The 112,778-nt window shown below is 46.9% G+C and overlaps 5 protein-coding genes across 5 annotated transcripts; 2 read left to right on the forward strand and 3 right to left on the reverse strand.

Moving 5' to 3' along the window:
• Window positions 1–4,563: 4,563 nt before the first annotated feature.
• On the forward strand, window positions 4,564–13,187 carry PLEKHG4 (pleckstrin homology and RhoGEF domain containing G4). The gene is made up of 21 exons (XM_088027131.1): window positions 4,564–5,074; window positions 5,224–5,319; window positions 5,395–5,518; window positions 5,610–5,703; window positions 5,790–5,864; window positions 5,944–6,060; window positions 6,218–6,316; window positions 6,408–6,556; window positions 6,715–6,853; window positions 6,949–7,065; window positions 8,843–9,025; window positions 9,282–9,802; window positions 9,878–10,124; window positions 10,790–10,879; window positions 10,963–11,184; window positions 11,277–11,447; window positions 11,528–11,705; window positions 12,131–12,247; window positions 12,394–12,630; window positions 12,716–12,831; window positions 12,975–13,187. Exons 1-21 carry the CDS (start codon window positions 4,564–4,566, stop codon window positions 13,074–13,076), a joined length of 3,705 nt encoding a protein of 1,234 aa, XP_087883257.1. The 3' UTR covers window positions 13,077–13,187.
• A 571-nt stretch (window positions 13,188–13,758) lies between these two features.
• KCTD19 (potassium channel tetramerization domain containing 19) lies at window positions 13,759–46,423 on the reverse strand. Its single transcript, XM_088027132.1, has 16 exons — window positions 46,310–46,423; window positions 41,193–41,489; window positions 26,903–27,053; window positions 25,925–26,116; window positions 24,559–24,690; window positions 22,077–22,287; window positions 20,733–20,893; window positions 19,320–19,423; window positions 18,691–18,833; window positions 18,406–18,489; window positions 18,028–18,142; window positions 17,011–17,635; window positions 15,566–15,757; window positions 15,245–15,399; window positions 14,814–14,915; window positions 13,759–13,872 (listed from the first exon to the last, which is right to left on the reverse strand). Exons 1-16 carry the CDS (start codon window positions 46,421–46,423, stop codon window positions 13,759–13,761), a joined length of 2,892 nt encoding a protein of 963 aa, XP_087883258.1.
• A 154-nt stretch (window positions 46,424–46,577) lies between these two features.
• Window positions 46,578–87,716, forward strand: LRRC36 (leucine rich repeat containing 36). Its single transcript, XM_028096824.2, has 14 exons — window positions 46,578–46,647; window positions 58,695–58,822; window positions 61,838–62,030; window positions 62,809–62,905; window positions 64,681–64,769; window positions 71,875–72,002; window positions 74,016–74,061; window positions 77,144–77,584; window positions 78,369–78,658; window positions 80,348–80,513; window positions 81,476–81,621; window positions 82,640–82,763; window positions 85,503–85,617; window positions 87,407–87,716. Exons 1-14 carry the CDS (start codon window positions 46,578–46,580, stop codon window positions 87,630–87,632), a joined length of 2,259 nt encoding a protein of 752 aa, XP_027952625.1. The 3' UTR covers window positions 87,633–87,716.
• A 4,204-nt stretch (window positions 87,717–91,920) lies between these two features.
• Window positions 91,921–95,502, reverse strand: TPPP3 (tubulin polymerization promoting protein family member 3). Its single transcript, XM_028094880.2, has 4 exons — window positions 95,387–95,502; window positions 92,842–93,035; window positions 92,576–92,729; window positions 91,921–92,458 (listed from the first exon to the last, which is right to left on the reverse strand). Exons 2-4 carry the CDS (start codon window positions 93,027–93,029, stop codon window positions 92,270–92,272), a joined length of 531 nt encoding a protein of 176 aa, XP_027950681.1. The 5' UTR covers window positions 93,030–93,035; window positions 95,387–95,502; the 3' UTR covers window positions 91,921–92,269.
• Window positions 95,503–96,668: 1,166 nt separating this feature from the next.
• Window positions 96,669–108,933, reverse strand: ZDHHC1 (zDHHC palmitoyltransferase 1). Its single transcript, XM_028094866.2, has 10 exons — window positions 108,667–108,933; window positions 103,395–103,570; window positions 101,710–101,811; window positions 101,205–101,329; window positions 100,948–101,106; window positions 100,496–100,608; window positions 97,604–97,686; window positions 97,264–97,357; window positions 97,052–97,130; window positions 96,669–96,952 (listed from the first exon to the last, which is right to left on the reverse strand). Exons 1-10 carry the CDS (start codon window positions 108,907–108,909, stop codon window positions 96,669–96,671), a joined length of 1,458 nt encoding a protein of 485 aa, XP_027950667.1. The 5' UTR covers window positions 108,910–108,933.
• Between the last annotated feature and the right edge of the window lie 3,845 nt (window positions 108,934–112,778).

Below are 112,778 nucleotides of genomic sequence, written 5' to 3' on the forward strand. Positions count from 1 at the left end.
AATGTTGGCCGTTACAGGTCTTATACTGTAAGGCAAGGAGCAAGGAAAGTGCTGTGGGACTCTGAGGAGATCTGGGGAGGCTTTGTGAAGAGCTAGTGTGTGTGTGTGTGTGTGTGTGTGTGTGTGTGTGTGTGTAGGGGTTCAGACAATACAGGCAAATTTGGGTGGATGCATTACAGGTAGAAAGAGCAGCATGCCCAGAGCACACATGGCGTGTGTGTGTGTGTGTGTGTGTGTGTGTGTGTGTGTGTGTGTGTGTGTAGGGGTTCAGACAATACAGGCAAATTTGGGTGGATGCATTCCAGGTAGAAAGAGCAGCATGCCCAGAGCACACATGGCTAGTGTGTGTGTGTGTGTGTGTGTGTGTGTGTGTGTGTGTGTGTGTGTGTGTAGGGGTTCAGACAATACAGGCAAATTTGGGTGGATGCATTCCAGGTAGAAAGAGCAGCATGCCCAGAGCACACATGGCAAAAAGCTGGGAGCAGTGGGTGATATGCTCTGGAGAAACCAGCCAGGAACACACAGGCTGGGGTGGAGGTGGCAGAGAGCTGGCCTGGGAGAACTGTGATCTGGGGAGTGGTGTGGGCAGTGATACGCTTTAGGGAGCTCAAATGCAGTTGGTGCCAGATGGAATGAAAGAAACCCCGGGTGGAGGATAGACTGGTAGAAGGGAAGGCTGGAGACAGGAGGCTTGTTCTGCTCAAGCAGCCTAGGGATATGAAGAGACTGGAGAGGGCAGGCAGCCATTCTCGGACTTTAGGGTCACAATCACTGAGAGCTGTCAAACATGCAGATTCCTGGAGCACCTGGGTGGCTCGGTCAGCTAAGCATCCGACTCTTGGTTTCGGCTCAGGTTGTGATCTCGGGGTCCTAAGATTGAGCCCCATGTCGGGGCTCTGCACTCAGCGGGAAGTCTGTTTGAGATTCTCTCTCTCCCTCTCCCTCTGCCCCTCCCCCTCCTCACTCCCTCTCTCTCTAAAAATAAATCTTTAAAAAAAAGCCATGTAAATTCCTTGGGCCTGTCCCAAGGTTCTGACTTAGCAAAGCAATGGGGACCCAGAGATCTGGAATCTTAAGCAGCTCCTTGTGAGGGAGATCACAAAGACGACATTCTTTGAGAATTTTTAGATTAGAAAGGTGGTAGAAATTAAATCCACACAATCAGGCAACTCACGGTGTAGGAGGAAGGGGTGCAGAGGGGCTCATGGGCTTGGTGCTGGGTAACTAAGGATAGTTGGACATCTGGGAAGACAGGGTTAGTCAGAGATGGAGGGGGAGAAAGCAGGTGAGCAGAGCTGGGGGAGAGGCAGGCATGTGGGATGCAGGAGACTGAGCAAGTCAGGAGCTCATCCATGGCTCACCACCTGACTGGGCAAGATGATGGACATGGCCTTCAAGGTGACCTAAGCTGCACCCAGGTTTTGAAGGAGGAAGGATTTTGACCAGGGGAGATGAACACGTTTGAGACAAGATTTGTGATCAGATGAGTTTTCTAGGCCAGTATGGAGTTTGGAGTTTATTTAGGCCAAAAGTGAGAAAAGTCTGGAAGTCTGGTATTATCACCCTTGCTGTCTGGGGCAGTACTGAAGAGAGTGTGCAAGGTTTGGGGTGGAGTAAGGGCAATGACTTTGGGTGTCTTATCACTAGGCCCACAGCCCCCATCTTATTTTTGATTGATTTATGTTGGCAAGGAATGGGAGACTGAGGGAAGGCTGGGGAAGGGGCAGGGAAGGGAGGCCCAACCCCATTTTATGATCTCAGTGGAAAAGGCTGCTGTGAGTGAATTTTGCTGCCAGCAGAGCCACAGAGATGGGCCCCATGAGTCACTCCTCAGTCCTGCAAGCTCAGCCCTGCAGAGCCTGCTGTGGTCAGCGGCCTGGGTTGGTTCCAGGCCCAGCCCCCAGTGTTCCCCCACTAGGCCTCTGTGTGTCCCCATTTCTATCCGTATCTTTGCCATCCTAGGGCTGTGCGTCAGTTAGCTCTCTGCCTTTTCCATTTTCCTTTCAGACTGAGCCTCTGAATCTGTCTCTATTTGTGACTCTAGTTTACATCTGGCTCAAGGATGGGGAGCCTCAGGAGGGCAGGTGGTAATGTGACCACTCTCAGGCACCCCTAGGCATTTATTCTATGCCAGGCCCTATGTTAAGTGCTGGAAGTACAGAAGTGGACAGTACACTCTGTTTTCATGAAGCTACAATGCACATTCTATGTGGAGTGAACAAATCAAGGCTGCCCCTGACCTTGAATCTATCTGCTGCCCGTGCCCGGCAGTGCTGGGGTCAGCTATGGCCTGTGGCTTGGGACCTCTTACTAGCCTCTGGTATTGGAGGGGATATGTGTACCTGCCAGCAGGTCCCCCCAGATCTTAGCGCTCCTAGGAGGCCTGGCTGGTGGCTGGGGGTGGGCAGACAGTGGGCAGAAGGACAGGGAGGGAGCAGGAGGCAATGACTCAATGGGGCGGCCCTGGGACAGCTGGGGAGGGATCCAAGGTTGGTCCTGATGCTCGCTAAAGCTAGAGGAGGGTGGGGCCAGAGGTCCTGGCTGGGGGTTGGGGACGGAGCAGGACAATCCCAAGGCTCCTCTGGCAGCCAGATCAGCTCAAGAAGAAGGCTCCTAGGTAGCTGGTCTGAGAGTCTGGACTTTGGGTGCTGATGTGGCAGCTGGGAGTGGGGCGGGGGTGGGTTGCTCTTGTTACCACTGTGCCTGCTTTTGATGCCCAGGTTTGCTCCTCTAGCAGCCTCCAGGCTCCTGAGGGGGTGCCTGCTTTAGAGCCAAGGAAGCCATTATGCCCACTGCCCCTCCCCTCCCAGAAACCAAGGGCCTGAGCATGTCGTGGGGCATAGTGCCTTCTTCTGGCTACACAGCCTACCTTCTTACACTTTTCCCACAAATTTTGGGGAATGTCAGGCCAGGCACACATGCCCTAAAGGCACCTCACACCTCAGAGCAGGTACCTTTCACCAGTTCAGGATCCCCTGAATGAAGGTGAAATGATGGGGAGGGCATGAACACAGCCTAAATGCTGGCAGCAACTGGACATCTGACACATGGGGTCTTCCTTCCTTATGGCAACCCCAGGAAAAAAAAATGATTTTTTTTTTTTAAACAGGTGAGTAAGGTGACGCTTAAAGAGAACTGAGTTGCTGGAGCTCACCCAGCAGGTAAGTGGAGGAGCAGGCCTGGGTTTGTGTCTCTGGCTTCAGGACCCTGACCTCAGCCCCATCCTCCTTGGCTGGACTTTGTGGGGAGGGGGGTAGGTGAAAGTGCCCAGGAAAGCACCAGAGTGGAGGGTCTGGGCCTGGTGGACTCCGGCAGGCCTGAGTCAGCTCCAGCCTAGATAGGAGTCCCCCACCGGGTCTTGGAATCATACAACCTGTCTTGGTGCCTGGGCCTGGAAGGAAGACTGAAGGCTGCAAGGGAGGGGAGCCCCTTCCTCCTACCCTCCATGAAGATACCCCCACTGGTTCCTAGCAGCCCCAAGCAGCTGGTTTGGGCTTAGAGGGTTTCTCTTTCTAGGGGCCTCCTGGGACCCTGGGCCCACACTTATCTTCTCCCGCGAGGAGTGAGTGCTCCCAGTTTTGAGGAGAGGGTGGGGCAGCAACCCCATACTGCGTGCATTCAAGAACCCCTCCCCCCACCGCAAGCCCCTTCCCTCTATCCCCAGGCCGACCCACTGGATCCCTCACCTCGGGCACTTACACCGCCTCGCCCAGCAGGGGGCCGCTTCCGGCGCTCTCAGGCAGGCCCGGGGAGTGGGCACAGTGGGACGGCTGGCAGTCGCTGCCCCGCCCCGCCGACAGAGAAGCCAAGTCAAAGTAAGGGGGCCCTGAGGGTGGGAGTGGAGCCGAGCCGCTTGGCCCCCAGGGTGGGAGGGGGGCGGCGGCGGGCAGGGGGGCGCTCCGAGGGCCCACTCCTCGGCGCTTTCCTGGGGGTCCCGGCCGCTGCCGTCGGGCCTGGGAGTGGGCTGCAGCTCCGTCCTCCGGCCCCCAGGGGGCGGCGCGGCGCCGCATCCTCCGCCGCCCTGCGTTCCCTCCACGCCGCCAGGAGGCGGCGCCTGTGGACGCCGGGCGGCGCGCTGTACCCGCCGTCGACGGCGGGGCGGTAGGCTCGAGGACTCCGCTTCACCGTCCCGCGTCCCGGGGACGTGAGTGTGGCCGGCGGGCGAGGGATGGGGCGCGGAGTCTCGTGGCCAAACAAGGCCCAGTTGGGCGGGTGTCAGCACTAGGCAGCACGGCGTCCATGCAATGGCGGCGTCCCATCCGCATGGACCAGCAAAGCGTGGCAGGGAGTGCGCGTCCAAGAGCGGGGGCCCTCTTGGCTGAGGCCCCCGTGAGCGCGGTCTGGCGGGGGCCGACCCCTGCTGTTCTCCCCTCTCTTCAGGTCTGAACTGCCGCCGCGTCTGTGCTCCCTCTGTCTGGGCACCAAGACTGGCCTTCTGCCTGTCTCACGGAGCCGTACTCACGACCATCGTCAACCCATTTCCTGGATGAGCAGAAGCCTCATACTGAGGGCCCAGCCCCTCTCCCACTTGCCCTGAGCAGGCCCACTCTTAAGGAGGGGATGATGGAAGGGCCACCGGAGGTTGGGGATGAGTCCCCAGACTCCCAGGGACACGCCACTGACTGGAGGTTTGCTGTGTGCAGCTTCAGGGATGCCTGGGATGAAGAAGAACCTGTTCCCTGCATGCAGGTTAAGGACCCCAATCCTCTGAGACCTACAGCAGGGACAGCCCAGGGAGAAGGGCTACAGGGCAGCCCCTTGCCTGGGGAGCCTTGGCCTCCCCTAGGACAGACGGCTGTAGATGGGTCGGGGGATGCCCAGGGTTGCACATTAGGAGGTTCCTCACTCCAGTTAGAGGAACCAACCCCTTCTGGAGTGGAGAGCCTCCTGTGCCCAATGTCCTCCTGCCTCAGCCTTGCACAGGGCGAGATTGATAGTCAAGGGGGAGGCTTGGCAAGGGACCAAGTTCCAAAGAGATTAATGCCAGCCCACCTGGGTCCTGAGGGTTTGGACAGTGATCCTGTGGACCCTGGAGGCCCATTATCTGAGACGATGTCAGAGCTACTGGAGGCAGGTAAGGGAGGCGGGGCCGAGGAAGTCTTGGGAGTGGGGGTTCCTGAAGCGGGGGAGGGCTCTGACCCTACTCCACCTGAAGCCCAGGTCCGAGGAGGGGTCTCTGGGGGGGGTGGCCCAATGCAGACCCAAGCCATTTTCCTTCTGAAGACCCCAGTGGATCTAGCCTCCCTAAGCCTGCTGATGATCTCCTGGCCCAAGACCTTGCCTGGGAGCTGCTGGCCAGTGGCATGGCTACCCTGCCAGGTAGTTGGGAATGACTGGAGGCGGTGGGAGGGGGGTGACTTGATTGGGCAGGTGTTCACTGCCTTCTCCCCACAGGGACTCGGGATGTAGAAGGCCGGGCAGTGCTGCTTCTGTGTGCCCATAGCCCAGCCTGGCTTCATCCCAAGTGCAGTAACCGTGAACTCATCCGCCTCCTGCTCTACCTGCGCGGCATTCCCAGGTTTGGGGAGGAAGTGGGGGGTGGGTTGGAGCCTGAGCTGGGAGATGGCAAGATTGGGGAATTAGATACTGAACTGAAGCCTCTTCTTTAGGCCCGAAGTACAGGCCATGGGACTGACCGTGCTGGTGGACGCCCGGGTTTGTTCCCCACGCTCTTCCCTCTTCTGGGGGCTCAGCCAACTGCAGGTGAGTACACGATAGTAGCTTCCCCTGCCTTCAGTCATTCCTTTTGTGTAGGGTTGGGGACATGGTTGAACTCAAATTCCTTGCAGGAAGCTGCCCCAGGGTCAGTGTACCAGGTGCTGCTACTGGGAAAGATGCCGAAGGAGGTACCTTCCAGGCTGCAGGTACAGAGCCATTTCGGCCAGGGGTGGAGATGGGCTGTTTTCCCCACTAGGCCTCGGTCACCACCTGCTTTTCTGGTAGCTGCAGCAGCTGCCTTCTCATCAGAGCCTGCTGAACCACGTCTCCACCTCCGGGTTGCCAGCTTCAATGGGAGGAGGCCTGCCGTACTGCCACCAGGCCTGGCTGGACTTCCGGATGGTCAGTGCAGTGGGTGGGGCACAGGGTGGGTGGCAGGCAACGTGGCCAGCAGAGGGGCCTTTTCTGGGTTGGCTTGAGTAGTGCAAAGCCGGCCTGGTATCCAGGTTGCCTGGGACCAGCACTGCACTACTCTGGTCATGCCTGCCCCTGCTCACAGCGTCTGGAAGCCCTACTGCAGAGCTGCCAGGTGGTTTGTGCCCTGCTCCAGGGGGCCATCGAGAGCATGAAGGCTGTGCCCCAGCCCATGGAGTCTGGGGTGAGTGTTCCCTCGACACCTCTCCGAGTGCTCCCTGTCTCCCTCCTTTTCTTCCATGCTCACCTCCACTACCTGTTGCACTTAATCACAGGAAGTTGGTCGGCTGTTACGGCAGGCACAGGTCCTGATGCAGCATGTGCTAGACTCACCACGGCTAGCATGGCTACAATGCCAAGGGGGTTTGGAGCTGGCATGGCTGAAGCAAGCAGTCCCAGAGGTGACCCAGAGCCCAGACTACAGGTAGATGCAAACTCAGATCCTAGATCTTGCCCCAGCTCACCATATCCTATGCTAGGGACTCAGCTGGCTGGCTCAGAACCAGCCAGAATTGTGGTCCCAGGATGGGGTGGAGTGGAGCAAGGCAACTAAGAGCTCTAAGACCATGTACCCTATACCAGACCAGCAGTGGATGAGGTTGATGAACTCTATGGCCGTGTAGATGGACTGCTGCACCAACTGACCCTCCAGAGTAACCGGCGGGTACAGGCACTAGAGTTGGTCCAGACTCTGGAGGCCCAGGAGGGTGGACTGCACCAGGTGGGAACTATCTACCCATATGGGCCCTCCCTCCTGATCTCAAGCATGACCTCCACCCCACAGCAGCATTCCTTTCCCTGCTTGTGCCCCTCCAGATTGAAGTGTGGCTACAGCAGGTGGGCTGGCCAGCACTTGAGGAGCTAAGGGAGCCCTCACTGGACATGCTGCTCCAGGCCCAAGGTCGTTTTCAGGACTTGGACCAGGTTGCCCAGGTGAGTTTGGTCACTTGTTCATTCCATAGGTATTGGGTCACTTGGCCAAGGACTGAAAATGCAGAATGGGTGAAGGCAAATCTATCCTTTTCTCTCTTGGAATGTACAGTTCAGCAGAGAGGATCACTTGTAATCAAAGGTTCAAAGTCATATATGTGTTTGCAAACCAAGGCAGAAGCTCTGAAGAGAAGTCATGTACGTGGTTCTACCTGAGTGTATTAATAAAGACCTCACCCAGAAAGGGTGTTGGGCTAGCTTTCTTGAGGTAGTGACTTTTGAACTGAAAGCTAAAGAATAGATCAGGGTTAATTAGGAGGAAGAGGGGTTGGGGTTAAGAGACATTCCAGGCTGAGGGAGCAAACAGCATGTGCAAAGGTTCTGTGGCAGGAGGGAGCATGGGTTGCCTGAGGAACCATAAGCAGGACAGTGAGGTTGAAATGCAGTGCAGAAAAGGGAGGGAGAATGGAGTGAGATGAGGTAAAATGAGGCTGGGAAAGTAGTGGCCAAATGACTGGGCCCTGTCTCAATGTAACATCTAAGTGGGAAAGTCACATAATCAGATCCACATTCTAGGAAGATCATCCTTTTTTTTTTTTTTTAAAGATTTTATTTATTTATTTGACAGAGACACAGCAAGAGAGGGAACACAGGGGTGCCTGGGGGGCTCAGTTGGTTAAGTGACTGCCTTCAGCTCAGGTCATGATCCTGGAGTCCCAGGATCGAGCCCCACATCGGGCTCCCTGCTCGGCGGGGAGTCTGCTTCTCCCTCTGACCCTCTTCCCTCTCGTGCTTTCTATCTCTCTCATTCTCTCTCTCTCTGAAATAAATAAATAAAATTAAAAAAAAAAAAAGAGGGAACACAAGCAGGGGGAGTGGGGGAGGGAGAAGCAGGCTTCCTGCCCCGCTGAGCAGGGAGCCCGATGTGGGGCTCGATCCCGGGACCCTGGGGCCATGACCTGAGCCGAAGGCAGACACTTAACGACTGAGCCACCCAGGCGCCCCGAGGAAGATCATCTTAGGTTCTGGGTAGACGGTGACTTGAAGGATGGATGTGTACAGTCCACAGAGGCAGTTGCAGTGGCCCACCGGGAATGATGCTTTCCCTGACCAGATGGTGGCAGAAGAGATTGATTTTAGAAATTGCTGGGATTTGATGGTGGATACATAGTAAGAAGGAGAGGGAGGTTTCAGGGTTGAATGAGTGCCGTTCCCCGAGAGAGGGGCTGGGAGACAAGGACCTTCTGGGGGAAAGGGATTCATCAGTGGAACTCAGAGGAGAGACCGGGGTGTAGAGGGTCACCTGGTGGATGTGAGTTGTGGATGACATTTGAAGTTGGTCACACGAGACTGCCTGAGGAGAGAGCGTGTGGACTGTGTTCAGGAGCACCAGTGTTTAATGGCCCAGGTGAGGGATGGGGAACAGGAGGAGGAACCACCAGAGAAGGACGAGGAGAATCAGGTGAGTGGAGAGGGGTCGGGGAGCTGGCAGAGGACTGGAGGCTGCTGAGTGATGGTCAGATGAGGCCTGAGAAGGGCTGGGGATGGCGGTGGCACTGAGGTTGCATGGGGCTCACGGGGAAGAAGCAGTGATGCCAAGGATAACAACTTCTCCGGAAGTTTGGCTGTGGAGAGGGGCACAGAGACAGGGGAGTCGGGGGCAAGGGAAGGTCTTCAGTCACAGGGGAGACTTGACAATGACATGTAGATGTCTGTGGAAAAGACTGCTCTGGGCTAGACTACCAGGCCCAGACCTGCTGAGCCCAGGCTCTGTCTCCAGGAGCAGGTCAGGAGAGCGGAGAAGTTTCTACAGCCACTGGCTGGCTGGGAGGCTGCTGAGCTAGGCCCCGCTGGGGCCCGCTTTCTGGCCCTGCAAGCCCAGCTGACTGACTTCTCCAGGGCTTTGGCCCGACGGCGACAGCGGCTGGCAGATGCTGAGAAACTCTCCCATTTTTTCAAGCAGGTAGGTGGGCTGTCCTGACCTTGGCTGCAGGTGGTTGGCGGGGGTGGAGGGGTGGCTGCCTAACCCCAGCATAGCCTGAGCTTTCAGGACATTCTGCCTGTTCTCTCTCCTTGTCTTCAGGTTGACCCCAAAATCCAACCACTGGGGGGCATGGCCTGAGTCATCATCCTGCGGGGTTGGGGAGTGGGTTGAAGGGAAGGCTCGGCGGTCTTGGTGGGCCCCACCTTCACTGCCTCTCTGGCCTTGGTGTTTACAGGCATCGACCTGGGCTGAGGAGGGGCAGCGGCTGTTGGCAGAGCTGGAGCACGAGCACCCAGGGGTTGCGCTGCAACGGCTGCAGCTGCATTGGACCAAGCACCCTGACTTGCCTCCTGCCCACTTCCGAAAAATGTGGGCTCTGGCCACAGGGTTGGGGTCGGAGGGCATCCGCCAGGAGTGCCGCTGGGCCTGGGCACGATGCCAGGACACCTGGCTGGCCCTGGACCAGAAGCTAGAGGCCGCGCTGAAGCCACCACTGACCACAGCCACGACCACGACGGGCAGCACAGCGAGCGTGTGTGTCAGCCGTGTGCCCGCTGCATCTGCCACCCCTCCCCTGAGGAAGGCCGGCAGCCTTGATCAGAATTTGGGGCAGAGTCTCAGAGAGCCTGCCCACCACTGCCACCATGCAGCCACTGCGGCTGCCTGCCACAGACCAGAGGCCGGAGAGGGTGCCCAGCCAGGGTCATCCTCTACCATGCCTCCACCAAGCAGCTCCGATCCCAGGAGCCCCAGCAGGTACAGGCAGTGGGCAGGGCAGGGAGGGCAGTGGCAGGAGAGAGGTCTTGAATCCTGATTCCACTTATCTGGTAGGCTCCAGCTGGTGCTGGCGGAGATGGTGGCTACAGAGCGGGAGTATGTCCGTGCTCTTGACTACACCATGGAGAACTACTTCCCCGAGCTGGATCGCCCCGATGTGCCCCAGGGCCTCCGTGGCCAGCGCGCCCACCTCTTCGGCAACCTGGAGAAGCTGCGGGACTTCCACTGTCATTTCTTCCTGCGTGAGCTGGAGGCCTGTACCCAGCACCCCTCCCGGGTAGCCTATGCCTTCCTGCGCCACGTAAGCCTCCCACAGGCCACATGGCCCCTAGCTGATTCTGCCACTCAACAAAGAGCCCCTGGTGCAGGCTTGGTGCCAGGCTCTGTGCTGGGTACAGCTCTGAGCAAGACCAGCAAGGTCCCTACCCCTCTGGTTGCTCGTGTTTTAGTAGAAGAGACATAAAAGTATAAAAGGGAATTCCAGATTATAGTTGAGGCCAGGAAGAAAATAATCAGGATAGATCGATGGTTGTGAATGAGTGGTGGGCAGGAGTGGGGCAGTTAGAGGCCTCTTTGAGGAGCTGATGTTTAAGCTGGGGCCAGAGAGAGGGACTGGAGTCAGAGTGTTCCATCCAGAGGAAAGATCACGTTTAAAGGAAGAGACAGGTCAAAGTGGCTGAGTGCAGTGAGCAAGAGAAGGGGTAATCCGAGGTGAGGGGTCCCAGAGTGGTGGTCCCAGAGCAGTGGGAGGAGCAAAAGCCTTGTGGGCAAGCCCCGCTCTGCACAGTGCGTGTTCTTGCCAGGTTACCCCTCATTCAAAGCCAGGCAGATTGGATCAGGGGGAGGCTTCCCTGGGAGCTGTTTATTGGCATTTTGGTCCTTTCAAGCTGAGGGAATCTGGCCCATGGGGGCCAGACTTTGGAAGCTGTCCCCCTTGCAACCAGGCTGAGCTGTGTGTCCTCACAGAGGGTGCAGTTTGGGATGTATGCACTCTACAGCAAGAATAAACCTCGCTCCGATGCCCTGATGATCAGCTTCGGTCACGCCTTCTTCAAGGTAGATGAGCCTGAGACTGTAGGGGAGGAGGGGATGGAGGAGGTACCCCGAAGCCACCTGATGGTCTTCCATGCACCTGGCAGGACAAGCAGCAAATGCTGGGGGACCACCTAGACTTGGCCTCCTACCTGCTGAAGCCCATCCAGCGCATGAGCAAGTACGCACTGCTGCTGCAGGAACTGGCGCGGGCCTGTGGGGGCGCCGTGCAGGAGCTGAGTGCCCTGCGGGCCGCCCAGAGCCTCGTGCGCTTCCAGCTGCGACATGGCAATGACCTGCTGGCCATGGACGCCATTCAGGGCTGTGATGTGAGTCATGCCGGGCCCTGGTGGTCAGGTGCAGTGGGTGTGAAGGGAGGGGGTGGCAGAAGCTGGGTACTCACTGGGCCCCAACTTGGCAGGTTAACCTCAAGGAACAGGGGCAGCTGGTGCGACAGGATGAGTTCATGGTGCGCACCCGGCGCCGTAAGTCCTTGCGCCGCGTTTTTCTCTTTGAGGAGCTGCTGCTCTTCAGCAAGCCTCGCCGAGGGCCCACAGGCACCGACACATTTGCCTACAAGCGTTCCTTCAAGGTAGGCCCACCCGACCCCTCCCACGCTCCCTGCCCCCTTCTCCCCCAGCGCCTCACCAAGCCCCTCTCCTGGCCACGCAGATGGCAGACCTGGGCCTCACTGAGTGCTGTGGGGAGAGCAACCTGCGGTTTGAGATCTGGTTCCGCCGTCGCAAGGCCAGGGACACCTTTGTGCTGCAGGCTGCCAGCGTGGCCACCAAGCAGGCTTGGACGGCTGACATTTCTCGTCTGCTCTGGAGGCAGGCCATCCACAACAAGGGTGTGTCCCTGCCCCCTACTTCAGTAGAAGGTCCCCTCCTCTGGACAGCTTACAGTGTCCTACTCGGGCCCAGGCAGGGCTTAGGGACCTGGAAATGCTTGGGAGCAGGGAGATCCCGCAGTAGCAGCCAGTGTAGGGGAAAGAACTTCAAAGTCAGGCAGGCCTGCTCTCACTGTCCCTGACTACGGACACAGTATTAACCTCTCTGAGTATCAGAGGCCTTAACTTTAAAAGAGCAGTTATGACACCTGCCCCCAGGATTGTGGGGAGGAGAGCATGGCACCAAGAAAGGCTCTGTGCACAGGACGGCTAATCTGCTGGGTATGGGTGTATAGGAAGGACTTACTCAAGGGAGAGGGTAGACAGAGGCCCAAGGGCAAGGCTCATGTCCAGAGAGGCCCCACGTATGCCCACTGTCCACCCAGAGGTTCGCATGGCTGAGATGGTATCCATGGGTGTGGGGAACAAGGCCTTCCAGGACATCGCCCCCAGCGAGGAAGCTATCAACGACCGCACCGTCAACTACGTCCTGAAGTGCCGAGGTAGCAGGCAGGCTGCCGGGGGTGTGGGGGCGGAAGGCTGCATGCGAGGCAGCGTGGACCTTTTTCAGCCCTTGCCTGTGCTCCCTTCAGGACCCCGGCCCAGGTAGGCTCTGGCCTGTCCCAACCTGACCCTCTTTCCTATGCAGAAGTTCGCTCTCGGGCCTCTATTGCTGTGGCCCCGTTTGACTATGACAGCCCCTACCTGGGAGCCTTGAATTCTCTTCCTGGAGACCCTGCCTCTTGCTCTGTACTGGGGTCCCTCAACCTGCACCTGTACAGAGACCCGGCTCTTCTGGGACTCCGCTGGCCCCTGTATTCTCCCAGCTTCCCAGAGGAAGCAGCACTGGAGGCTGAAGTGGAGCTGGGCAGTCAGCTGTCTTTGAGTAGGTCTGGGCTTAGCCAGAGGCAGGATGGTATCGCTTAGGGTCTGGCCCTCCTGTGCTGACAGCTTACCTCCCTCCTCCCTAGCTCCTGAGGACTCCGAGGTCTCATCCCAGTGCCCATCAGCCAGTGGATCCAGTGGGTCTGACAGCAGCTATGTGTCAGCGCAGGCCCTGGGTAGGGGTCTTGAGGACTTGTCCTGTGTGAGTACCATTTTGTCCTGTATCCACCAGTCCCAGCCCAGGCCTATGGCTGCCTTTCCTTTAGGTGGAAATGGGGGTGGGTGGGCCAGGGCCCTACCCTAGAGATGCTACCTGGACCCTGAGTTGAGGAAACAGGCAGTCAGGCCTACCTTTCAACCACAGGTTTGAGCCCGGGCTGGAAGGCAGGCAGTGGACCCAGCAACTTTTGCTCCAGGAAACATCACCTCTCTCAGGATCTGCTGTGACCAGAGTGTGGCTGCCACCTGGGCTACCTTCCAGCCCACATGCACTGCCCTATTGACTACTCTTTCTGATGTCTGTGCCCACTGGCAGACTGGCAGGGACCTCTCCTAGGGAGCCTGGCTGCAAAGCCTGAATGACTACCCTGATCCTGAGCTGCTGGCCCCATGTCCCCTTCTTCTATTCTCTTTGCAGTCCCCTCCCCAGTTAGGGGCTAGGATGAGGCTAGAGCGGAGTGTGGGTGTTGCCATGCTCTAGGCTGGTGGGCACCAAGTGGCTCTGGGCAGCGACTGGGCTGCCCCCACCCTCAGGAGGAACATAGGTGGGTTCCCAGCAGTTGCTTCCCAGTTGGCTTTGAAGCCAACCTTCTCAAACTTAGGGGCAAGCCCACACCTGTTGTACCCTTTCCTCTTGACTGCCCTGGCTGCCCAAGCCTAGCTCTTCCTTCCTGAGTCAGTTTGGTTATTTTGACTCAACACCTTTTGAATAGCTTTCAATTAGAGCTGTTATCTAAAATTATTTCCCTGATTGTTAAGTCTTTGGTGTCTCAAAGACAGAGTCCAGGCCCTTGACTCATTACTCTTTATTTATAATAAAAATAGACTGACACACCCTCTGATGGGGACACACATTCTTAAAATGAGCCTTGGCAGGTGGGGGTATGTGAGGGCAGCATTTCTGGTCACCCTAGCCCTCTTGTAAGTACTTGCCCAGGATAGAGTAAGAGACAGACCTAGACAGGCCCCTCTGGATGAGCAGGTCCATGCAGCGACCATATTTCCTGGCGAAAGGCAGTGTGAGCTAGAAGGAAAGTCTCGTCTTATCCCTTACTTCCTGGCTGGTTGCCTACCCTAGTTCTGTGGGTGTGTGGGGGGGTCCTCCCATCTGGGGGTGGCGGCAGGGGTAGGGCAAGGCCTGTTGTTGGGGGACCTTTGATGCTCTTGGTCTCAGTTCTGCCCAAAGGCCTCTCACAAGGCTGTGGCTAGGAGTAGCTACCAGAATGACCAGAGGGTCAAAAATGTATGTTTCGGGCCACTGGTTTTCTATTTTCTAGCTGTAGATGCTGACTTCACCTTTCTAATCAATAGACCAGCCAGGGGCCTAATAGTAACTGGGAACCAGTGTGTTTAGGGTGAAAAGTATTATAATAATGTATTTGATTACAGAAATACCAAATTAAGGAGACATTAGCTAAATCTTTTTCACCTACAATGTTAAAATAAAAACTTAAAACCCTAAAATTATTTTAAGGAATCAAAAAACAAATACAAAAAGACCTGGGTCATTCCTTTGACCTTACTGAACATTTTTTTGGTAAAGAATGCTTTAAAGCAGCTTATATATGAAAGGAATGTGTGAAAGTGATGATGTAGCAAAGTAGGTGAAATTGGTATCACCCATCAAAAAGGTCTGACTTGTAATAGTCTGATTTCAGCACCCCAAAAACTTGGGTTCATGTGATATGCTTCCCAAACATGGCTAGGGGTGTTAGTGATGAAGGCAAAATTGGTACCATTGGAGGAAAACTGCAAAAACCAGTGGCCCGAATGCTGCTTTTTGATCACTCTGGACTGGTTAATTTCAGCCGTTGTTTCTCCCTCCTTGGGACCAGGGACCATAGATAGGTTAGCTGCCCGCCTTGCCTTCTGGGCAGTGTTGGCCTGGCCCCCATGCAGCAAGACAGTGTCCATTTGAGGTGTCCACAGGGTCAGCATTCCCAGTGGGGTACAGGTGGCCCTCACCTCCACCCAGCTGTACAGGCGTTCCTGGGTGTGCCGGTCATCCTTGAAGCCAGTGATGGCCAGCAAGTCCACCACAAACTGCTTGGGGCTGATGTGCAGGGTCTGCAAGGAGAGCCTCTGGTCAGGCAAGACTGGAAGCAGCTGCCCGACACATACTTGCTCCTTGCCTTGCAGAGTGGGATGCAGAACAGGGGCTTCCCTTGGTCTGCAGGAGCTACAGGGATCAGGGGCCACTGTCATGCCAAACAACCTCTTGGTCAAGGCTTGGTTCAGATGACACTGCCCTGTCTTCCTGTCTGTGTGCTTCTTGCCACCCTTGTGCCCCTGACCTATTCCCCTTGACTTGCTTCCCTTTGCCTGGCACCACTGATTGTGGCGATAGGGGGACTACAGGTGGAGAAGCAGCAAGGTCTGGGGCCTGGCAAACATACCCACAGTCGGTTGGTTAGGGAGACCACCTTGGCTGTCATGGCTTTGGGGTCCTTTTGCCTGATGGAATCCAGGATGATGTCAGTCAGGAAGCGGTGACATTTTTGTGCATAAAACATCTCTTCCCAGGATAGAGAGAAACTCAGGAAAGTCACCTCTGTGGAGGAGAGAGTAGATGTGGCCACATCTGCCTGTGGCTAAGGCCTTAGGAAGGGGAGAAGTGTAGGGCTCCTGAGGGAGACTGTTTTCCTGAAGTACCCTGGGTAGGGGCTCAGGCATCTCCACAAGGAAGCGCAGGGCCAGGTATGGCTTCAGAGTCTCACCTCTGGGCTGGGGGCTGGCTGTAGTCGGTGCATGCCTGAGGTTGTCCATCTGTGTGGTATAGATGATGCTGTCCTCAAAGAACATGCAGGAACCATCGCTGCCCACCACGGGCGGATGGGCCACTTTGAGGATGACCCCTGCATTATCCACCTCACTGGCCTCAGGCAGAGGCTGCTCAGGGCCAGGGCTTTCTGTGAAAACAACACGGGGTGGGGTTCCTCCTTAAGCCACTTTGGAGCCCAAGCAGGGAGGGGGTCTCTGGTGACAGACCAGCACAGTCAGTCACCCCAGCCTTCTAGCACCTTCTGCCTCCAGCTTCTCAGAAGTGGCACCCTCTGCTGACAGGGCCCTGTCCTGGCTCTTCTCTCTCCATTGTCCTAGAAGCATTACAAGCCTAATCCTACATTTTGGAACTCCAAGGAACTCTCCCAATTCCCCTTGAACTAAGGCTGGTATTAACTAGAGTTGATAATACCCAGCTGGGAGACTGGAAATCGTTGGAAAACTGTAAAACGAGAGGAGCTTTTTGGGTGAGCTTTTGATACATGTCCACTCTGAGGAGTACGTTTGACAGACCAACTCACGGCTCACAGGCAGGGCCTGAGAAGACCCTCCAAGGAGGGCCTAAGCCTTTAAAAGGGAAAGCAACAGAATACTGTAGAAAGACTTTGAGGGAACAGAGGAAACAGCCCAACATGGCAGTTCTCAGCATACTCCCCTGGCTTGTCTCCACACTGCCCCTCCACACATAACACGCCTCTCTTCAGCTCCTTCTGTCCATTCCACCTCAGTAATCACCCACCCTCCTGCAGTCACACAAGCCAGAAACCTGGCCTCTCTCTTGCTGGATCCTTTCCTACCTCCTCCCCCAACTGCCTAGCCTGTTTGATCTAGAATGACCTACGCCTCTAACACTCCTGCTTCTGCTGCTATATTTCCTCTACTCCTGGAGCAAGCTCTCTGAATGCACACCTGACTGCTTGCTCCCTTGTTTAAAATTCTTCAGTGGCTGCCCACACCCCACAGGATCAGAACAAAGTACCAGGTTCTAAACTTGGCCCACAAGACCTGTCCTGATTAATTATGTCTTCAGCCCTATTTCCCATCACTTCCCCACATGAAACCTGGCCTCCAGAGCTAGACCAAAGACCTGTGTTTCCACAAGCACCCGAGATTTCTCCTTCCTTCCCCTGCTCACTCCCCAGCCCCTAGCCTTCTTTGTGCTTCTATTATTTCATAGACACCCTCTTCTCATATACTTCATGCACTCTTAGCCCCACAAGTTATGCCAGTGTGCTGGTCATCTCTGCTGCTCGGCAGAGCCGGCGTCAGTAAATAGAGGGTTCTAGTACCCCTTTGTCACTAATTCACTCTGTGGTCTTGGCCAAGGTTTGCCCTCTCTGTTGTTAAATGAGACACAGATCAAGGATGGGATAGGACTCACCATTCTCTCTTGGCTTCTGCTTGCCCCAGTCCTTCAGCGTGACAGCTCTTTTCATGGGGAAGTATGGCTTAAAGGTTGGCTCTGGCCCCTTGTCTTTGGCTCCAGCTCCAGCCCCTGCCTGTGGGCCCAGGTCCTTCTCTGAGCCTGTGGAATGGCCTTTCCAGGAAGCTGAAGTGCTGGGCTGGGAAGGAGCCTCACTTCCCAAAGGAAGCTGCAGGGTAGCCTCCTCCATGGAGCTGCTCCGGGGGACGGGCAGTGGCTGGAAATCCCACTGTTTGCAATTGACCATGTCCCATTCCCTCACCAGGGAGATGAGTTTTTGCATGGGGGTGACGGGAGGGTCTTTGGTTTCAGGTTTCTGTGTGAGGTTGACTGTGGTGCATTTCTTCTTGGGAGGACTCTCAGGGTGGGCCCCCCAGTATCTGGGGTTGGCACATAGGCCAGGACAGTGGGAGTATGTGCTAGGATTGCCCGCCCTCTTGGCACCTCGGCACAGGGACACCTGGATGGTCTGGGAGTACTGCTCAGACTCCTCCGTCTGGCTGGATCTGGCCAGGGTCCCCCTGGTGTTCCATGAAGTTCTCTCACTGCAGTCTTGGAAGTCCACGGGCATGCAGGCTGTGGTCTGGGAAAGGAGGACATGGCAGCTCTGGGAATGTTGTGCTTCCACATTGGAGCTTCACCTGAGAATAATAATCTGGGCCTCCAAGACCTCACTTGCTCACCCATCAATCCTATCCTCCACACAGGTCAGCCGTTTGAGCTTTGCTCAGCCTGAGTGGGGGTGTTGCTAGCCCAGGAGCCTCTCATATTCCAAAGGGACATACTATCAGCATCCGAGGCCACAAGTGGCCAACATTTCCCTGTGCTTCCTTCAGTGTTTGGACATAGTTACCATGCTAGGAATCCATGTAGGCCTTGCTCTTTAATTTTGCCATGCCCCTCAGTAGCAGAGCCTACCCCTGAACCCTGTGGTAGCACTCTCAGGACAACAAACCAAACAAGGCTGGGGCTTACTTCTTTGGCGTCCCTACTGAACTCCACCAGTGACCCTGGCCCTTCCGTCACCACATGCAGCCTCCTGATGGGAAAAGCTTCTTCATTTTCAGATTCTTTCTCCTGGGTCCATGACCTGCAGACTCCAAGAGAGGAGTCAGTGAGCAGAAGCTTCTACTAGTTCATCAACCAGTTGGTCAGGTCTGCCCTTTGGCTAGTTAACTAAACAGGGGTGGAGAAGGGCTCTTAAAAGGTTTCACTTAGGTCATTAGCCAATCCTGGGCCTGCTCCACCCCCTTTGCCCCAAGGAGAACGGGCAGGTGGGACTGAGGACAAGATTCTCAAGAGGACCATAAAGGTCCAAACTCCGGAACATGGTGTCTAGAGCAGTGTCCTTACTTGTATGCCTCACATTGGGCAAGAGCTTCTGAGAGGGATGGGATGTGGTAATCCTCTACCTCCTGGCAGAATAAGGGCCATTCCCTGCAGATGACAAGACGTTGTCAGGCTGGGCAGCTGCGGTGGGAGTGTGGGTGGAGGCATAGCCTTCGGAGCTGCTGCCTTGAACAGCAGTTCACATATTGGAAATAATATAACCTCCTCCCTGAAAGCTACAAACTCAAGATTTTTTCATTGCAGAAGGAAGGGGTTTCATCACATGATTTCCTTCCATTTGTCACTTACTTAAATTCAGATGGTAAAAACAGTTTTCCAAGTCTCAGGAAGTTGAGAATGTGTCGGAACATTTGGCCATCCCCGTGGATCAGCAGGGTCTGCCCGTAAGTGATCCAGTATACTCTTTGAGGGTTGGATAGAAGTTCTGGATACTGCAAGGGGTTGCACACCAGACTCTGTTAGTCTATTAGTTAAAGGGCTGGGTCTTCAGTAAGGGGCAGGTCGGTCTTCTCTTAATTCATTTTCTCAACCATTCTAGAACAGAGGCTTTGGGATTTCCATCTCCCTGTCTTGTTAGCCACAGGGAGCCATAGTGGGGAGCAGAGCATCCAGGGACAAGAACATCCCAGCTTCAAGTTTTGCTGCCTTCTAGACGAGACCACCCTCTCAAGGCATTTGTAACCCCGCCCTGTGTCTTGCTTGGTCCAGACCCCTCAGACTGGTCTCCTCCTGACCCAAACTCTTGCGGGCCTTCCTAGCGTGCTGCTCATACAATAAGAGCACTTTGGGCCATGGAGCAGGGAGAAGATCTTCCTCTAAGCAGGGGCTAGGGCTGTGTGAGGGCCAGGTGACAAGGTTCTAAAGCTGCTCAGCCACAGAAGCCACAAGGAAAGGAGGATGTCCTGGGGCCAGCATACCTTCAGCAAAGTCTGCAGGGTGGTTGCATACCAGTGGCTTCCAACATAAACTTTGATGATCTGTTGGGGGGAATACACAGTGATTTCTGCCGTCCATTCCTCATCTAAGGAAACCAATGAGAAGGAACAGATCACATGACCAGAAGGGAAATTAGGTCGGGCATTTTGGTTAATAACACATGTTAAGACTCAATATCTTCATCAGTCATGTTGTGTTGCCTCCTCTGAGAAGCAGCAGGAACCCCTTAAACCAACCTTCTCTCAGGCCTTCCCTGCAGCTCACCACCTACCTCACTTTCCTGGGTGGTGAGGTGGGTTTGGAATGGCAGCTTGGAGGGTCAGCTGGTGACTCAGAGTGGGAAGGGTGAGCCCTCTAAAATCTCATCAATACCAGGGATCCTGATGCTCTTCCTCTGACCCACTCTCAAGAAAGCTGGACTGATGTTCCTGTCCACCTACAGTGCCAACTGCCTCTGGTTTCTGGCTGGGTGTGTCCTGGGTGTATAACTCTTCATGTGGTGAGCAGTCCTCTGTATGTTTGTGCTTGTGGTTTGGCAAATGTCACATTGCCAGCTCTCATCAAATCACTGTCACTGCTATAGAGACCAAGCCTCTAGGCCTGTCTGGAGAATGGAGCTTTGAGAAGATGAACCCATGACTCTTTTCCTGGGGGAGACTAGACTTAGGCTCTGTTCTGATGTTTGGGAACCAGTTTCTAATGAGCTTTGTAATGAGTAAAGGGTATATAACTAGGTTACATAATCAAGAGGTAAGAGGTATATCATTAGATTGTGAACTCCATGAAGATAAGGACTGGGTCCGTTTTGCTCACTTCTATACTCCTAGTGTCTACTTCTTTCCTGGTATGTGGTAGGTGCTCAATAAATGTTGACTATTGCTGAATGATAGAATACAGTGGAAACTTGATCCAAAAACTTTTTGTTAATAAGAGGTTATAGGGAAGCTGGTGAAAACAACATTAGTTTTGGACTCAGACTCAAACTCTAGCTCGATCACTATCTCACTGTGTAATCTGAGCAAGTTACCTTCCTGAGCCTCTGCTTCATCTGTTAAATGGACCCAGAGATTGTTCCCCCGTGGGTGGCTGTGAGGATCAAATGAGCACAGCATGTCAGCTCTCAGAGCCAGAGCAGTCATACCCTTGGAGACCCATGCGGCCCCATACCGAGGTCAGTATGTACTGCCCAGTGAGTACTACTCAAGGCTACTCATCGGCTTGAGGTGAGGAGGCGTACCTTAACATGAAAGTTTCCCTCTAGGAAAACCTACAGATGTTGACTTTCCTCTCCTCTTCCATCTATGGTTCCTGGCCCTGGCCAGCCTTGACTTTCCTTTATGATACCCAAGCCCTCCTCTGATGCTAAATTCAAATAAAGAAGCTTTCTCATTTACTGAGCACATCCATGGGTGCCAGAGTCCTCGGCTCCAGATGAGTCTTCAGGGCTACTTTCATTGGCTCATAGGTGATGTCCCTCTTGTCCAGGAAGGCACAGAGCTCGTACACCTCAGAAATAGTCTCAGTCAGGGGCAGCCGACAAGTCCCCAGCCAGTTCCTGCCCAGAGGAAAGGCCTGTTAGAGAGAACCGCACCCTAAGGGAGTCTAGCCTGCCAACTTTTCATGTCCAGAATGCCTTGCCTCTACCACTGGCTCAAACCCGTGGCCACTACATCATTTCCTGCTTTAACCAGAAATCTGGTGATGTCTTGTGGGAGACTGAACTTGGACACACAGGCTTACCATGTTGGAGCTGAGTTTGACCCACTTCAGCAAAGCCCTCTAAATCAACTAATTGTAAGCTTCTAGGCTCTGCCTAAGGTTCCAGAAGCCAGACCAGGGCCCAGCCACTCCTATCCTACCCCCATAAGTATCTGCCCATGACATCTCAGTCACTATATGGCAGCCTTCCTTGGTCTTGGGAGGTTACTAATACCCTGTGTGCCTAGGAAAGAGGCTGGGGGTTTGAACATCAACCCCCTGCCTCCAAAGGCACATGTCTTTGCCCTCTGTGACATCGGGGATGGGACATCTCTGGGAGAGATGGTTGGTGTGGGCCTCAACGGCCCAAAACACCCAGGGTTGGGGTTGGCTGACCTTCTTCCTAGGGGCTCAGGAAAACCCACTTCTATGTTTAGTTTTGGTATCAATATATTTTGTGACCCTAAGAAAATTGCTCTGCTCTGAACATCAGTTTACCGTTCTATAAAACAGGATTAGAATCCATGCTTCTGCACTAATGGGGACATTCAAGAGCTCATCCCCCAAGGCAAAGGCCAGGTATCACCTCCTTTGGAAAGCCTGCCTTGCTTTGCTTCTGGAGCTCACCCCCAGTTCTTGCCTTTTTGTATCTCCAGCAAGCCTCCCAAGGATTGTGGGGTGGGGGAGGACCTTGTAGAAAGGTCTGCATGGAAGGGGAATTATCTAGCACCCTAAGGGTTGTGACTGTGGCCTGCTCATCTCAGACCTAGAACAGGGCCAAAAATAGCAATGGATTGCAGAAAACAGAAGTATGAAACCATCTGAAGACTTTGAACCTTGGGAACCCTTATAACTTGGCACCAGTCCTCTCCTCTAAGGCCTGGGTTTAGGGGTGGTGGTGGGTGTAGCTAACATGATGGGTTTGTTCCCAAGGACACAACTTCCCTCTGGCCCTCATGGACAGGGCCCCAGGTTGGTTCCTGAGGAAAGGCAAAGACCAGCCTGAGTGGAACCAAGCTGCTCTCTGAGGAGGGCCTTACTTGACATGCTGAAAGAGGACCCCGTTCCCTGTGATGTACAGTCTACTGCCGTCCAGCGTGCTCTCGATGCGGAGCTGTCCCAGTGCGGAGTCTGGGTACTTGACAAGCAGACCCAGGGCCATCATGTACAACGGCTTCACAGACTCCAGGCCTGCTGCACGGTCCCCCTTCCCAGGGCTTGGGGGGGGACAAGAAGTCCGGGAACAGCCACCTGTGCCGGTGAGAATGGGGTGACTCCTAGACCCCTCATGGTCATAACTCTATTAGAAGCTTTGGGTCTTGCTTCCTACTGCTGCCTTAAATTAGTACCAAAGAAGCTTAGAGGGAGATTATTTCCTTGCACAGCCTAATCTGGATCCTCTCAAAATCAGTATAATTTTTTGAATACTTAGTTCGGTTTAGAGGTCAAAGTTATTTGTTGGGAGGTAGGGTTGGGGGGAGATTAATTTGTTGTATCATTAACATTTGATTTTCAGAAATTTCAGTAGAGCTGCCCTTTGGCCCCAGCCTCTTCAGGAATCTCCCTTAGTTCCAAGCTCTGCTCTCATCATCCGTGGGGAAGGACCGGCAACCCTAAGCACAGAACCTGATGTGCATCACAGGCTTCTCAGATTTACAGCCCCTTTCACTCCTGGGCAGAATTTTCCCCAGAGACAAACTATGTGGTGTTACTTTCAGATCGGGTATTTGGGTTGCTGGCTCATGGGCAGGCCCTTGTTCTACTGCAGTGGGCACGATGCACAATCTATAGGATCCTATCCCAGTGGCAACAATGGGCCAGGAGGCAAGCTGCTGAGTGATTCATGGATCATTATAAATGAATTTTTTAAAAAAAGATTTTATTTATTTGAGAGAGAGAGAGCAACGAGCAGAGGGAGAAGCAGGCTCCCCACTAAGGAGCCCGATATGGGACTCGATCCCAGGACTCTGGGATCATGACCTGAGCCGAAGGCAGACACTGAACTGACTGAGTCACCCAGGTGTCTCTGATTTTCATGGATCTTTTCCAATCCTCTGAGTAACCCTACAGGAGGGGTCATGCCATCCTTATTTTTTTTTTAAAGATTTTATTTATTATTTATTCCTGAGACACAGAGAGAGAGAGAGAGAGAGAGAGAGAAGCAGAGGGAGAAGCAGGCTCCCCGCCGAGCAGAGAGCCCGATGCGGGACTCGATCCCAGGACTCTGGGATCATGACCTGAGCCGAAGGCAGACGCTTAACCATCTGAGCCACCCAGGCGCCCCCATGCCATCCTTATATCACAGATGAGGAAACTATCCTGAGAGGCTAATTAAGTACCTTGCCCCAGACCACAAAGCTAGGTGGGGCAGAGCTGGGATTTGAGGGCAGCTTTGCCCATCTCTAAGGATACCGGAGCTGTTTCCCTTACTTACGCGCTTTATAAAAGGCAAAAACCATGCTTTGTATTTGAGGGCTGCTGCATGGTTTACAGAGCCTGACTGCAAACATGCTTTCCCTCCAACTTCACATGGCTCCTGTGCGGCAGGCACTGCCGTACTCATCTCTCAATGACTCACGTTCTCTGAGAAATAGAAGCCCCTGAAGGAGGGATTTGAACTCACTCCCTCTTAAGAGGATTGTAAGACCCTGGAACAGGCTCCTGAGACCTGCGGCAGGATGCCACTACTTGCAGATAGGATAGGACTCCCATTTTGCCTGGGGACGAGGCCGGGGGAGCTGGGCCTAAACACAGCAAAAGACCTTATTCCCATGGGTGAATGTGATGCACAGACCAAACTCCACATGTACAAGACAGTTCTCAGCACGCCAGTTGAGGCCACACTGGGGTAGCTAGTTTCCTGCAACATGCACAGTAGCTTCCACAGATGTACAGGATTTGGGAGATGGGATGATGAAAGGCAAATAAAACATGTGAGGAAGAAACTAGAATGAGGTAGGCCTGGGAGCATGAAGGCCTGGATTGGACCGGGGTCAGGAAGTGTCAGAAGCAGGCAGACAGGCACAGCAGCCAGAGGCTGTGAAGTAGGGAAACAAGGGAATTTGGGGGTGGGTGAGATACTGAAGCACTAGTGGAGAAGCTGCCTGAGAGTCTCCCATGCCCCCAGCCATGCCTGGAAGGGGCAGGATGGCAGTGGCCATCAGGTGCTGCAAGGTGCTCCCCATTTCCACAAGCAGGGCAGACCCACTGTACCCCTGGGAAGCTTGCCCTTGCGCCCAACCTCCCTCCCTAGGACATTCAGGTCTGGTTTCCCCACCCAGGCTGGGCTGAGCTACCTACAGCTCAGTGGGAAGGCTGAGCAGACAGAGGGCACACAAGGGTTCAGGCTGAAATTGCTCTTCTCATATTCTAAGTCAGCCAAAACACCCACCTCTCTCACCACTGCCCAAAGCCCAAAGTGGTTGTGGGAGGGAGGGGAGATGTTTGTTCTTGGCTTTTCCAGCTCAATCCTGGACTGCCCCAGAATGTCAAGGGGAGGGCAAGTTTCCCCTGGTGACATACCCATGTTCATCCGGTACAACCTTACAGCTTCAGTGAGCTCGGGGATTTCCAGAATTTCCACTTCTGCTTCTAACACATCTATGCTGGAGAAATTATCTGGTAGTAGAATCTTCTGTGAGCGTAGAAAATTCACTTGAAAAGCAAAAGGAAACAAAATGATTTAAGGAGGTTATTTCTGATTCAACTGTAGGTCCAGGTTTTGGCAGGTTTGTGGAACTGCAACATATCCTAGGCTCTCCTTGTTCTGAAACAATTTCTAAACATACCTGGTTAGATTAGCTTTGAGTCTGTGGTTTCAAGGTGAAAGACCCCAAATTACTTTGTTTTCCTGGGTTTGAGTCCATGGGTGTGGCCTCCCTTGGCCTGGCCTGGGGCTTCCAGGCCAGGCCCTCCTGGTGAATATACTGGCCTTGAGACTTACCCTGTGAGTCTTGACCCAAGAGCAGGTCATTCCAAAAGAGGGAGTTGTCTTGCTGCTTACAGAGGAATGGCCCAGCTGAGCTGGGCCGGCAGGTGGCACTTGCAGTTTGTCCCTCCCTGGATTGCAGTGTGGGAGGCAGAGATGGAGCCAATGCTAACGTCCTGTGTGAATCAACTTGGAGATTCAGAAGCACATCAAGACAACTTTCCAGGTGACTATAAGGAAGGGCTGGGGTTCCAGGCATTTGGGCCCCCGTACAATTTGGGTGTTTCCTGCCCTATTCATCTCGGTGGCAACAGCATCTTGGAATCAAAGAGCTCACTCAGTTCACACCCTGACCAGAGCATGTCCTAGGGTGGTGGGGGGAAGGAGGTTGTCGCTGTCCAGGATTGAAGATCTCCCTCCTCAGGCCACTAGCTCAAGCAGACAATTTTACAATGATTTTGGGGAACCCTTCACCATACACCCTCCTTCTCTTTTGTTCTGGATTTAGTGGATATGAGAGCAGGTAGGGACCATTCTTTGAAACAAAGGAATAGGAATAGGAAACCCTCTTTCCTCATTTTATGCTGAGAGGAACTGAGGCTGGGAGCCCACCCAGGTGGATACATAAAGGCAAGCTAGAGAGTAGCTGGCTTTTGAGCCCAGCTCAGGGCCTTGCCCTTCACACCAACTCCTGTGGCCCCTGATCACTGCAGGCAGCTTCCAGTGACCCTTTACACCCAGGCCATCCCCAAATGAGCAGGGAATAAAATAGCTCTGAGGTTTGTGGGAGTCTAAAGCTGGGAATCTCCTTGCCTTCCAGAAGGTTCTGTCATGCTTCCACCACCTCAGCCCAAGGAAGCTCCTGAGGCCCTAAGCACCAAGCTGAGCCTCCATGGGATGTGGGATGGGTAGGGGTGGATGGGCCCTATCAGCTCCCCCCGACCAGGACAGAGCAATCACCAATGAAGCGGAACTCGCTGCACTCGCACTCGATCAGGGCCACAGTCTCAGCCAGCCACAGCAGATTGTCTTCAGTCACCAGGCTTGGATACTTGGCCACTAGGTCTAGGGGCAGAAAACAGTAGTGCACTTCCTCTTCCGTGTCTAACAGTGGTGTGTCCATGAGTCCCAAAGGTGCCTTATCATGTAGGCCTGGAAGAGATTGTGCAGAGTGGCATTACCACCTCTCAGAGGCCAGGGGTTCTCACTGATCCCAGGGTCCTGGAGGAAGCTGGGGAGATCACCCCAGAGATGGTCCCTGCCAGGTCCCTCCTTTCCCCATCCCCCTCTCTCTAGCTGTAACCCTAACCCCGAATGCAAGGGTATGGTGGGGAGAAGGACACGGAAATTTATTTTTTCTACAATGAAGGGCAGTAGGACATGTAAGAGTTTGGCTTATGTACTCAAAGTCATTAAATTCATACTTGTTACCTATCTGGTTTTTTTCTAATTGATCAAACCAACCATCGTGACCCATAGACAAAACGGATGCTTTTGGCTCTCCTGGAAGCTCAAAACCCATCAATAATCATGAATGGCTGTTTTGGTATCTCAGATAGGCCAATCTATACTGTAAGTCACCCATCAGATGGTGATCCTTTGGAGACACTTCTAGTGTGGTAGTTAGAGGTGACTTGAAAGGTTGGTGGAATTCTCTGACTACAAGGAGGGGGCAGAATACAGTCCAGCCCAGCCTTGCCCAAATGAAACTAGTATGCAGAGGAATGAATGTGGAAAACGGTGTTTAGTTCCAGTGGGTAAGCAGCCTTGGAGAGGGCATGTGGCAGGGTACAAGATCAAAGAAGATGATGGAGAGGTAGAGAGATCATCCAAAACTAGTTCAGCAATCAGAGTACTCTCTGGAGGAAGCCACTTCTGTTAGGGTGAGGAGAAGGGAAGCTGGTGTGGGCTACAGGAAGGGTCAGCCAGTGGGTATACCTGTGAAGGCGGGGCTTTTTATAGGAAATTCTGAGGGTTTGCTGATACACTTCCATGTTCGCCAGTAGTTCAGAGATGCCCTCTCAGCAACAGGTATGTCTGCAGGCCGTACACGTAGGTGGTGTTTCCCTTCCTTCAGATTATCTAGAGTCTGTCAGATACAGAAAATTACTGCCTGGAAAATTCTAAATCACATAATTATCGATCAGTTCTTGGGCAAAATACCAGGAAAAAATAGCATGTGACTTACTTTGGCAAAGGTTTTTGAAATAAATTTGGTCAAGCACATGAAAATATAAAAATTTAGGTCTATAAGATGATATGCTGATATTCAAAATTTCAATGACTATCTTCTGATTTTTGAAACAATCTTTTTGGGTTATAATTTTATGATTAATAGAAATTTATCTTACATAAGCTAAAGAGTAATTTATATTTAATCATTAAAAACTAGAGATTTTCTACCATTTCCCCTCAACAATTTGTATAATTGCTGTGATCTGCTTATTGTTTGTGTTCATCCTAACCCTGGAATGTGATCTAAGCAGGGAATTGGACGTGGCACAGGGTACCACATTTTTCAAAGCACTTTCATATACATTTGCTCATTTACCCTAACACAACTCTGTGAGGTAGATGTGGTAAATGTCTGCATTCCCATTTTACTGATGAAGCAATTGAGGTTAAAGGATTTGGGACTTGCTCAGGCAGTCTTCCACATCCAGAGCTTCTCCACTTGAAGGAGCAGGTGACCAAGTGTGGGTACATAAGCTGGAGCACGCCAGGTAGGCAGGGCTGAAGCTCAAAGCAGAAGGTGGGCTGGTGTTGCGCATCACTCAAGGACCCATTCTCCCTCTAAAGTCCTCTATAGGGGGCAGGTTATCATAACAGCAAGCCCATTTTTCCTGTCCCTGCTCTAGAAGAAAATAGTTTTCCCAAGAAATTTCTGGAGATAGCTAGAAAAGTAGTCTTTGAAAGGCACCATATGACAACTTTTTTTTCTCTAGGAGTCTCAAAATCAACAAAACACCTTAGGTTCAATATGAAACTAATAAAAGAACCTGCTTCTAAGCTGAACTATACAGGTGAAGCTCTGGTGAAGCGGCTCATAGGAAGCCTGAGCTTTGAAAGTGCCCTCTGGTGGCTGTGGCTATGAATTGCACCCACATAACTGCAATTATGTAAAAGGAGGGGTCTGTAAAAGGAGGGGACTAGAAATGGGAGAACCTTCCTCACTTTGGGTGACTGGTGGACTTGTGGAAGGACTGGAAAATGTCGGGGTCATGGGGAGTGCTTTCTGGGAGCACTGAGTAATGGGAGGGAGAAACAGTGTGTGTGTGAAACACCAGAAGAGTCTGTCATTCATTCATTTGAGAAATGCTTGTGTATCACCAGGGCCACAGATACTGTGCCTGGGCTCAAGGAGCTCTCAGCTTGGAGGAAAGCTGAGAAAAGACAAGAAAAACAACAATTTACATATACAGAGATTAAGAGCCAGCAACGTTATTGAAGTTTCAGGAGCTCCAGGAACCCTAGAATTTCTTTCCACAGCATTGGAAGGAAATGTAAGCTTTCTTGTCCCTCTTTGCTCAGGATTGCACACAACTTTAGCTTCTATGTCAAGCTGTCAGCTATCCTGAGGAGGGAAACTGGTGAAAGATCGGTTTCTGTATGAAGTAGTTGATCTCAGTCAAAGAGAAATAAAAATGAGGTGCCAGGAAGGTAACAGAGACACTGGAACAGGTTCTGCATCAGTGGGTGAGCAGGATTACTGAATTAAAATGAGATGATAATGATGATGAAGGTGGTAATAATAACAAATTATATTATTATAATGTGGCAGTATTTGTACTAAGTGGAATAAAGAAAACTGCACAGGAGGGACAGGACAGGTGGGAGGATTGTAGGCAGAAATATATACTGAGGCCACCTGCCTCTGTGCCTTGACGGTAGCCTTAAGGTGTGTGGAGGTTGGGGCGCCTGGGTGGTTCAGTTGGTTAAGTGTCTGCCTTCAGCTTGGGTCATGATCTCGAGGTCCTGGGATTGAGCCTCATGTTGGGCTCTCTGCTCAGCAGGGAGTCTGCTTCTTCCTCTCACTCTCCCTCTGAGTTCTCCCAATCTCTCTCTCTCTCTCTCTCAAATAAATAAAATCGTAAAAAAAAAAAAAAAAAGTGTATGGAGGTTGGGGGAGTGAGGGAGATGAATCTAGAGCAGTAAACAAGAGCCAGAGAGTGAAGAGCTCTGTAAGCTGGGCTGAGGAGATTGATATATCCCCTGGTTAAGAGAAGACATTGAAGGATTTAAAGCAGGGACTGTGACTTGACTGATAGTCACACCATCTCTACCAGTCAGCCAGCCAGCAAGCCCTAAGACTCCATGCCCTGCTCTCTGCTCTACCCTCTGCCTTCGTTCCCCGCCCCCAGTCCGGCTCCTCTCATCGCCAGGCCCTCTCCCTACCGTGATCTTTCAAACATGCACATGAGTCCAAACCACTCTCCATCTTAAAAAGCTTCAGTGCTCCCCACTATTTATAGAACATCCAAATTCTCCTTGGCATTGCATGCAAGGTCCTCCACAATCAATGGAGGCAGCAGGATATACACAAAAAGCACAAGGGACTTGAACTCAGACAGACTGGGCTTTGAATCTTGGTCACTTAAGAGCTGACATTTATTGCCCAGGCAGTTTTTTTTTAAGATTTTATTTTTAAGTAATCTCTACACCCAACATGGGGCTCAAACTCACAACCCCAAGAACAAAAGTTGCACATTCTACTGACTGAGCCAGCCAGACACTGCAACGCAGGCATTTTTATTTTATTTTTTTTTTTATTCATGAGAGTCAGAGAGAGAGGCAGAGGCAGAGGGAGAAGCAGGCTTCCCGCAGAGCAGGGAGCCCGATGTGGGACTCGATCCCAGGACCCTGGGATCATGACCTGAGCCGAAGGCAAACACTTAACCATTTGAGCCACCCAGGTGCCCCCCAGGCATTTTTAAACTAAATCCTCCTAATGTCCCCCCTTGCCCACATACCAAATAGGCTCTACTATTATCACTCCCTTTTAGCAAATGTGAAACAAGGCCCAAGAAGGGAACAAGTACTCAGTGCCCCGAATAAGTGGAGACGCTAGGAATGGAACCCAGAAATCTAGGGTCCATGCTCTTAACCGTTGCTCTTACCAATTGCCTCCCATCTGTCACTTAACCTCTAGAAGCCTCAGGCTCCTCACATGCAAAGTGGAGAAAGGAAAATCTGGAAGATGTTGTTGTAAGGATTAAAGGAAATAATATGTTAATTTCCTTCCTTTTAGTGGTCAGATTCCAAACTATCTTTCCAGCTTCATCTCCTACCATTCTTTCTGTCTGTATCCCATCATCAGTGACACTAAACTCCATAAAGCTCCAAAGACATTGTAATGCCTCCTTAACTTTGTATATGCAATTTCCTCTTCCCAGAACGCTTCCTCCTCCCTTCTCTATCTAAAAAGCCTGGAGCCGGGCGCCTGGGTGGCTCAGTTGGTTAAGAGACTGCCTTCAGCTCAGGTCATGATCCTCGAGTCCCGGGATCGAGTCCCACATCGGGCTCCCTGCTGAGCAGGGAGTCTGCTTCTCCCTCTGACCGTCTTACCTCTCGTGCTCTCTATCTCTCATTCTCTCTCTCTCTCAAATAAATAAATAAAATCTAAAAAAAAAAACAAAAGCAAAACGCCTGGAGCCTCCCCTAGCTAGAGTGGGTGATTCTCTTTTGTTCCCACAGACCCCTCCAAACTTCTCTCTCTGGGTCCCTGGCTTGGTTTCAGGCCTGTCCTTTCAGGCTTTGGGAGGAAGGACTGGCTTGATGCATCCCCAGTTTCTAGTCTAGAACCTAATGTATAGTAAATGATCAGAATTGCTGTGTTAAAAGAATGCATGTAAATGAAGAGATAGAAAACTGAGTCCTCTGGAAAAAAAGCAAAATGAGACATGAGGAAGCCCAAAATGAGCTGGCAGAGAAGTAGACTGCATTCACAAAAACTGAGAAAGATGCTGAGGATCCAAAGCCATAGGAAAAGTCAGCACAGGATTACAGTGGGCAGAGCCCAGAGAGTTCAGAGGGCAGTGAAGGCAGTGATTCCAACTTGGGACCTAGAGTCCAGAGGGAAGATCTACTAGAGAGAGGGACAAGGATGTAAAGGAGGAGAGGGAGACAGGATGACAGGGCAAAGGGTCTCAACTTGGGTCTCACAGACGCTGGACCATAACATGTTGGGTGAAGTAGAAAGAAATGAGAGTAAAACTAGGGAGAGCCTACAAGAGACAGCGGACCATGCGAAACCCATGCTAAGCTGACTGCATCAGAAGAACTTGAAACTGCCATTTATTTCACTTGCAGATTCAAATCCTGAAATTCTGTCCCAGTGGGGGAAACAACAGTGCCCTTGAACAACTCTAAATTGTGCATTGTGGAAGGGATGTATTGAGGGAGGGAAATCCCTGCCTGGGAAAACAACATGTTTGAGGGAGGGCCTGGACTCCCTTTCTGGAGGTGCTGTTTGATACCCAGGTATACCCTGTGGGGTGGGTGGGTGTGACAGTCCAACCAGTTTGAGAGATATACTAGCTGACTAGGGAGAATGATCTATTTTGTAGAAATGAAATCTCCATTTCTTGTTACTTCTACAAATGTGAAGTGTGAGCTGTACCATTCTCCAAGAAAGGTATGTTTTTGTTTTTTAAAGATTTTATTTATTTATTTGTCAGAGAAAGAGAGAGAGAGAGAATGCACAAGCAGGGGGAGAGGCAGGCAGAGGGAGAAGCAGACTCCCTACTGAGCAAGGAGCCCGACATGGGACTCGATCCCAGGACCCCAGGATCATGACCTGAGCTGAAGGCAGACGCTTAACCGACTGAACCACCCAGGCATCCCCAAGAAAGGTATGTTTGACAAATCTTAAAAAAGAAAAACATACAAATAAATCCCAAAAGATCACAGTTCCTGCCAGTCAAGTCATGCTGCATGCACTAGGCCCAGAAGCCTTGATTAGGTTGTTTTCTAAACTCTCTCAGTCAATCCTTGCTCTGACTTCTAGAAACACAAGACCTTCTACTCATGGGAAGCCATTTAGGTGCTATATGAATCCAAAGAATACATTCCCTAACCCCCTCACTTTGCTTTATTTTTCTCAATAACACCTACTTATTTACCATCTGCTAGTCTCCCCTAGTAGATATAACCTCCAAAACCATAAGGATCTTGCCTGTTTTGTTCTCTGCTATATTTGCAGCACCCACAACAGTTTCTGTGGGATCTCAATACATTTTTTTAAGGATTTTATTTATTTATTTGGGAGAGAGAGAGAGCACGAGCTAGGGGAGGGACAGAGGCAGAGGGAGAAGCAGATTCCCTGTTGAGCTGGGAGCCCAATGCGGGGCTCGATCCCAGGACCCAGAGATCATGACCTGAGCCGAAGTCAGATGCTCAGCTGACTGAGCCACCCAGGCGCCCCTCAATACATTTTCATAGAATGAATGAAGTAATGAATTAGTGAAGAGAATTTCAGAGAGCCTAGTTTCCAGCTGTCCTTTGGCTTTGTTGACTGAAGTTGCCACAGAGTATATGGCTGGTCTCTAAGGACTTCAATTCCACTCCTATCTGCCTGAATACTACTTCTATGACTTTTACTATTCACGTGCTATGACCCAGAAAGTTATTAGAGGGAAGATTTCTTTAGGGAAATATAGACCCGAATTCAGATGGCTAGTTACTAGCACAAGGATAATTAATGTTACTTTTGGCCTAGATAGTAGTGAAAAAATATGTCAGAAGCAGTGTAAGACTAATGACATGGGGGGTGCCTGGGTGGCTCAGTTGGTTAAGCGACTGCCTTCAGCTCAGGTCATGATCCTGGAGTCCTGGGATCGAGTCCCATGTCAGGCTCCCTGCTCAGCGGGGAGTCTGCTTCTCTGACCCTCTTCCCTCTCATGTTCTCTGTCTCTCATTCTCTCTCTCTCAAATAAATAAATAAAATCTTTAAAAACAAAAGACTAATGACATGGGGGCAATTATGTATGTGTGTAGGTACGGTCACCAAAAGACAGCTGACAAATGTACTAGTAGAAGAGCTCTGGGACTTAAGGGAGGTTTTCCAAAGCAGAACCAGTGCTCAGAGAAGCCTTTATGCTCTGATGTGGGCTGTGGGAAGGAGCTTGGAGGAGCTCACAAATCTCCAACTGCCTTGTAGAAACAAGGAAGGCCAACATCAATCTGAAGCTCAAGGGAAGTGAGGCTAGTAGATCAAAAGGATGTGTAGAACAGCTGCAATCCACCAAAGAAGCCAAATAAGATACAACTATCGGGATCTCAAACCTGCTCCTCCCACTGCCACCTCCAGTTTCTTGGCCCTGCAGAAGTAGATTCAACCTTCATAGGTCATCCTGGGTTCATCATTCAGTGTTCTCTCAGTGGATGTTTATTAAACACCTGTTACAGGCTGGGTACTGTGAGAGGCTAGGAATGCAAACATGAAAAGAATACAGGCTAGTGAAGGAGAAAGATATATGAATACCTGATCCAAACAGAATAGTATTGATAGGTGACAGGAATTAACTCTGAGAGCAGGGAAACAAAAACGCTGCCTGGAAATGTCAGGCTAGGCTTCCCTTGGATCATACTTAGGGTAAATCTTAAAGGGGGATCATTTTAGAAAGAAGAAATAGCAAGTTAAAAGGTGTGAAGAGAAGACATTTGGGGTGCTTAGGGACATGGCTGAACTTCAAAGTGTATGTGTATGTAAGTGCCCACACTTGCCCGTAGGTGCGTGTGTGTTGGGAGAGGAGCCAGGGCAAGCAGACGCTATGTCAGGGGTTGTCCACTTACCCATATTTCCACAGACAAGCTACACTGTTGGGATGAGTATCTACTGTTTATATAACCTTCCTTTCCAAGATCACACTGGTAATCTGTCTTCACATCGTGATAGGAAATGTGAGACCCATTACTGGTCTGTTTTCTTAAAAGCATCACTTGTGTCTTCAACATAAAAATTCCCTGGCTCCCTTGAGCGCAAGAATGCAGGTGTATTTGGGTGCTTGCTGGTAGCAGAATGTTCATAGGCAGAATAATATGTTTCTAAATTTAGAAGTCCCCAGGAGGCAATGGAAAAGGAAACACAAGTAGCATGCACTGTCATACTAAGTCCTCAGTGGGCTTCAAGGGACAAGTAAAAGGGAATCGACAGTCTGCCAAAAACTTTGAACCCTTGTGAGTGACCCTGAAGAGAAATTTCACACTGCAGTAGCAGCTGACTCTCAACCAGGCTGATAGCTTGTAAGAGGCTTGAAGCAGTTTACATTTAGGCAAAGGGGACTTCCCAAATTACACGGAAAGTTCTAGTATACACGAAAATGTTAATATACAGACCTGGAATGACTACTCTGTTTTTTCTCTGTGAACATCCAGGTTCATGGATTTACATATCAGCTTTGATGACTCCCAAATTTATACCTCTAGATAGATTGCTCCCATGAATTCCAGACCTTATACATCCTGCTGCCTTTTCACCATTGCCACTTGAATGTTTAATAAATACCCTTTTCTTGCCTCTCAAACTTAACACATTCAAATCCTAACTCCTGATTTCTCTGCCTAAACCTGCAGATTCCTTGGAATCCACCATTCGCCTTACTGCTGAGGATACAAAGGAGTTAACTATTCTCTCTTACACTACCAACAATTCATACCAATAATTCATTAGCAAACCCTCTATCATCAAGACATATCCAGAATTTGAACACTTCTAACTCCACTATTACCACCTTAGGACAAACTACCACTATATTTTATCTGGATGGTATAGGAGCCTCCTAACTGGTCTTCCTGCTTTTCCTGTGCCCCACTAGAGTGTAGGCCAGGGGTTGACACATTGCGGGGCTTGAACTCATGACCTTGAGATCAAAACCTGAGCTGAGATCAAGAGTCGGGTGCCTCACGCATTGAGCCACCCAGGTGCCCTGGCAAATTTTTTTCTGTAAAAGTGCAGATAGTAAATATTTTAGGCTTTGAGAATATGGTCCCTGTTGCAACTGTTCAACTCTGTATTATAGCTCAAGAGCAGCTATAAACAATATATAAACAAATGAGCATGACTGTATTCCAGTAAAACTTAATGGGCACCGACATTTGAATTTCAGAGAATTTTCTTTTTTTTTAAGATTTTATTTATTTATTTGACAGAGAGAGACACAGAGAGAGAGGGAACACAAGCAGGGGGAGAGGGAGAAGCAGGCTTCCTGCTGAGCAGGGAGCCCGATGCGGGGCTCGATCCCAGGACCCTGGGATCATGACCTGAGCCGAAGGCAGACACTTAACGACTGAGCCACCAGGAGCCCCTATTTCAGATAATTTTCATATGCCACAAAATTTTTTTTTTTTGGTTTTTGTTCAACCATATAAAAATATAAAAACCATTCTTTTTTTTTAAAGATTTTATTTATTTATTTGTGGGGGGGGCACAAGCAGGGGGAGCGGCAGGCAGAGGGAGAAGCAGGCTCCCTGCTGAGCAAGGAGCCCATGCTGGACTTGATCCCAGAACCCTGGGATCATGACCTGAGCTGAAGGCAGATTTTTTTTTTGAAATTTTTATATTTTTTTAATATAAACAAACAAAAGGCTAGCTTTTGACTGTGGGGCATGAAGTTGATAGTCAACCATTAATAAAACATAAATTTTCATCCTGATTTTTCTTTTTCTAATTTTTTATTGTTATGTTAATCACCATACATTACATCATTAGTTGTTGATGTAGTGCTCCATGATTCATTGTTTGTCCATAACACCCAGTGCTCCATGCAGAACGTGCCCTCTTTAATACCCATCACCAGGCTAACCCATCCCCCCCTCCTCCCCTCTAGAACCCTCAGTTTGTTTTTCAGAGTCCATCGTCTCTCATGGTTCGTCTCCCCCTCCGACTTACTCCCCTTTATTCTTCCCCTCCTGCTATCTTCTTGTTTTTCTTTTTTCTTAACATATGTTGCATTATTTGTTTCAGAAGTACAGATCTGTGATTCAACAGTCTTGCACAATTCACAGCGCTCACCATAGCACATACCCTACCCAATGTCTATCACCCAGCCACCCCATCCCTCCCACCCCCCCACCACTCCAGCAACCCTCAGTTTGTTTCCTGAGATTAAGAATTCCTCATATCAGTGAGGTCATATGATACATGTCTTTCTCTGATTGACTTATTTCACTCAGCATAACACCCTCCAGTTCCATCCATGTCATTGCAAATGGCAAGATCTCATTCCTTTTTATGGCTGCATAATATTCCATTGTGTATATATACCACATCTTCTTTATCCATTCATCTGTCGATGGACATCTTGGCTCTTTCCACAGTTTGGCTACTGTGGACATTGCTGCTATAAACATCGGGGTGCATGTACCCCTTCGGATCCCTACATTTGTATCTTTGGGGTAAATACCCAGTAGTGCAATTGCTGGATCGTATGGTAGCTCTATTTTCAACTGTTTGAGGAAACTCCATACTGTTTTCCAGAGTGGCTGCACCAGCTTGCATTCCCACCAACAGTGTAGGAGGGTTCCCCTTTCTCCGCATCCCTGCCAACATCTGTCGTTTCCTGACTTGTTAATTTTAGCCATTCTGACTGGTGTGAGGTGGTATCTCATTGAGGTTTTGATTTGGATTTCCCTGATGCCGAGCGATGTTGAGCACTTTTTCATGTGTCTGTTGGCCATTTGGATGTCTTCTTTGGAAAAATGTCTGTTCATGTCTGAAGGCAGATTCTTAATGGCCTGAACCACCCAGGCATTCCTGTAAAAACCATTCTTAGCTAACAGGTTGTACAAAAAAGGTAGTGAGCTGGATTTCATCTATAGGCTATAGTTTGATGACTCCTGTTCTAATATTAAGACAGAAGTCAATGATTTTTTTATAGTTTTATTGAAATATATTTAATGTGAAATGCATTCATATTATATATAATATGAATGATAAAATCTCCAATTTAAATTGTACAGTTCAATGGTTTTTAGTATGTTCACAGAGTTGTGCAACCATCATCACAATCTATTTCAACATCCTAAAAAGTAACTCTGTACCCATTAACAGTCATTGCCAATCCTGCCCACCCTGTACCTCAGCTCCAGGCAACAACTAATCTACCTCTGTCTCTATAACTTTGCCTATTATGCACATTTTATATAAATTGAATCATACAATATATGGTCCTCTGTGTCTGGTTTCTTTCGCTTAGCATAATGTTTTGAAGTTCATCCGTGTTGTTACATGTATCAGTACTTCATTCCTCTTTATTGACAAATAATATTCCATTGTATGGATATCCATTTTGTTTGTTTATTCATCAGCTGATGAACATAAGGGTTGTTTCTACTTTTTGGCTACTATGAGTAATGCTGCTTTGAACATTTGTTTACAAGTTTTTGTGTGGACATAAGTTTTAATTTTTCTTGGGTATACACTTAGAAGTGGAATTAACTCGGTCACATAACTCTTTTTGAGGAACTGCCAGACTGTTTTCCAAAGAAGCTTACGAATATACATTCCCATCAGCAGTGTGTGAGGGTTCCAATTTCTCCACATCTTTTCCAACACCTGTTATTGCCTGTCTTTTTGATGATAGCCATCCTATTGGGTGTGAAGTGATATCTCATTGTGGTTTCCATTTGCATTTCCCTGACGGCTAATGATGTTAAACATCTTTTCATGTGCTTATTGCCCTTTTGAATGTATTTTTTGGGGAAATGTCTACTCAAATCCTTTGCACATTTTAAAATTTGATTATCTTTTTGCTGTTTAGTTGTAAGAGTTCTTTATATATTCTGGATATAGGTTCCTTATCAGGTGATTTGCAAATATTTTGTTTCATTCTGTGGGCTGTCGTTTACACTTTTTTGATGGTGGCCTTTGAAGCACAAGAGTTTTCACCTTTGATGAAGTCCAATTTATATTTTTTCTTTGGTTGCTTGTGCTTTTGGTGTTGTACCTGAGAAACCATTGCTTAACCCAAGGTCCACTAATCTTTTTAAAACTTAAATTTGATCATTTTACTTCTTTCTTTAAGCATCTCCCAAAGCTACCTGTAACATTTAGAATAGATCCTATGTCTTTAATGTGGCCTGTAAGACTGCAAGATCTGGCCCCTGGCTTCCTCTGACCTTCCCATCTACCTGTGTCATCTTCCTACCTTTCACTGTGTCAGACAGGGGCCTCTGAGTCTCCCTCTTCCAAGTCACTATAACCTCAGGGCATTTCTATTTGCTGTTCCATATGCCTGGAAGCTCTTTCCTCAGACATCTGCATGACTTACCTTTCTCATGCAGGTTTCTGCTCAAATGCTGCCTTGTCAGTGAGGCCTGAGTAGCTTCCCTGGTCTCAGTCACTTGGGGGGCGGGTGGTCAGAGGGAGAGGGAGAAGCTGGCTTCCCGCTAAGCTGGGAGCTCAGTGCGGGCTCTATCCCAGGACCCTGAGATCATGACTTGAGCTGTGGTTAGACTGAGACACCCAGGTGCCCCACATCTGTACATTTAAAAACAAGCAGATTAGATGTAAATGTTCTGTTCTTTCACCTAAACTTCAGTACTACAAGGGCAGTGGCTGACAGAATAAAAACTATACACACAAAAAGAAAATCATATAAACACATTGTGAAACCTCCAGAAGTCTTAGAATAGAGAAATGCCCTCCTCTTTCATTATTACACATGAAGCACTGCTTTATTTTTCGTAGCATTGACATTGTATGGCTATATGGTTCCTTCCTATATCTCCAGTGCTTGGCCCTTAATTGGTGCTCAAAACACAATAAATATTACACTTGGAATCAAGACAATAATAGGTATTAAATGTACCCTTTGGACGCCAAAGCTACAGGCTAAAAGGAGGTGGGGTGGGCAGGTGGGAGGGGTGGGAGAAAGGAGGAGTGGAAATGTGGGAGATTAGGAGGGGTGAAGAGTAGAGCAGCAAGGTGAGCCTAGGTGTCTGTCCTCCAGAAGCTTCCCAACGCATTCAGCTTGTTGGCTCTTCTACATGACTTTCCAAAAAAGTCTACTGTGTTACAGAAAATACTGAGTAGGAAATGCAGTCTGTTGAGTACATAGTAACTTTAGTTAGCAGGAGGCAAAGTCTCATTTGTATTGCTAGGAGCTAAATCTGAGGGACATTACAGTGAGGGGCAGCAACACTTTAGAAGAGTTTAGATATGTCCTGTCCAATATGGTAGCCTTTAGCCACATGTGGCTACTGAGTACTTGAAATGCAATCATCTGAATCTGAGATGCGTGGTAAGTGTAAAACACACATCAGATTTTGAAGACTTAGTACAAAAAATGTAAAAGATGTCAGTTTTAAAATACTGATTACATGTTGAAATGATAGCATTTTAAATATATTGAGTTAAATAAAATATTATTAAAATTAACGTCACTTTTAAATTTTTTAAAAATATGGCTACTAGAAAATTTGAATATTACTTGTGGCTCACATTTTATTTTTGTTGGTTCATTCCACATTTTCCTTAAAACCCACAGGAATAATGCCTGGTACCTAAAATGTTTTCAATAAATACTGGCTGAATGCATTAAGTTGGACTACCTGAGAAAAGTCTTTAGACTAATAACTGGAAAACTCCCATTTTCTCCAATGAAAGCGTTCATACATTTATGCAAGAACCTGATTTTTGGACAGGCCTTAGCAGTGGGGGAACTGATGGAAATGTGTGAGGCTGTTGATTTGTTTGAGATGGCTATTGATTCTCCAGCTGTATTTACACTATGCTTCACAGAATAAACATCACTTCAATTAGACCAGCCTAAGTGTTTATTTCTTTGAAAACACTATTCCAAAACATAAGCACTTGTTCTACTGTATCTTTAGGGAGGCAGATCCACATGATTCTTCAAATACTTCTGCTCACACAACTTGGAACTTCGTAATTGGACCCACTCATTGGCCTCTGAGTTGCTACCTCCTATTCTGAAGTTGCTTCCCAGATAGATTTTGTTTCAATTTGGAAAGTGAGGATAGGAAAGGAATTAAAGGCTTTATAAACTGTTTGTATAGCGGGCTTGTGTTCTTTAAAACGGTTCTTCAAAAAATTGTCTTGATCTCCTTGATTTTCTGCAATGAACAAGTGACTCCTCCCTTCCCCCCACAATAATGGCGCTTTGGCATAGAGTCATCAGCAATCTTGACATGCCAGGCCATGTAATTAATTTTGAAGCCATTCGTAATCAATTCTAGCACTCCATTCCAGACGTAGTTAAAAAAAAAATTATTTCAGGTGGGTAGCCTTAAAAAAAATAAAAAGAAAAGAATACTACAACTTGTGTTGGAATATGTTAAGGGTTTTTTTTAGGGTTTTGATTTCCAAATATATAATAACTTTTAAGAAGAAGCATTAAATTATTTAGTAAGGATTATCTACAAAAACACTCAGTGTAGGGGCACCTGGGTGGCTCACTCGTTGGGCATCTGCCTTCAGCTCAGGTCATGATACCAGGGTCCTGGGATCGAGCCCCGCATCGGGCTCTCCGCTCTGCGGGAAGCCTGCTTCTCCCTCTCCCACTACCCCTGCTGTGTTCCCTTTCTCGCTGTGTCTCTCTCTGTCAAATAAATAAATAAAATCTTAAAAAAGAAAAAAAGATTTCATCTGTTTAAAAAACAAAACAAAAAAAAAAAACACTCAGTGTAAAATGTTCTCATTCCTATATGACCCAGATATGCACAATCTACCTCAATTTTCTTCTAAGAGGTGTTCAGGAGGCACAGTTGGTAGTGCACTGAGCTGAACTGTGACTTGTTGGGTCAGTGCTTATGGAGATGGATCCAGTAAACACTTTGTCCAGACAGTGGGATTAATATGGAGCATGGCCAATGGTCCTTTCTAGTCATAATATTTAGCTTTTCTAGGTTAAAAAAAAAAAATCATTGTCCAAAAACTAAGAATAAGCTACTTAAGCCATAGAAATTGTTTCTGTAGTTTGGAGAAAAATTAAGATTCAAGAAGAATGTTAAAATAGGATTTCCAAGAGTCAAGGAACCAACTCAGCAGTTGGTTAAGTCCTATCCCAGGTCTGTGGTGGCTACTGGTATAGGTAAGGCAGAGTCAGGATGAAATCCTTTATTCAGTTTATTTATTACTCTAACTCATTCATCACACTTCCCCATTAAGAGGGTCATCTCAGCAACCAATATATGAAAGGACACAACATTTAGTGATTGATATAAGGCCTATGTTACTGATCACTCCTGGAAGACAAGAGTATCTTACCTGCAACAAAGGCATCAGCTGCAAACCCAGTGCTTGCTCATAGAGTAAGTTCAGTTCTGTACAACTGGAGAAGGAGAGTTTGGAAGTGTAGAGGTAATAGTGCACATGCCTAAATGTGGAACCATCTCTGTCGATGAATAGCCTCTGGCTTTCCAAAGAGGTCAAGGCTGAAGCCTCTTTCCACAGCAGGGAGTCTGGAAACTGAGCGAGTTTGCTTCTGGGAACTGAGAAATGCCAGCCCCCAACGTTGAAATGAAACAAATCCTCTGCTGATTCATAAGGCATGCCAGGCTCCTCCTAAAAGGGGAATGAAAACAGAGCTATGCGAGAAAAAGAAATAAAAAGCATCCATCTTGGAAAGGAAGAAGTGAGATTACCTCTATTTGCAGATGATGTGATCTTGCATATAGAAAATCCCAAGGAATTCACTAGGAAATTATTAGAAATGAGTTTAGTAAGGGTGAAAGATATATATCAATTGTATTTTTATTTTTAAATTTATGTATTTGAGAAGGGGAGAGAGAAAGAGTACATAAGAGTGGGGGGGGCGGTGGACAGAGGGAGAGAGAGAATCTCAAGCAAGCTCCACATGCAGCACAGAGCCTGTTGAGGGGCTTGATCTCTCAACCCTGAGATCATGAACTGAGCTAAAATCAAGAGTCAGATGCTTAACTGACTGGGCCACCCAGCGCCTTGGATGTTAATATAAGTTGTCAATTTTTTAAAAAGATTTTATTTATTTGCGAGTGAGAGAGAACACAGAGCACGAGTAGGGGGGAGGGGCAGAGGGAGAGGGTGAAGCAGACCCTCCACTGAGCAGGTAGCCTGATGAGGGGTTGGATGTTAATACACAAGCAATGAACAATCCAAAAATGAGATTCAGAAAACAATTCTATTCCAATAGTATCAAAAAGAACAAAATATTTAGGAATAAATTTAACAAAAGAAAGGTAATACTTGTACTCTGAAAAGTTCAAAACATAGTTGAAAGAATTTTAAAGACCTAAGTAAATGGAAAAACATCTCATGTTTACCAATCAGAAGACTTAATACTGTTAAGACTGCAATACTCTCCAGATCTACAGATTGAACACAGTCCCTGTGAAAATTCCAGCTGCCTTTTTTCTTTTTTCTTTTTGCAAAAATTGACAAGCTGGGGGTGCCTGGGTGGCTCAGTCAGTTAGCGTCTGTCTTCAGCTCGGGTCATGATCCCAGGGTCCCGGAATCGAGCCCCTCATCGGGCTACCTGCTCAGCGGAGGGTCTGCTTCACCCTCTCCCTCTGCCCCTCCCCACTACTCATGCTCTGTGTTCTCTCTCACTCACAAATAAATAAATAAAATCTTTAAAAAAAATTGACAAACTGACGTTAAAATTCATATGGAAATAAAAGGGAATAGTAAAAACAAACAAAAAAACACTCCAACTCTTGAAAAAGGAGAACAAAAAAAATTTTTTAAAGATTAATTAATTAATTTGGGAGAGTGAGGGGAGGGGCAGAGGGAGAGAATCTCAAGCAGACTCCCTGCTGAGCTCAGAGCCCAAGGTGGGGCTTGATCCCATGACCCATGAGATCATAACCTGAGCTGAAATCAAGAGTCAGACACTTAACTGACTGAGCCACCCAGGCGCCCCAAGGAGAACAAAGTTTGATGATTCACACTTCCCATTTTCAAAACTTACTAAAAAGCTATAGTAATCAAGATAGTGTGCTACTGTATAAGGAAAACATATGGATAAGTGGAATACCATTGAGAGTCCAGAAATAAACCTTGACATTTATGGTTAATTGAATTTGACAAGAGAGCCAAGGCAATCCAATGGGTAAAGAATAGCCTTTTCAAAAAATGGTGCTAGGACACCTGGACATCTAAATGCAAAAAAACAAAAACAAAACAAAACAAAAAGACCCCTACCTCACACCATACGTAGAAATTAACACCAGGGTGCCTGGGTGGCTCAGTTGGTTAAGCGACTGCCTTCAGCTCAGGTCATGATCCTGGAGTCCTGGGATCGAGTCCCACGTCAGGCTCCCTGCTCAGCAGGGAGTCTGCTTCTCCCTCTGACGCTCTTCCCTCTCGTGCTATCTCTCATTCTCTCTCTCTCAAATAAATAAATAAAATCTTTACACTTAAAAAAAAAAAAAAGAAATTAACACCAAAGGGACCAAACCTAAAAATAAAAGCTAAAACTATAAAACCCTTAGAAGAAAACACAAAATCCTCATGATCTTGGATTAGGTAATGCCTTCTTAGATGAGATACAAAAAGCACAAGTGAAACAAATAAACAAATAAAACTTCATCAAAATTGAAAACTTTTGTGCTCCAAAGGACACCATCAAGAAAGTAAAAAGACAACCCATATAATGGAACAAAATATTTGCAGATCACATATCTGATAAAGAACTTGTATTTAGACTACATAAATAACTCTTACAACTCAATAATAAAAATAATAAAAAGATGAACAATCAAATTTAAAAGGCAGTAAAAAATCTAAAAACACATTTCTCTATGCTAAATGAAAGAAGCAGACACAAAAGCCACATATTACATGATTCCATCTATGTGTAATGTGCAGAACAGGCAAATTTATAGAGTAGATTAGTGGTGGCTTAGGGCTAGAGAGGTTGTGGGGGAAATGCACAGTGACTAGTAACAGGTATGGAATTTCTTTTCTTTTTCAAATAATGAAAATGTTGTAAAATTGTACTAGTTACACAGTGTGAATATACTAAAAACCACTGAACTGTAAACTTTAAATGGTAAATTGTAGTATGGGAATTATTTTTTAATAAAGCCATTTAAAAAAATAAAAAAAAAACATTTAAGACAGAGTTATGAGGTCCTGCGTTGGGCTCTGCACTCAGCATGAAGTCTGCTTGGGATTCTTTCCTTCTTCCTCTCCCTCCTCCTCTGCCCCTCCCCCTGCTCTTTCTCTCTCTTAAATAAATAAATAAAATCTTTAATTTAAAAAAAAAAAAAAGGAGAGAGAGAGTTATGAGGAGGCATTCCCTACCCCTCTGAGTGCATGCAGAGCTCTCTTGGGATCATACCCGCAGAGACATTACATTATTGAGACCATAGCAGAATAGCTGAATGTTGTGGTTTCCTTTTTGTGTATACAAAGGCAGCAAAGATCATTAAGCTTCCTCAGCTCATTGTTAAAAGTTCAAGGTTATCTATTCATATAAGTGAACTATTTTGCTTCAAGATGACCTAGCTTATCAACACTATAGAAAAATAGAACATATGAACATACAAACCATCTGTATCAGATTTTAAAATCAACACTCAAGGACTACTCCTGTAAACAAAATTTAAAAGGTGGTAAATAGTATATAAAATTCTACCTTAAAAAGAACCATAAAAGAATTCTAAATAAAAATTATGCATGGTGAAGCAATTGGGGTGCAATGTAATATTTATAACATTTTGAAATGCATCAAAAAACCAGTATGGATTGGTAAAGGGATGGATAGATGGACATATGATAAAAACAAATACAGCAAAGATGTTCACTGTAGAATCCAGGCAGTGGGTATATAGTTCGTTCAACCTTTCTGAATCTTCCAAAATTTGCATTAAAATGTGGTGGGTGGGAAGAGTGCTAAATAAGAGCTGGTGCTCAAGGGAGGAAAGGCTCACTTTTCCAACAAAACCTGCACCTTCTATTTTGACAGCTGAGGAAGGAAAATAAATGTATGCAACAAAGAAGTGGGTGGAGTTCCCTTCTCTTATAACTGGTCTAAATAATTCAGATGTAAAGAAGAGCAATTATATATGCCACATTTGAGGCTAGAAGAGTTAAAGGGGCCATGAGAAAGATTACAAATTTTTTAAATGGTGTCATGATTCACAGAAGCTGAGGAAGAAAAGCCAATCTAAGGAACTAATCTAGGCTTTTGAGTCCCGGCCCTTTTAAAAATGGCTACAGCTGAGCATGACAAACTGATGGTAAATAAGGGCCCCACCCAAACCAGAAAGCATAAATAAGCAAGAACTCTTGATTCTGCTTTCTGTTCTTAAATATGACTAGCTGGTTGATAGCTCAGTGTAACTGCTCCTACTCTGCAGATTTTTGGCTACCAAAGAAGACCCACTCCCGGAAGGTGAGCCACAGTTCTGTTCTCAGTCCTCTTTTCTTATTAAGGATAGGCTTTGACAAGAGTGTCTTTGCTCAAGAGTTTGCCTCCTTACACATACATGTCCCATCCACAGGTGGGCTCTCAAGAGACGCCTGCTGGAGTGAGGGTAGGGGTTAAGGATGTGGCTGTTCTTTCTAGAGTTTTCTTTCCAAAGACTGCACGAGAGTTTGTTAGAACTATCCCAGCCTGGGGAGAGCCCTCGGTCAGAGGCAAGCTTGGGGATCTGTAGTTCTTGCAGGGCAAAATGCTTCTTGCCAGACTGCCTATAGGAAATGGGGTAGCCCTCGCATAATCTTCTCCAGCCCATTCCAAAGAGTATCTCTCCTTTCCGCACTGATCCTCCCTCCCAAAGGAGCACCTTCCAAATAAATTTCTAGAGCTATAACCATCTCATGATCTAAAGACAGGACTTCAACTCCTCAGAGCCAAGTTCACCAACAGTTCAGATCTGGGGCTCCCTCCCTATCATGCCTCAGAGAGCTGCCCCCGCCCCCATCCCCACCCCCTACCCCTCTCATTCGGATCTGGACACCTCCCTCAGCCCATTTACCCGCCGGCCACTGCCTGGTCTCAGAGTCAACAGTTCCAAATGCTGAGACAAGAAGAGCTTCACCTTGTCAAGAGGCACAACTCTACCTCTCAGACCTGAAGCCCCCCAAAACCTCAGACCTAGAACACTTCATCCCTCAAAACAGGCGCATTCTTGGACGCCTGGGTGGCTCAGTTGGTTAAGCGACTGCCTTCGGCTCAGGTCATGATCCTGGAGTCCCGGGATCGAGTCCCGCATCGGGCTCCCTGCTCAACAGGGAGTCGGCTTCTCCCTCCAACCCTCTTCCCTCTCGTGCTCTCTATCTCTCATTCTCTCTCTCTCTCAAATAAATAAATAAAATCTTAAAAAACAAAACAGGCGCATTCTTCCAATCCCTCAGAGCCAGTCCCCAAACCCTTCAAAGCTGGGACCATATCCCACCCCATGTCCCAGAGCCAGGTCCCTAACCCCATAGCCCTCATCCTTGGCCACATCACCTCCCCATTCGCCGCTTTGGTGTTTTTGGTGCCCCCGCCAGGGCAGGATCCATACCATAGTCCGGACGCCTGAGGCGGGCGGTCGCGTGATCACAGCACTAACGGCCCCGGGAGATCGGCGGCACGCGCGGGGGGCGGGGCCTGCGGCGGGGGCGGGGCCTGGCGTGCGCTAGCCTGTCTCGTGGACCGAGGCAGGTGAGCGGCGGGCGGGGATGGCGGAGCAGTGGGATCTGGACGAGGAAGGCGTCCGCCGCCTGGGGGCGCTGACTCTGGAGCAGCCGGGTAGGGCCAGGCCGGGAGGACCTGGGCAGGGAGCGTGGGGTCTGCGGCTGAGGGGAGAAAACTGAGGTAGAGTTGGGGGAACCGAAGGTAGACGCGGCGGAATGGCGGCGGAGGAGCGGTCCCAGAGACGGAGAAGGGGTTACTGAGGTGGAGGTGAAGGACGTGAAGTAGCCTGAGAGTCTGGGGAGGAGGGCGAGGAATTGAGGGAGACGAACGGAGTCTGAAGTGGAGGAGAAAGTAGATTAACGGGACACTGCGGCCGGAAAGAGAACTGGACAGAGTCTGAGCTAGTGGAAGGAAACGGAGCCCCAAGAGGGGCATTGGCGGGAGAAGGGACGTGCTGAGAAGCGCCTTTGAGGTGGCGGTGCTCTTGAGGAAGGCACGAAGGGCGTTCGTTTGGCATTTTCTGAAATTTCAGACCCAGGAGGGCTTTTCCTGTTTGGGATAAAATGGGGAAGGATGTTCCCTTATCAGTCCCTCTCTTCGTCTAGTTTCCGCCTCAAGAACTTGGCCATTTCTTTGATCCGTCCGGATGTGTGGCCTCCTTTTAAGAGACACTCAGAAAGGGGCTTCAATTGTGAAAGCGATAGCAAGCAGCTCGCTGGTCTCTCAAGGCGCTGGAGGGAACTGGCTGAGCCACTGCCGACCCCACCTTTGACCTGGGTTCTGATTCACGGAGCTTGTTTGAGTTTCTAAGGAGTCGGAATGTTTGAAAAGTTTTATCAGCATTCCTAACTCAACTTTTACCCTTGTTAAATTTACTCTATCCTTAATGCCAGGCCCCGTGTTAAATGCTTCCCCCACCCCGCCCCGCAATATTTAATTCCCGTAACAGGCCTGTAAAGCAGATGCTGTTATTGTGCCTATTTTACAGATGGGTTAAAATTAGGTTTAGCCTCCTGCCCAAAGTGACACAGCCAGGGTTTATTAACCCAGGACTCTTGAGTTCAGAGCCTGTGCTTTAACCTTTACAAAAAGTTGCCTTTCTTCCTCTAGTACGATTTATTTGTGGGATATGAAATAATTGGTTTTATTTTGTTTAAAAATTATTTACTATTTACAATTTATAAAAACTAGTGCATGCTAGTACAAACATTACATGAATGAAGAGGTTATTAATCTTTCCTTCCTCTGGAAATCTCTCCACCCCCAACCAAAGGTAGTGCTGTGGTGTGTATATGAATAGACTGCAGGTATTTCAGGTTTATTTTTTCTTTTTCAAACTACTTTGAGCGCTCCTGTTTTACAAGTTAGCTAAGAAAAGCTTTATTGGTTTGACACACTTCTGTACTTTTTTTGCCTTTAAAAAAATATTGATTTAGTTTTATTTGGTTGGGGGTAGAGCATATACTCCTTACATTCTCCAGCTATAATGGCACATGGCAGAGTTTTTTGCTTGTTTTTGTTTGCTTGTTTTATTACAGTTGTCTGAATAACAAAATTGTGCTCATTCTGACAACTCAAACAATGCAAAACTAAAAGAATATTCTTCCCTCTCCCTCCTTCCATACCTTTTCCATTACTTATACAAACATATACACATAGGTGTTTTTTTAAATATAAGAGCATATCTATTATTTGGCAATTTGCTTTTTTTTTTACTTATCAATACTTTAATGTGCTGTTATATGCATTATGAAATTAAAAAATCACAGTGGTCATCTTTGGGGAGAAAGGCTTTTACTTTTATTCTGTGCTTTTCTGTACTGTTGGAATTTTCTGGCTATGTAATAAGTGTTATTTTCTTTTTAATGTCCAAAGGGATGATCTTGTGGTGCAGTTATAGACTGTTTTGTATGTTTGTTTTTTTGTTATATTTCCCTGTACTGAAAAATTCCCATAAATGTTTAAATTATCCTTTGTCATGCAGAAAATTTTCATCTTAAAGTAGTCAAGTTTATTTTTCCTTATGATTTGTGATTTTTTGGTCTTATTTTTGAAGTTTTTCCCTACACTGCTGATAACATTTTTTTCTAAAAATTCTGCTGCTTTGCTCTTCACCTTAAGTCTGATCTACCTGGAATTTATTTTTATATACAATGTGTGATTTGGTATAATTGTATTTTTTTTATACTGATCGCCAGTTTCCTCAGAACCTATTTATAGTATCTCTGCTATATTCCAAGTTCCTTTGTAAATTTGTAGGCTCTCTGTTCTGTTCCACTGTTCTGTTTGTCTATTCCTACACCAGTATCACGCTTTTGTATCTACTGTGGCTTAACAGTAGGTTTTGATAACTGGTAAAGTCAGTGCCCTCCTTCACCTCCCTCTTTTTCCTTCAGAGTTGTCTAGGCTATTCTTAGCCCTTTATTCTCTTTTAGAATCTTAGAATCAGCTTGTCAGTTTTCATGAAAGCATTTTAAGCAGGGATGTGTCCTGATCTAATACTTATTTTTAAAACATGACTCTCACCCATTAGAAGCCTGTTACAGTAGTCCAGATAAGAGATAATGAATGGCTTGGACTAGGAGGATGACAGTGGAGATAAAAAGAAGTGGACAGGGCGCCTGGGTGGCTCAGTTGGTTAAGCGACTGCCTTCGGCTCAGGTCATGATCCTGGAGTCCCGGGATCGAGTCCCGCATCGGGCTCCCTGCTCAACAGGGAGTCTGCTTCTCCCTCCGACCCTCTTCCCTCTCGTGCTCTCTATCTCTCATTCTCTCTCTCTCTCAAATAAATAAATAAATAATCTTAAATAAATAAATTCTTAAAAAAAAAAGAAGTGGACAGAGTCAAGGTGTATTTTGTGGGTAGATAGGACAAGACTTACAAAAAAAAATTGAATATGGGAGTTGGGGAAAGGGAAGATTCAAAGATAACACTTAAACTTGGTTTAGGTTATTGCTGGCTGGACAATGGTGCTGTTTAGTTAGAGCACAAACACTATGGGAATTATTGGCTTGGGGAAGGCGAATCAAGAGTGCTGTTTTGAACATGTTAAGTTTAAAATACCTACTAGACATTCAAATGTGAAATTTTTAGTAGGCAATTGGAAATACAAGTCTGGATCTCAGGAGAGAGGTCAGGGTTAGAGTTGTGAATTTTGGGAGACATTAGCAAATCAGTAATACTTAGAGTGATAAGAATGGGTGAACTCACCTAACTAGAGAATGTGGATGGAGAATAGAAGAAGGTTTAAGACCCATCTTGGGATATTTCAATGTTTAGATGTTGAATAGAGAAGGAAGAACCTGGTGTCTTAGAATTTAAGAAAGGATAGTATATCAAGGAAGTAATGGTCAGCTGTGCCAAATGCTATTGACAGGCTAAGCAAGCAGAGAAATGTCTGTTAGATTTGGCAACATGGAACTCATGGGTCACTTTAGGGGAATTTCGAGAGAATGGAGGGAAGCCAGGCTGAGTTGGGATGAAAAGGGAATGATATGTGAGGGAGAAGAGCTAGTGAAGGTAAGACCTTTCCTAAGAAATGTGGCCATAAAAGAGAACACAGAAGTGGAATACTAGTTGGGGGATATGATATGAAGTTTTTAGTGGGTTTAAGATTTTATTTATTTATTTATTTATTTATTTATTTATTTATTTATTTAACAGGGAGAAAGAGAGCACAAGCAGGGGGAGGAGTAGAGGGAGAGGGAGAAGCAGGCTCCCCATTGAGCATCACCTGAGCTAAAGGCAGACACTTAACTGAGCCACCCAGGCGCCCCAAGAACAAGTTTTTTAAAGACACAATATACTAGAACATATTTGTATGCTGATGATAATTATTTGGTAAGGAGAGAAAATATATATGTACTTCTTTGGCTTTTAAAAATAATTCAGTTAATTTATTATATGGGTAATATAATTATTGTACAGTGAAGGGTGAGTCTTGACCACCCCCCTTCCCTGTCCCTGACCCAATTCTCCTAAAGACAATCACTATTACCAATATCTTGGATAACTTTCCAGAAATATTCTCTACATATATCACTTATTTTATAATTTTTTATTAATGGCAGTATATAAATATATACAAGAGTAGAGACAACAGAATAATGAACTCCCATCACCCTACCTCAGCTGGTATTGTCAATTCATGGCCAGTCTTCTTTCATCTGCACCTCACCTAACTTCTACCCACGCCTAACCCCCTGCACTGTTTATTTTGAAACAAATCCCTGTCATATGATTTAACCCATATATATTTTAATGTATATATCTTCAAGAGAACTCTTTTAAAAATAATCACTTATAAACCTAAAAATATTTAATAGTAATTTCTTGATATCATCAAATATGCAACCAGTTTTCTCATTTCACCAACTGTCCTATAAAATTTTTCTGATTCAGGATCTATGTACGGTATACTGTAATTGGTTGATATTTGTCTTTTTAAAAAAATTTTAATTCCAATATAGTTAACATACAGTGTTACATTCATTTCAGGTGTACAATATAGGGATTCAACAATTTCATGCCTCACCCAGTGCTCATCACGACAATTGCACTCCTTAATCCCCATCACCTGTTTCATCCCTCTGGTAACCATCAGTTCTCAATAGTTAAAGAGTGTTTCTTGGCTTGTCTGTCTTTGTTTTTGTTTTTTTTTCTCTGCTCATTTGTTTTCTTAAATTTCACATATGAGTGAAATCATAGGTATTTGTCTTTCTTTGACTTACTTTACTTAGCATTATACAGTTGATAATTTGTCTTAAATATTGTTTGATCCATAGGTTCCCCCTTCTTTTTTTCCTTGCATTTTCTATTGTTCTTAGAGAAACTAGGCCATTTGTCCTGAATAGTTTCTTACAATCTGGATTTTGCTCATTACATTCCTAAGACGTTTAACATTTTCCCCAGTTCTTGTTCCTATGAATTGCTAGTTAAGTGAAGCTTGATTTGATTCAGGTTTGTTTGTTTTTTTTGCAAGACTACTTCACAGATGAAGGTATACTGTCATGAAGTATATAATTATCTGGTGTTCTTTTTGTGACATTATCAGCTATTAAACATGACTATGTAAAGTCCACTAATTCATTAGGGATTGCAAAATGATAATTTTCTATCTTTCATTTCTATGAGTTGTAAGACTTATATAAAAAGACATTTCCTATCACCTCCTTGGTTATCTTGAGGCACAGTTTGTACAGCAAAGACAGGATACTTTTTTTTCCAGCTTATTTATCAGTTCTTGGAAAAATGAGTTGTTTTCTTAGCATCCTCTAAAGGTAACCAATAAGAGAGCTGTTTTGTTTTCTTAGTGTCATTATAAATTCGTAGATTTAAGTGTTTTTGGTGTGTTCTAATCTATTGCAGTTATTATCGTAATTGCTGCTGAACTTGTCCCTACTTTAGCTGGTGGGAAATCTTTCAGGCTGACTCTTGAGGCTTTTTTTCAGTTTTACTTATTTGAAACTCTTTCATCATCCCTATAAATAAGCTTTATTAAAGATTATGAATTCACTTTCCAAATGGGCTATATATAAATGGTTTTCCATACAGAGATTATTTACTTGATTTGTTATTTTCATGAGCAAAACGTGTTTTGACCCATTGGGGTTATGTAGCTTATATATTAAAATTGGAAGATTATTCTGTTGTTCTTGACATCTTTGATGTGCAATGTTTGATTCGATCTCTGATCTACTTGTCTTCACTCTCTTTATAAACGTTGAAACTGAATGCATAATCTCTTAAGACCTTGCACTTCATATGCATCATAAAAGAATATCTGTCACTGTGGCAGTTTATCATTTGAATGATAATTCCGGTTCCTTTAAAAATATTAAAATGGGGCGCCTGGGTGGCTCAGTTGGTTAAGCGACTGCCTTCGGCTCAGGTCATGATCCTGGAGTCCTGGGATCGAGTCCCACATCGGGCTCCCTGCTCAGCGGGGAGTCTGCTTCTCCCTCTGACCCTCTTCCCTCTCGTGCTTTCTATCTCTCATTCTCTCTCTCAAATAAATAAATAATAAAAAATCTTTAAAAAAATAAAAAAAATAAAAATATTAAAATGTCTGACCTTCAGAACAGAGCGGGGGAGGGGGGAAGGCATGAGAAATGCTTCAGGGCACTGATAGAAATTATAATTGACCTTAGCTTTTGTCCCATGGTAACAGATTCTTAGGGTACCAGACCATTGCATACTACAGGACTACCAATATGCTGCCCTCAAAGTCAGGAAAAAATTTTTTTGAGATATAATTCACATACTATAAAATTTAATGTATATAATCTAGTGCCACTTAGTTCATTGCGCAACCATTACCATTAGTAGTTCCAGAACATTTTTATCAGCCCCACAGGAAACCCTATACCCATTAGGCAGTCACTTCTCATTTCCAGCTTTCCCGAGCCCCTGGCAACCATTAATCTGCTTTCTGTCCCTATGGATTTGCCTGCTCTGGATATTCCATATAAATAGAATCATACAATATATGGCCTTTTATATCTGGCTCCTTTCACTTAGCTTGGTATTTTTAAGGTTCATCCATATTTTATCATGTATGGGTACTTCATTCCTTTTTTTTATTAATAGAATTTATTTTTTAAAGCATTTTTAGGTTTATAGAAAAGCTGAGCAGAGAGTACAGAGAGTTCTATAAAAGCTCCCTCTTCCCCCCTCATACTTCCCCCACATCTCCCCACAGTTTCCCCTATTATTATCTTGCATTTGGTACATTTGTTATGATTGATGAACCAATACCAGTATATTATTATTAACTGAAGTCTGTTGTTTACATTAAGATTCACTCTTTGTGTTGTTTGATTCTGTGGATTTTGACAAATATATAGTGTCATGTGTATACCATTACAGTATCAAACAGAATAGTTTCACTGCCCTAAATATCCTCTGTGCTCCATCTGTTCATCCTTCCCTTTCTACTTAACCCCTAGCAACTACTCATCTTTTTACTACTACTTTCTACAGAATGTCATACAGTTGTAATCATTTAATATGTAATCTCTGGCAACCAGTAACCTTTTTTTTTTTAAGATTTATTTATTTGAGAAAGAGAGCATGAACACATGCAAGGGGGCAAGGGGGGAGGGGCGGAGGGAGAGGAAGAGAGAGAATCCCCCACCACCACCACCAGCCGGCTCCCAGCTGAGCAGAGTCCAACACAGGGCTGCAAGGCTGAATCCCAGGACACTTGACCTGAGCCAAAATCAAGAGGTGGATGCTTAACTGACTGAGCCACCCAGGCACCCCCATCCACTAAACTTTTAAAAAAAATCTTTTAATTAAAAATATAAAGGACATACAACATATTCATTTCAGATATACAACATAATGATTTGATATTTGTATACATCATGACATGTATACATACAATAAATCTAGTCAACATTTGTTACATTACATAGTTACAAAGAAATGTATTTTCTTGTGATGAGAACAGAACATTTAAGATCTACTTAGTAACTTTCAAATATGCAATAAAGTATTATTAAATAGTGGCCATGCTGTACATCAGTGATCTGTTAACTGTTGCCTTTTTCACAATGTCATATAGTTGGAACCATATAAGTATAACCTTTTCAGACTGGCTACTTTCACTTAGCCATATGTATTTAAGATTCCTCCATGTCTTTCCATAGCTCAATTGATAGCTCATTTCTTTTTATTGCCAAATAATATTCCACCGTGTTGAGGTACCATAGTTAATCCATCCATTTACTTATTGAAGAGCATCTTGGTTGCTTCTAAGTTTTGGTGGTTATAAGTAAAACTGCTATAAACATTCAGGTTTATACATATAAGCCTCTCTGTACAGGTATAGGTGCTATAAATACAGAGGTTTCTGGGTGGACATAAACTTTCACCTCACTTGGGCAAGTATCAAGGCACATGATTGCTAGATCATCTGGTAAGCTATGTCTAGTTTTATAAGACACTGCCAAGCTGTCCCAGGCACCCCTAGAGCCACATAGGTGCCCCTGATCCTCATTTTTTAAATGACCTTTTTTTTAATTTGAGTTCTGTCTTTATTTTCAAATCTTCCTTTTCTTATAATTTTTCTGAATTTTTCTAATTCTAATTTACATTTTTCAGCAATTTTCAAACTTTTTGGTTTCAGAATATTTAAAAAATATAGGAGTGACATTTTATATTCTTAAAAATAACTTTAATGTCTTAATTGGAGACCTCTAGAGTCTCATATCTGCTTCTGTATTAAATCTCAAGAAATGTATTGGTTGAAAAATATATATTATATATATTATATATTAATATATATATTAAAGATTTTACTTATTTGTCAGAGAGAGAACCTGATGAGTGGGGAGCAGCAGAGGGAGAGGAATAAGCTGGTTCTCCACTGATCAGGGAGCCCGATGTAGGGCTTGATCCCAGGACCCTGGGATCACAACCTGAGCCGAAGGCAGTCGCTTAACCAACTGAGCCACCCAAGCACCCCTGGTTGAAATATATTTTTTAGAAACGGGGCGCCTGGGTGGCTCAGTTCGTTAAGCGACTGCCTTTGGCTCAGGTCATGATCCTGGAGTCCGGGGACAGAGTCCCCACTTTGGGCTCCCAGCTCAGCGGGGAGTCTTCTTCTCCCTCTGACCCTCCTCCCTCTCATGTGTTCTCTCTCTCTCTCATTCTCGCTCTCTCAAATAAATAAAATCTTTAAAAAAATAAAAATAATGCCTCACACAGATAAGAGGTTCAAAAAGAGGGAAGTATTTTAATAGCCTTGCAGAGAATTGTGGATATTCTTCTTTGATATGACATGAAAACTGGACAAATGGTAGTTTCTTAAAGTTTAGTTGTGTGTGGAATCTGAAACTATATCAGCGTACTTTTTGTACTCTGTTGCATTTGAAATCCATTGGTACATCTTGCATTTAAATGGATCTTTTACCCATGCATGATTTTGTGCATCGGTCATTTGAGAGCTATTAATTCACTGAGTTATGTATGTCTTTCAAATGCTGAGAAATGTCATTCTGTATAACATATAAAATAAAAATTTCATTTGTTAATGTCATCAATCTCAGGGCGCCTGGGTGGCTCAGTCAGTTAAGCGTCTGCCTTCAGCTCAGGTCATGATCACAGGTTGTGAGATAGAGCCCCGTTGGCTCTGTGCTCAACTCCGTGCTCAATCTCAGCTTGAGATTTTGTCTCTTTCTCTCTCTCTCCCTCTGCCCCTCCCCTCTGTGTGCATTTTCTCTCTCTAAAATAAATAAATCTTCAAAAAAATTTCACACAAATGTTTTCCCTCAGGGCATCCACCATACTTCATTATGCAGCAGAAGTACTTCATGAATATTTCTCATTTAGTCACACAAATAAAAAACATGTGCTCAACGTTCAAAATTAATAAAGTTAACCATTTTTACTGCTTTTTAAAGGACATTCTTTTTTTTTTAAAGATTTTTATTTATTTGCGAGAGAGAGAATGAGAGATAGAGAGAATGAGAGGGAAGAGGGTCAGAGGGAGAAGCAGACTCCCCGCTGAGCAGGGAGCCCGATGTGGGACTCGATCCCAGGACTCCAGGATCATGACCTGAGCCGAAGGCAGTCGCTTAACCAACTGAGCCACCCAGGCGCCCTTTTAAAGGACATTCTTAAGTGAAACTGGCTATTTTTAAAAATTGCAGGTATGTGATGGTAAAGAATACTATGACTGGGTGCCTGGGTGGCTCAGTTGTTAAGCATCTGCCTTCGGTTCTCAGGTTATGATCTCAGGGTCCTGGGATCGAGCCCCATATCGGGCTCCCTGCTCAGCGGGAAGCCTGCTTCTCCCTCTCCCACTCCCCCTGCTTGTGTTCCCTCTCTTGCTGTGTCTCTCTGTTAAATGAATAAAATCTTTAAAAAAAAAAAACACAAAACTCTATGACTATGAGTGTTCCTTGAGTCATCCTAAGGCCCCAGTAGTTTTGTTTTTACACCATAATTGCAACAGTGGAAAAGCTAATATTTTTTTAAAGATTTTATTTATTGGGCGCCTAGGTGGCTCAGTCTTTAAGCATCTATCTTCGGCTCAGGTGATCCCAGGGTCCTGCAATCGAGCCCCATACGGGGCTCCCTGCTCCGTGGGAAACTTGCTTCTCCCTCTCCCACTCCTACTGCTTGTGTTCCCTCTCTCACTGTCTCTCTCTCTGTCAAATAAATAAAATCTAAGGATTTTATTTATTTGAGAGAGAGAATGAGAGAGAGAGAGAGCATGAGAGGGGGGAGGGTCAGAGGGAGAAGCAGACTCCCTGCTGAGAAGGGAGCCTGTTGCCGGACTCCATCCTAAGACTCCAGGATCATGACCTGAGCCGAAGGCAGTAGCTTAACCAACTGAGCCACCCAGGTGCCCAGTATTTTAATATTATTATGAAAGTAATTTTTTAAAAATAGTTTTGATTTTGTGGACCCCTGTACATGTCTCAGGGTCCTTCAGGGGTCGAGGAACCACACTTTGAAAACTGCTACATTTTGTTTGTGTATCTTTTAGCTTGTTTTGAAATATTAAGTTACAATTTTCATTTGTGATATATCTTTCTGGAGTGCTTTCACTCTTTAGGGGTAATACTCTCTTTTTTCTTTTATTAACCTCATATAAAATTGGACTGTAATCCTTTCCTGTGGCTCTTTAAGTGCAGTAAGTTTTCCTGTACCTTTACCTGATAAGGGTGGGCCAGAATAGCTTTTCTAGTTTCAGGGTTTTGGAGCTCCCTCTTCTGTTCACATGAAAAAAAAAAAAAGAAAAGATACCTGAGGCTTCCTGGTATCTGTCATCTTTACTTCTCTCCCCACTTGTATCTGGACCTTCTCTTTTTTTTTTTTTGAACCTGTTGTTTCTGTTCCATTCAATGTGGATTCTCCTCCCAGTAATTTCTCCCTGATGTGGGTCTTATCTTGAAAGCCATCTTCAGTTTATTACTTTTCAGAGTTTATAGGGTCCAGACTGCTCTAGCGCCTTAAACCTTATTTCATTGCAGTTCCTTAGCACTCACCTGCAAATTGGATCTTGCAGAACCTCCTTCCAGTTTTTTTTTTTTTTTTAAGATTTTATTTATTTGACAGAGAGAGGCACAGTGAGAGAGGGAACACAAGCAGAGAGAGCGGGAGAGGGAGAAGCAGGCTTCCCGCCGAGCAGGGAGCCCGATGTGGGGCTCGATCCCAGGACCCTGGGATCATGACCTGAGCCGAAGGCAGACGCTTAACGACTGAGCCACCCAGGCGCCCCCTCCTTCCAGTTTTGATCGCTATTGTATTTAGCCCACCACACTTGCCAGTGAGTTCCTATTGACAATTTTGAGATTCTCCTCTTTTTAGTGCTATTAGAAGTCTAGTTGACTTTCTTCCATATATATGAGTATATTATATAAATATATATGTATATATATTCTTTAAAACGTACACACAAATGTACTTTTCCCTCGCTTACTGTCATGGAGATCTTTCCATATGATCATCTACAAGTCTACCTCATTCTTTTTAATAACTGCATAACAATAATTAACACATATATAGTAATTATCATGTATAAGTACTGTTCTAAGTTTTGTATATATATTCATTTAATCATTACAACATCTTATGAGTTAAATACTGTTATTATCCCCATTTTACAGACAAGGAATCCGAAGTACAGAGAGAGTAAGTGACTTGTAGAAAGCCACAGATCTAGCACTTTGTCCATTGTATCCATCTACTGTTATTTAGGACATCAAGTTCTGCTCTTCTGCTGATAGACCCTGTGATTATTTTCTTTTTCTTTTTTCTTTCTCTTTTTTTAAACTATCCTAAAACCTTTCTGCAGTTTATACCCACGTGTATTTATTATATATCCTGGCAAATTTTTTTTAGTATAATCTATAGGGCTAAATCCTAGCATTGGGATTGCTACATTTCTTTTTAAATTTGTTTTGAGAACTTTTGGAGACTTTTATTACATCCTTCAGGGTGAATAGAGAAACACAAGGGTGCTATAAAACCAAGGTTTGGTTTTACTGTATTAGGTGGTATCACTGCTTTTAAAAGGAAAATCTGATCTATGAACCTTGGATGTAGGGCCTTTCACAAATGGATTATGGGAGGAAGGAAGACCTATTTTCACGGACTCTGTTTTTAAGCAGAGTTCATAATATATCTACTGGTGATCTCTTTTCAGAATTGGTGGAGTCTCTTTCATTGCAGGGGTCTTATGCTGGAAAAATTCATTCCATTGGTGATGCCTTCAGAAATTTTAAAAACCTCCGATCCTTAGATTTATCAAGAAATTTGATCACAAGCCTGAAGGTAAGTTCTATATTCTATGACTAGTCAGTTCAGCCCAATTTATTGTGGTGGTGGTGGTGGTGGTGGTGGTGGTGGTGGTGGTGGTGGTGGGTGGTGGTGGTGGTGGTGGTGGTGGTGGTGGTGGTGGTGGTGGTGGTGGTGGTGGGTGGTGGTGGGTGGTGGTGGTGGTGGGTGGTGGTGGGTGGTGGTGGTGGTGGGTGGTGGTGGTGGTGGTGGTGGTGGTGGTGGTGGTGGTGGTGGTGGTGGTGGTGGTGGTGGTGGTGGTGGTGGTAGTAGTTGTTGTTTTAATGGGAAGAAATAAGAGATAATGTCAGCCTGGGGAATATAGGATCTTCCTTTTAAGTGTTTCCAAACTAAATTTTATTATTCGCTGTAAAACTCATTCAGCTTTATTCTCTGTTTGAAATTTTCTGGTATAAAATGTTGGGGAAATTTTTTTTGTACTCAGCTAAAATTATATTAAACGATCTAAGGCAACAGGACAAAGTTTTTATGTGTGTAAAAAATTACAAGGAGCACTTGTGAAAGTACATATTCTTAGTTGCTACTCTGAGAGAGATTCTGAGTTAGTCGGTCTGAGTGGGCTCAGGATATACCCAGGGGATTCTGATGATGTTGGTATATAGTAAGAAACATTGGTTTAGATTACTACTGTGGGTTTTTTCAAGGAGGAGGAGGAAATGGTGGCCTTGAACACAAAGAAAAATGTCTAGATGGTAGAGCAGAGGGCAAGACAGGAAGGTGGGCAGGAGCAGGCTTGAGCAGTGTGAGGATTAGCAAATACACAAAGAGCTCTACAAACATAAGTGTGTACACACACAGGTGGAAGTTTTGTTTTCTTTGTGGTAGACCCCCAAACGGTATTTCCTCCACGTGTTCCCATTTTACCTTTATGTGCCTGTCTTGATTAAGCCCTTCTTTGCAAGACTCAAGGTGAAAGACTCACAAATGCTATTCAGGATTAGTTAATGATCTCCTGGATTATGCTGCCAGTTTTGTGCTTTTAAGGGAATACTTGTTCAACAAGACAAGCCAGACCCAAGTCTAAAACAAAGGACCCTAAAAGAGAAGTTCAAGCAAGATTTCCAGCTAGGACTCTAAAAGCGGAAGCTGCAAGTTAAACTAGGTCATTAGACTATTTGGTAGCAGCCATTTATATTTGACCCATCAGTTTCAGAAAGCATTAGTTTACAGTTGCTTAGGTCTCCTCTTTTCAAATGTATGTATGTTTGCTTGCTTGTTAATTTTCAAGTTAAAAAATTGAGCGGACATTGCCATAATTTGTTTATATACTCGCTTTCTTTCTACTTCTGTAAATTGGGCAAAAAACTATTGTGAAGATTAGCATGCGTACACTGGCATATATAGGAAGCACTTAGTAAATGTTTTCTCCATTTTTTTGCATCTATGATTTATCTGCATATGTTCATCTCTAGCAGTTCTGAATCATTTTACTTAATTTTCTCAGGGGATAAATGTTTTGTGATTATTTCTAGTATAACTTTGGGGAATACGTGAATTCATGCCAAGTGGGAAAAGTGAGAGGAAGACAGAAGTCATTTCCTTGACTTTTACACTGAGAGACATTAAAAGATTACTTGAGCTGGGCCATTAGACACATTTAAAGAGAGTCCTAATGGTGTACTGCCCTGAGAGGTGGGGCCAAAGTCCCTGAAGACCATTCCTAACTGCTAACCCTTTCACAATGTAGAAGTTAATGGAATTGAAAAAATCCAGAAAGAAATGAATCAAAGTGTAAACAGGGTTCTCTATTCAGAAATGCTTTGTGTATATCTCTGAGTTTTCTAAATTTTCTGCAACAAGAGAATGGTAATTTTGAATGACAGAAGAATAAAAAAAATTATTTTGTAAATACATGATGGAAAATCATTTTACTGAAATTACCCTCAATGACAAAGTTCCTTCTATAGTAAGCATTTTTACTACGAAAAGGATATGATTGTACATATATGTACATGTTTTGAATTATTGTCCTGAAATTTAATGTTGGACAAAAGCAGCTAACTAGACAAATACGTGAAAATTAATTTGTTTTCAATAGTAGATTTCAGCAAAGGAGGCATACTGTGGACAAAAGCAGCTAACTAGACAAATACGTGAAAATTAATTTGTTTTCAATAGTAGATTTCAGCAAAGGAGGCATACTGTGGCTTTTCCTCTCCAGTATCCCAGAGAAACAGAGGGGTGGGGTAATTCTGAAAGGAGAAACAAGGACAAGAATGGTTCCAGACTGTTCCAAGAGGGAAGACTTAGATATGGTGTTGTTTCGTTTTCCCACATACTCAATTTATCCTAAATGTGAGGCATTGAGATAAAAGAACACAAAACATACACACACCTATTTTTTTTTTTTAATTATACCCTTCTTCCTCACAACTCTCTTTTGCCTACCTCCTTTCCTCTTGAAAATTGAGGTGTATCTTGGGTCAGGAGAGTGGATGTGGCAAGGGTGAGAGAAGGGCAAAAGTGACGTGGCCTAGCCACTGGAAGGGAGGGTAATCGGGGAGCAACAGCAGTAGAGAATTGACTGCAGATACTTCCATGTCAGATTTTGTAAGGAGGAAATGTATATCTATGGATTATTTAATATATAGGACTTCCGGTGCCTATCGGCTGCATTGTTCTTATTCTCAGGCATCTAAGTAAGAGTTTCTTTTTTTTTTTTTAAGATTTTATTTATTTGACAGAAAGAGACACAGAGAAGGAACACAAGCAGGGGGAGTGGGAGAGGGAGAAGCAGACTCCCCACTGAGCAGGGAGCCTGATGCGGGGCTCGATCCCAGGACCCTGGGATCATGACCTGAGCCGAAGGCAGACGCTTAACAGCTGAGCCACCCAGGTGCCCCTAAGTTAAGAGTTTCAACCCTGCCTTTCTCATGGGTGACTAAGGTAACATGTTTAAGGATGGAAGTAATAGATATATTTCCACCTTTATCTGTGAGATTCCTAGTCCTTACCTATGTGCAGTTTCATAATGTGGTCTTTTCCTTGCAGGGCATCCAGTACTTATGTTCACTCCAAGACCTGAATTTATATTACAACAACATTCCTTCATTAGTGGAGGTGTCCCGCCTACAGCCTTTACCCTTCCTCAAAGAACTAGATTTGAGACTCAATCCTGTTGTCAGGAAAGATACAGATTATAGGCTCTTTGCTGTGTACACGCTACAAACTCTGGAGAAACTGGGTGAGACCCTCCTCCCCTGTTCCTTGCCCTAGACTTTACATTAAACGAGCTGCCTCCAAACCTTTGGGTGTTGGCCCACAGTGTGCACTGGCAGGATATATTTGTTTATTAGTCAATATTTATGTAATTCTTTTGTGTTGGCAGGATGTATGACGAGTCCTTTTTTTATTGAATGACAATCTATGATTTTATCAGTTACTTCCAGCTTTAGTTTTCTTCAGTTGATGGTTTCACCACCACTTCCTCACCAACAAAGAGTTTCCAGGTTGAGATTTATTTTTCAAGGTGCCCCAAATTTACAACTATATTAGCAATAGAAAATGAATACAACAACCTTGGGGGCTTAGTTGGCAAGGAACAATAAATATTCCTTCAAATGAGCTAGTCTGTATTTCTTTATAATTTTATTGTTGAGTATACATTTCTTATTGATACAAACTTGGATTTGCCCCTGGGAAAGTTATTGTGGGGAAACTAATTTCTTTCAGAAACAGTGTAACTTTCAGCAGAATACTAGGCCATTTGGATTGTTTGCTGCCTAAACTACTTTCCTGCAGGGGTAGTTACACCTATGTGGTAGTTGTTGCTATGGTATCCCTGTTATCTCCCTGAGTTACTACCTGCTCCAGTGACAACATAATAGCATTAGTTTGTGACCTGTCTCTAACAAAAGAATATGAGACTGATCTTTAGTTTTTACTCTGTGAATATGGTTTTCTGACCCACTACTGTTTACTCCAAAAAAGAAACATGCTCAGACCTCGGTTTTTGCCTCCAGATGACCGAGCTGTGCGAGAAAGTGAGAGAAAAGCTGCCAAGCTGCATTTTAGTCAGTTGGGCAACAGTGAAAATTTTCTTTTAGAGGTGGAAAAAAGGTAAGACAATTCTTTACAAAAAAATTTTTTTTTTTAGTTTGGTTCGGACAGAGACAGCAGTGAATTCCTACTTAATGTCTTCATTTTCGGCAGAAATCTCCACAAGTTGTAAGAATCCTCAGATCAGGAATAAAAGTATCTCTTCAACATACTGAAATTTATCTGGGATGAGAATCTGGCCCTCAGAGGGAACATTTCTGCTTTCTTGATCTCTTGGGTCTGCTTTGGATATAATTATTTTTTTAAAAAAGATTTTATTTATTTATTTGAGAGAGAGAAAGAGAACAAGCTGGGGGGAAGGGTAGAGGGAGAGGGAGAAGCAGACTCCCTGCTGAGCAGGGAGCCCAGTGAGATGAGGGGCTGGGATCATGACCTGAGCCAAAGGCAGACGCTTAACCAACTGAACCACCCAGGCAACCCAGCTGTCTATTTTTTTAAGTCAAGTTTCTTGAGGGTTTTACATAGAGTAAAAATCACCCTGCTATAAAAAGAAACGGAATGTTCCTTAAAAATTATTTGTATATTGGGGTGCCTATGTGGCTCAATTAGTTGGGCGACTGCCTTCAGCTCAGGTCATGATCCTTGAGTCCCAGGATCGAGTCCCACATCCGGCTCCCTGCTCAGAGGGGCGTCTGCTTCTCCCTCTGACCCTCCCTCCTCTCATGTTCTCTCTCTCTCTCAAATAAATAAATAAAATCTTTTTTAAAAATTATTTGTATATATATTTTGTGAACTAATTCATAATTTGTTGGGGGTACCTTGTTTGTTACAGGAATACAGAGATGAATTAATGTATAATTGAATACATTCCCTAGTAAGGCAGATAATTAGCACTCTCGTATTTCCGTTTATCATAGTTACCATGTGATGATTGCAAAAGCAGAGGTAAAATTTTACTCAAGTGCCCAGTCCTAGCATTAATATCTTATAAACTCTCTGACCCTGAGTAAAGATTTTTTTAAGTCTTTCTGAATCTGAGTTCCCCCAACCTATAAAATAGAGATAATGGATAATAGGGGAGCTTTTATAATTAAATGAAATAGTGGGTGTAAAGTGCCTGGCTCGTAGTCTAGGCTGTCTGAACTTCCAGTCTGTACTTACTATATTTACATCTTACTATACTATATCAATCAACGGCAAACATTTACCTCTTATCTTTTTTTTTTAAACTAATGGCTGTAGTTGCTCCCAGTACAATTCTTGGCAGCAGAACCTTCCTTTCTGTGTCCTATGAATTTTTTAATTCAAAAGAAAATATCTTATTCCCTTAATCATTTAGACCTAAGTTTGCATCAAGAAAAGAGTAAGTCCTGAATTTTCTGGCTTTCATACTTTTTTTTTTTAAGATTTTATTTAGATATTTAGAAAGAGAGAGCACACACATGTGTGAGTAGGGGGAGGGGCAGAGGGAGAGAGAGAATCTCAAGCCGACTCCTGGCTAAGCCCAGAGCCTTATGCAGGGCTCAATCCCATGACCCTGAGATCACGACCTGAGCTGAAATCAAGAGTCAGACGCTCAACCACCTGAGCCTGGCTTTCTTATTTAAAGGCTGAACTATGGTGTCCTTCTCTCTCACTGTTCCCAGTAACAATATTATGGCTTTAAAAAATGGGTTTAACTGAAATATTTGTGAAATTAATATTTTCTAGAACATTTGAAAAGAAATCTGATTACCATGAATTAATGTTTTCTAAATAGCATTTGCTGGTGATCTCAGAAACCTTTTGAGCTTTTTTTTAAATTTGAATTTTAAATAAATTATTCTATGTGGCAGCTCTAGGGAGAAGACAATGAAAAACTGTGTCACAGATGAGAGCTGTGCATCAAAAGTCAGTGCCGATGTTGATCACAGAATTGAAACTGGTAAGCTTTCTCGCTTTGATCGCAAAATGCTTAAAACATTAGTTATTTCAGCTTTTGTGCCCAATGTTGAGTAGGATGAAGACAAAATAGTTGAGAAATAGCAGATTTGAAGTAAGCACCAGATTTACTGACTGTGTTTTTTCTCCTTTCTCTCACTGCCAGAAAAGGCCCTATTTATTGAGCAGGCCTAAACCCATCAAGTACAGAACCCATCAAGTACAAGCTGTACTCAGAATTCAATTTCATTTACATCAGTTTACATCATTAGTACATTCTGAAAATTGCATTGCCAGTCCCCATGGCCCCTGAGCATTGATTGCTAAGGTGATTGATTCATTAGCCAGAGACTCATGACTCATTTGCATCAATGCAGCTCAGACCCTAGGCCTTCTGGGTTTCTCTACCTTGAACCTTTGCAGCTGCAGAATCTCTTGTGTTTGTGCTATATTCCTGGTGAGTGTTGCCTGTAAGCACTGTCGGTAACCTACTAGGATTAGAAGTGGTTATGCCACATTTAATGATCGTGGCACAGACAAGGAGAAAGCTTTTCATGAGAGGAATTGCATACAGTGGACCCTTATGGATTAACTTGGCACTCATCAGATGACTTTTTACTTGAGGAAACTATTCTATAGAGGCCTCTTTCCCTTTGAAGGATATACCAAATTATTTGCAACCTCTAAAAATTAATCCCTGAAATCCCAGCGATAACTTTAATAGATGGACTATGTAGTTTAGACATTAAGAATTTCCAGTTTATAACATAAAGTATGTTATTTTCTTTACTACTTATCTATCCATGTAGACACTTATTACAAGTTATTTTTATGTGATTTCATGGTAAAATAAGCCATAGTGAAGTATGACTTTTATTTTTCTTTCTTGGAAATCTCAGTGCACATATGTCATGGAGCATGGATTGCTTTATTTCATTTTAAATAGCATTTTTTATATTTAAAGTTTGATGAAATTCTTGGGTACCTGGGTGGCTCAATCAGTTAAGTGTCTGACTCTTGATTTCAGCTTGGGTTGTGGTCTTGGGGTCATGGGTTTGAGTCACTCATCGGGCTCTGTGATCAGCAGGGAGTCTCCTTAAGATTCTCTCTCCCCAAGCACCTGGGTGGCTCAGTTGGTTGAGCGTCTGCCTTTGGCTCAGGTCATGATCCCAGGGTCTTGGGATCGAGTCCAGCGTCAGGCTCCCTGCTTGGCGGGGAGTCTGCGTCTCCCTCTCCCTCTGCCTGCCGCTCCCCCTGTTTATGCTCAGTCTCTCTCTCTCTCAAATAAGTAAAATCTTAAAAAAAAAAAATTCTCTCTCCCCCTCTGCCCCTCCCCCAATCAAGCAGTCTCTTAAGTAATTAATTAATTAAAAAATAAATAACACAGCGGGGAGTCTGCTTAGGATTCTCTCAATCTCCCTCTGTCCATCCTCTCCCTGCTCATGTGCTCTGTAAAATAAATAAATCTTTTAAAAAATAAAATTTGATGAAATTCTATTGTGTTTTTTTTTTAAGATTTTATTTATGTATTAGAGAGTGTGCATGTCAGGGGAGGGACAGAGGGGGATGGAGAAGGAAAGAGAATCTCAAGCAGACTCCTTGCTGAGTGGGGAGCCTGTGCAGGGCTTGATCTCACAACCCTGAGATCATGACCTGAGCAGAAACCAAGAGTCGGCACTTAATCTACTGAGCCACCCAGGCACCCCTGATGAAATTCTATTGTAATAATTTTGGAAAATACTAAAAAACATGAAGAACAGCATTTTAATCACTCATAAACCTGTCCCCTAGAGAGAATCCCAATTAATAATTTGGTATACAGCCTTGTGTTTTTTCTAGGTAAAAACATTTATATATCCATTTCCAGAATGATGAAGATACATTGAAGTATAATTTGACTGCTTCTTTTTGTATGAGCTGAGTTAGACTTCATTTATGTCATATTACATCATTAGCTCACATAAAGGTTCACCCCATAAATTAAAATGTTTTAAAGTGCATAGTCTCAAGGCATCTGGGTAGTTCAGTCAATTAAGCGTGTGGGATTCTTGGTTTTGGCTCAGATCCTGATCTCATGGGGCATCGGGCTCGGTTCTCAGCAGGGAGTCTGCTAGAAGATTCTCTCCCTCTGCCCCCACCCCACTCTCCTGTCCACTCTCTGTCTCTCAAATAAATAAATCTTTTTTAAAAAAAGGTGCATAGTCTCTACTGAGAACAAACTACTTTACCAGACACAGGGCACATTTCTAAAGGTTCTTGGAAGCTCAGCTGTTGCCTGGATTTTTTTTTAAATATTAAATTTATGTTGCAACTTTGAAACGTTAAAGAGCTTTGCTTTCTACTGAAAATTATGTTTGTGCTAGACCCCTGGGGAGTGTTGCCTGTAAGCACTGTTGGTAATCCAATATGACGAAAGTGATTATGCCATGTTAATGGTTGTGCCACAGTCTAGGAGAAAGCTTTCTGGAGAACAGTTCCCACTAGCTCAGTTGTTCCAAACAGTGCTTTTCCACCAATCATTTAGAATGATACCCATTAGCATGGCTACTATCAAAAGCCTAGAAAATAACACATGTTGGCAAGGATGTGGAGAATTGGAACTGCTGGTCCAGTTGTTTGGTGGGAATATAAAATGGTACAGATGCCATGGACAACAGTATGGCAGTTCCTGAAAAAATTAAAAATAAAATTACCGTATGATGCAGTGATTCCACTTTGGGCCTATTCCCTTTTCTTTTTTTTTAAGATTTTATTTATTTATTTGACAGAGACATAGCAAGAGAGGGAACACAAGCAGGGGGAATAGGAGAGGGAGAAGTAGTCTTCCCGCGGAGCAGGGAGCCTGATGTGGGGCTCGATCCCAGGACCCTGGGATCATGACCTGAGCTGAAGGCAGACGCTTAACGACTGAGCCACCCAGGCACCCCTATTCCCAAAGAAGTGAAAGCAGGATCTTGAAGAGGTGTTTGTATACCCATGTTCATAGCAGCATTATTCACAATAGCTAAAACATGGAAGCAATCCAAGTGTCCGTCAACAGATGAATGAATAAGCAAAATGTGATATACACAAACAATGGAGTATTATTCAGCCTTAAAAAGGAAGGAAATTCTGACATATGCTACAACATGGATGAACCTTAAGGACATTATGCTAAGCAAAGTTAGCCAGTCACAAAAAGACAAGCACCATATGATCCCACTTACATGAGGTACTTAAAGCAAGCAAAATCACAGAGACAGAAAATAGAATGGTGGTTGCCGGGAGCTACAGGGAGGGGGAAGTAGGGAGTTATCATTTAATGGATATAGTTTCAGTTTTATAAGATGAAAGAGTTCTGGAGATGATGGTGATGGTTGCACAACATTATGAATGCATTTAATACCACTGAACTGTACACTTAAAAATGGTTAAGATGGTAAATTTTGAGTTATGTGTATTACCCACAACAAAAGTGATTGGGAAAAACCCCAAAACTATGGAGACAGCAAAAAGATCAGTGGTTGCCAGGCTAGAGGGGAGGAAGCGATGACTAGGTAAGGGTGTACCTTCATTCTTTTGCACGAGGGGTGGGACATGGGTAGCTGTTACTGAACTGCCAAGAGCTAAAATTGACTGAAGTTAACTTCAGTTTAGCTTCCAGGTCTTCCCCTGGAAATTACAAGCCTTCAGTAGACTCCAGAATTCCAAAAATAGTTACATCAGACAGATTCTGCCAGTGTAATTGTTGCCTCGGTGGAGGACAGATGCTGGGGCTGCTTACTCTGCCATCTTCCCCTGTCTCCATAGTTTTGCCTTTTCCAGAATGGCATATAGTTGGAATCATTAAGTATGTAGCCTTTTTAGATTAGCTTCTTTACTTAGTAATATCCATTTAAGGTTCCTTTATGTCTTTTCATGGTTTGATAGCTCCTTTCTTTCTAGTGCTGAATAATATTCTGTTGTCTGGGTGTACCACACTTTATTTATCCATTCACCTACTGAAGGACATCTTGGTTGCTTCTAAGTTTTGGCAATTTTGAAAAAAGCTGCTATAAACATCCATGTGCAGTGTTTGTGTGGACATAAGTTTTCAACTCCTTTGGGCAAATACCAAGTGTTTAATTTTATAAGAAACTGCCAAACTGTCACCCAATACAATCTGCTTTTTAAAATATCTTTTTATATACTGAGCTTCTTAAATTGAAGTTTCTCAAACTGGATTCATATTCTCAGAGTTTGTGAGAGTATTGAGTTTGAGAAACACTGATGTGGATGGGCACATGCTATAGAAGCTCAGACTGTGCTAAGAGCATACCTGAAAAGATTTTGTGGCAGGTGTGGAAACAAAGTCCTCAGCCATTAAAGGCTGTGGAACTCTGGGATAGCCTGAGAGGTTGGTGGGATTGGTGTGAATAGCTGTGTAAAAGTGGTAATGAGTATAGCAGGTCATAGACAGTTGAGTGATCATGTGGTTTGGATAGAAGGTTTATGTTGGGTAGAAGGTCAGATTATTGGAGAACAACGAGTGCCTTACTAAAGATAATTTACATGCAAATAGCGCATATATACTCTGTGAGTTGAAAGGGGTCCTGCTCACTCTTTTAGCCAGTTCCTTTTACCTTTTAGTAGAATTGCACCTAAAATATATTGATCTAATAGGTATTTTATTTTAAAACAGCAAAGAAAGGCAGCACCTGGCTGGCTCAGTTGGTAAAGCATGTGACTCCTGGTCTCAGGGTTGTGAGTTCAAGCCCCACGTTGGGTATAGAGATTACTTAAAATAAAATCTTTAAAAAAATAAAATAGCAAAGAAAAATTCATCACAAACAACCTTGTACAGGAATGAAAGCAGCATTCTCTATAGTAGCCCAAAAGTCCATCAGCTGATGAATGGATAAACAAAATATGGTATATCCATAAAAAAAGAATGAAGTACTGATACATCTACAATGTATAGCTTGAAAACATCATGCTTAGTGATAGGTGCCAGACACAAAAAGCCAATATCATGTTATTCCATTTATATGAAATGTCTGGAATAGGAAAGTCCACAGACAGAGAAAGTATATTGATGGTTGCCAGGGGCAGCTTACTTACTATTTTCATTTTCTACTTAGAATCAGGTTAAGACCAGTAATTTCTGCTTTACTTTGTTTTGTTTTGTTTTTTTTTTCTGTGTTACTAGTGCAATAGGAGCCAAAGAGCATAAACTTTGAGAGCTTAAAAGTAGTTCTATCAAATACAATGGTGAAAGAGCATTTTATATTGAAGTAACAAGAAATTTCAGTCCCAGGAGGCAACTCAGAAGTAGGGAGCATTTTATTTTATTTTTAAAGATTTTATTTATTTATTTGACAGAGAGAGAGATAGCGAGAGCAGGAACACAAGCAGGGGGAGTGGGAGAGGGAGAAGCAGGCTTCCTGCCAAGCAGGGAGCCCGATGTGGGACTCAATCCCAGGACCCTGGGATCATGACCTGAGCCGAAGGCAGACGCTTAACGACTGAGCCACCCAGGCTCCCAAGTAGGGAGCATTTTAGAGCCCCAAATGGACTGAGGGGCTGGATTTCTAAAAACCTGGCTTTATTCACTGTGTATTCTCAGTTGCCTTGGCTTACAGCAGCTTTCTGTTGCCAGAGCCTACAGATGAGAACTAGCAGAAGAGCACATTGTTTGACTAAGGCCCAAGTTTTTGAAACTATCTTAATTCTTACATAATCCTGCTAGGGGAACAAACCTCCCTAAACAAGAAACTCTTATTTTCATCCAAGATCCCCCAGAGGACTCCAGGTCCCAGAATTGTACAATTAATAAGTATTGATCAAGAATGTGCAGGGGCGCCTGGGTGGCTCAGTCAGTTGAGTTACTGACACTTGGCTTTGGCTCAGGTCATGATTTCGGTCGAGATGGAGCCCCATGTCAGGCTCCATGCTCAGCGTGGAGTCTGCTTGAGATTCTTTCTCCCTCTCCCTCTGTCCCTCCCCCTCCTCACCTGTGCACACTCTCTCTGTCTCTCTAAAATAAATAAATCTTAAAAAAAAGAATATGCAAAAACTTCTCTTTTTTTAAAAGATTTTATTTATTTATTTGACAGGGCGAGAGAGCACAAGCAGGGGGAACGTTAGAGGGAGAGGGAGAAGCAGGCTCCCCACCAAGCAGGGAGCCCCATGTGGGGCTCGATCCCAGGACGCTGGGATCGTGACCTGGGCCGAAGGCAGACGCTTAACCATCTGAGCCACCCAGGCGCCCCCAAAAACTTCTCTATAAGCATTCCAATCTAATAAAAATCCTAACTGGCTCTTTTTGATAACAGTTTCTAGGGTGGCCAGGACTTGGATATGGTTTTGTTTGTTTGTTTGTTTGTTTTAATTTTTTATTGTTATGTTAATCACCATATATTACATCATTTGTTTTGGTGTAGTGTTCCATGATTCATTGTTTGTTCATAACACCCAGTGCTCCATGCAGAATGTGCCCTCTTTAATACCCATCACCAGGCTAACCCATCCCCCTACTCTCATCCCCTCTAGAACCCTCAGTTTGTTTTTCAGAGTCCATCATCTCTCCTGGTTCGTCTCCCCCTCTGACTTACTCCCCCTCATTCTTCCTCTCCTGCTATCTTCTTCTTTTTCTTTTTTCTTAAAATATGTTACGTTATTTGTTTCAGAAGTACAGATCTGTGATTCAACAGTCTTGCACAATTCACAGCGCTCACCGTAGCACATACCCTCCCCAATGTCTATCACCCAGCCACCCCATCCCTCCCACCCCCTGTTTGTTTGTTTTTAAGATTTTATTTTTAAATCTCTATACCCAGTGTGGGGCTCGAACTCACAACCCGAGATCAAGAGTTGCATGCTCCACTGACTGAGCCAGCCAAACACCCCTGATTACCTTGTTTTAACCTTACCTCAACCCTAAGAGATAGGTAGTTTAGATTTTATCATCACTGTTTTACAATGGAGAAAATTAAAGAGGTGAAGCAGTTTGCCCAAGTTCACATGGTTTCCAACTGGTGGCACCAGAACTAGCTCTCAATCTGTGACTTCCCTTCCAGTATCTTTCCATAAGACATGTTGCCTTTGAAGTCTGGTCAGTGCTTCATTGTATTCCTTTTCTTTTAACACAGACTCAAACAAAGGACTTTTTATTCCCTTCCCCAACCGGGAAATAAAGGATTCCCTAATGAGTACCTCTGCAACCCAGGGCAATGGTATACCAGATCAGAAATTAGACACTTTCCCACTGGGAACACAGGTAATGTATTCACTTTCCTGTTGATCTGTTGACTAGTCAGTGATTAATACTAACAATTCATTGGACTTTCAATTATTTATGAAGGTCTAGGAGGACTTGTTTGATGAAGGCATTTTAGACCCTTTAAAAGGAAAGAAGGGGAGACAGGATGCAGAGGACCTCCTCCATTAATTTCAATCTCCCTTTTCCCTCTCCCCTACTAGGCCATTATCAAAAGTGGTATATTTATACATACAACTTTTAGCACATTTTATGCCAGGTATTTTGGCTCTCAACAGGAATACAACAATCAGAGGTTGTGGCTGGTTTTAAAATTTCTCCTCTCTACCCAATGTCTCCATCTCCTGTTAACTTACTCCTTACATTTTTCTCCTCTGGCTTTTTTTTTTTTTTTTTTTTTAAGATTCATTTATTTAGGGCGCCTGGGTGGCTCAGTCGGTTAAGCGACTGCCTTCGGCTCAGGTCATGATCCTGGAGTCCCGGGGATCGAGTCCCGCATCGAGCTCCCTGCTCAGCAGGGAGTCTGCTTCTCCCTCTGACTCTCTTCCCTCTCGTGCTCTCTATCTCTCATTCTCTCAAATAAATAAATAAAATCTTTAAAAAAAAAAAGATTCATTTATTTATTTGAGAGAGAGAGAAAGAGAGCATGACCTGGTGGGGAGAGAGAGAGAGGAAGCAGACTCCCCGCTGAGCTCGGAGCCCCATGCAGGACCCTGAGATCATGATCTAAGGCGAAACCGAGAGCCGGAGGTTTAACCTACTGAGCCACCCAGGCGCCCCTACCTCTGACTTTTAATTACTGAATCTTAACATCTCAACTGTGGCTTTCCCAAAGCTGCCTCTTCATTGGAACATAAAAGAAGAAAAGTTAAGGGGTGAAGATGGCATAGAAGTTGTGGGCATTGGGGAGGTAGAGATTGTGCAAGATGAGGCAAGAATTGAGTTTTTAGGGACACTCAGTAACTAACGCTCAGTCAGTTAAGCATCGACCTTTGGCTCATGTCTTGATCCCAGGATCCTGGGATTAAGTCACTCATCAGGCTCCTTGCTCAGTGGGGAGCCTGCTGCTCCCTCTGCCTGCTGCTTGCCCTGCTTGTGCTCCCTCTTTCTCTATCTCTGACAAATAAATAAATATCTAAAAAAAAAAAGTAAGTTCTTAGTGAAAAAATTGGTGGGAGGGGGATACAACCATTATATAAGACTCATTTGTATGAGTGAGTATGATCAGGAAGCAGAACTATTATATTCAACTTCTCCTTTTTGTCTGCATTTTCTTTGATAAATTATGAGCAATGAAATTGCTGAAAATAGCTAGAAAGAGAAAAAAAAGAATCAGGGTGCCTGGGTGGCTCAGTTGGTTAAGCAACTGCCTTCCACTCAGGTCATGATCCCGGAGTCCCAGGATCAAGTCCCACGTCGGGCTCCCTGCTCAGCAGGGAGTCTGCTTCTCCCTCTGACCCTACCCCCTCTTGGGCTCTCTCTCAAATAAACAAATAAAATCTTAAAAACAAAAAAGAATCAAGGGCTCTGATTAATCCACATTTGGATTATCAACACTGTACTAGTAAAAAGTTAGTAAGATTTTTTTTTCAGTTTGAGTTTACAATACCTTCATTTTATAAGAAGACAGATTAGGGGGTGCCTGGGAAGCTCAGTTATTAAGCATCTGCCTTCGGCTTAGGTCATGGTCCCAGGGTCCTGGGATTGAGCCCGACGTTGGGCTCCCTGCTCAGCAGGAAGCCTACTTCTCCCTCTCCCACTCCCCCCTGCTTGTGTTCCCTCTCTAGCTGTGTCTCTCTCTGTCAAATAAATAAAATCTTAAAAAAAAAAAAAAAGATTTGTATTTAGTTGATTCCTTTGTTTTTGGATATTCTCTTTAGGTAACTTAGAAACTATCTCAATTACTATTTTAAAATATCTTAGTATTTGTTTTAAAGGAAATGTCTGGTAAGGTCACATCTGGATACCCATCAACTCTCTTTTTCTAAACATTCAAACTTTTTTTCCTTGCAGGAAGTGGCAAGAAGGGAGATCCCAAGTGACAATCACCAGGAAGATGGTAAATATTTTGTTCAGGGAATAGTTTTCTCCACACTAATCAGAGAAACCTAGAAGTGATGAGATTTGGGAGAAGATGGAGATGTCTCAGCCCTGGGGCCCTATAGGGTCAACTAACTCTGCTTTTGTTGGGGGCTGCCCTGGATGCTTAGTGACCTGTGAGGCCTTTCTGATTGAAGAGTGAATATTCTGACTTCCTTTGTTCTTGACTTTTTGTACTGGCTGGCTCTTCCTTGTTTCTTTTTCTTACTTTTCTTGCCCTCTTTTGGATTTATTATGTTTTTATTCATCCATTTTTTTCTCTCTACTGGTTTATTTATAAGTTATACACTGTTTCAATACTTTTATTATTATTATTCCCCAAACTACAATATGTGCCCTTAACTTATATAATTGAAAAATTAATCAATACCTTAACTCTTGTCTTGGATAATTTAAAGACTTTAAAGTACTTTACTCCTTTCAGTCTCTCCTGATGTAAATATTATTATTACAGATTTTAATTCTCTCTATATTTTTAAACCCACATGAAATTGTTCTTATACAGTCAATGTTCATCTAAATTTATCTTTGTATTTACCACTTTGTTCTTCATTTCTTTTTTCATCCTAGATTTCCCTTCTGAGATCAGTTTTCTCTAGTTTATAGTATGTCTTTTAGAATTTCCTTTAGTGTGGGTTTATTCTGTTGAAGTCTTTCAGTTTTTGTTTGTGTGAAAATGCCTCTATTCTACCATCATTCTTTTTTTTTAAAGATTTTATTCATTTATTTGATAGAGACACAGCAAGAGAGGGAACACAAGCAGGGGGAGTGGGAGAGAGAGAAGCAGGCTTCCCGGTGAGCAGGGAGCCCAATATGGGGCTTGATCCCAGGACCCTGGGATCATGACCTGAGCCAAAGGCAGATGCTTAACAACTGAGCCACCCAGGCGCCCCTCTACCATCATTCTTAAGGAGTATTTTGGCCAGGTATAAATTTCTAGGTTGGCAGTTATTTCTTTCAGACTATTGAAGGTATTCTGCTGTATTCTTTTGTTTTTGCTTTTGAAAAGTTAGCTGGAGGTCTGTCACTCCTGCAACGATAATCTATCTTTTTTTCTCTGGCTGCTTTTAAGATTTTCCAATTGTCTTTGGTTTTCTTCAATTTTGGTATGATACGTGGATTTCTTTTTATTTTCTCCTGTTTGGTATTTATTACACTTGAATCTGTGAATTGTGTCTCATTAATTCTGGAAAGAGCTTCAAATATTTTTTGTGTCTCATTCTTTCTATCCGTCCTTCTGGGACTCTTGATTAAAAAAATATATAGTAGAGATCTGTACTTTGTCCTCTTTCTCTTTTTCTCTTATTCTTTTATATTTTTGGGTGGGGGGATTCTGATATGCATTCTGGATAATTCCTTCTGACCCATCTTTCAGTTCACTAATGTTTTCTTCAGCTGTGTCTAATCTGCTGTTAATCTCGTCTGCTGAGTTCTTAATTTCAATAGTTTTATTTCTCAGTTCTCTAAGTTTTATTTTGTTCTTTTTCAAGTCTGCTGTGTCAGTTTTTATAAACAGAAATTTTCCAGCTTGTTTTGTATCTCTTTATACTAGTAAACATAGCTGTTGCATAGGCTATATCTGTTAATTCCAATATTTGAAGTTTATTGTCTTTTTTCCTACTCATACTTACTTACATACTTTTTTGCTCCTTTGCTTTGGCTACCTTTGCTTTGGCTATTTGCTACATATTTGAAAAACTATTTATAGGAATTATTTAAAGTCTTACATAAAGGTATCTTTTCCAGATCAGATTTTCATTTGCTTCTACCAAGTACGTGGGACACTGTCATCCTGGGATCACTTAAATCCAAGCTCAAAGCTTAAGGTTCCCCATTAATCCAGATGATACAAACCTGGATTACCAGTCAGTACAAGGGCTGGCTTACTTCCAGTTTACTTTTACTCTGAAGGTTGCCGTCTGCTTGGGGTTCCATCTTAATGTGTATGTGGGGAGGATGGGGGTAGGGATGGTTTGCCACACTCCTCACTTGGGATGGGTGTTGAACTTCTGTTCCTGTTATCCTAAAACTTCTGACGGTAAGTGTGACTTTCAGTGCTAGTCTTACCGATGTGTGTCCTTGCTGTTTTCTAGATTTTGGCCTAGAAAATCCTCACCAGCTAACAAGCTCTTTGATGCTTTTAAGAACATGTATCATCGCACTTTTTTAATGTCTTCAATAAGAGGCACAGTCTGAATTATCTAACCTCATCACTTGTTAGAATCCTTTTGTTACATAAAAATATTGTTCTACAACCTTTCCCTCACTGTGTAGGCCAGCCCTGGGTAAAACACTGATATTCTGTAGGTCCTACAGAGATAAAGAGTCCTTGGTTCTACGTTTTTGAAGTTAACGTGACTAACTCAGGTATGCTTCCTAAGGAAGACCTTTAAGCGTATGAAACTCTGAAAACTCCAAAGGGCGCAAAGAATTCTTCTACTTGCCCCACTATGACACTCTTTAGAGATGACATACAGCTGTCTGAAAGAAATGCTTTATAGCTGGTTAGGGATTTTCATAGTTTTGGATTCCCTGCCATTTAATTGGCTTAGGATACTGGTTCCCAGTGTATGAACCTAGAACCTCTGAGTGGAGTTTGGGGGTAGGAGTGGGCTTAGCATTATTGTAAGGAGTCTACGAAATCATAAACCTACCAACTATTGTCTATAGACTGAAGACATAAGATCACAACTCTTGTCATATGGGGTACACCAAAATTTTTATATGAAAACAGCATCTAGAAAAACTCTGGTACTATAGTTTTAGGAGGAAATGCCTAGGGGATTAGGTTGACTTGAAATTTATCTCCAGAATGTTAAAGATTCTTTACTGTTTACGCAGTGTCCAACATGTTTTGTTGTTGTTCCATGTAAAAGTCCTTTTATCATTTTATGCCACTATTTATCAAAATTATAAACCATCTCTTCCTGAGAACTTTTTCTGGTAGACAGAGGTATGTCTAGTGAACAGAGGTACCCTAACTGAGCCAAGAAGAATTCTCATTGTATTTTGTGTTTCCTTTTCCCCTTGGTGGTGGTTAGAATTTAGACACTACTCTCCTCGTCAGTCCACAGTCCAATCCCCAGAGAAGATGGCTCGAGAAGGCTACCGACTATCTTTTTTGGACAATAAGTCTTCAGGTTCTTCTCCAGAAAAGGATTTGATACTAAAACCTGATACTTACCAGCTTACCCATGATGTCTCATTGGGTAAACGTCTGGATGTGGGTGATTCTAGCCAGATCCATCCCTATCAGTTACCTTCAGATGTTGGTCTAGAAAATTATGATAGTCATTATTCTCACAATCTATCCCTGCACGGAAGTCTTGGAAAAAGGCCTCCGAGAAGCAAGAGCTACCGAGAATATAGCATAAAGCCTTCAAATGACATGAAGGCCACCACATCTCATTCCTGTGGAGACTTACTGACTTCTCTGTCAAACCCTGACTCTGGCACCGGAAGGCTTTTGAAGCTTAGTTCAGGTAATAGCTTCCTGTCAGTTTATAGTCCTTTTTCCTAGTCATGAGATAGAGGTATAACTGGAAATTTTGGAGTTAACATTTCTTAAATTATATTAGCATTTCTTAAATTTGATTTTGGGCTATCAGCCAGTGAAACCTCCAGAAATCTCCAGGATATGACTTTAACATGATAGATACATTATTAAAGAAAACTTGTAGAAATGTGAGCTTCATAACTATGTACTATTATAGCTAAATAGAATACCAGGACATATTTCTAGTTGTGTCTAGTCTTCTCTGGCCACAGTCAGAGCAATATACTTCACATACTACTTAACAGTGAAGACAGAAGAGATGTATGTTTGTTTGTTTTGTTTTGTTTTAATTATTTATTTGACAGATAGTGAGAGAGGGAACACAAGCAGGGGGAGCGGGAGAGGGAGAAGCAGGCTTCCCGCGGAGCAGGGAGCCCAATGTGGGGCTCGATCCCAGGACCCTGGGATCATGACCTGAGCCGAAGGCAGACGCTTAACGACTGAGCCACCCAGGCACCCCAGAAGAGATGCATGTTACTCTCCAGCCCCTGCCTACTGCTCTCATGTAGGATTGGAGTATGTGGACAGTTGGATTTAGCCAGAGTTGGGGTTTTGTCAGGTGGAGAGGGGGAAGGGAAAGGATCCATAGAGTTGAGGTTATATAGTAGGGAGAGGTTATTATGACCATTGGACTCTAGGTGGGGTAAGGTTGAAGTGAGACAGGAGAGAGTTGAAAGGCAGGGTCATCTCCCAGCCTGTTTCCTTCACAGATCTGTATGCCACAACCCATTTCAACAGTGACCCTGCTCTGCTGGTTAATGTAGAGCAACAATTATCTACCAGTCTCAGTGATTTAACACCAGCACCTGGTTCTTTCCCAAACAACTCCGCCCTGGGAGACTCTCTACGGACACTGCTGTTGCCTCCTGGGACCTCAGAACACAGAGAGAATCTGACCAAGAGGTCATTAAGCCCATCGAGGAGAGGATTCAAACGGAAGGACAATATCCCTGCCACCCTGAATCCAAAGATTGGTTTCAGAGATGCTACGGGAAGCGAGGCAAGTATTGGTTTGTTTGTGCTTGTGCAACAAACACATCAGATCCAAGACCACAATTGCGTTCTGTTGAGGGTGGCAATGATTCTGACCAAGGGTACTACAAATTCAAAGGGATTTTTAGAGGCCAGTGGTTAATACTGCCAGGCCAAAGCCTGTGACTCTTCTGCCCTTAGGAAAGGCATTCCCCTTCTGCATTTTCTCATTTCTGTCACAGTGAGAACATTCCCTAATCTACTTCCAGAGCGTAAATTTTGTGGGGACTCTGATAATAAGCAGTGACAGAGTTTACCACAGCAAGGAATGCAGAAGTTGCCAGGGGCTCTGGGTTGGCTGAAGAGTGAACTCTGTAGCACTGATGTTTATAATCTTAAAATCTTAAATCTTAAAATTATTCACAGTTGCTTTTTATTCATTCACTCATGAATGAATAAATATATATCTCATATCTAAATGAATACAAAATAATTGTGAGTTTTACTGGACAAATCTACCTATACATTTTTCTATATAAGATTCTTACTAAATAAAAAGTATCTTTAGTAGTGGGTCCAACAATAACATTTAACATATAACATTCAGGGGCACCTGGGTGGCTCATTAAGCGTCTGCCTTTGGCTCAGGTCATGATCCCAGGGTCCTGAGATCGAGCCCCGCCTTTGGGCTCCCTGCTTTGCGGGAAGCCTGCTTCTCCCTCTCCCACTCCCCCTGCTTCTGTTCCCTCTCTCGCTGTGTCTCTGTCAAATGAAAAAAAAAAAGTTTTACATAGGGGCGCCTGGGTGGCTCAATCGGTTAAGCATCTGCCTTCAGCTCAGGTTGTGATCCCAGGGTCCTGGGATCCCTGTGTCTAGCTCCTTGCTCAGTGGGGAGTCTGCTTCTCCCTCTTGCTCTTCCCCTCCCCTCTGCCCATGTTCTCTCTCTCTCAAATAAATAAATAAAATCTTTAAAATGTTATAGAACATTTATGTTTATTATATATTAACACACTAAATATAAGCTTATGAGTAAAAAATTTTTAAATACTCCCCAGGGGTGCCTGGGTGGCAAAGTCGGTTAAGCATCTGACTCTTGATTTCATCTCAAGTCATGATCTTGGGGTCATGGGCTCAAGCCCCACATCGGGCTCCACGTTGAGCCTGGAGTGTGCTTGAGATTATCTCTCCCTCTGCCACTCCCTTCGTGCTCTCTCTCTAAAATAAATAAATCTTTTAAGATACAATACAATAACATACTCCCCATTTTGGGGAGGTCTGGCTGGCTCAGTCAGTAGAGCATGTGACTATTGATCTCAGGGTCATGAGTTTGAGCATCATGTTGGGTATAGAGATTACTTAAACTAAAAATTAAAAAAAATACTCCCCATTTTATGATGTCTAATATGTTTTTAAACTGTTCTGCAAGTTTAGTCTTTTTATACTACATAACTTGATATATTGAGCCATAGATTGGTGTCAAAACTTATTTAATGCTTTCTTCTAAAAATCTCTACAGAAAATTATGAGTATACTGTTATCTTTGAAATTATCCTTGAATAAACTACTATATTTGCTTGGACATAAATAACATTCTATTCAAATCCAAACTGAAAGATGAAACTCCCCCTTTTTTTTAATGTTAACACTTTAAATGTCCAGATTCTTCCCATATTGTGTAAGAATGACAAATGGTTGGTGTTTTTTTTTTTTTCTTGAGCCTCTCTCTAGTGACCTGGGCAGTTTGCATGGTTTGCCAGGAAATCACAGTCCCCCGATCTCTGCCAGAACTTCCCATGTGGCCACTGTCCTCAGACAGCTCTTGGAGCTTGTGGATAAGCACTGGAATGGCTCTGGCTCTCTCCTTCTTAACAAGAAGTTTCTCGGTAAGTGAATGCATTCTCAGCTCCTGGAGAAGGGCTCAGACCTTGCTTCTGTTCTGTGTTCCTATAAAAGCCACTCAGTCCCCTTAACTTGCAAGGAAAAAATTGTTCCCATGATCACCAAAATTTGTCAGCGGCACAGTAATTGACAAATCTGCATTTTTCTAATAATCTTCTTCCCTGTTTCATCAACATTCTTCCCTCGTGTACCAATTGTTTTGTTCCTTTTATGACTTTTTGGTAGTCTTTGAGTAAAATATAGAGTGATAAGATATGTAAAATAGAGTGTGGTGGTATTGGTGGTGGTATTAATGATTATGAAAGGATTTTATGATCCTTGGGACAGTGCCAGTAATAAATACAATAAAAATTGGGTTTGATCATCAGAATTCTAAGATGCCTGTTGAAATGTTATGATTTGAAAAACTTGAATGAATAAATGACTTGGACTCAGGGCTTCTTTTTTAGGAACTTGGAGGAAAAATCATTCTGCAAATATTGCCTTCCACATGTTTATTTGTTGTTTAATGGAAAAAGAGTTCAAGGAGATCTTGGTGGTGGTAAACGTTTAGGAAAAACTAGAAACTTTAAAGTTGTTTGGGCTCAATTTTTTTTAATTCTAAAGGGACACATAGAAAAACTCTTAGTATAGTTTCCTTCCCACATTGACTCTTTGCTCTCATTTTTTAGGAAATTATCCTCAGGAGCCACTCATCAGTGACTAGAGAATAGCACAGGGCTATTGAGGGTCTACTCATGAAGGTCTACTGTTGTTTCTCCATAGAAGGCATGGGATAGAATTTCTTATCCATTATGAAACACCTCTTACAGACACTTTGTAAATTCTTGTAAAAAGGAAATATTAGATTACCATATTTGTCCTACAGAGCTGGTAGTTATTGACTAGGAATTCTGTGCTTTAGCTTTTAAGATTGGCCCGTGTGCCCAACCTGAATTTTTGGCAGGTCCTGCCCGAGATTTACTTCTGACTTTGGTAGTCCCTGCTCCTTCCCAGCAGTGGTGTCACTCACATCCTGAAGATACGTCAAAAACCTTCCGCAGGAGAGAGATGGAACTGAAGGAAGCTGGGCATGTGGTCCCTAATGACATGGTATGCCTCTCTCATCTTCCTTTCCTACTCTTTCTTTACTAGAATAGGACAGAGCATCAAAACTAGAACAGCTTTGTGCCATAAAGATCATCATCACCATGCACCTAGATGTTCGGGAACCAAAATACAGAGAAGTCAGTCAAGGCAAATCAGGAACACAAAACTTGCCAGCATAGGAACAACTTGGAGGTTCTGCAGGATGATTCCCTAATCCTAGTCCTATTCCAAAATTTCTTTTTTTTTTTTAATTTTAATTTTTATTTTTTTTAAAGATTTTATTTATTTATTTGAGAGAGAGAATGAGAGAGAGAGAAAGGTCAGAGGGAGAAGCAGGCTCCCTGCTGAGCAGGGAGCCCGATGTGGGACTCGATCCCGGGACTCCAGGATCATGACCTGAGCTGAAGGCAGTCGCTTAACCAACTGAGCCACCCAGGCGCCCCTATTCCAAAATTTCTGAAGAAAGACTTGGAGAAAGAAAAAAAGAATGACCTTAGAATGAAAATACTTAGGTTCATATTTTCGAAGGTTATGGTTTAATTTCAATGAGGGAAGGCCAATATCTGTGGGATTGTCTTTCCTCCCTTCTGATGGAACAGAGAGCCCTGAAACAGGGGCCATTCCTAGAACATCAGGCTGCTGACTTTGGGAAAGGAAGAAGGGACTCATATCCTTAGGCTCTTTCCTTCTTTTCTTAACATAAGAGGATTTTCACACACCAATTTGAGTTTCTAGAAACTTTAGATAGCTGATTCAGAATTGCTGGCCACTTGTCAAAAGAAGCACTTGTCCTGCAAGAGTAGTGGATAACTCACAGGAAAGATTGCATCTCCTTGTGCTTTTGTTTGCTGCACTTGAGCTATGTTTACCAATGAATTAAAATTCTAATGAGAAAGTCTGAGAGATGCTGACCTCCTTTTAGTTTATCACAAAACAGAGGAAAACGTCTTTCAGTCTTCTAAAAGCCCTCCACAGAATTTCAGATTCTTAATGTATTTGTATTTTGTTTTCTCATCTAAAGGAAAGTTTGAAGCAAAAACTGGTCAGAGTGCTAGAAGAAAACCTCATTTTGTCAGAAAAAATCAAGCAGTTGGAGGAAGGTGCTGCTACCTTGATTGTGAGTGGGCACCAGTCACACACTTATGGTGAGTTCAGGAAAGCAACATGGGGTGTCCCAAGACAACTGTTTGTTTATAGATGACCCATTTAATAAGCTTCATCATCTAGAGGTCACATGGCTTCCTAAATGGAAACAATCATCTTCCTCAGAGAGTTGTAATGCCAGTGGCTTGAGTTACCATATGAAGCTCTTTGTCAGTGTAAAGCAAGTACAGATGTTATTATTGTCATTATTTTTGAAATTGACACTTTCTGATTATAGCAGAAGATCATGTTCTATGGGCACCTGGCTAGCTCAGTTGGTAGAGAGTGTGCCTCTTAAGCTCAGGATTGTAAGTTTGAGCCCCACATTGGGTGTAGAGATTACCTATTTTTTTTTTTAAGATTTTATTTATTTATTTGAGAGAGAGAGACAGAGTGACAGAGATAGCGAGAGAGAGAGAGCACAAGCAGAGAGGAGAGGGAGAAGCAGGCTCCCCACTGAACAGGAAACTCAATGTGGGCTTGATCCCAAGACCCTGGGATCATGACCTGAGCCAAAGGCAGAAGCTTAACCGACTGAGCCACCCAGGCGCCCTACATGTAGAAACTACTTAAAATTTTAAAAAGATCATGTTCTTTATAGATAGTTTGAAAAATATAAGGAAAGTATAATCCCATTACCTGCAATAACTGCCATTATTATTTTTGGTTTATTTTCTTTCACCATACTCCTATACATATATTTTCAACTTAAAATTTGTGAGGGGCACCCAGCTGGCTCAGTCTGTGGAACTCTCAGTGTTGTGAGTTCTAGCCCCAAGTTAGGTGTAGAGATTACTTAAAAATGAAATCTTTTAGGGATGCCTGGGTGGCTCAGTTGGTTAAGCATCTGATTCTTGATTTCAGCTCAGGTCGTGGTCTCTGGGTTGTGGGATTGAGCCCCACGTTGGGCTCTGCCCTCAGTGCGGAGTCTGCTTGTCCCTCTCCCTCTGCTTCTCTCCCTGCTCGTGCTCTCAATCTCTCTCTCAAATAAATAAATAAATAAAATCTTTAAAAAAAACTTTTAAAAAATAAAATTTGTGACTTGATGTTTTAAAAATAAACAACATACAACAAAATGCACACATTTTAAGTTAGATGAGTTTTGACAAATATATATATTTTTAATTCCATCCCAATCAAAATACAGAACATTTCTTTTACCTCAGACCCTTGTGCAGTGAGTTTACCCTACTATCTACCCTAGGCAATCACTAATCCGATTTTTACATCCTAATATTATTTATTTAATGGCAAAAGCATTTCCTATAATATCACATGAATAATTCTAAAGAATTTCCAAACATTCAGTAGACTTGAAATGAAATGCTTAAATGAAGACCTGAGTAGAAATACTTCTCTGAAATTGTTTCTTCTTTTCTGTTGGAGCTGAGAATCTTAATGTTCATTATGATAAATAATGCAGCTGTTTATGTACATAAATTTCAGACTATTTTCCTAGAAGACATTCCTAGAAGTAGAATCAGTAGCTCAAAAGATGTGGACATTTTTGAGGTTTTTGTTGCATATTGTCATATCACTCCCAAGCAAGGTTATTTCAGTTTACATTTACATCAGCAGTGAATGTATTTGAATGCCCTTTTCATTCCATCCTTGCCCACACTCAGTTTTTTGTTTTTGTTTTTCCCATTGTGATAAGTGAAAAATAGCATCCCATTGACATCTTGATTTGTACTACTTTATTATTAGCGTTTAGGCCAGTATTTTAGATAAAGTCTACCCTTGGCTTTAAACATCTAGCTCAGCACCCCTAAGCAAACATCATGGGCACTTGGATTTATAAGAAAAAGTTGATTTGGAAGTCAGCACTGAATTTCCAGAAGAAACTCATCACTATCTGATTGTCACAAACCTGAATTATCAAGGCATCTCCACTAAGCTACTCTGAAAATAGATGTTTGTTCACTAGATACCTACTTTGAATCGGCCACAAGGCCCAGTACTGTATTTTGGCTTACTCATGCAGGTGGCTTGCCTGAACCAGCTGTTGCAGCTCTGTTTTCCTCCTTCTAGAACCTTGCTACTCAAAGGGTGATCCATAGATCAGAAACGTTAGCATCACCTGGGAGTTTGTTAGACATGTAGAATATTGGGCTTCACCTCAGACCTACTGAATCAGAATCTGTTTCTGACAAAATCCCCAGGTGATTTGTAAGCATATTAAAGTTTAAGAAGTACTGTTCTAGAAGACTGACTTCCTTAGGACCAGAGTTCCTGTGCTTTTACCTATTTCATTATTGCAAGTATCGGTAACATATTTGGGGAGCTAGGTATGAGTGTCTTGACTACAAATTCAGTTTCTGCAAGCACTCATTGAGTTATTACTATGTGCCTGACATAGTTCCAGATGTTTTCACAGATTCTACAAGGAGTGAAGTACCTACATTCACAAACTAAAATGGAGAATATAGAGAACCTAATATGTGTTGACTATGCTAAATGAGGATTGAATCCTCACAACCGTGGTGGGGCAGGGTTATTAGCCCTAGTGAAACTCAGAAAAATAAACTAATGCACAATATTAAATGGTTGAATTTTAATTCGGGTCTCTCTGTTCCTAAGCCCCATATCTGCTGTCTCTAAGGGAGGGAATGGTGAATGGAGGGCGGAGATGGAGGCAGTGGGGCCCCCAATTCTTTAAGATGGCCACCTGACTACTTAAGCTCTGCTCAAAGATAGTGGCTTGGAATCCTGTTCACACCTGGCCACTGTACCCCTTGTAGATGATCTTCTGCGCAAAAACCAACAGCTGAACATGCAGGTGGCTTGCCTGAACCAGGAGCTTGCCCAGCTGAAAAAGCTGGAGGAGACAGTGGCCCTTCTCCATGAAAGTCAGAGGTAGGAGAGGGCCTATCTAGCTGGCTTCTGGAAGCAGATATTTACTTTCCTTTATCAGCTTTGTCTTATTTGATAATATCTATGTCCTTTTCAAATTAACTCTATTCTGTGTGTAAACCTCATGTATCTAGGTGTATCTGTGTGTAAACCTTCTGTATTCCAGGACACATGAGGGACTAAATGTCTTTGCTGGCTTTGGTGGGTTACAGCCCCCTCAATAATAAGTAGTTTCTCACTAGATCCAACAGGACCCTTGTTTGAGTCAGCTAGCTTTTCTTGGTCACTATGTGCCCCTAAAATCAGCCGTCTGGCTCTTCTGGAAAAATGCCTGCCTCCTAATGATCTCAGAAGAGACATCAAGCACTTAGGGAGAGTGACGGAAAGTCCCATGTATTTGTTCTCTTCAGAGGAGCTCAAAAGCATCAGCCTCTTCAAAGAACGGTACCCTCAGGATGCCAGTTAGACAAATCAGAAGAAGCCTCAAGACTGTTGGTACATTTACAGAAGCTCTTGACATTTTGATTTGCAAAACACCTTCACTATGACTTTGAATGAAGTTTAAATATAAGAACCCCATCCCCAAACCTTCATCCCCAAACTTTACTTCATGAATACCTAGTGAATTAGGATAGCTTCATATTCAGAGAATTAGACCCAGACCCATTCTAGATGGCTTAAAAAAAAAAAAAAAACAACTTTTCATTATAATTATTTCAAACACAAAAGTAGAGGAAGTAGCATAAAGTCATCCTTCTCAAACTGGGGTATCGGAATCACCTGAAAAACTTAAATGCAGATTGCTGGGCCAGAGTTTCTGACTCAGCAGGTCTGATGAGGACAGAGAATTTGCATTTCCAGTAAGTTTCCAGGTGATGCTGTTGTTGCTGATTTGGGGACCACATTTTGAGAACATTAGGGTATATCTCTTTAGGTGATGTACAGTCAAATTGCTATATTTTAAAGTAACTTGAAATAATTCTTCTGTGTGTGGTTAAACCATCAGTTCAATGTACAGCCTCAATTTGTTTCATTTTGCTTTTGATTCATAAGGAATTTAATTGTTCCTATTTAATCTTGTTTTATAATTATATAAAACATTTAAATGGCCCCAAAGTCAAATTACAAAATGTTACCTTATTCAGACAAATATAAAAAACATAATGTTGTTTTAACATTTTATCTTAGAAATCAGTTTACAGTAGTATATAGAGTTAGTTCTCCTTCCTTTTTATAACTGCATAGGACTGCAACCGTGTTTGTTTGCCTTCTATTGATGGACATTTAGGTGGACAGTGTTTTGCTGTTATAAATAGTGTTGCAATGAACAGAATTGTGCATGCATTTTTTTTGGTTAGTCTCTGATAGCTTTTAATATTACATGGTAATACAGAGTCCAAGAATGCAGTCATGACTAGCACCATTAGTTAATTAGGATAAATTAGATGAAGTAGAAGTTAAGATTTGGGGATAGAAATTGGAGACCTGGTCAGGTGCCAGTCTTCTAATACTTCTACTTACCTCATCATGAAAGTGCTTTGGAAAGAATAGAACAATCACTATAAAAAACGTGAATTGTGTTATTGCTACAGTTAGTCTGGAACATAAACAACTGTAATGAAGAAATAAACTGTCAGCCTGCTTTTAAAATAATCCACTCATAAACCAGTCAGTTCTTTCTATTTAAAGATGTTACTTCATTTTACATTTGTCTTTAGTAAACATTTCAGGTCTGAATAGCATCTACTTTGCTTTTATGATTTCATGACTGTCTTTTTTGCCCGTGCCTCAGATCCCTGGTGGTAACTAATGAGTATCTGCTGCAGCAGCTGAATAAAGAGCAAAAAGGTTATTCTGGGAAAGCACTCCTGCCTCCTGAGAAGAGTCATCATTTGGGGAGATCGTCACCCTTTGGGAAAAGCACGCTGTCTTCCTCCTCACCAGTGGCACATGACACGGGTCAGTATCTAATACAGAGTGTCTCAGACTCTGTTCCAGAGCCTAGTTTATGGAGCTAGCACTGAGCACCTTCTCTGCAGCTTCCTCTCTCTGCCTTCAGGGGGGCTCTCGGTGTCATTGCCACTAGTATGGTGGTATTTACTCACAAGATTAAGAAAAAATTTTATTCCGATTACATTGTATTGGTCCTTTTTATTTTTTTTATCTCCTCCCATCGACTCCTCCTTTCTCCCTGCCCACAGAAATAATTGGCACTTAATCCTAGGCATCATATCACATAGAAACATTTGGCTGAAAATGTTGAAAAGGAAAAAAAATCAGACATTTTTCTGAGTGTCACTTGAAACTAGTAGAAGGTTAAATGTAGAAGGTTAAATGTAGAAGGTTATAAAAGAACATCAATAACCAGTTGTGTTTTATGTTAGAACAAATTTCAGAGACTCTGTATTGATTGGTTCATCAAGCGTGTTTTGAGTTTCCTCCCACCATAGTGAAAAGGTGACACTGTCTGGTTTCAGCTTAGGAGCAGCCAACAGTTTAGTTGAGAAAAGCAAAACTCATGTGATGATATTTGGTATTGGTACCAAACAGGTCTAAATACAAGCCCAAAGATGCCCTGGAGAGAGAAAAAGACAGGGAGAGAGAGAGGCAGAGGAAGGAATTCCCACTATGGGAATTGGAGAAGGCATCAATGAGGACTTGTCATTTGAGTGGAAGTTTGCACAATTACAATGGTAACAGATAGAGGGGGCACACAGAGGTTCCCAGACCAAGAATGCAGAGTAGAAGAGTGTGGAGCACCTAGAGGGATTGCAGGGCAGGGAAGATGTGGGTCATGATGCTGGGAGAATATATAACCAGGGGACCTGTCCTAGCCTGAGAGGTATGGTGTCAGGAAATGTCCACTAAAGAAATGATCTTTCTTTTTTAAATTTTATTGTTATTTATGTTAAGGAATCTCTGTGCCCAATGTGGGGCTCAAACTTCTGACACCAAGATCAAGAGTCACACGGTGTTCAAGAAAGAAATGATCTTTCAACTGAGACCTGAAGAATGAATAGGAAGTCACCAGGCAAAGCACAGGGCCAAGGGCAGAGGCAATGGGAAGGAACATGGTCCATTCAGGGAACTGAAGTGCCGAGAGGAGATGAGTTGGAACTAGACTGCACCGTTCCTTGAAGATTTTAGATAGGAAGGCAAAGGAATGACATTTGTGTTTGAGGAGCTTCCTCTGTGAGAGGAATGGGTTGAGGGCCATGTGGAGTGGGGGGAGAATCAAAGAGGAGGTAGAGATGTGAGAGAAGACTGGTGTGGCCCAGACCAGAGATGAAGCTTCCAAATGTTAGCTTTGGGCTCACTTTACACGTGAGTACCCTGTATTTCAGACCCGAGGCATAATTTTTCTTTGACTCGTGATTGTTTGGGCATTTCAAAATCAATGGGAAAGATAAAGAAAGTGGCTCTAAGTATGTTTCTGTTTCAGGATAGCCCAGGCAGCTAATGTTGCCAGAGAGCATGTAGAGGGTGAAGGACTACCAACCTAACTCCATATTGTGCTTCTCTTCATCTCCAGGGTCGTGTCAAAGAGAGACAGACAGGTGGAAAGATTACACACTTATTGCTCCCCTGACCTGGTACTCTGCAGGGAAGGAGAGCTATAGCCAAAATAATGAGACGGGAAGATCACAACCAAGATCACACACTTCTGAGTTATAAATAAAATCCACAGACCTCTGAATTTAATGTGGGTTCCCAAAAGAAGCATGTGCAGAGGAGCTATAAGTTTCTTTGAGGTGCATGGCCCTTTAGGAGCTCGAGTGAGCTCATACTCTGTGGCAATAGTAAGAATCAGCCCCCTTCCTGACTTCTCTAGGCCTGCCTTGGCCCCATTAAGAGGACTCCAAAGAATGTAAGCCTTGCCCAGGTAGGGTAGCCTCAGCCTGTAGCCTTGTAGCCCTGAGTTGTCATATTTCAGGGTCCTGGCACAGTACACAGGCCAACTTACTGGGAAGACCACTGAGGGAAAAATAATGAACTTCTTTTTCAACCCCCGCTCTCCCTTTCTTGCCCTATGGACATCAAGAATGCCAGACCCCCAGAACGTATTTAGGGTACCTCTAAGGAGGAGCAGACTGAGTCAGTCACCTTTCACCCTATATTCTATTGTCACTGAAAGTGGCTCGCCCTGCTCCAGGCCAGGCACCTCTCTAGGGTTGCTGGCCATGTCTGGGGAAGTCCCGCTGTGTTTCCCAATTTCCCTTTGTCCAGAGGTCGGGCAGGGATGGGGGTGTCAAAGGGCCAAAGAGTTGTGGGGCTAAGTGGGCTCAACATGGAGTGGGGAAGGCTCCTGAAGCAAGTAGAAAGTAAGTGGAGAGGGATTCCTCACCCTAGGCCCAGCACTGTTGGGAGAAAAAAGGAAATAGGGCTGGGATGGAAACTGGATTCTCAGGGAAGTTCTGTGTCCAAAAGGAGGAGCAGGGCCAATCTGACAAGTGTAGCCTTCTTGCCAGCCAAACATAGAGTTTTAATGGCTCCATCCCACAGAACCTAAGCTCTCTTCCTTGCCTGCCTGCTTTCCTAGCAGGGGGACCCAAAGCTTTCCACCGTGAGGAGACTGGAAGATGAAACAGTGGTAACTGAAGGGCTGAAGGGGCATTGTTTGGCCAGTCGATGCCACATACCAGATTCTGCTAGACCCATCAGTCTTTAAGGAGTTTCCCGGCTCTGAGAGGGCCTTGATTGCTCTCAGACTCTATAACTACTTTTCAGGAAGAAGAGGGGCTTTACTCCTATAAGGTGGAGTTTTGGGGCTCAGCCTGTTCTCTCTCTGGGCTCTTCTAAGCCACGCTGCCAGTCACAGGAGGAGCTGAGCTGCTGCTCCCCTCTACATTGGATGGTACTCTCACCTGCAGCTTACTAGCCTGGACCAATTTGCAATGCAGTTAAATTCTTTTCACTATGAGGATATTTTAGCAAATGCAAGCCAGAAGGATTTGGGTTTCACTCTTATTTTGCTCACTTAAGTTTGCAATTCACCAAATTCCACAAGGCTGGAGAAATCATTCCTCTTACTGTTTGCTGATGGGAGAGGTAAAGGTCTCTGAAACTCCTCCCTGGGCAAAGTGATGTGGTCAGCTGAGTCAGGAGGAGCCCACAGCTGTCAGCTGTTAGGCAAGGCTCTGCTGTGGCCAGGTGCTGACCTCCCCCCTGTAATTCCCACCTCATCTCCCCAGCGTCCCTGCCCCAAGCCATATTATTCCTCTCCATCCCCACTCCAAATAGAGTTGGGCTCAAGGGACTCTGGGCATACCTGGGGCAGGAACATCCCAGAACAGTCTGTGGGATGAGGGAGTAAACAGCTGTACTGCTTTGCTGCCTTATCCACATCAGAAAAAAAAAAAAAGGCATTTGTGAGTGTTTATCTGTTAAGCCTTTTCTGGCACCCTTGGGAGTTGCCCTCTCCTGGGCAGGCCCTAAGTCCCATCCAGCCTGCTTGTCAGCAGGAAGGAAGGAGAGTTGGCCCCAAAGCCTTGGGCTTGGGAATAGCTATGGCCTAACACCCAGAGCCTTAGAAAAGAAAAAAGGTTGATCTGGAAACTTCCAGGACTCCTCAGGGACCAGAGATTTCCCCTCCCTCCTCCCAACCTGGGATGTTGAACAAATGGGAGGGAATCAGAAGCCCCTTCACTGTTGGACACACCGTGTTCACATGCCAAAGGCTGGTGTTGGGTGGCAGGCTCTATCACTGGCCATCCCGCCCCGTTTCTGGAAATCAGTGTTGGGGCTTTCTGTTAGAAAAAGCCTGGCCTGAGGCAAGAGGCATGGTTCTGAGCTTTATTCTGCAGAAGCCCCCTCACTCTCTGGGCCTCAGCTATAAAATTAGGGAGTTGGACTATCTACTCTCTAACATTCTTACTGGTCTTGCATTTTCTGACCTTCTGAGCTAGGCCCCAGAATGACTAACTTTGGTAGCCCCATTGAGGTGGGGACCTGTCAGCAGGCATAGACCTGACGCCTGGCACTGGGCCCTGCCCAACACCTGGCCCAGGCCTAGTCTGCTGTCTCATTCCTCTTTCCTGGAGAGGCCAAGACTGAACCCTAATAGGACGGCAAGCTGTGATGTTAGGACTGTGGGTCAGGGCTGAGGTGAGAGACCTTAGATTTCCCTAAGGAGCATCCTCAGGAAGTGTTGCTCTGTGCTAATGGAAGGGGCCTGGTATGTGTCTTTTTCTGGGCAGGGTTACCAGTGTAATGATCAGCAGAGAGTGACATGCAAGTGAGTGGTAACACAGAGGTCAGCAGGGTGTGAATGTCATTAACCCCATTATTATAAACCTGACCAGGCCATACTGGTACAAAAGGTGTCTTTATTGAGGTCTGGGTAAGAATTAGGCACTTGGCCAGAGCAGCAGCTTAAATATGAGGCAAGCACGCAGGGGTTAGCCATGCCCGGGGCTAGGGTGGGGCAGTGGGGCTACAGGCACAGACTCTCCCCAAACAGCCAGAAGTCAGGGAGGAAAGGGGAAGGGGAGCAGTCTGGGTCAGAGGCCTGGTAGGCTAGCCCTGTGGGGCTGGGCAGAAAGCGCTGGGTGGTAGGTCCAGCAGGGAGGGGACAGGGCTGTCTTGCTCCACGTGCCCTTTAGGCCCAGGCCTGAGGCTCTGCTGGGGGCAGCCGCACTGGGGGCCTTCCCAGGCCTCACTTCTTCACCTTAGCATCATAGGTGCCTGCATTCTTGTAGGCACTCACATAGCCGCTGTCATCCAGGATGTCCTGACGCCCAGCAATGCCCTTGCCCTTGCCGCTCTCATCGAAGCGCTCCTTGTGGGAGCCTGTGTACTTGCTGGTGTCGGTCAGCCGTTCCACAGCACCTCCTGTCTTTGCTTTCTGTTTGGATAGAGTTGTTCCCCCACGGAGGCCTGGTTAGGGAGCCCAGCCTTCCTCCCCAGCCGTGATTCCCTATATCCCCCTCAGTGGCCACCCAAGACCAGCCAGGGTACTTACGGTGACGCCCACATTGGCTGGTTCCTTGCCTGCCACCAGATGGCAGATAGCATCAAAGGCTTCCTCCTTACTCTTCCCTTTGAATCGCTTCATTGCCAGCTCTTCTAGGGCCTTCTTGAACTCCTCATAGTTGATAACCCGAGCAGACTTTCCCCTGCCAGGTATGTGGGCACCATGAGTTTTCCCCCTTCTCCATGTCTTCCCTGGTTCCAGCCCCCCAGTTCCCCACCTGGGAACATCAGAAGCAAGGACTGCCTGGGGCTCACTTGACTTTGGAGAATACGATGTCGACATCTGTCCCCGTCACGGCCTTTCCGTCAGCCACCTTGCAGTCCTTGCACAGCTTGGCCCAGTTCTTGCCATTCATCTCTTGCCCACTGGCCTTGGGGTCACCATGGATGGCAAATTTGCGGAAGCTTTCCTCCAGCCCAGCCACATCTGTGCTCGTTGCCATGCCACCCTGCAGGGGGAACCCACCTCAGTCACCTCGCAGCCAAGCTGCCCCTCCCCTCCCCAAGGCACAGAACATCACTGCCTCTACCTCAAAACCTACCAAGTTCTGAGTTATGGGCACTTATGCCATATACCCTCAGAACTGGAGATGGAGCTGCCTGGGGAGAGGGGCCAGCACTGTGTCCCTGGACCTGAGTCCCGAGAGGAAAGGTGCTGTCACTTAATGCCAGCCCTGGCTTAGAGTGGAGTTAAGAAGATGAAATCATGATGCCCACACCAGGCTGGGACAGAGTGGCACTGTCCAGAAAAACTGTGAGGTCAGCAGCTGGGGCCATGGCTTTGGCCCTGGCACAAGGCCTGCTTGGGTGGAAGTGAGGGTGGCAAGGCTGGCCCCCCTCCCTGGGAGTTCCATGCGAAGCTAGGTCAGGGCCTAGCTGTTGGGCAGGTATTTAGTGAGGACAGGGTCTCTGTCAGGGTCATCAGGACCCAGCAAGACCCAGCCCAGGCTGAGAAGGGAGCCAAAGCATGAGCAGGGGTGCATGCCTTAGGCAGGGGTGCAGCTGGCCCAGCCAGGACCTTGTTACTATTTGCTGTTAAACAAAAACATGAGGGGAGCAGGAGTTTGGGGCTGGCCTGGCCACAGTTTTTGAAGCCTGGAGACAGTTGCTAAGGAAGGGTAGTGCTACTTGGAGAATGTTGCTAAGGCCAGGATGGTGTCAGGGCGGCTGAGAGAGAAGCTCCCAGAGCGGCTGGGCTGGGCTAGGGAACTGGCGCCCACGGGTGCGGCACACCAGCACTCCCAGCGCCTGGGGCACAACCGTGGCCACCTGGCCCCTTGCCATCCATTGGCACTGTAACCTCCCAGTCTGTAGAGTTTAGGAAGAGCAGGTGATTTGGGGACTAGCATGGGTAGGGGTTGTAGAGTTATGAGCCCCCAGAGGCATGTTGGTGACTGGAACACTTCCCCAGTGTCTACACCTTCAGTCTTCCATGGAAGCCCCTGGCCACACCCTGACACCGTCACACCAGTCCCCCACCCCCACAGCTGAATATACTCAGCCCTGGCTCTACATTCTCGGCCTTATACCCCTGACCACACCCTTAACCAGCCCTGGGACTGAGGGCCTGGACCATTACCTCAGCACCCACCCCCACACATCTACTAAGAGCTCTGTACAGAAACTCACCAATAATACCCTCAGCCCTCCACTAAAGTGTCCCTTCTACACCCTCACAGTCCCCCTGCAATCCCCTGACCACACCTACAGCCCTACACTGAAACTCCCTCCATGTAACACAGCCCAGTACTGAGGCCTCCTTGACCACACCTTCAGCCCTCTGCTGCAGCTGTCTCCATCCACACACACCCCAGTCCTGAGATGAGGACCCCCATCCACATACCCACGGCTCTTACTGAGCCCCCTAACCAGAGCTTCCCAACTTACCCCCTCTCCATACACCTGTAGCCTCCGACCACATCCTCAGACCCACCCTTGTCCACATACCCACAGTTTTCTGGCCTCATGCTCAACCCTGCTCTGAAGCCCCCCAGGTGCCCACATCCATAGACTTACACTTCCAGACTCCCAGGTACTACGCTGAGAGCCCCCATGTTAAGACTCCCTAAGCACACTCTGCATCTCCACTGCAGCCTCCTGACCACACCCTCAGTCATGTCCTCAGCAAACATCATCTACCTCTGTCTTTTATTCTAAGGCCTCCAGTGACCACAGCCTGGGCCCCTACAGAACTACACCCCCTTTACATTTACCACTGGCCTTAACATTGAAAACCCTCTCCCAGTGACCATCCTCACCCATACCTAAGTTGCAATTTCTGGTACTGGCGTCCCCACAGCCCCTACATTGTAATGACCCTGTCAGCCCACAATCCCAGTCCACACAGCACTCCCCTTCCCTCTTTCTACACTGCAACCTCCCACCAGGGATCCAGAGACCCGGCCCAAGGGTAAAGTCTGGGGGAGTTTGTGGGACACAGATGCTTGTCCCAGGTGACTGGCAGGCTCCTGCCTCCAATGCTCACTCTTGTCAGTGGGAAGGATTTTTGGTACTAATCAGGTGGAACCAGGTCGCAGGCCGCAGTCCCAGGAGTCTGCAGGCCAAGGATGCAGCAGCCACGCCCAAGAACTGGGGCCACCCGCTGGCTCCCACTGGGACAGCTGGAGTCATCAATCAGCCGGGCGAGGAGGTGGGGGAGGAACGCCTGGGGCCCAGGACAGGGCCGCTCAGTTGGCTCGGTACCATCTGGGGCTGGAACCCCTTCCAGGGCGCTCCCACCCCACCCTCTTCCTTATCATGCAGGATACGGATTAGGGTGGTCGGCGCCCGGGTCTCTTACCTGCTTCTACTTCGTGGCTGTTCCTGCAGTGCGTGTTCGATGGACAGAAGGACGCAAGAACGGACCGGCGGACGCGGGAGACCAGGCGGCTCCAAAGCTCTGCTCCCTGCCGGCTCCGGGGCGGGACTGCAGCCCGGGCGGTTCCGCCGTATTATCCCCTGTTTCTCGGTCTCCATAGAGACAGCGAGTCCCACCCCCAGGGCTGCCTCGGCGGGAGAATGACCAAGGTCACGCTGGCCCCACCCACAGGACCCCGCCCCCTCCGCGCTCCGCGGGGGCGGAGCTACTGCTAAAGCCTGATCCCGCAGCTCCCAGGGCAGCTCCGTGGCCTTCGCGCTGGGGGATACCGGCCCTCTGAAGCTCTGGACGTCCTCGGATGACCCCCTAATAGGAAAACAGCCCCATCCGGGGCTTTGCCCAAAGTTCAAAGCAGGCCCCCACCTCCACGGCAGAGATGAAGCTTTCCAGAGCCGCAACCGAAGGCCATTTGGGAGCTGGAGCGGGCGGGGTGGGAGGGAGGTGGGGCGGGGGGAGTTGGGGCGGGGAGAAGTCCCTTCCCTCAATGACAGTGGGGTCTAGAGCTGGCTCAAGACCACAGCTTTCCAATTAACGTTTGGCATCCCCAGGCCACAACTCGGGAGCACTGGGAGCAGGAGGGAACAATGAGCGCATCACGAGTGCCCAGTCCCAGAATCCTGGTACACCGACCGCCATCCCAACTGCAGGAAAAAGCTCCAGGACCTCTGGGGTCCGCGTACTCCTTTATTCCCATCCTACCCCGGTGTCGGCCTCGCAGTCTCTGCTCCTGCTGCTGCCTCCGGATCTCAAAGCCTGTTTTCCCTCTTCAAGTATAAACCCTATCTTCAAGAAAAACAATCTCCTCCAGGCAGCCTTCCAAGGACTTTTCACAACCAGAAGCCCTGTACCTGAGCGCCTTCGGTCCACGTGTACCTTTCCATATGACAATCTGGGTGGTGACTCAATGTACGAGCCCCTCCCACCCCACCCCTAGGCCGACTGACAGTGGTCCAGCTCCAGCATGGCCTGTGGCCCTTGCCATTAAGAAAGTCTGCACTAAGTCCGCAAAAGCATTAAAAAAAAAAAAAAAAAAAAAAGTTTATTGGAGCATCATGGCCGGTGGGGCGGGTATTGCTGAGTCTTGGGGGAAGGGACCCGCCGACCGCAGGGGCTCCCAAAGTGCACTCGGTGCGGCGAGGGTGGGGGTGTTGCATAGAGAATCCGGCTGGCCGCTCCTCCTTGGCCCTCCTGCCTCTCCACCCGACTAAGCCAGGCCGGCCTCCGGGCCACCCCGCGCTCCGGGCTCGCCGCTGCTCGGGCTCACGAAAACCGCGGGTGCACGCACCTGCAGCGCCAGCCCTATCTCTCGGCCCCTGCCCCCTGGGGCAGCCAGAGCGGCGCTGCCCAGGCGCGTCTGGGCCACTGGAATCTCGTCCATGGACTCGGCTGACGCCGAGTGGTAGGCGCCTGCAGGCCCAGCGGCGTGCACTGGGCTGAGGCCCGCGGAGTCCGATGGCGAGCTGGAGCTGCGGCCTGGGGCCCAGGGCACTGCGGGGATGGAGGAAAATGTGAAACTGGGGGCTGTGACACTCTCGGGGCCCTACCTTTCCCTCAGAGCTCAGGATGCGGTCAGGAAGAGACACTCACCCGGCAGCCTGGGCAGCGGCGATTCAGGGTCCAAGGTCCCAGAGGTTGGCACCTTATACACACGCCGCTTCCTCTTTTTCTGCAGAGAGAGGGGAGAACCTGAGCGCCCCTTAGACCGCACATCGCCCAAAGAAGCAGAGGAGTGGGGCAGGGTAGAGGCTTCTTTCCATCCCCTTCCTCCTGGGCGAGGAGGCCAGCACAGTACCCCTTACCTGGGGTTGGATCCGGGGGGGCAGAGCCCGAGTCTCTGGGGAGGAGGGTGGTGGGGGTTCCACTTGGCGTCGGGTGGCAAAGAACTGGGAAAGACTGAGGGGGAAGTGGAAAGGTAATCGCTGGATGGCCATTGTTCCCTCAAATCCCACCCCGCTGGAGGCCCTGAAATAAGCCTCCCTTCCTAGTACATAGAAAGGGGCATTGATTTGTTCAAGGCTTTGCCAGGCTGGACCCAGACCTATATACTTTGGCCTTGGCCTACCCCCTTTCTCCCACCTTAGATGTCCCTGCCATGCCAATGAGAGATGTCCAGGTGGCACATGCCCAGGTTGCACTCACTTGGCATTCACTGTGGCAGGCCTGGCCTGGCCAGGGGGTTCTGGGCGCACGTGGCTGAAGGTCCGCATGTAGAACTCCATCTCCTGGGGAAGGTGGGGGTCAGGGAGGCTGGGGGGCCAGGTGTGGATCCAAGGCCTTCTGGGTCCTGAGCCTACTCCATCCTGTATACAGTACCCCATCCTATACAGAACACCCCCTTCTCACTGGTCTCTGTGCGAAGTCTGGGTGCAGAGGTCTATGACTGTCCTCCAAGCTTCCCAGCTATGCTGGGAAAATCTCTCTGTAGGCCAAGGCTTAAAACACCCATTTCTGGACCTTACCCCATCCCCACCATCTTCCTTACTTCATCTAGTCAAACTCCTCCAGGAAGCCCCTAGCCTCATAGGTCCAATGCACCCAGTCTGCTCTGGCCAAGGTGGGTGGTAGGGAAGAGGCTCTCAGAGCAACCCTCTTCTGGTTCCTCTCTTTTCGCAGGGTTGCAGTCTCTGAACTGATTTTTTCCCTGGTGGGAGACTGGCCAGCAGTTCATATGCCAGAGTGTGCGCCCAAGGCTGTATCACAGCATGACTGGACCGCAGCTGAGTCCTCAAGGTACCAGCCACAATCTTGGCTACCTGGGGGGTGGGGGTGGTGGTGATGGGGGCTAGTGGGACAATGGGAGGTCTCCCCCACCTCAAAAGAGGAGGCAGTAGGAGGTAGGGAAAAAACAGCTCCACAGCCCCATTCGGGATCAGGCTTGTAGGGAAGTTCTGTGTCTACTTTAGTCACTGATCCTCACAGCCACACTGGGAGTGGCAGACCCAACCCCTGAAAGCGCAGGGACCTGAGGTCAGGAGGTCACAGAAGTGGGCTGGGCTGCCACCCAGGACACAGGACACCCATGAGGACTGCAGACCAGGAGACAAAAGCTAGGAAAAAGCCAACCCAGGTACAAAGGGTGTAGGGCAGAGCCAGGACAATGATGCCCTGCCCCCACCGGGTGGGGGAGGGCACCCGGACAGCTGTCGCACGCTGGGAAGTCGTTTCCATGGAGACCCAGGCGTCCTGACTAATGCAGAGATGACACTGTAACAGCAACGCTGTCTCTAAAACAAGCCTATGTTTGGGGCCAACGGCTCCAGAGTGGGGCCCCTCCCGCATTCCTGCTCAGGGTGGGGGTGGGGAGTCTGCCTTCAGGGCCCTGGCAGATCTGGGGGACAGAGCCCAGCCAGCCCCAGGCTGGCTGCACAGATACGGAGACTGATGCCCAACCAATGCCCAAGCTAGCCCTCTGGAAAGTAGTGTGGGGGTGACAGCCTTAGCAGAGGAACACTGGAAAGGAAGGGATCAGAGGCCAGTCGTGAGAACTGGGACCTCAAGGTAATCCGCACCCCACATCTTTCCTCTTCCCCAGTGAGGACTCAGCACCCCTCCAGGGCCCAGCAGAAAGGGGCAAAGCCTACCCTAGTGCCCTGGGGCTCCAGAAGCGGGGTGGGGCAGGATGGGTGGGAGAAGCACCACCAGAGGATGGTCCCAGAAGCCTGAGGGGCCGGGATGAGACAGGAGCCAGGCGCTAGCCAGCTGGAGAAGTCTGAGGGTACACCGGGGTTCCCCCACTCAAATCCCCCTGGGATCCTCCCCCAGAGACCTGCAAAATGTGCACATTCCTGCGCAGTAAATGGTACCTCTCGGCCTCAGCACTGTCCTCTCTGCAGTGGGACAAGCACACCACCCCCCACCGGAAGCCTCCCTCAGGTCATGTGCAGATGATACTAACTGCCCTTGCTGCTTCTGCTGCCACACCTGACTCCAGAGCCTAGGCAGGCAGTGACTACAGGGCAGGGGCCAGGAGCCCTCTAGTCTACGCATCCTAGGGCCAGCCCTGCCTCAATGGATACTGACTATGAAGCTTGAGAAAGTCTCCTGCCTACATCTCTGAGGCTGTCTCCTCTGTGAAGTGGGGATAGAGAAGCTGCCCACTCCCAGGATGGCTGCCACTGCACTTACATGTGTTCTGTGCCAGGCACCAATCTCTGTACACGGTGGTGTGGCAGGGGGGCTGCCACCAAAAGTCAGCACTCCCCCAGGCCTCCCAGGCCTGGCAGCCTGGCCCGACCCTGGCAATGACAACAGGAGAGGCGGGGTCCCAAGCCTTCTCCCAATCCGCCCACCAGCCTGTGTTTGTGTCTAGTTGCCATGAGGACTTGGGATCCAGAGTTCAGCCTTCCCAGTAAGGCCTGCCTGGGCCCCCTCCCTTCCCAGTCCCTGGGGGCTCCAAGAACTGGACCACCCCCACCCCCAGCTGCTGACCTCAGGAAGCCACGGGGCGTGGGAATGGGAATAGGCTGGTCAGTAGCTGGGCTGGAGGGTTCCTGCTTCAGAGTGTAAAGACTTTAACTCTTCCCAGACCCAGCTTGTTTAACCGTTCTGGGCCTCAATAGGCTCATCTGCAACATGGGTACAGTTACGTTACCTGCTTCACGGGCTCTTTTAAAGATTAAATAGGGTAATGGGTATAAGGGCTCAGGATCACGAGTGGAGAGAACTGATGGCTCCATCCTAGTGACCTATTCGCTGGTCCATCCCTCTCTCTTCTGCAGCCCCAACCTGCCCACTTTCAGGCTCCCACATTCCATGCCCTCCAGCACATGCTTGGAGCCTGGACAGGAATGTACCTGGGGTCAGGGAAACACAGGGCTCCCTTTGGCTGTGCCCACACTTGAGAAGCAGATACGTGCTTAGTATAGGCTTGGCCTTGCTCCTGTTGCCTCCAGCATCCCCGACTCCAGCTGCGGTTCCAGGCCTGCTTCCCTTTGCCCTGTCTCATCACTGCTACTTGCTACACAGCCAACCACTCCTCCCACACCCAGGCCCCATCACCCACCCCCTTAGCCGTCTGAGCCACTTCTATACCTGAATGGGCCGCATCTTGGGGGGACATGACTCGAGCTCCCTGTGGGCCCCCTTTGCCTCCTGTGGCAGGCGATGCTGCACGATGTACTCATAGGTGGTGAGCTTGTGCCACACTGAGGGGGTGAGGAGAGGGCTCAATGCAGTGGAAAGGGGATCCTAGAGTTCAGAAGGTAAGGGAGGGTACCCAGCCCCAGCCTGAAACCACTGTCCCCAAATACACTAACCCATGAAATGAGATCAGGCCACCACAGAAAGCCAGTACTGAGAAGGAGCATGGTTTCAGGGTTCTACAGCACACGGTTCTACCACCCACTGGTACCTCCCTGTGGCCTAAGGACCCCTATACCCTGCAAGGCAGGTGTAGCTGTATGAGTGTGTGTGTCTGTGTGTGTGTGTGTGTGTGTGTGTGTGTGTGTGTGTGTGTGTTGGGGCACGGATGGGGAGGGACTTACTGAGATAAATGTGGAAGCAGAACAGGTGGCCCAGCAGGGCTGTGGAAAGCAGGCCCAGAAGGATGAGTAGGGCGGCCAGGGCCAGGATGGCAGGAGCCTGTGTCTCCACAGGGGCAGCGGGCAGGAACACAAACCACACATCTGTGTGATTCTTCAGCACTGCAAGGCACAGGCAGACTGCTCATCTGGGTCTATGACCAGCGACCGGAACAGGCCCAGGGTTGGAGGGTGGGAGTGGGCCTGGAGCTGGAACTGACCTTCAAAGTGGTGATTGGTGCGCAGCCGCATGGGGTTGACAAAGAACTCCACAAAGACATAAGTGGCCACCAGCACGAGGAGCAGGACACCCAGTAAGGCAGATGCCACACTGTGTAGAAAGAGCCTGGGCCCGGCCGTGGGCAGCTATCAGCACCCAGGTGCTCCAGCTGGGTAAGGGCCCAGAACTCAGAAGGGCCGGTGGATGGGATGGGGACCCAGGCCTCTGACCCCACAGCCCAAACTCTTCATGCAGTCAATGGCTTGGGCAAAGATTAATCTGGGCGGCCGCCCCAGCAGGAATAAGACCCCAAACCTGCCCTCAGCAGTCCTGAGCAGCAGCCATCAGGAGCACCACCCTCAGACCAGCACGCGCTAATGCACACCAGTGCCGGGCCCTCTAAGCACCCCAGCCCCGCCCCGCCCCATAGGCAGGCTCAGGATCCCTGGCTCACCCTCACACCCATGCATCCCCAGGCAAACGTGCGGCCCGTGTCCAGCTCTCACCGGTAGTTCCTCTCGCCCACGCAGTTGTTGAGCCACTTGCAGTGGTGGTCAAAACCGCACACGCACTTGTTGCAGGCGCTGCAGTGCTTAGAGCGAGCGCTCCTGCAGGAAGGGGTGGAAGGGGCACAACACGTTTGGTTTAGCTTTTCCTGCACTTCCCCGTGGGCCGCTCGCCGGGCAGCGGAGACGGCGACGGAGGGACCAGTGGCCCGGATGCCGCACCTGGAGCGGGTTACCCACCAAGCCCTCGGCTCCACGGCGGAGCGCGGCGACGGGGAGCGCGCACGCCCTCTGGCGGCACTGCAAAGCAGAGCACCCACAGAAGGCCTCGTTTCTGAACGGCCAGGGGACTCGGAGGCAGGAAGGAGGGGTTGGGAGGCGTTACACTTTCCCACTCTAGGATTGCGCACCTGCATGACGGTGCTATGAAACGGAAATGGGGCTTCCTCTCCAAGCAACGACCCCTGCGCCGCGCCAGGAGACGATGCAGGCGTGCGACCAGGGAGCAGAAGAGAGCAAGGCTGCTGGGTCTAGGGCCTGCATTGGTTTCTCGGACATCTCCATTTTTTGAGTCCCTGTTTCCCTGCCAGTCTATGGGAATTTTACTGGCATTCTTTCAGAAAACCTCAGTCTGTCTGGGCTACCCAAAGGGAGCCAAAGGAAGAGGAGCAAGCTGACATCTAGGTGAGCAGTTGCTGCAGGGGGTCTGATGAGGTGAGACCACATTAGGAATGCAAGCCCAACGGCGTGTGGAGTGAGCTGCAACCCCTTCCCCCAGAAGAGAACAGAGTGGGTAGCCACTGCCACAGCATCCACTAAAGAACAATGCACTGACCGGTGCCTAGCGAAAGAAAGGATGACCTGACACCAAACTCCTCAGTGCCTTAAGGCCGTTGGCTCTTACTCTGTCCTGTGGACACACCCTCTTCAACAGGCTGCTAGATCACAAGATAAGAAATGTGGAGCTAGCCTTGGACCATACCCCCACCCCCAATCCCCTGCCTGAGGCTGGAAGCTCCAGGAAGGGAGAGAGGGGCCTAGGGAGGCAGTCCCTAACAGCCAAGGGGGTATGAGCTCTGCACATTCTGACTGCCCTTGCCACTAGCAGTGTGATCTGGAGGAAGTCACTTGGCCTCTCTGGGCCTCAGATTCCTCATGGGTAACTGAGGATAACAGTATGGGCTTGGGGGCCAGGCAGGCTGGATTGTGAATCTGGCTCTGCTACCCAATAGCCATATGCAGGCCTCTCTCAGCCTTTTGCAGCATTGGGCTCTTCCTCTTCTGTGAGGTGACAAAGATGCTGCCTACCCTGCAGGGTTGTTCATAAGCACTTAGCACATAATAAGTACTCAAGCATTAATTCTCCTCCCTCTCTGGGAATGCTTGTGAGAAATGGGGGGGGGGGGTAACAGAATTAGTCATTAGAAAAGTGTGTGGCAGTGCCAAATGTTTCCTACTTTAACTGTTGGAAATGCCATTCCTCATCTTCTGTTTCCAATCTCCTTGTCCTTCACCCAATTCTCTGTCACTCCATCAAGATTCTTGACTGTGTAAAACACGAGGGTTCTGCGGCATCAGGATAATTCTAAAGCCCTGGGCAGGCGCCTCTCTCCCTGGAGCGCCCACTGGCAGTTTCCCAGGGCACACTCGGCACCCACACACACCCTCAGCCCACACTCACTCACACATCTACGTCACACAGGTTGCAGTGCAGATCTTCAATGACGTGTGCGTGTTGGCTGCGGTTGAAGATGGGCAGGGGCCCTGCATAGCTCTTGTCCCGCACGTTGGCATCTGCTGGATCGATGGAGACAGCGGTCAGGTGAACCACGAGGTGGCCGGCAAAGATGGCGCCCATGCACTGGCCCAGCAGGTTAAAGACTCACTCTGCACTCTGCCGGCTGGAAGCCCCCCTCCCCAACTTTATGGAGCCCAACAACAGCTGGCTACCTCCATGTGACTCCCTCATGCAGAGACTCCGAGTGTGCACCTCCTACCTCCAGTCCCACAAGAGCTTCCTTGTCAGACCGCTTCAGCATACCCATGCCCCAGATGGAAGAGAGGAGCCATCTGGTAACAAAGCTCACAAGCCACTGCCTACTGCCGCTGGGGGGCCCAACCACAGGCCTCTGGCCTCACTCCTCCAGGACTGGCACAGGTGCTGGCTGGTCTGACCTCAGAATCCAGATGATCTGGTTGCAGATTCTAAATGATGAAGTGAGACTGAGGAGATTATCCTCTAAGGCCAAGGGACCCAAAATATAAGTTCTAAGTTTGTTTCTCTTGCCTTCATAGGAAGTCAGCTCTGAGTGGGAAGCAGCCATCCTTTCTCAGCAGCTGGGCCAGATGGAGAATCACTTGTAGACAGCGTCTCATACACCCACCACCTCCCCGACTGGAGTCCAGCTACTTGGAGCCCTAGGGCTCAGGGTTCTGAGGTGACTTGGCATATTCAGGGCCTGGCCAGGGGCAGCATGGCTAATTCTGGAGCTGAAACACAGATCTTCTAGGACCTATCTGCTCAATGACTAGACCAAATGCTGGGGATAAGCATGCTGACAACTTGCTGCAAAGTCTAAATTAGTAAAAATTCACCAAGAGACTCTACCGAGGCAGCCATCCGCCATCTATCCATCTATCCATCTATCCTCTTGCTAACCAGGCAGACATCATCCTTCCATCATTCATCCTCCATCCATTAGCTGCCCAACCTCGTTTTTCCTTCTTCCTCCTCCTCCCAGCGGCCAAACTTCCATACATGTCTGCATGAGCAAGGCTCTGCCCTAAGGTGCTGTACCACAGCGGAATGCGAGTCCCATAGCCCATCACAACCTCTCTGTCCCTACAGCCCTGGCTGTAGGTCAGGCCTTCACCCCTTTCCTGGGTTATTCCCTAGTCTCCTAACTGTTCCTCCTGTCTGCGCGCCCTTGAGCCTGCCCTTCACTTGGTCCCGAAGTGAGCTTCGCATAGCTTAAACCTAAAACCTTGTCTGCTTCAATTTCTACAGTGGCTCTCAAACTACAGTCTACTATTCAGTTCAGTGCCAAGGGCCCTTCTGCTCCAGCTCCACAGCTCCTGTCAAAACTGCCTGGTATCAGCAACCACTACTCCTCACCATTCCAGCCTCTCTTCAGACACACTGAATATTTAGCAAACATTTAGCTTCCGGCCTGCCTAACACTTCTTCCCCTCCCCACCCCTTGGTTCATTCACTCAACTGTTCACTGAGGTCTTTCTCTACACCAGGCCCTACAGGCAATGGCAGGAGCAAGACAGACTTGGTCCCTCACCCCAAGGAGCCTGCAGTCAGGTGGGAAACACATATGTTAATCACATAATGGGTTGATTACAAAGAAGGAAGTTCATGGGACTAAGTGAGTAACTGCATGGCCTCATCTAGTCTGATGGGATTCAGAAGGCTGCCCTGAGGAAGTATCATCTCACCTGAGACTTGGAGAGGAAGACAATAGGCACCTGGTATAAAATCGACAGGAGGGTCTTGGCTGGGTACTAGGAGCAAACAGAGTCCCAGCCAGAGGGGTGGCTAATGGATGGTTCCAGCTCAGCTCATTGCTGCCATGCAGGAATGAGGGCACATGTCACCAAATTGTGGCTTTTCAAAAGGAACGAGAAATCTGGATTTTTATGTGAAGTCTCATTTTTTAAATATTGACAATAAATAATTTTTAAAACAAACACACCTGCCAGGGGCACCTGGGTGGCTCAGTCAGTTAAGTGTCTGACTTCGGCTCAGGTCATGATCTCAGGGTCCTGGAATTGAGCCCCACGTAGGGCTCTGTGCTCAGCAGGGAGTCTGCTTGTCCCTCTCCCTCTGCCCCTCCCCCAACTTGTGCATGAGCTAAAAACACACACCTGCCAAAGGAACACTTAAGACTGTCCTTTTTTGTGTGTTAATTTTCCCCCAATTAAAAAAGAAAATCTCACCTAAAAAAAAATAAAATCTGAGAGCGCCTGGCTGGCTGAGTTGGTAGAGCATGCAACACTTGATCTTGGGGTCGTGAATTCAAGCTGCACAAGGGGCATAGAGACTACTTTAAAAAAAAAGAAAAAAGAAAAAAAGGGGCACCTGGGTGGCTCAGTCGTTAAGCGTCTGCCTTCGGCTCAGGTCATGGTCCCAGGGTCCTGGGATCTAGCTCCTCACTCAGCGGGGAGCCTGCTTCTCCCTCTCCCACTCCCCCTGCTTGTGTTCCCTCTCTCACTGTCTCTCTCTCTGTGTGTCAAATAAATAAATAAAATCTTTTAAAAAAAGAAAAAAAGAAAAGATCTGTAGGCCAAACAGGCCCATGGGCTGCTAGTTCTGGACTCCTGCCTTAGCTGGTTGTTGGGATAGAGTCAAAAGCCTTCCAGCCAGAGACCAGTGGTGTCACAACAGAGAACACCAGAGGAGAGAACATAAGAGGCAGGGGAAATGCGCAGAACCCAGAGAGCCCTGAGGATCTTCAAAGTCATTCCTTAAGTCAGGAAGAAGCCATCACGGGATGTTAAGCTGGGGAGCAACTTCAGATTTTGAAAGAGCGCTCAGCTGCAGGGACACAGACGGACATAGATGGACTGGCCCAAGTGAGTGTGTGTGTGGGGAGACCTGTCTGGAAACGAAACGGTCATGGGCCAGAGGGGCAGACGGCAGTGGGGAGGAATGAGGGCAAGTTTGATAGCTACTTAGGAGGTAACATCAACAGGACTTGCTGACTGACTGGATACAGGTGATGAAGGAAAGGGGCCGAGCCAAGGGTACCTGGAGAAACAGCCGCAGAGAAGGCCGGGTGCGCGTCAGGCGTGCATCTGGGCTCAGGGCGACGCGGGTCTACATGGCCCTCCTCCACCCATAATCTGCTGTAAGGCTCCCACCCTCATACCTACCATGTGACCATCTCCAAGCTACAAGGCTTTCCTCCAGCGGGAGGCTAAGCACCCAGGGCGGGGGCCCTGTCTTACTTCCAGGCCTGAGGTGGGTATGTAGTACACACCATTAGCCTACCTCATTCCTCAGGGGCCCTGAGGAAACCTGCAGAAGAAAGGTCGTTTTGATGGAAGGAAGAAGAGGCATCCAGGCCTAGAAGTGGGAGTGCGGATCTGGGCGGCTCCGAGAGCCTCCCCACCACCCACAGCAGTGACTGTGGAGAGGACAAAACACTTACACCGCCCCGCTGCCTCATGGTCAGCTTGCCCGAGCAGCTCGTCTGGCCTCAGCTGGTATCAGCTGTGTGACCTCAGGAGGTCAACCTCTCCTAGCACCAATTTCTTCACTAGTAAAGTGGGGAGAACGCCTTCCTTACAGAGTATTATGAGGATCGAATGACATAGTCCATGTACAGGGGATGGCACCGTGCCTGGTACATATATGTGCTCAATAAATGCTGTTATCTTGTTTACTGTGATTTGCCCTAACTGTACTTATTCCCACCATGTGGTTATTAACCTGGCTTCCCAGGTATCCTGGTGGCAGAAACCCAGGTAATCCTGCTGAGGGGTATGCCCATCCCAGACCACGGGAGGAATGTTTCATGAAGCGTTCTACTTAAGAGCACTGACTAAGGCCTGTTAGTCACCTCAGGGAAAGTCCAGTTTTCCATTTACAGAGCTGATGAGGAGGCCCTGGGCCCTAGCGAACCAGGAAGCCCTCCAGTGACGTTGCTGGTGTCTGAGGACAAGAACCTTCTCTAGAGTCCTTCTCCACACACCTGTCCTTGTCACTCACCAGTTTCCTGAGACAGCACGCTTACACTTCTAGCTCACACATTCTGGTGCTCACACACACACCCTTGCATGTTCCTTGTCCTCTGGGAAGCCGGCAGCACTCCTCCTGTCAGAGGAGGCCGAGAACCAGAGAGCTGGCAAAAGCTGCTCAGCCTGGTACAGCCCTGACAGGGCCGAGCTATGGCCCAAGCTCAGCTGCTGACTCTATGCCCAAAGCTTTCAAGTTCATCTCTGCGAACCTCCTTTAGCTCACTCTAGCCTTCCTCCCCCAAGAAGCCCAAGAAATCATTTTCATGAAGCACACATACCAGGGCAACACTCTCCTGGGCACCCTCTGGACAGGGGCACATGGCCACCTGCTGCTCCCCAATCTGCCAGCCTTGTAGCCATGTCCCCTGCTCCTGGGAGCTGTGGCCGAGGCTAGGGCAGTCACACCGCCAGGCTCATGCAAGTTTGTGTTTGTCACTGTTCCCAGGAGCCTCCAGGGCATCTTTATCCCTCCTCTTGTCAATTCAACCTCACCCTAAGAGTGTGATTTACAAAACCAATGAGGTCCTAAACAGTCCCGGGTACAGCATAATTATCTGATCGTACATAAAACCACATTTTAAATATACCAGGAAACTGAGTATGTAAAAGAATTCTACCATGAGTCTTTTTGAAAAGTGAAAAAGGTCTTTTGTAAATGGAATAATTAGGGGCGCCTGGGTGGCTCAGTTGTTAAGGATCTACCTTCGACTCGGGTCGTGATCCCGGGGTCCCGGGATCGAGCCCCGCATGGGGCTCCCTGCTCCGCGGGAAGCCTGCGTCTCCCTCTCCCACTCCCCCTGCTTGTGTTCCCTCTCTCGCTGTGTCTCTCTCTGTCAAATAAATAGATAAAATCTTTTAAAAATAGTAATAATAAGTGGAATAATTACTCCTTAACTTATCCCCTGTCGAGCTCTGGACATAATTAGCTTTAAGGCTTTCTTCTGTGATCACCCTTGTGGTACCTCAAGTAATGAGGTTCCCAGCTGTGTGGGCTCTAAATGCTCCAAGGTACATTAGGTCCATCTGCTCGCCCCATCAGGCAGAGAGGTCAAAATAGGGGCTGGAAGCCAGGCCACCGCTGGTCCTCCTGGGTAGAGACGGGGTCTGCCTGCCCTCTCTGAGGCTCCGGAGCACAGCCTCAGGCCCCTGCCATGTCCCTGTCCACTGCCCCAGGCCTTCCATGTACTACCCATACTTTCCCAAGGATACAGCATAGCCAGCGGGCACCCAGTGGTGAGGCAGGAGGGGAACAAGGACCCCAAAGCCAATGACAGCAAAGAAGAGGTACAGCAGCCAAGCCACAATCTGGAGAGGGTGAGGGGGCCAGCTCCACCCATTCCGGCGCGACCGCTGGCCCTGCAGCTCGGGGGATGGTCTGCGGGCCTGTGCAGGCGCTGTCCACACACTCTTCTCAGGGGCTGTCTTGTTGGAAGGCTTGTTGCAGATGTTCATCTCCAGAGGAAGAAAAAGTAGAGAGAGAATTAGCCTGAGGAGGCCCAGGCTGGAGCCCAGAGCCCCATGCCTATAGCCAGGTTCCAGCAGCGGGGAGCAGGCTGGGACGTGAGGCCATCTCCCAGCTGCTCTGCAGGAGGACCAGCGCCCTACCATGGCCAAGACAGCCCATGGGGGAGGGTGGTAGTGGAGCGCTCTTCTCGAAGCCCCCAAGCCAGCTCTAGCCCCAGCCCCCACCAGGACAAGGTAGGAGGGGCCAGGGTTTATTCAGGACACACTGTGGCTGCCTGTTACTCGAAGTGCTCTGTCTCCACAGCCATCAGAGTTAAACCCAGTAAGACATGTTCTCATCTGGTAACAATATCAGGCTGAGGCCAGAGCATTGAGAACACATGCTGATTCTGTTAGTCACCTCCGTCCTGAGGCCCAAATGCAAGTGTCAGAGAGGGGCCCCTTACTCTTTGCGAGGGGAAACAGGGAGTAGGGGTGCTCAGAAGGGGGTCTGGCCTCTGTCCCTGGGCCAGCACATAATTCCTTTAGGACAGGGGCCACTGGGAGACCGTAAACGATCTCCCCTGTGCCTCAGAAGGGCTGCCTGAGACTTCTTGGCTGGGGAGGAGCCAGCATGCAACAGAGAAGGGAGGATCCCTCCTTGCTTCCCTCCAGCCCCAGAAACGACCGTGTTTCTCCAGGTAAATTTGAGCCTGGTGCCCTGGGAACAGAAAGGTGGGCTGATGCTCTTTGACTCACTTGAGATCTCAGAGAAGGCCGGGCCTCCTGCAGAGGCCAACCACCAGGTGGCAGCACTCGCCCAGCCCCCACCCCACCATCCTTCAGTCTGAGACCTGGCCTGGCGGCCAAAATTACAAGCAAGGCAGGCAGGGCGTGCTGTCATTCCAGAAGGAAGAGCCCCACCCACAGTATCTTCTGGGCCTGAGGCGGGACTAGAGCCTGGGCAGGCAGCGCCACAACTGGGGAGAACTCATGGTGGGAAGGCCGAGAGCAGGGGACAAAACCCAGGCAGCTGGACTCTCCTTTTGGGAGCCCATGCCCGTGGGCCCAGGAGTCTGACGATGCCAGAAAGTACGGCAGACCCCCTCGGCACATCTGCCAAGAACATCTGCCTCACTTCTCGGCCCAAGAAAATGTGACTTGACCTTCAGAGCCCAGTCTAAGAGTCCAGGAAGCTGTACCTGACGCCCCAAACAGAGTCAGGGGGCTCTCGTGCTTAGTCTTTATTGGGCAAGTCACTTTGCTGCTCAGAACCCTGTGTCCTCCTCATGTCTGCCCCGTTAAGCCAGTTTCTCCTAAGGGTAGCAACAATACTGTGATTCATTCACCCCCGTTCCCCACATCCCCTCCCCCAAGCAGCCACAACATACCTTGTACCTAGTAGATGCTCAGTAAATGTTTGCCAACTTGAAAACATCTGAAATAAAGGGAGATGTGGGTGCAGTAAATGATGTGGAATCCCGGTCCACCCAAAGCCATCTGGCCCACTCCGCACAGCCACCATGCAGACATACCTCCTGCCCCAGCGCCCCCCCGCCGCTGGCTCTTCCCCCGACTGCCGGACAGTCGCACTTTGCCACTGCCCTTCATCCCGCCCGAGGCTCAGAGCCTCCGCGAGTCAAGTCTGGCATATTCACCTGAGTAGCCTCATCTCAAAGCTAAATGGAATGACCTTAGTTTTCTCTCAGGGACTCAAGTGGAATCCCTTGATCATTTGCTTTGTCTTCAGTAAGAAACAGTGAAAGGTGAATAAAGAGCCCCAGCTTTGGAGGAAACAGATTAAGGTTCAAGTCCTGGCACTTACCAGCTGAGTGGTCTGAGTTTCTTCATCTGAAAAACCGGGGGTAGGGACGGCTACCCGGGGTGTGTATAGATCAGCGACCCTGTAAGTAAGGCCCTGACACATAAATGCTCCCTAAATGACAGATATTGTCATTACCCTGAAAATAGCCCTCTGGCTAGTCCCCATCTCTCCAAAGGGAGGCTGCTGCATCTGAAACTCTAATTTTCAAAGTGATGGCGGGGGGAGGGTGAAGCTGTTTTCTTAAACCAGGGGTCCCAAGGAACATGTTGCCATGAGAGCTGGGCCTCTGGATGGTCATTGTAACCATCTCACCTTTGATCAAAAAATGGACAAAGGTGATTGAAAAAAGAAAAAAAAAAAGCTGGCACCACTTCATTTTCAATGTCCCCAGACGTAGCAAATCTGTCTTTGATTTTTGGAAACATCAAAGGTCATCAGGTGAAGCCCTGTGAACAGCCGAGCTGGGGGACTCTGCTCAGGGGCAAATCCCTGTGGCTTGCACCTCAGTTCTCCAGTGACACCATCACCAGGGTAACTACTTGGAAGAGAACCCATGAATTGGGAGCCCTAAGTTCCAGCTTTCCTTTTGCCATCTTCACACCTCTGCAGCCCTACACCTTGAGGAAATTTCTAAAGAAAGAAGCAGAGGCACATGGGTGACATGTCCTCGCTGCCTGGAGTGGGCTGGCAGTGGCCACAGGCACCCCCCCCACACCCCATGCTGCTGCCACCCTGATTACCTGAAGCGGGAGGAGTCACCATCTGAGGCTTTGGGGGTGGCTCTGACTCCAAACCTGGAGGGAGGTGGCCCAGGGACATGTCGCTCATATGAGACTGTGGGCAAGGGGATGGGGCTATGGGGCCTAAAGCCCTTGCGGCAGGGGCGGCGCTCCAGAGCGGACACCCAAGCTGGCTTGCCACCTGCCCTGAAAACCTGGGCCGGCCAGCTCTTAACTGATGGCATATTCCCCTGTGGGGCTGGTGGCTACAAATTCTTTTGGCCCAAAAGACTTTGATTAAAAGGGCTGAGGAGTAGGAGAGAATCCAAGATGGGGCCTCTCAAGCAGGGATGGGACCAAGCACTGTCACCAGACCCAGGAACTTCTCTGCCTGTCCCTCCCTTTCAGCACTTCTCTAGGAGACCAGACTGAAAGATGCATGGCTCTGCTCCCGGACAACTTGGCCAGAGCACCGCACTCATACATTGGCCCAGGCAGCACTGTGGGGGCCCAGCCCCCTGAGTGCGCTGAAGATGTAAACACAGATGAGACCAGGCTCCTGCTTTCTGGGGGCCCAGACAGACATGAGGGTAGTGGTCATGGGTGGGTGGAGGGTGGGTGAATGGGTCCCACAAGGGCCAGCCATTCAGTGTGACAGAACACAGGGTGCACGGCAGGGCGGGGGTGTGTGTGCAGGGGGCAGATCCAGAGAGAGAGTTGAGCCCTGAGGAGCTGCAGGGTCAGATCCCATGGGGCCTAGGAGGCCAGGAAAGGAAGCTTGGGTACTACTGAAGAGCCACCAGGAGTCACAGGAAGTTTAAAGCAGGGTAATGATACAAAGGTGGTGGGTGTTCTACAAAGCTTTCTAGTCACAGTGGGGAAGAGGGCATGAGCAAGAGGGGAAAGGGTAGGCCAGGGAAGGCCACAGCCCAGCAGCCTTGTGCTTTGGGAGGAATTGGTCAGGAGATGGAGGTCAAACCCACAAGGTCCCTAAATGCCCCCAGCTGCATCTCTGAGAGGTATATGAGCCTTGGTGAAAGATTTTTCATGTACTTTCTGCTGCCACAGAACAAGCCACAGAGTTAAACTGGGGGAGATAGAGGAAAGACAAGAGGGAAGAAGCCCCATGGAGTGTTACGGCCAAAGGTCACCACCACGTTGGTAAGCCAAGGACCCACCTGGCTTCTGAGATGGGCTGGAGGGGCTGTACAGGCCCTTCCCTTGTCCCAGTAAGGTGAAGGTCATTGCCAGGATGACAGTAGTCTCTTCCAGTTAACACTCACTTGCTAAAACTCTAAAATTGTATTTTCAAAAGAAAGTTAGGTGACCTTAAT

The sequence above is a fragment of the Eumetopias jubatus genome, unplaced genomic scaffold, assembly GCF_037043125.1.
Source record: "Eumetopias jubatus isolate StellerSeaLion01/CBP00866 unplaced genomic scaffold, mEumJub1_p1.0 scaffold_10, whole genome shotgun sequence".
NCBI classification, from domain to species: domain Eukaryota; kingdom Metazoa; phylum Chordata; class Mammalia; order Carnivora; family Otariidae; genus Eumetopias; species Eumetopias jubatus.

Excerpts from the sequence above, each read along its gene's own strand:
- PLEKHG4 (XM_088027131.1), top strand. The coding sequence starts at position 4,564 with ATGGAAGGGCCACCGGAGGTTGGGGATGAGTCCCCAGACTCCCAGGGA. Across the intron at positions 5,320-5,394 it reads TGGCATGGCTACCCTGCCAG|GGACTCGGGATGTAGAAGGC; the intron begins GTAGTTGGGAAT and ends TTCTCCCCACAG. Across the intron at positions 6,557-6,714 it reads ACCCAGAGCCCAGACTACAG|ACCAGCAGTGGATGAGGTTG; the intron begins GTAGATGCAAAC and ends ACCCTATACCAG.
- LRRC36 (XM_028096824.2), top strand. The coding sequence starts at position 46,578 with ATGGCGGAGCAGTGGGATCTGGACGAGGAAGGCGTCCGCCGCCTGGGG. Across the intron at positions 62,906-64,680 it reads CTTTTAGAGGTGGAAAAAAG|CTCTAGGGAGAAGACAATGA; the intron begins GTAAGACAATTC and ends TCTATGTGGCAG. Across the intron at positions 85,618-87,406 it reads CTTCTCCATGAAAGTCAGAG|ATCCCTGGTGGTAACTAATG; the intron begins GTAGGAGAGGGC and ends CCCGTGCCTCAG.
- KCTD19 (XM_088027132.1), bottom strand. The coding sequence starts at position 46,423 with ATGGTATGGATCCTGCCCTGGCGGGGGCACCAAAAACACCAAAGCGGC. Across the intron at positions 26,117-26,902 it reads AAAAAGCCCCGCCTTCACAG|GCCTACATGATAAGGCACCT; the intron begins GTATACCCACTG and ends AATCTCTTCCAG. Across the intron at positions 19,424-20,732 it reads GGCACCCATGGATGTGCTCA|ATGAGGAATGGACGGCAGAA; the intron begins GTAAATGAGAAA and ends TGGTTTCCTTAG.
- TPPP3 (XM_028094880.2), bottom strand. The coding sequence starts at position 93,029 with ATGGCAACGAGCACAGATGTGGCTGGGCTGGAGGAAAGCTTCCGCAAA. Across the intron at positions 92,730-92,841 it reads ATCGTATTCTCCAAAGTCAA|GGGAAAGTCTGCTCGGGTTA; the intron begins GTGAGCCCCAGG and ends CATACCTGGCAG. Across the intron at positions 92,459-92,575 it reads CAGCCAATGTGGGCGTCACC|AAAGCAAAGACAGGAGGTGC; the intron begins GTAAGTACCCTG and ends CTATCCAAACAG.
- ZDHHC1 (XM_028094866.2), bottom strand. The coding sequence starts at position 108,909 with ATGAACATCTGCAACAAGCCTTCCAACAAGACAGCCCCTGAGAAGAGT. Across the intron at positions 97,687-100,495 it reads CCAAGATGCGGCCCATTCAG|GAGATGGAGTTCTACATGCG; the intron begins GTATAGAAGTGG and ends CACCTTCCCCAG. Across the intron at positions 97,358-97,603 it reads CCTGCCACAGTGAATGCCAA|TCTTTCCCAGTTCTTTGCCA; the intron begins GTGAGTGCAACC and ends CTTCCCCCTCAG.